Source organism: Stegostoma tigrinum, chromosome 14, assembly GCF_030684315.1.
Source record: "Stegostoma tigrinum isolate sSteTig4 chromosome 14, sSteTig4.hap1, whole genome shotgun sequence".
NCBI lineage: Eukaryota > Metazoa > Chordata > Chondrichthyes > Orectolobiformes > Stegostomatidae > Stegostoma > Stegostoma tigrinum.
In genome coordinates this window covers 64,163,748-64,307,926 of record NC_081367.1, presented here as the reverse complement: position 1 = coordinate 64,307,926, position 144,179 = coordinate 64,163,748, and the positions used below count along the sequence as shown (strand labels likewise).

The 144,179-nt window shown below is 43.2% G+C and overlaps 1 protein-coding gene and 1 non-coding gene across 4 annotated transcripts; both read left to right on the top strand.

Annotated features, from left to right (window-relative positions):
- Window positions 1–32,857: 32,857 nt before the first annotated feature.
- Window positions 32,858–128,805, top strand: LOC125457389 (P2Y purinoceptor 1-like). 3 transcript variants are annotated; one of them, XR_007248615.2, is made up of 4 exons: window positions 33,699–34,295; window positions 101,846–101,919; window positions 113,015–113,218; window positions 127,377–128,805. XR_007248615.2 is itself a non-coding variant. In XM_048541543.2 (3 exons), exon 3 carries the CDS (start codon window positions 45,757–45,759, stop codon window positions 46,762–46,764), a length of 1,008 nt encoding a protein of 335 aa, XP_048397500.1. In that variant the 5' UTR covers window positions 32,858–32,948; window positions 34,030–34,295; window positions 45,712–45,756; the 3' UTR covers window positions 46,765–47,674. The 3 variants fall into 3 exon arrangements, 1 of the variants encoding a protein (XP_048397500.1); XM_048541543.2 differs by lacking the exons at window positions 101,846–101,919; window positions 113,015–113,218; window positions 127,377–128,805 and adding exons at window positions 32,858–32,948; window positions 45,712–47,674 and having other exon boundaries at window positions 34,030–34,295; XR_009446683.1 differs by lacking the exon at window positions 113,015–113,218.
- trnae-uuc (transfer RNA glutamic acid (anticodon UUC)) lies at window positions 128,727–128,798 on the top strand. The gene has a single exon. It is a non-coding gene; the product is annotated as a tRNA-Glu (tRNA).
- Window positions 128,806–144,179: the final 15,374 nt, after the last annotated feature.

Sequence of the window (144,179 nt, the reverse complement as noted above, 5' to 3'; positions counted from 1 at the left end):
CCACCCTCCAATCTGCAGGGACTGTTCCAGAATACAATCCTGGAAGATGATCACCAATGCATCTACTAATCCTTGAGCTACTTCCTTAAATACTCTAGGATATAGATTATCAGGCCTTTGCGATTTATTGGCCTTCAATCCTAACAATTTTCCCAACACAATTTCTCTACTAATATTGATCTCCCTCAGCTCTTCCCTCTCCGTAAATTCCTAAGGGTTTATCAAAATTCCCAAAAATCAGGCAATCCTATTCTCGATAAAATAGAGACCTACACTCAGAGCAGAGACGGTATAGTGTAAAGGAGGCTCAAAACTCATGTCAGCTAAACTCATGAGGTCTGTACAGCTGGAGGTTCTATCAGTAAAGACAGGACTAACCAGGAACTGTGATATAATTCTGAGTCAGGATGTTGTGTAATTTGGTGAGGAATATGTAAGTTGTGATGCTTTCATGTACTTGTTAGCACATCCCTCCACCTTGTTCCTTTAGATAGTTGAGTTTGTGGGTCTGGAGGGTGTTGTTGAAGCAGCTTAGTGTTTTGCTGTGTTACATCTCGCAGATCGTATGCATTACGGCCCCTGTGTGTTGTTAGTGGACAGAGTATATTTTAAAGGTGGTGGATATGGCGTCAATCAAGCTGATTGCTTTGTCTTCAATGATGATCAACCTCCTGAGTGTTGTTGAAACTGCTGTCATCCCTGTGAGTGTGCAGCGTGCTGGACCAGCGTACCTAATAAGTTTAATTGCTCCTGTGTGGATCTCCAAGATGCACAACTTATAAGGACAAGCTTCGGTAAGTCCTGGCAGGCAGTTAGTCACCAAATGATTCTTAGCCTCTGACCAGTTAATGCAGTTAGAGTATTTGCATGTCGAATCAAATTAGGTCTCTGGTTAATGGTAACACCAGGATGTTGAATGTGGTGTTTCAGTGACAGTAATGGCATTGAATGTCAAAGGTAGTTTGGTGGGTTTTCTTTTGTCATTGGTTGTTGCCTGGAAAGTATGTGATTTGAATGTTACTTTGAAGGACAGGGCAATTGATTCTCCAATTCTGCCCCAGAGTCATGTTCGTCAGACGACGATTGATTAAACACCTCTGTTACTTGCACACCCACCTGCCTTATGCCTGTCCCCACTCATAGCACAGCCATGAGACCTCCCTGGGACAGGTAAAAGATTCCAGGCAATCAAATTCTGTGAAATTTCTTTCCAACCACCTCAATGCACTCAGTCAGGACTGGAGATTATAAAGCCCAAATATTATCAATAGCTAGTACAACAGATTGTGACATGGTATTTGGAGCTGAGCAAAGTGGAGGCTCCTCTTAGACACTTTTGTTTCTATACTGAACTTCTAAAATGAGCTGGACATTGACGATGTTTGGGAAGATAGGAATCAGAATATTAATGATGCAGACTAAGTCATGAATAAGGTGTTTAATAGGCTATAATCCCCTTTATTGGCAACTCACCATTGCCAAGTGAGCAATGTACTTTGCTGCTGGGCAAATGCATATAAAATTCAACTGTTTGGAACAAGCACCGAGATAGACCTGGCTAGACTTATCATTCAATTCTGCAATGTACCTGGGCACAGCCTACATCATTCAACCCCTGATAAAACTCTCAATTACAAGATGTAAGCCATGCCCTTCTCAGCTCCTAAAGGCAAAGAGTCAGTATTCAACAGCAGGTGACAATGCACTCTGGCTCAGTCAGGGAAATGTTCAACACCATGTCCAGTCAGTTAACTCTTATCTTTGTAGGGGTTCAATTCATGTCCTTCCCTTAATGTTGTATCTATAGGTGCTCTTTTTACCTTTTCCCATTGTTTTAAAGGATGTTTCCAAAGGGTATTTATTCAGACAATACTGATCAAAGTAATTAATTCACTGAAGCAAATAAACTCTCCTGCTGTAGGTCTTGAGACAGCTCCATCAGACCTTTTCTTCTTTTCAAATTTACTTGACATTACATTTCACATAGTGCACAGAAACAGGCCATTCAGCCCAATTAGTCCATACTGAAGCTCATGCTCCAATCTAGCCTATTCCCATCTTTGCTTATGTAAATCTATCACAGTCGCTCTCTACTCCTTTGCCCTTCATCTGTCATTTAGTTTCCTTGTGAGTATATCTCCCTTGTGTTTCTCAGCTGATTTAAAACAAAGTTTGCTGTATTCTGTCAATGCATTTCAAAGACCTCTTTAGTTCACCAGTTCTGCCTTCCTTACAAGTTTTTTAAAAAAACACTCAGCCCACCAATTCTCGCCGAATACAGAGGAGCACTATTGTCTGGCATCATTTTTGTAAAGCTTCTCTGTACTCCCTCATTGTCTCTATACTTTTTTCAAAATATTGTTTTCAGAACTGCACATTATAATGTCAAACCATAGTGTCCCATCTACTGACGCTTGGCTCATATGTCTCCAAACATTCCTTATTCTTGTACTCATCTAAATGTCTTTTAAATGTTCTAGCTGTACCTGCATACAGCACTTCCTCTGGAAGTTTATTCCACATCAGAACTAATGTCTGTGTTTTTACAAAAAAGTTGACCCTCATGTCTCTTTAATTTTTTTTTCTCTCATCTTGAATATATGCCCCTTAGTTTTGAAATCCCCCACCCGAGGGAAAATGCACCTGCCATTCACCTTAGCAGGCCCCTGATTATTTTATAACCTTCTACAAGGTTACGCCTCAACCTCATGCACTCCCGTGAACACGTTCCCAGCCTTTTCAGCCTCTCCTTGTAACACAGACCCTCTATTCCCAGCATCTCCTCTTCCCCCACCGCATCCCAAAACCAGCCCAGTTCGTCCCCTCCCCCCACTGCACCACACAACCAGCCCAGCTCTTCCCCTCCACCCACTGCATCCCAAAACCAGTCCAACCTGTCTCTGCCTCCCTAACCTGTTCTTCCTCTCACCCATCCATTCCTCCCACCCCAAGCCACACCTCCATCTTCTACCTACTAACCTCATCCCACCTCCTTGACCTGTCCGTCTTCCCTGGACTGACCTATCCCCTCCCTACCTCCCCACCTATACTCTCCTCTCCACCTATCTTCTTTTCTCTCCATCTTCGGTCCGCCCCCCCCCCCCTCCCTATTTATTCCAGAACCCTCACCCCAGCCCCCTCTCTGATGAAGGGTCTAGGCCCGAATGTCAGCTTTTGTGCTCCTGAGATGCTGCTTGGCCTGCTGTGTTCATCCAGCTTCACATTTTATTATCTCGGATTCTCCAGCGTTTGCAGTTCCCATTATCACCATACTGGTAGATCTCTTCTAAACCCTCCCCAGCAGAATATCCTTCCTATACTGGAGACCAGAACTGGAAACAGCACGCCAGAAGAGACCTCACTAACACTCTGCACAACCTTAACAGAGGACCCATGGGCATAGCCTTAGAACTAGAGGGGGTAAATTTTAAAACAGAAATGAGGAGACACACCTTCAGCCAGAGAGTGGTGGGCTTGTGGAATTCATCGCCACGGAGTGCAGTGGAGGCTGGGACGGTAGATGCCTTCAAGGCAGAGATCGACAAATTCTTGATGTCTCAAGGAATCGAGGGCTATAGGGAGAGTGCAGGGAAGTGGAGTTGAAATATTCATCAGCCACGATTTAAATGGCGGAGTGGACTCGATGGGCCGAATGGCCTTACTTCCACTCCTATGTCTTATGGTCTAACATTCCAACTCCTATACTCAAAGCTCTGAACAATGAAGACAAGCATGCTAAATGTCATCTTAACCACCCTGTCTATATGCAATGTAAATGTCAAAGAATTATGTAACTGAATCCCTAGGTCTCTGTTCTACAACATTCCCCAAGACCCTACTCTTAATTGTGCAAGTCTTGACTTTGTTTGTTTTACCAAAATGCAATATCTCTCATTTATCCAAATTAAACCCTCTCTGCCTCTTCAGCCCATTGACACAATTGATCAAAATCTTGTTGTAATCTTAAATAATCTTCTTCACTACTCACTATACCACCAATCTTGGTGTCATTCACAGACTTAGTAGCCATCTTCCAAAGCAGTTTACCTCCACTATCTAGAAAAACAAAGTCAAAAGTCAGACGACACCAGGTTATAGTCCAACAAGGTTATTTGAAATCACAGGCTTTCATAGCACTGCTCCTTCAGGTCACTCTATTTGATGAAGGTGCTGTCTCCGAAAGCTTGTGATTTCAACTAAACCTGTTGGACTATAACCTGGTGTTGTGTGACTTGTGCCCTTGTCCACCCAAGTCCAACACTGCATCCCCACATCATAGAAAGACAAGGGCAGCAGATATATGGGAACACCACCATTTGCATTTTCCTCACCAAGCCATTCATCTTCCTAACTTGGAAATATATCACCATTTCTTCGGAATCATTGGGTCCAAATTCTACAACTCCCATCTAAGTGTTGCGGGTTTACCAACCGCAACTGGCCCACTTCTCAAGGGAAACTAGGGATGAACAATAAAAGCCAGTGACTCCACATTTCATGACAGAATAATGAAGGAAATCAGATCAAGGACCTGAACTTTGTAATTCTACTCTTCATTCATCTTGTTATCTTAAAGAACTGGAAAGAACTTAATGTTTTCTCATCCTGAATTTTGTACATTCCAATGGGAAGGCAGAGGAAATGAGAGATGTATATGCATTTATCAGTGACTTTCCTGACGTAATGTAGAAAGTAAACTTTCCCAAATACGTAGGAACAATTTTGTTTCATTTTTGCAATTTATATTACAATTGACCTTCCTCTTTCACTTAAACTTGCGCTAAAATACAGAGTTTTATATCATTAACTCTATAAAACCCAATTCATTTCCTTATTTGTCCGAGCAACGTGAGCTCTGATAGAACAGAGAATGGCTTAGTGATAAGATCACAACAGCTCAGTGTATTTCTCTGACCAATGCAGCCTTCTATGTTTTTTAAATGAATATGTTGAGAAGCCACTGATATAAACTGTAATGTAGCTGTGTCACCAGCGGTCATGAGCCAGCAGTTTGCCAGATGATTAGCATCTGTACAACTCAGTGTTTCTTTGTAGCCTTACCATCATGTACAGTGTAGGAAGAGACATTTGTTTAATGACAAGCTAGAAATTCAGGACTTAAAGTTGTACACATTACGACATCATGTTGCAGTTCTCCAGGACACTGAGGCCACTTTCGAAGTACTGTATAGCATTCTGGTCACACTGCTATAGGAAGGGCATTATTAAATTGGAGAGGGTGTAGAAAAGATTTACAAAGATGGAAGGTTTGAGTTATAAAGAGCGGCTGGGCAGGCTGGGATTTCTTTCACTGGAGCATAGGAGGTTGAAGGGTGACCATTGAGGTTTATAAAATCATGAAGGGCATAAATACAGTGAGTAGCAAAGGCCTTTTGCCTCGGATCGGGGAGTTCAAAACTAGAAAGCATAGTTTTAAGGTGAGAGGAGAAAGATTTTAAAAAGGACCTGAGGGGCAATGTTTTCAGAGTGGTTTCTCTCTGGAGAGAAGGAGGAAGAGAGGTGACCTGATCGAGGTGTACAAGGTAGTGAGAGGCATGGATAGAGTCGATAGCCAGAGACTTTTCCCCAGCCATTGACTGCCACGAGGGGTCACAGTTTTAAGGTGTTAGGAGGAAGGTATACAGGAGACGTCAGAGGGATCTTCTTCACCCAGAGATTTGTGAGCGCATGAAATAGTTTGCCAGTGGTAGTTGTGGAAGCAGAGTCATTAGTGACATTTAAGCGACTGCTGGGCATGCACATGGACAGCAGTGAATTGAGGGGAATGTAGGTTAGGATATTTTATTTTTGAATTAGGATTATTCCACGGCACAACATCGTGGGCTGAAGGGCCTGTACTGTGCTGTACGTTTCTATGTTCTATGTTCTTAGATGGAATGAACTGCGGAGGAGTGATAGATGCAGGTACAGTTACAACACAATAGACATTTGGATGGGTCATAAATAGGAGTGGTTTATGGGGATATGGACCAAGCCTGGCAAATGGGTATAGGTTAGTTTGGGGAAACTTGATTTGGCATGGACTGTCTGTTTCCATGCTGCATGACCCTGATTCTACAACCCATATTAGAACACCAGATCTGGTGTTCTCACCAATGTAGTGAGAACTTTTCCATCCAATCCGTTTGTTAACGGTGTGCGTGGTTTAGTGAAATGGGAACTATTGCCAGCTGAAGGGTCTAGGCCTGAAACATCAGCTTTTGTGCTCCTGAGATGCTGCTTGGCCTGCTGTGTTCATCCAGCTCCACACTTTGTTATATTGCCAGGCCCTACTTAGTTGCTTTGGAAACAGCTTACAGAAGGTTCTACTGCATGTGGACTAAAGCATATGGACTATCTTCTCAAGGGCCACTAGGATGGACAACAAATGCTGGCCTAGTCAGCAACACCCATGTCCTATGAGTAAACATAGAAGAAAAATTGCATTGATGACTGCATTCTGTGACATGTACATCTCTGTGTAAGTGAAGAATATTTCAGAACTGAAGACAGTCAGAGATTCTCGCCCCTGAATATGGATGGCCAAGGAGTGCTAATAACTAACATTAGCAACAGTGTGGTAAAAATCAGAGAAACTTCAGTGATTATGGGTGCAGACACCCAGTGTCCAGATGACCAATGAGTTCAGCATCATGGAGGAACCAGCAACTTGAAGCAGCATAATAACACTGTACTTATAAGGTGTGTTGGCAAAAATAGTCTCTTCAAACATGGTCGCAGTGAGCAAGATTGTGAAATGATTGAAGTAAAGTCTGACGTGAGTCAATGAAATTCAAGAAGTAAAAGATATTCCAATGGACAGCATAGAACCACAGAAGACCCTGAAAACAAATCAATCTACTGTGAAGAGATAACAAGGTGTTGAGCAAGATGAACACAGCAGGCCAAGCAGCATCTTAGGAGCACGAAAGCTGATGTTTCAGGCCTAGACCTTTCATCAGATTTTTACAGATTGGCAAGGTGTTGCGGGCACAAGTGCTAAAGGACAAGCTAAGAAGAGGTAAAAGTGTTGTTTTACATCAGGCATGAAATTTCGACTGATCCTGAATAGTAATCTACAAGCATTGGGGAGGCATGGTTAGCACTGCAGCCTCACAGTGCCAGGGACCTGGGTTCTATTCCAGTCTCTGGTGACTGCCTGTGCGGAGTGTGTACATTCTCTCCATGTCTGTGTGGGTTTCCTCCCACAGTCCAAAGATGTGCAGGCTAGGTGGGTCAGCCATGCTAAATTGCCCGTAGTGTTCAGTGGTTTGTGGGTTATAGGGGGATGGGTCCAGGTGGGATGTTCCAAGGGGCGGTGTGGACTTGTTGGGCCAAAGGGCCTGTTTCCACACTGCAGGGAATCTCATCTTAAAAACATTTATCAGATCTTCCCTTTGAAGTCAAATACAGCAATTGTCAGCCTTTTCTAAGGCCTGTCTGGAGGTTTTAAATGTTTTAATGGCTCTGGGGCGCCCTGTAGATGGCCCAATACAACAGGACAATGTGAAATGTGTTACTTCTGACAATATTCATCACCAATAAGAATGTTGAACCCTAGCTTTTTTTTATTCTTAATTGTTCATTTTGAAGCTGTTTTTGGTTTTCTCGCTTCATTGATTATTGGTATGATCAATCTGATGTCACACACGAATAGGTTTTTCTACAGCTATTAAATGTTGTTCCTATTCATGATACCTCTTCAGAATCTTTTCAGACAATATCTGGATCACCCTTGCTGAAAGACATGACATACAGCATTTCTTATGAATGATGAAATAAACCTTTAACCTAGCCTGACTTGCTTAACCTGTAAGAGAGCTTTGTTAAGAAGGGCCAATAATAGTACCGGAGTCAGGAAGTTCAGCCAGAAGCAACGTCTGATCTTTGTTCGCTCCTCATGTACTTTCTGAGCTGCTCACATTGGCATCTCATTGGCAGTTAGTGTATTGGAAACTGCAGTAGACTTTGTCTTCACCTTTTCAGTGAAGATGAAGTTTGCTTTGTCAGCCTGATCCATGGTTACCCTAGATAATAGATTAGCTGTAATCTGAGAGTTTGCCTGGGACATGAGCTGTCTCATAGTTCTATCTCATCAGCCTGAGGCTGAGTGGTTGTATTCACAGTGGAATTTTTGTTATTTCCTTTGCAAGTAATGTGATTCATGGATTATGGTTGGTTTTGACCCAAAGTCTCAGCCTCATAGGATAATCTATAAACCATTCACATCCAGTGTAAAGAACTAAAGTTTATTTTTGCAATTTGTTTGTTTGCTTGCTGTCAGTGCTCTTGACATGAAGTATTCATGCTTCCTCAATCCATTATTCAGTACCTAGATCCATGGATTATATTTATTATGGTAAATAAGGCTGATTTTATTGTAAGCGAGTGTGTCTAGGAATAGCCACTCAATCTTCTGCAAAGATATTGTTTCATCCTAACTCCAGAACTTTTACTTGACACTTCTTCCAAAGCACTCTCTCAGATTGAGTCTGGCTAGTTTAGAACATTTGCATTTATTTCACCATTCATAAAAAATGCTTTATATCACTTATGCACTCAGGTTATGAAAATTTACCTCTTGCCCGAATCTTTCTGGGATCCACTGTTATCTTGCTCCTGTATTAAATGTCCTAAAAGTCTGATTTTGTCTTGAGAATTGATGCTTTTGATTGTGAGGCCTGCACTCTAACGCTATTAAACTTCTCTGACTCTGATCATTCTCCTTTTTGATCAGAGCACATATCAGGTAAACATCCTAGTGGCAGATAATACCTCGCTTGACTTTAAGAAAACTTTTGTACCTCCTGAAAGCTTTCTGGTGTAACAAAGTTCTAAAAGTTAGACAAATTTGAAGAATGAGGGGGAGCCTCATAGATACATGTAAAATCCTGAGGGGACTGGACAGTCTAGAAATGGGAAGAATGTGCCAAATGTTCTGAGGCAGAGTCACTGGACCCAAAATGTTAACTCTGTTTTCTCCTACACAGATGCTGCTAGACCTGTTGAGCTTTTCCAGCAACTTTGTTTTTGTTCCTGATTTTCAGCATCTGCAGTTCTTTTGGTTTGCATTAAGAATATTCCTGATGTTGGGAAGTCCAGAGTTAGGATCATAGCCTACTAATATGGTGTAAGTCATTCAGGACTGAGATAAGGAAGAATTTCTTCACTCAGAGTTGTGAACTTGTGGAATTCTCTTCCACAAAGTTGTCAGGGCAAGTTCATTAGATATATTCAAGTGGGAGCTGGGCGTAGCCCTTGCGGCTAAAGGGATCAAGGGGTATGGGGGCGGGGTGGGAGTGGGATGCTGAGATTGCATGATCGTATTGAATGGTGGTGCGGGCTTGAAGCGCTGAATGGCCTACTCCTGCTCTTACTTTTTATGTTTCCATGTTAAAACAGATTCATCCAGATGATGTGCTGAACCTCTTCAAAAATCATGACTTGACATCTAGGAACATTACCAAAATCCAATGAATATTTGGTTAAAAATTTGCTGCTGGCTAATTTTGCTAAACTTTCACCAACTGATGAAATTTGATCAACATTCCTTTCAACTCGTTTATATATTTGAGTGCCAACACACACCAAATTAGCTTTCCATTGGGTTTGGGAACTGTTACCAGTCCTGACATCACAGAATTGGTTCTGTTGCAGGTGATTTGACTCCACTTTTTACAGTGTTATCGAATTGAGACTTTTAATGTTCTCCAATTCTGGGTAAGGTACTCTTGTAGGAGTATAGAGACCGATGGGCTCAGTGTATTACTGCAGAGAAGTGTGTTAATCCTGTTTCAATTTGCCTAAACATCTAAAAATCTTGGAAATTCTTGACAACATTCTGTTCCATTTTCCTCTTGTGGAGCTCGAAGAAGCCTAGCTGGATACATGTGTTTCTGTTTAGAAATTTTATAGTCTGGCTCATTTACTTTGTAGAGTCCCACTGATCAGTGACCCTTTTTGACTGAGCTCTTCTGCTAAACTGAACATGCTCCTGAAGATTTGTACCCCTGGACCTTGTGATTTGATGCTTGCAGATTAAACATCCACTGATTTTTTTTAACCATGCAAAGCAGTCAGTCAGCATTGCAACAACTGCCACTAAATTGAATTTAACCTCTGCATTAAACCCTTTTAGTTGTAAGGTGATAGTCTGGAACCTCTGGTCTTATTTCACTTCACCGAGAAATGTAGACAATCTGTATATGGAGCTGGAAGACATGGCTGAGGTTTTAAAGAGTCATAGATTCATTTGGCATAGAAACAGGCCCTTCAGCCCCTCATGTCTATTCTGACCAACAAACACCAAACTGCCATAATCCCATTTATCTGTACTTGGTCCACAGTCTACTATGCACTGGTATTTTAATATTTATCCAGATGCTGCTTAAAAGTTGCGAGATTACCTGCCTCCTCCACCCCCTCAGGTGTCATGTTCCAGTTTTCTACCACCCTGTCAGTAGCAAACAAAGAACAAAGAAATTTACAGCACAGGAACATGCCCTTTGGCCCTCCAAACCTGAGCCGATCCTCCATCTAAACCTGTCGCCTATTTTCCAAGGATCTGTATCCTCGGTTCCCTGCCCATTCACGTATCTGTCTAGATATATCTTAAATGACACTATCGTGCCTGTCTCTGCCACCTCCACTAGCAAAGCATTCCAGGCACCTACCATCTTCTGTGTAATGAACTTTCCATGCATATTTCCCTTAAATTTATTTCCTCTCACCTTGAAATCATGACCCCTAGTAATTGAGTCCCCCACTCTGGGTAAAAGCTTCTTGCTATCCACCCTGTTTATACCTCTCATGATGTTGTAGACCTCAATCAGGTCCTCCCTCAATCTTTGATAATGGGAACAGCAGATGCTGGAGAATCCAAGATAACGAAATCAGATGAAGGGTCTAGGCCCGAAACATCAGCTTTTGTGCTCCTGAGATGCTGCTAGGCCTGCTGTGTTCGTCCAGCCTCACATTTCGTTATCTCCCCCAATCTTTGTTTCTTTAATGGAAATAATCCCAATCTACTCAACTTCTTTTCATAGCTAGCGCCCTCCATAGCAGGCTACATCCTGGTGAACCTCCTCTGCACCATCTCGAAAGCATCCACATTTTGGTAATGTGGCAAGTAAAACTATACATAGTATTGCAAATGTGGTCAAACCAAAATCCTATACAACTGTAACATGACCTGCCAACTCTTGTGGTCAATACCCCATCCAATGAATGAAAGCATACTATATGCCTTCTTGACCACTTCATCCACCTGCATTGCCACCTTCAGGGTATAATGGACCTGAACACCCAGATCTCTCTGTGCATCAATTTTCCTCAGGGCTTTTCCATTTACCGTATAGTTCACTCTTGAATTGGATCTTCCAAAATGCATCACCTTGCATTTGCCTGGATTGAACTCCATCTGCCATTTCTCTGCCCAACTCTCCAATCTGTCTATATTCTGCTGCATTCTCTGACAGTACCCTTCACTGCCTGCTACTCCACCTATCTTAGTGTCATCTGCAAACTTGCTAATTAGGCCATCTATACCTTCCTACAGATTATTTATGTCTACCACAAACAGTGGTCCCAACACAGATCCCTGTGGAACACCACTGGTCACAATTCTCCATTTTGAGAAACTCCCTTCCACTACAACTCTGTCTCCTGGTGCCCAGCCAGTACTCTATCCATCTCACTAGCACACCACAGACTCCATGCGACTTCACTTTCTCCATCCACCTACCATGGGGAACCTTATCAAATGCCTTACTGAGGTCCATGTATGTGACATCCACAGCCCTTCCCTCATCTATCAGCTTGGTCATTTTGTCAAAGAATTGAATCAAGTTGGTAAGACATGACCTTCCCTGCCCAAAACCGTGCTGCCTATCACTAATAAGCCCATTTTTTTTCCAAATGTAAATAGATCCTATCCCTCACTATCTTCTCCAGCAGCTTCCCCACCACTGATATCAGGCTCACTGGTGTATAATTACCTGGATTATCCTTGTTACTTTTCTTAAACAAGGGGGCAACATTAACAATTCTCCAGTCCTCCGGGACCTTACCCGTGCTCAAGGATAGATTCCATCTGGACCTGGGGACTTGTCCACCTTAATGCCTTTTAGAATACCCAACACTCCCCGCCGCCCCCCCCCCCCCCCACCTTGTGCCGACCTGATCTAGAATAATCAAACATCTATCCCTAACCTCAATATCCATCACGTCCCTCTTCTCGATGAATACTGACATAAAGTACTCATTAAGAATCTCACTCATTTTCTCTGACTCCTCGCATAAATTTCCTCCTTTGTCCTTGAGTGGACCAACCCTTTCTCTAGTGATCCTCTTGCACCTTATGTATGAATAAAAGGCTTTGGGAATTTCCTTAACCTTGTTTGCTAAAGATATTTCATGGCCCCTTTTAGTCCTCTTAATTCCTCATTTCAGATTGGTCCTACCTTCCTGATATTCTTCCAAAGCTTCATCTGTTTTCAGTCGCCTAGGCCTGTGTACGCTTCCTTTTTCCTCTTTGCTGGTCTCACAATTTCACCTGTCATCCATGGTTCCCTAATCTTGCTCTTTCTATCCCTCATTTTCACAGGGACATGTCCGTCCTGCACTCTCACCTACATCTCTTTAAAAGCCTCTAACATATGTGGAATTCTGAGTGAAAACATTTTTTTTTCGCAGATCCCCTCTTAAACCATTTACTACTCATCTTAATATTGTGCCTCTGGTCTTAAATATTTAGACCCACTCTGTATACCTTGATCAGGTTGTATACCCCAGCCTTCTCTGCTCCAAGGAGAACAATCCCAGCCTATCCAGTCTCTCCTTACAAATGAGACTCTTTATCCAGGCATCATCCTGGTGAATCTCCTCTATACCCTCTCCAGCACAATCACGTCCTTCTGTTAGTGTGGTGATCAGTACTGTACACAGTATTCCATCTGTGGTCCAAAAAATGTTCTTAAAAAATGTACAAGACTTCAATGTGACTATATTCTCTCACTCTCAATGAAGGTCAGCATCCCATGTGCCTTCTTCCCCACCCTGCCTCTCTGTTCTGATACCTTCGGGAATCTTTGGACTTTTACATCAAGATCCCTTTTGTTCCTCAGTACACCCTATCTTCCTACTTTTCATTGAATATTCTTCCCTCTTTAGATCTCCAGAAATGCATCACCTCACACTTGTCGAGGTGAAATTCCATCTGCCATTGTCCTACCAAATTTACCTGCTGATCATTAATATGAGAGTCTAGCCAAAGAACACCCTCATCACTGTCAGCAACACCACCAATTTTCATGTCATTTGCAAGCCTGCTTAGTATATCATCCGCATTCACATCCAAGTTGTTAATGCACATCAACAGAGAGCAAGGTTCCTGGCACTGATCCCTGTGGATCACCACTGGTCACAAGCTTCCAATCACAAAAACAAACCCCCTCTCTTTGCCTCTTATTTGTAAGCCAATTTTGGATCTAATTTCCCCACTTACCTTGGATCCCATGAGATCTTACCTTTTGGACCAGCCTTCCACGTGGGGCTGAACCCCATGAAAACCACATCAATGGCACTATACTCAACAATATAATTAGCCACTTTTATAAAAGAAACAACTAAATTATTCTGAACAAATCTGCCTTTAACAAATCTGTGCTGACTATCCCTATCTTTCCAAATGTTGATTTAATCCTGTCCCTCAGAATTTTGTTTAATAATTTCCCTGTCATTGATGTCAGACTAACTAGTATGTAATTCATGTGGGCTATCCCTCCTGCCGTTCTTGAACAAAGGAGCTACATAGCTATCCTGTTATCAGGCACTTCTCCCGTGGCCACTGAAGTATTAAATATGTTTGCCGTGGCCCCAGTAATCTCCTCCTTTGCTTTGCAAAGCAGCCTGGGATACATCTCATCAGGCCCTGGGAATTTATGCACTTTTGTTCTCACTAAAACATCCGATGGCTCCTCCTTATTAATCTTTGTTTGAGAAATTTACTGTCCCAACTGAACCTCCCAGCTACAAGAGAGGAGGCAATAGCCTAATGATATCATTGGTACTGCCACCCCAGAGAACCCATTAATGGTCTGGAGACCTGGGTTTGAATCCCACTAGGGCCGATGGTGGAATTTGAATCCAATACAAATCTGGAACTAAGGGTCTCATGATGGCTACGAATCCATTATTGACTTCCAGGAAAAACCCCATGTGGATCACTAATATCCTTTAGAGAAGGAAGCTGTCACCCTTACCTGGTCTGGCCTGCATCTAACTCCAGGCCCACAGCAATGTGGCTAACTTTTGACTGCCCTCTGGGCAATAAATGCTGTTCTGGCCAGCAATGTCCTTATCCTGTAAATAAATTTTAAGAAGTCTACCTTCTTTGTGAACACAGATGAGAAATATTCATTTTAGACCTCGCTTTCCATATGAATTCACAATAAAGAAGGATGATATGGGTCGAGAAATCAGAGAGATACAAATTAACATTGAGAGGGAGAAGGTTTTAACCATTTTAAGCAGCTTAAAACGGAATAAAACCCTAAGGCCTGATGAAGCATTTCCAAGATTGCTGTGGGATGTAAGGGAGGAGCTTTTAGGGCAAAAACAGAAACTGCTGGAATCTGATGGAACTTGTGGAGAAAGAAAGCAGAATTAATGTTCTGGGTGCAGTGACCCTTCAGAACTGATTGTGTGTAAAGGTCAGCTGGGAGAATGAATAGCTGCTAATGGGGACAGCTAGTGGCTGGAAAGGAATAATCAAGAATTGTCAGGACGGCTTTGTAATTCAGAGTTCATGCTAACAAATTTCATTGAACCTTTTTGAGGAGGTGACTGGGTATCCAGAAGGTGTTGCAGTTGATGTAGCCTACATGGGTTTCTGATGAAGGGTCTAGGCCCGAAACATCAGCTTTCCTGCTCCTGAGATGCTGCTTGGCCTGCTGTGTTCATCCAGCTCTACACCTTGATGTCTCGGATTCTCCAGCATCTGCAATTCCTATTATCTCTGGGTTTCAGTAAGGTTTTTGATAAGGTCTTAAATGGCAGCTGATAGAGGGGGCTGATAAAGAAGGGGACCCTAAGAGAATAAAAACAGTGTGCGCCAGAGAAACACATCTGTTGAGAGGAAGAGATAGTAAGAACGGACGTTGCTGGAGTCTGAGGCATCACAATGTGAGGCTGGAGGAACATAGGCCAGGAGGCATCGGAGGATCAGGAAAGCTGACGTTTCGGGTCAGGACTCTTCTTCAGAAATGGGGGAGGTGAAGAGGGTTGTGAAATAGAGAGCGGCGGGGGGGAACGCGGTGATAGCAGGTAGATAGTGGAGCGGGTAGGTGGGAGACAAGACAGACAGGTCAAGAAGGTGAGTGTAAAAGGTGAGCTACAAAGCGGTCTCCGAGCCTCTGTTTGGTCTCGCCGATGTGGAGGAGGCCGCATCAGGAACAACAGATACAGTAGTCTTTTGAAAAGAAAATCATTCAGCTCAATATCATTTTGGAAAGTAATTATCTGCACACCAACTCCATTGCTTTATAAAGCAATTACCTGAAGGAATTTTGGTGCCAAATTTGAAGGAATGGATTTGAGACAAATGGGATGATTTGTTCCATCACACATGATTCCAAAAATTGCCTGTCGAATTCACCTGCTAACTTCCTCAGGTATGCACAGAGGTTTTCTGAGTGGAAATATTTGTTCTTTGTCTTTGACGTTTTTCTTGCATTTCGTCAGACTTGAGAGGTATTGTAGCATTTCATTTTTGAATTGGGAAAACCACAGACCCAGTTTCAATTTGCACGCGTTCACAGGACTGATCTTGTGTGGCTAAGTCTTGCTCTTTTCCTTGCAGTTGAGCTCATTTAGTTTTGAGGTTATGTCTGTAAGGAACTTAAAATCAAACAATCACACACTGTGTGACCCCTCATCACATACTCCATTCCTTGTTTAACCAAAGTGATGACTTCAGGCATCAGATCTGAAAATCTTTGCAGGTTTCTCCCCCAAGTTAACGACCTCCCATCAGCAAGGAGGATTAGTTTGCCACCAGTAGCATTGAGTTCATCCAGTAAGAGTTTAAATCGTGTTTGCAATTTTAACAACTTTAATTACATGAGAAACAGTCATAATTTTAATCATCAGTGCTTAATGGATTATACAATAGTAACTGACAAAAGAAGGGAGCAGCAGAGGGGACACTTGATAGAAGTCTATAAAATTATGAATTGCAAAAGATGTTGAAGGTCAGAATCTTTTTCTGAGAGCTGAGATGTCTAATACCAGGGGGATTGTATTTAAGGTGAGATGGTTTCAGTTCAAAGGAGATGTGAGGAGTAATTTTTTTTACACAAAGAATTGTAGGATTCTGGAACCTGCTGCCAGGGCTGGAGGTAGAGGCAGATACGTCAGGGGCATTTGAGGGACTTTTAGATAAGCATATGAATATGCAAAGAATGGAGGGATATGGATCAAGGGCACCCAGAAGAGATTTGTTTAATCTTTGACACGTTCGGCACATCGTGGGCCAAAGGGCCTGCTCCTGTGCTGCACAGTTCTATGTTCGAGTTTCTGGCCTACTACTGAGCTGGGTGCCACCCTGTCTGCTAAACATTCTTCCAACAAAACATGTTCACTGGAGGGGTCAACAACAGTTCATTGAGAGAATGTGACTGTTAGCCCTTGGCCAGGCAGTTCCAGGTCTGTCTGATTTCAACTGGGAGTTGATTGTCCAAGGCTGGCTCTGCGAACACTGTCGATCCCAGCTTTGCAGGTTGAACGTTGCAGAGTCTGGCTAGGTTTAGACTCTGTTTCCACATTTTGAGTGTTTACCCATGCTCATGAAAAGATTTTTTTGTCACGGGTCACCCCTGATCACATTCCCTCCTGTTGATTCAATGAGCATCAAGTGAGTTTGATCACTGCCAACGCCGCAGCAACAGGTAGCTTTCAGGTTTCCAGGCAAAGGATCAAATACCTGGCACTAACCTCCTCTATCTTACAATAATACTGTCAACAAAATAAGGATAGAAAGGGGAACAAAAGAGCAAAACCGTTCATGTCAATTCTTAAATATTGTACAAATAGCTTCATGTATGGTGGAGTTTGCACAACAATGGTCAAATAATTTAAAGTTTTCCAGGATCTTATTCATGTTAAGTTATTGTATCCAATGTTGGCTGAGCACAGCACTCTGTTCATGCTTCTTTAACATCATTTCTATATTCAGGAACTCAGTGAGTTCCTGTTGTCAAACCCTGCTAGGATGGTTATATATGCTTAAAGCAAATAGAATGAAGTGAGGTGTGGATTTATATCTTTGTGCCCCAGTTTGAAAAATCATCCCAACAACTGGTCACTTCATTTTCTTTAATGTCTTTTTGTATTTCCTGTATCAGCTGGAGTACAGAAGTGAACATTTTGTGCATGTTACCTAATTGTAATTTGGACCTGTTGTAATTTTTTCTGGTAGGCATTCAACTGCAGCATTGTATTTTTCTAAATAATTTCCTAAAGCCTGTCAGAGTTTGTCATTGACATTGACAAAGATCTCATTTCTCCTATGGGTGTGTCTGAGTTCCTCGAGACCCACCCTGGCTGGTATGCGGTGGGGTGGGGGGCGCGGTGGCACTTGTGCACAATGTGGTGTTGTGGATGTCACAGGTGAAGGTTCCTGACTGAGAATGGGGTAGTTGTAATGTAGTACTCTGTTTGCTACCCTGGTGATTTCAGTATTCAGGCTCTAGATCTCTACGGTACTGTTGAAAATGGAGCTTGACTGGAAAAAAAAGACTACACTAGGCACGTTTGTTTGAATATGCAGGATAAGGGACACACAATGACTTGGTGACATTTATCCAGAGTGGTACCAAAAGCCTTGCCCCCTTTGTCAACAGCATACACAGCGTGCCATCATATTCTAGCCATATTCTCTTGGAAAATGCTGATAATTTTAACCTTAAAGTCTTTTAATCCACTTTTGTTCATTCTAAGCCTACCCTGGGGTATTCATGTAGCCATCATCAACCCAGAACTTGGTAAGTTGCTGTGACTGATAATTCAAAATATTGGGGTGACTCTTTCCTTGGAACAAGTGTTCTGTTCATTACTGATCCAAGATGGAACCAGTCCTCGGCAAGTCTGCTCCCTTAACTGTTCAATCATCCAGTGGCCATTAATACTGAGGATTGGATTCTGCAGCCTGCTGTTGTCATCATCTGCTTTCTTTCTTGGGTAATGTCATTTGTTGCTCTAGTGTGTCCTCTTAGAGCGAGGTGTTGGCCAGCCTGTTTCACCTTTAATTCCCCTTTGGTGCCTTGCCTTGATTGAATGTATCTAAGGCCTGTTTAAATTGTTGGGTCAAAATCTGGACTCTATTATCCAAATCAGCCAAATCAAGGGGGTTGACTGTAGACATTCCTGCTTTGTGAGTTGTTGCCAAATCGTTAATTATATCTCTCTTACAGCATTTCACTGCACAGACCTGGCTTTATCTGTATCAATTCCCATTTTCTGTCCCAGTAATTTATGCGTTAAAAATAGGTACGGTTTCTGAAGTTGAGCAGGGCACTACTCTGGCCGCTGAGTTCCCGACATGCCTAATGCCACAGGTACCAATTCGTGGTGGAAGTCATCAGACAGGATTTTGCCTGTGTCTTGCAAAACCAACTGTTTATGTGCACCTGGAGGACAGTTCTCAGACAAATACAGAGGGGTGTCCTTATGGCCAGTTTTGGTGAGTTCCTTATTTCGTATGCAAAATATACACTATCCATAAGTGTCCGGGCCATCTTTGACCTAGCTCCTATCCTTTCTCTGAACTGATGGCCAAATATCCCGATTTCAGTACACCCTCTGGTGGGGAATCCTGCTGGTTCACTCTTAATATAACAATGTTCTGAATTCCCATCACAGTTCGCGAGCACACTTGTGGAGTGTTACCAATTTATAGTTGACCCGCGCTTCTTGGCCAGATCTTTTGTCGGCTGTTTATTTGGTTCTTTAAAAATTTGTTCCTCCCAACTGCCCTTTCCTTTAATTCTGAAATCACCAACTTATTTTTTTCCTTTATTCATTCACAGGAAGTGGACATTGCTGGCTAGGCAGTATTTATTGTCCAAACCCTAATTGCCAAGGGGGCAGCTGAGAGTCAACCACATAGCTGTGGGTCTGGAGTCACATGTAGGCTGGACCAGGTAAGGATGGCAGTTTCCTTCCCCAAAGGGCATTGGTGAACCAAATGGGTTTTTCCGACAATCGGTAATAGATTCACAGTCATCATTAGAATCTTAAACCCAGATATTTTATTGAATGCAAATTTGACCATCTGCTATGGTGGGATTTGAACCCGGGTCCCCAGAGCGCACTCTCTGGATCTCGGGGATTAACAGTGCAGCAATGATACCACTAGGCCGTCGCCCCCCCCAATAATACTTGAATCAGATATTAATTTCTCTAGACCAGTGTTTCCGGGAGATAACCCAAAGTTTGGAGTTGGAGTGGTTTGTGTGGAGACCTGTTGAGAAATGATTAGAAAAGAATTTCAAGTCCACAGACCCCAGAATGGCACTGAGAGCAATGAAAAGATTAAAACGTGGCAGAAATGTGTGTTCTGAAGTTACACAAATGAAAAATAATGGCAGGGAGTTGCAAATTTCTGGAAGAATATTGGGAAATAGTGATTAACATTGTACTGCACCACAAGGTGACTTGCTGATAATCGACACCAATCATACTTGAGTGGTATGGTGGGGGGCTGCGAGAGCAGGAGTCCACACTTTTGCATGACCAAGACGAATACCTGTCCAGGGACTGTGGCTGCAATGACTAAATAAAAGGCTAACAGACACCCCCGGCTCTGGGCAAGTTTTCAACAAAATGGACCTGAGATGAAGAGTAATTGAGAGTTCATTGATATCCGTATCAGGGTAGGGTCAGTGCCTGAATTAAATTTGTTATTGTCTGTACATGTATGGGGGGAGATTCCCTGTCTAAGTGGAAGGGCTCACGCTACCAGGGATTGATTCCCTGCAAACTGTCTCAGCTGGAGACTATGCCTCTTTAGAAGAAACAGATCCAAATCTTAATCCTCTGGCTCCTGCTGATCCCTGTACAGTGCCTGTGATTGACCCTGATTGTCTCTGTCATGGTCTCTGGACTAGGGCAGTGCACTCCAGCAGATAATAAAATGTGAGGCTGGATGAACATAGCAGGCCAAGCAGCATCTCAGGAGCACAAAAGCTGACGTTTCGGGCCTAGACCCTTCATCAGAGAGGGGGATGGGGAGAGGGAACTGGAATAAATAGGGAGAGAGGGGGAGGCAGACCGAAGATGGAGAGTAAAGAAGATAGGTGGAGAGAGTATAGGTGGGGAGGTAGGGAGGGGATAGGTCAGTCCAGGGAAGATGGACAGGTCAAGGAGGTGGGATGAGGTTAGTAGGTAGGAGATGGAGGTGCGGCTTGGGGTGGGAGGAAGGGATGGGTGAGAGGAAGAACAGGTTAGGGAGGCAGAGACAGGTTGGACTGGTTTTGGGATGCAGTGGGTGGGGGGGAAGAGCTGGGCTGGTTGTGTGGTGCAGTGGGGGGAGGGGACGAACTGGGCTGGTTAAGGGATGCAGTAGGGAAAGGGGAGATTTTGAAACTGGCGAAGTCCACATTGATACCATTAGGCTGCAGGGTTCCCAGGCGGAATATGAGTTGCTGTTCCTGCAACCTTCGGGTGGCATCATTGTGGCAGTGCAGGAGGCCCATGATGGACATGTCATCTAGAGAATGGGAGGGGGAGTGGAAATGGTTTGCGACTGGAAGGTGCAGTTGTTTATTGCGAACTGAGCGGAGGTGTTCTGCAAAGCACTCCAGCAGATTACTTTATCCACCACTTTCACTTTAGGGCTGCTATGCACTGTAGCCTTCCTCTCACGGCTGGGTTAGAGTCAGTCAGGCTCTGAGGTCAATGTCTCAGAAGGGAGATGGCTCATGGTCAGAGTCTGGATCAGTCGTTGGGACATGTCAGGGATCACAGTCAGGAACAGTGACCAGGGCTTGTCCAGGGTCAACATCAGGATCAGGAGTAATGACTGGGACTTGCCCAGGATGGGTGACATTCTGGAGGTTTTTAAAATCATGAGGGATATAGGTAACGTGAATGACAGTTGTGTTTTCCCAAGAGTGGGGGATTCCAAGACTAGGGGGTGCATATTTTTAAGGCCAGAGGGGAGAGATTTAAAAAGTCAATGTTTTAACATCGAGTGTGGTTGGTGTGTGGAATGAATTTCCAGTGGAAGTGGTGGATGTGCATACATTTACAACGTTTACAAGACATTTGGGTAGGACATGAATAAGAAATGTTTGAAGGGAAATGAGCCAAGTGCAGCCAGGTGCAACTGGTTTAGTTTGGGATTATGGTCCACATGGACTGTTAGGACTGAAAGGTTTGTTTCTGTACTTTATGATCCATGACTTGCATTGGGTCAGGCCCAGGATCATTCTCTGGTGTTGGGCAGGGATCAGCAGGAGCCAGAGGATTAGGATCAGGATCTGCTTATTTTAAGCCTTAAACCAAGCAGAACTCGTGGCTTAGTGACGATAAGTACTGCAGATGCCAGAAGCTAGAGTCTACAGGTATGTGGGTGGTAAAAAAGCAGCAGGTCAGACAGCAACAATTCTGAGGAAAATAGCCAACAAGCACTCCTCACATGCAGAGAAACCCTGCTGCACTGAGGAAAGGAGCTGGGAGGCAGGGGCTACCAGCCTGAGTATTTTATGTAACTCTTGGAGCACGGTTGAGTGTGGCATCAGGAACTACAATCTCCAAGTGAAGGGAAGCTATGTGTGGGAGGTCTTTACTAGTCCCTGCTTCAGTTCTGAGACAGCTTTTGTAAACTGCTCAGTCCATTTAGCTTTGAGATTTACAGAGGAAAGGCTTTTGTGGTAAAACCATCAATGTGGTTTTGGCAGCACCCCACAATAAGCCCAGAAAAGAACACAGTGAGTTCACGTCTCTGGAGAGGGGTGGCTGTCTTGAGACACTTCTCTATCATGAGTTTCCCCTGGGCTATCACGGCTCCCAAGGTATGAGGCCTGTCCCTCCTGATTTGTGCCTTCTTTGGATTGATCTTGATTCCCAGGATGTTTGGGAGGGTTAACAGTTCCTCCATCAATTCTAAATGTTCAGTTTTGTCAGCATAATACATCTGTGTACTGTAGTCCTGATGGGAAAATGCTTTCAGCACTTTAGCCAGTCTTTGGTGAAAGAGAGAGGGGGGAATTGTGGAAGTCCTGGGGCCAAGCAGGTCCATGTATACTGCTGGCGTTGGGAAATAAAAGCAAATTTATCCTGGCATTGGCACCCAGGTGGTAGACACCAAACATCACTAACATGTTTTGCTTATGGGGCTTGCCACACCATAGATTAGCCTGGTTGCTGCTGAAGATGCTGGAATTGATTCTGTTTAATTCTCTCTTTGGTCAATTGTGAATCGCCAAGATCCACCCAGTTTCCAAACCGGCCAGAGAAGTGAATTGTTAGGGAGCACCGTAACTCATAGGGCTTCTTGTTTAGCCAGCACGGTGGCTCAGTGGTTAGCACTGCTGCCTCATAGAACATAGAACATTACAGCACATAGCACCAGGGACCCAGGTTCAATTCCACCCTTGGGCGACTATCTGTGTGGAGTTTGCACATTCTCCCCAGGTCTGTGGGGGTTTCCTCTGGGTGCTCTGGTTACCTCCCACAGCGCAACAATGTGGAGATAGTAGGACCTGCAGATGCTGGAGAATCTGAGATGATAAGGTGTAGAGCTGGATGAACACAGCAGGCTGAGGAGCAGGTAGGCCTTCTTTCTCCTCTGATACTGCTAGGCCTCCTGTGATCATTCAGCTTTTCACTGTTATCTGCAGGCTAGGTGGATTGGCTGTAGGAAATGCAGGGTTTTGAGGATAGGGTTGGTCTGCATGGGATGCAGACTCAAGGGGCTGAGTGGCCTCTTTCTGCATTGTAGTGATTAAACCTATACCCTCGAGTTTTGAACTCCCTGGTCCTGGGGAGAAGACATTGGCTATTCACCCTATCCTCGCCTCCGATCCAGGGAAAATAGTCCCAACCTATCCAGCCTCTCTACAGCTCAAACCCTACAACCCTGGAAACTTCCTCGCAAATCTTTTCTGCACCTTTCAAGTTTAGCAACTCTGTTGCTCTTGCTCTGGCACTTTGAGTGCTGTTTGGAGAAGGCTTTACTTTCTTTACCTGCTCGATGCAGGTCGCTGATTGCAGTTTGCAGAATTTTACACTGTCCTGAAAGCTTAGCTTTATTTCTGTGGGAAGCAGCAAGACCCCTGATTGCCCGCTGCTCCTGCTGGTGGGCCATCTCAAGCTGGGTCTGGAACTGCCCTGTCTGCAGGAGGGGGCAGAGTTCCCACTCCAGAAACTATCAATTCATTCTTTTTGATTCTAACCTGCTGCCCTCGAACTTCTCATTTGATTGTGAGGATCTCTGTCTCTCTCCCCCGCCCCCACCATTCCCCCAGCAATGTTGTTTTGGTTTCTCATGCTTTATTAACTACTTCCGCTCTCTCGATCTCTGCTTGCATCGATAAATTTAAAGTTCCCTGCTTCATAACCGCAAAGCTGTTCCATATAGCGAGCTGTTAAGGCTTTAACTGCTTTAGAAGTGCACTTCCTTAAAGAATGCTACACTTCCTCCCAGCAAGTCTGATCCTTGGATCACAGACCTAACCAGTTTGCAGTAATCCTTTATAACTCAGGCACATAATGTGATGTGACAAAGAGGACAAAAGTCAGGGGACGGTCCAACACAACTTTATTGATCATTTCCTCAAGGAAGAAAACAATCTATCAGATTCTACCTTTGTACTTTAATTAAACTCTATTAATCTCTTGACAGTAAACAGTCTTAAGGAGACATTATCATAGAATCCCAACAGTGTGAAAACAGGTCCTTTTGGCCCACCAAGTCTACACCCACTTTCAGAGCATCCCACCCAGACCCATCCCACTAACCTACACATCCTGAAACCAACAGACAATTTAGCATGGCCAATCCACCTAGCCTGCCCATCTTTGGATGGTAGAGGAAACTGGAGCACACCCACTCAGACACAGGGAGAATGTGCAAACTCTACACAGTCACCCAAGGATGGGATTGAACCTGGGTACCCAAACGCTGTGAGGCAACAGTGTGAACCACTGTGCCACACATTCTCAAATCTACACAAGCTATCTACTTCTGACATGTGCTTCTGAGGTTTCATTACATCTTATTCCAGGTCTCTACTGCTGTACTTAAACTGTCTGAAAGGACTGGTAATGCCCATTCGGTAAGACTGGGACAGGCCCGTCCTTTATCTTTGTTTCAGAGTCTACAGACGTCAATTTGGGCTCCACCTTTCGTCTAGAGCTGGTTCTGGTCTTTGGGTCGTCACACTGAGTTGGTCTCTCTGGAGACACTGTTGAAGCAGGTGCAAAGAGCAGAGGGAGCTGGAGCTCCAAGTTTTCCCTTTTTTCCCATCTATGCACCCTTCTTGAAGACTCTGTGGCCTGTATTCATCAGGAGGGGGCAGGATGATCCAGTGGGTTGACTACCATCTGTATTTGGAGCTCACGGAACATGGTTTTCAGCCTTCACTTGTCAAGTGCTGGCCTTGTCACACCATGACTCTGGCCTCTCACTGAGCTGGGGGCCACTGAATCTGCTTAACATTTTTCTAACACAGCAGCTTCGTTGAAGGTGGAAACTGGTTCATTCTGAAACACTATGTGGCTGCTAGCCCCTGGCTAGGCTGTTCCAGATCTGTCTGGTTTCTACAGGAAGTTGATTGATTGTCCAAGGCATAAATTGCAGAATCTGGTTAGGATTTAAATGTGGCTTCCACATTTTGAATTTTTATCCATATTCATGCAAAAATGTCACTATTTCTGTAGTCTTCCTCGGAGTCATGGGTCACCTGACCACACTCTCATCATGGCCTTACCCATAACATTTTCATAGAAAGAGCTCACATTGATTAGCTTAGTGGGATGTCATTTTCTCCAGTTTAAACTGACTACCTTTGCAGAAGTTCTCAAATGCTTGGGCAGGATCCATAAAAACAATATAAGTCTAAGTAACATAATATGAAAACTAGCTCAGAGCTCTCAACCTCTTCAGAGATGTTGCTGTACAGCTCTGGAACAGGTCAGACCTGAATCCAGGTATGGTGGCTTGGAGATAAAGATGCTATCTTTGTATCACAAGAGCATTTTGATTGCAACATACATAGAGGTCTACCTTGCTCAGAACACCTTTCAAATCCATGCCATCCAAAAGGGACGAGAGTGGCAGAAATATGGGAATGCTACAAACAGCAAGTCATTGGCCATACAGGACCTGAATTCTGAAAAATTCCACTTCCCAACAGCATTGTGTGGGTACCGCTGGATGGAGTGCAGCAGTTCGAACACAGCTCACCACCACCTTCTCAAAGATCGTTAGGGAAGGACGATAAATGCTGCCTTTCTAGCACAGACCACATCCCATGGATGAATGAATAAAGAGACAAATGCATCCGCACAAATAATTTTTTTTTCAGTTACTATACTAGCTGATAGCAGAGGCCTGCACAGTGAAATCAGTTGTTGCTGGTCCTGTAGGGGGGCAAATTGTTGTCACGTATTGATTTCAATATTTGCCAACTCTTCAGCTGTTTGTTAAAGATCAGCTCAACTGGCTTTGTACTTAAGAATTCTTTGAGTCACTGTTTTTAGAAATACTATCATAATCAGAGGGTGGGGCAGGGAGGCAGGTTCCCAACATGGAAATGAAGCACAGGTGCTAAAGTCTCAACGAGGGAACCTGATGGACAAGTGCCACTCCTTCAATCTCCTAATGCTTGCTTAATCCTGTCCCATCAAAATCACAGCCGCAGGGCCTGTTGGTGTATGTTTCTTGGACCTATATTTTAAAAAAGTACCTTTTGCAACCGATGACCTGTACAAAGAGTAACAGCCCATCTTTCTCTTGTTTCCAGACCCCTACATGCATCTGCCCTTCTGTAAAATGAGAGAACTACAGCCACAGCTAGGAGCCTTAGCTGGGTCCTCTTTGACATGTACATTGGGGGCACGTAAAACTAAGTAAAGTCATTGTAGTTCCAGAAGGCTATAGGGCAACTCTATCTCATCAGAGACATATCTGGTGGACTGTCTGTACCAACACACACTGCTGCCCCAGTCTGTAAAGCTCAGTCCAGGTCAACTCCTTGCTCTGAAAGACTAACAAATTTTAGGCAGACCGACGAGTGCCTTTCTCTGGGTTGATGGTCCTCCAGGCTCAACTGAGCTCTGTCTCAGTGTGCGCCCTTGGAAACAGACTGTAGAGCATGGAGTCTTGCAGCTGCTCGGGATGATCCTCAAGAAAAGCCACTGCATCCATCTCCAGACTTCCTTTGTCACACATCTCCTGCTGGAATGTGTCTTTTCAAAGTGTTACAGGCTGGGACATTCCAAGGTTCAGGGCTACGTGCTGAGGCAGGCATTAAAGCTTGGGGCAGCTACTGCCAAGGCACAGTGGGGAAAGACCACTGTCTGAGGTCTTTCTGCTGGAGGAAAATACAGATCCGTTCAGTTGTTGGATCCCTCCAGTGCCCCAACTATAAATGAATGCAGTCTTGCACAAATAAGGAATTCCTTTGGTTTGTTTGCGAGATAGAAACAAACTTTGGAGTTTGACTCTAAGGTATTGGAGCAGATTTGTAGCTCGGGTTGTGGGTGTTTAGTTTGTTCGGCTTGCCGAGCTGGTTTCTTGTTTCGTAGTCGGTTCGTTACTGTGCTGGGTAACATCCTCATGGCAGCTTTCATTAGAGGCTACACTGAGAATGTTACCCAGCATGGTAATGTTTTTTTTCCTTTATATGCTACTGTCCAGAGCTGAATTGCTTTAGTGACCATGTATGTATACAAAGATATTTTTATGAATAAAGCAAAGTTTTCAAACAAAAAAGGCTGATGGTTTGACCTGAGGGTCACCACATTTCAGACAAGGGGAGATGTTGAGAATAAAGCCCTTCATGGTAACCTCAGCCAATGTAGGAATTGAGCCTGCACTGTTGGTATCACTCTTCATAAACCAGCTGTCCAGCCAACTGAGCTTTTAAGCACTTCCTAGAGCTGGCCATCTTGTATCGCAGTGGGTCTGTTGCATTGATTGTGTTTGTATCTCTAGGGTAGAAAATCCAGGTTCTAAGTATCAGCTCAGGGTGTGTTGGTCACGGAAGTGTAACGTAACATATCCAGCGTGACTGTTTCTCTTTTAAAGAGAAACAAAAATCTGCCTCAGCTATTCCCCTGCTGTGTGAAATAAACACATTCCAGCAGGAGACGTGTGACAGTCTCTACCCATGGGTCCCACCCCCACCACAACTGCTTTGAGGGCAGTGTTGTTGGCACAAACACTCTGCCCAAAATGCCTCTCTAATGCGAGAGTAGCCCTTTAGTCTTCTGGAGCTGCAATGATTTCACTTCATCTTACGTGCCTCCAACTTAGGTGTCAAATAGGGCCCAGCTAAGCTCCTAACTGTGGCTGTAGCTTGGATGGGTGAAGAAGTATAGGTCAAGTCGCTCATTTCCATTCTTTAAGCTTAAGCGTTGTTAAAAGATGTCAACATGCTTCATTGAGTTCATGTCTCCTCTGAGCTTGAGACTTGATGTACAGGAACCATCCTTTGCAACATCGTCCTCAGTAGCAGTCCCTCACGGATGAGGATGACTCTCTCTCACTCTCAAGATGAGTCTATAGGTGGCTGTACAGAACTTCCACAGTCTCTGTTACGCGTGGAGCAGATGGTGGTTACGGGGATTGGTGTGGCAGTGCACTCCTCTCGCTGTTTTCGTTCAACTTTCACTTTTTGAGGATGCCGAGTCTCAAGACGCCCAATGCCTCCCAAGATGCTCCTCCTCCACTTTGGACGGTCTTGGGCTGGTGATTCCCAGGTGTCTATGGGAATGCCGCACTCCCCCAGTGAGGCCTTGTGGGTATCACTGAAGAGTTTCCTCTGTACACCTGGAGCTTGTCGTCCATTTTGAAGCTGGGAGTAGAGCACCCACTTGGGGACTTGGTCATGTGGATAATGTGCCCAGCCCATTGTAGCCGCTCAAGGGTGGTCAGTGCCTCGCTGCTGGGGATTTTGGCCTGGTCAGGAAATTTGGAGTTGGTGCTTCTGTCTTCCCAGTGGGTTTGCAAGATTTTGCACAGACAGCATTGGTGGCACGGCTTCAGTGCCTCGAGGTGTCTGCTGCGGCCAGTCTGTGCCAGAGCCATACAGCAGGGTGGGAACTATCTCAGCTCTTTAAACCATGATAACAAAGTGTGGGGCTTTTTAATAATTAATAGCAGGTAAGTAAATGCCTAACAGTACCCTGAATACAAATCATCAGTGACACCAATCCGCAGGCATTTAGGTGGATTCCTTCAGAATAGTTTTCAGCAACAAAGGGAGGGGTGATTGTAAAGTTGAGTGAGAATAGATGCTATCAGATGGTGTTTTTTTTAAGGTGGTATGGTGGCTCAGTGGTAAGCGCTGTTGCCTTACAGTGCCAGGAACCCAGGTTTGATTCCACCCTCCGGTAACTGTCTGTGAGGAGTTTGCACATTCTCCCCGGGTGTGGGTGGGTTTCCTCCTGGGTGCTCCGGTTTCCTCCCAGAGCCCAAAGATGTGTGGGCTTGGTCGATTGGCTATGCTAAATTGCCCATAGTGTTGAGGGATGTGTAGATTAGGTGGGTTATCGGGGATGGATTCATAACAAGGACAAATGTTGTGGTTATTTATGGTTAGTCATTCAGCTCCAGGATGCTTCTGCAGGAATTCCTCAGGGCACTATCGTACACCTAGCCATTTTCAGTTGTTCATCAATCATCTTCCTTCCATCATAACGGTAGAAGTAGAGATGTTTGTTGATGATTGCACATTGTTCAGTGCCATGTGTGAACTCTCAGGTACTAAAGTAGTCAATGACCAAATGAAGCAAGATCTGAGCAATATCAGGTTTGGGAAGACAAGGGGTGAGTAGCATTTGCTCCACATTAATGCCAGGCAATGACCATCTCCAGCAAAAGAGAACCTAACCCTTGTACCTTTTAACATTCAATGGCACTACAATCACTGACCACCTCCCCCCCCACCCCCCACTATCAACATGCAAGGGGGTGTCATTGACCAGAAACTTAACTGGAGTAGCCAAATTAACATTTTGGCTAGAAGGACAAAATAGATGCTAGAAATACCTGCAACATGTAAATCATGGCCTGACTGCCAAAGCCTGCCCACCATTTACAAGTCGCAAGCCAACAGGGTAATAAAAAGACCGACTGGATTAGAGGAGCTCCAGCAGAAACTCAACTGGAGTTGCCAAATGACCACAGTGGCTACAAGGGCAGATTAGAGGTTGGGAATACTAGGGCTGGCAACTCACCTCCGGACTCCCCAAGGCCCGAATCATCTGCAAGGCATAATCAGGACTATGATGGAATACTCCCCACTTGCCTGGATGAGTGCAGTCCCAACAACATTCAAGAAGCTTGACACCATCCAGAGCAAAGCAGCCTGCTTGGTTGGCCCAACATGCACAAGCATCCACTCCCTCCACCTCAGGAGCAGCAGTGCACACTTTCTACAAGATGCAGTGCAGAAATTTAGCAAAGATCCTCAGTCAGTCCTATCAATCACTTCCATCTAGAAGGACAAGGGCTGCAGATACATGGGAATGCCACCACCTTCGTGCTCCCTTCCAAGCCAATTTCAAAATATATCACCGTTCCTTCACTGTCGCTGGCTCGATCCTGGAATTCCTTCCATAAAAGCATTGTGTGTCAACCCACAGCAAGTGGACTGCAACAGTTCCAGAAGGTAACTCACCATCAACTTCTCAAAGGCAACCAGAGATGGGCAATAAATGCTGCCCAACCAGTCATGCCCACATCCCACTAATGAATAAAAAATGTTCCGAAAACCTGGAACTCCATCTGTAATGGCATTGCAAGTCTGTCTAGACCAAATGGACTACAGTAGTTCAGGAAGGCAGCTCACGGCAACCCTCTCAAGGGTGAATATGGATAGGTGATAAATGTTGGTCCAACCACGTACACCTGTATGCCATAAATTAAAAATGTTCAGTATGATTCTCCTTTTGGACCCATGTCAAACTCAAAACCTTGCTGGTTTTTCTCTCCCCACAGATGCTGCCAGACCTGCTGAGTTTCTCCAAGTTCTGTCAATCAGATATACTGAAAATTTCCTTGAAACTACTGCCCTATTGATGTCCCCAAGTCTAGGCCCTCAAATTCAAGACAGCTGAACGAAATGTCATAAAACCTGGCCTCTGACATCCGGAAGGACAAGGGCAGTCCATACATAGGAACATCACCCTCTGAAAGTTCACTTCCAAGCCACTCACTATCCAGACTTGTCTTGCATCTAAACCATGGGTGAGGTTTCCTAATTGATTAAAGCTGCACATGGGATACTGCAAACTGTTAAGCTCCTGGGTTAGGAGGGATAAACTCATCTCCTTTCTTTATTTACCAACCCGCTTGCTTGGTTACAACAAGGTTAATTCTGAAAGGATCCCTTTCCCTATGGATATATTCCTCCAAAACCCAAACAGTTGTATTTTTCAAAAATAGCAAATTTCGTCAAGCTTCCTCGATTAACAGACAGTTTATTATCCATGAAACACAAGAAGAACACAGCACACACAAACACAGCCCTCTGCGGTAATGAGTTCCACAGATTAACCACCCTCTGGCTGAAGAAATTCTTCCTCATGTCAGTTTCAAAAGGGTTATCCCTTCATTCTGAAGCTGTGCCCTCAGGTCCTCATCTTCCCCACTAGTGGAATTATCTTTTCTAAGTCCATTTTATCTAGGCTTCTTAGTATTCTGTAATTTCCAATGAGACTCCTCCCTCATCCTTCTAAACTCCATCAAGTACAAACTCAGAGTTTCCAATTGCTCGTCATATGACAAGCCCTTCATCCCCAGGATCATTCTCACTAGCATATCCTTTCTTAGATGCGGAGCCCAAACTGCTCGCAATATTCCAAATATAGTCTGACCAGGACCTCATACAGCCTCAGCAGTACATCTCTGCTCTTGTTTTCTAGCCCTCTTGTAATGAATGCTAACATTGCATGTGCCTTCCGAACTGCCAAATGAGCCTGCATGTTAAGAGAGTTCTGAGCAAGTCCCAAGTCCCTTTCTGCTTTAGATTTCTGAAGCCTTTTCCTGTTTTGAAAATAGTCTATGCCTCTATTCTTCCTATCAAAGTGCATAACCTCACACTTTTCCATATTGTATTCCATCTACCATTTCTTTGCCTGCTCTCCTAGCCTCTCCAAGTCTTTCTGCAGCTTCCCTGCTTCCTCAATACTGCCTTTCGCTCCACTATCACCTTGACTGTGATTGAATTTCAGTATTCAAGATCAGCAAAAGTCCTTCTGATGTTTTCATGTTTCATTTTGTTATCCTGTTTCCTTGTACTTTGTCTGCTGGCCAGCTGACTCGTAGCACTAAGAGTGAGAGGTCTTTAGCAGAATAGAGGGGTGACTAGGGGACAGTTCTTTGGCTGTGACCTTTTAAGCATGCTATCTCTTTAACCAAGGCTGGTACACATGACAACATTCAGTCCTACCACTATACACCAGTAGAGTTGAAACTGGCTTGTTAGCCTTTGTCCTTGTGTATTTTACAAAGGGAACAAAACCAAACTGAGTCTGCATTTTGGGACATAAACCACAGGTGATGGCTTTTAATTGAGCAGGGTTTGTCAGTCCCTCATTAACTCTGTAATTAAATGTGACTACAGTCCAAACTGCTTTGGTTTACCCTTTCTCCCTTTTGAAGGGAAGTTGTTTGAAGTTTGCATCTATCAGTATGACATTCTATGAATCTCTCTCTCTCTCTTCCTCTCTTCAGGCAGCTGCATAATTTACACCCATAGCTGTTTTTGGCGGTAACAGCCTTGTTTTTGGAGTTTGCAAGTTAAAAATGCCCTCGGGAATTCAGGGATATGACATTTGTCATTAAAGTTTTTGGAACTCTATCACTGCTTCTTCAAGAGTCGCTGGGTCAAAATTCTGGAACTCACTTCCTGACAGTGATTCTACATCTGAATCATATGAACTGAAGCGGTTCAGGACAATGACTCTCCAACACCTTCTCAAAGGCAGTTAATGGGCAACAAATGCTGGTCTAGCCCATGACCATGACATCCCATTGGCAACTTTTCTAAAAAGGACATATTTTCAAACTGAAACTCGCAAGTCATTCTAACAGATGCCTTGCAAATCTGAAGGTTCCAATCCTTCTTGGAGTGATTTGGTAAATTATAGTATAGAATAATAGTCACTGGGCCTAAGTGATCTATTCTGGTTACGCTCAACAGAAATTACCTCACACTACTCTTCGGCCAACCTTATCAGCAGAACTGTCTGCTGTGTTCTCCTATACATGCTTATCTCACTTCTCCTTTAAGGCAATGATTCCGTTTTCTTCAACTGGCCCTTGTGGTCATGAGTTCCACATTCTCACCACTCTGAGTGACTAATTTGAGACACTGTGGTGAGTGTAACGTGGTTGGGAGAAAAAATTACCTTAGACCTTTGGCTTCCAAGACTATCTAACTGCGAGATTCCTCATCTCATGACTGAGGCAGCTATAAACTCATTGATAAGAAATTAATTAATCAACAACTGCATTACTGCTTTATGATATAATTACAGGATGTTAGGTGGACTTTGGTCTTTTTTAGTGCCTAGTGATTTGTACGCTCCTACAGTATTATACTGATTATGCTTTTCTCTGCAATGGTACATCATTTTACAGCAAATCTGAGAACCGAACAAAAAAAACAATGTTAACGTTTCAGATCCGGTGACCCTTCCTCTGTTCTTCACAGGTACTGCGAGACCTGCTGACCTTTTCCAGCAACTTCTGTTTTTGTTCCTGGTTTACGGCATCTGCAGTTCTTTTGGTTTTTATGGAGAGCAATGGGGTTGTAACGATAAGGTAGGAGGGCTGCATCTCCTTCATACTTGGCTGAAGTATCCCTTGGAGGAAATTGCTTGACCAGAGCTGAAGCAAATCTCTTCTGTGGGCAGGACCAGAAAGTGGGGAAGAACTCAGCTGAGTGTAGCTGGGTAAAGGATGCTGCAGATCATTTGCAGAGCTATGGGGTGGACCTGTGAAGACAGGTCAGGGGGAACAAGCTTGGCATACTGCGCAGTTAGAGTAGCTGCAGCAGCGCCAGCTCTCACCAGGGGGAGCTCTGGTATTTAATTCACAAATATCTCTTGGTAGCAGTTGAGTCGTGTAATCACGGGCTAATTGTTAGAACCAAGGAAAAGAAAGTTGAGGCATACAGGGATGTTGGGGCAGAGGATACCTCTAGTAATGATTATAACTTTGCATGCCTCGCCCTGTTCTATCACCCTATGATCTTTGTATGGTGTGATCTGTCTGTACTGCATGCAAAACAAAACTTTTCACTGTACCTAGGCGCATGTGACAATAATTAAATGAAATAAAAATCGAAAAAAAAGTTGCCACAGGATAAAAAGTCTGTACTTTTTACAACTAACAATTACTATATGAAAAGATTGACTGAGCACTGCCTTTGGCATCTGTAGGCTGACTCCAACAAAAAAAAAACAATGCTAATGTTGAACCTGCCTCAGGAGGCGAGGATAGTTGCTGAGGTTGCGAGATGCCTGTTGAAGCAGGACCTTATGGGCTTCCGCTCATTTCTGTAGAGTCTCTCCTCCCTTGGCTTCCGCGCGCTGAAATTAAAGGTTCCTCGAAGGGGCAAAGTCAGTTGTGAAGGAAAATACATAATAAATCGAGTGAAGGGACATTCGCCATCTGTGCTAGTAAGCATTAGCTGATGTCCAAATTGGGGACTGAAGACGGAAGAACTATTGACAATTTCTCTCTCTCTCTCTCTCTCTGTTTGATTTCGTTTCCAATGCTCGGTTTAAAAGTGATTCCGCGACAGATATGGACACAATCGTGAAGATGATATGTGGCCACGGGAGGAATATTGAACAACCATGAAGCTACAGAGGAAGAGCTGATCGTGGGCAGGAAGAGTTTGCAGGAGTGTTTCCAGCGGACCCAGGGGAGGAAGTGTACTCTGAAAGAGACCCATTAACAGAGGAGTCAGCCCTCCTGTTGAGATTCCCATCCCCCAGGGACTGGCTGGTGGAAGGAACAGCGCTGGGAGAGAGAGTGAACTCTGCAGTCTGCAGTAAGTGGAAGGGAACATTACAAGTTGCTAGTGGTGGTGTTGGGGGAGGAGGGAGGTGGAATCTCAGGAGCATTGCTGTGATCGTGGGTGATTCTCTCAGCGTTTGTAACATGTGCAGTCTCCCCCATTTCAGCCGGGGACCAGGGTAAACGCGAGGCTTATGCTGCCGCTGGCTTTCCGCATCGTTTCAGCGTCCAGTGATCAAAGCAAACCTCACACACATGTCAACTGGATAGGAGACCTTTGGTCAGAATGTACAGCACTGCCACTCCTGGGTTTCCAATCCCAAATTGGACTGCACTTGCTGAGTTGCACTGTTGTTCCCGACTTGTACTGACATTCCTGATTCCCTCTGCCATTCCTGAATTACTTTTCCATTCCTGATTCATTCTTCTATTCCGGATTCATACCATCATTCCTGATTTATTCTCCCATTCCTGTGATATATTGCCAATCTTGGGTTACACTGTCAATTCCAAGTTTTGTTTCCATTTCCACATCATGCCATAATTCCTGGATTGTACTGTCAATCCTGAGTTCTATTGTGAGTTCCGAGTTTGACTGTGATTCTTGAGTTATACTATCTCTCCTGGACAGCTGCCTTTCAAAGCTATATTGTCATTCCCTGGTTCTATTGCCATTCTCGATTTTCACTGTGATTCCCAAGTTCAACTGCCATTCTTGAATTTCACTGCCAATCCCACGTTTTACTGCCATTCCCAAATTATACTGTCATTCCCAAGTGATAATATCAGACGTCAGTTACACTTCCCACGTGATCCCAGCGGTTTTCATTTGAGAGTATGATTGTGTGATGTAGGAATCAAACATTTCCACTAATTCTGTTGACTGCCAGCAGCTGGGTGATGTTACAATTGCCCCTAATGGGTCTCTGACATGTAGGGGCAGCCTCAGTGAGTTCTGCTGAATGGTGCAAGCATGGTGTTTATGAGCACTATGCATTCTCTCAGCCAGATGAGAGACATCCCTGAATGTTCATGGAAAAAGTGCAGAGGCACTCTCCACTGTGTAAGGGGATCAGGAGTTATGGGGAGAAGGGAGGGGAATAGAGTTGAGAAAGATATCAGCCATGACCGAATGGAGGGTCAGATTGGGATGGGCCAAATGGCCTAATTAGACTCCCATATCTTCTAACTTTAAAATGTCCTGGCCTGTATTCGTCACTCAAGCATCATCACAGTCAAAGATGATCATTACCACATTGGTTCAGGTGGGAGAATGCTGTGCATAGATTTTACTGAACAAGAGCATTTGATAAGACTAAAGTATTCTACAGCCACGAGGCGTGAGAGCAGTCATTTTTTTCTGTTTTACAAATTATCTCATGGTACAAAGCAATTATGCTATCAAACAGATTTAAAACATGGAGCAAAAATAGCATTTGAAACAAAAACAGAATTGCTGCAGAGAAGAGAGAATTAATGTTTCTCCAGCAATTTCTGTTTTTGTTGAAGTATGGAAGATTTCAGTATTGGCATTGATAAGGCCTGCAGTGGCAAAGTTCAATTGTAGTCACTATGATGACTGGACGGCTCGTTTGCTTATGCAGTGGCTTCCAAGAAATCCAAATCTACAATTTTCTCAGACCTTGAATTCCCACGTAGTGTACCTAACTGTGTAATCATTTTGGTAAAATGAAGCCTACACTCTTGTGAATGATCATTACAATATGCAGAGTATGGTCAGGGAGGTTTGCTTACTTAGATCCCGACAGACTTCAGGTTCCTTGGAATCATTGAATCCCGATAGTGTGGAGGTGTGCCACTCAACCTATTGAGTCCACACTGACCTTCTGAAGAACTTCCCACCCTACCCTGTAACCCTGCATCTCCCATGGCTAATACAGCTAGCCTGCACATCTTTGGGCTGTGGAAGGAAACTGAAGCACACAGAGGGATTGCCACAGCCTTGGGGAGAATGTGCTAACTCCACACTGACATTCCAGGTAGGAATCAGACTTGGGTGCTGTGAGGCAGCACTGCTTATCGCTGAATCATCACATTGCCCATGTTTGAAATAAAACTATAAGTCCATAGATATGGGAGCAGAATTAGGCCATTTATCCCATCAAGTTTGCTCCACTGTTTGATCATGGCTCACATGTTTCTCAACCCTATTAAGTCCGTAAGACCATAAGACATAGGAGCAGAACTAAGGCCATTCGGCCCATCGATACTGCTCCGCCATTCAATTATGGCTGATCAGTTCCTCAACCCCGTTCTCCTGCTTTCTCCCCACAACCCTTGACACCCTTGATAATCAAGGACTTATCTATCTCAGTCTTAAATGTGCCCTTCGGGAGCTGTGAGTTCCATGGGTTCACCGCTCTCTGGCTGAAGAAGTTTCTCCTTATCTCCATTCTAATCGGCCTTCCCTTTACTCTATGGCTGTGCCCTTGGGTCCGAGACTCTCCAACCAATGGACCCATCTTCCCAACATCCACTTTGTCCAGGCCATTCAGTATTTTGAATGTTTCAATTAGATACCCCCTCATCATTCTAAACTCCAACGTGTATAGTCCCAGATTCCTTGGGTCCAAGACTCTCCAACCAATGGACCCATCTTCCCAACATCCACTTTGTCCAGGCCATTCAGTATTTTGAATGTTTCAATTAGATACCCCCTCATCATTCTAAACTCCAATGTGTATAGTCCCAGAGTCCTCAAACTTTCCTCATATATTAAGCTTTCCATGCCTGGGGCCATTCTCGTGAACCTCTTCTGAACCCACTCCAGAGCCAGTCCATCTTTCCCGAGATATAGGCCCAAAACTGCACACTATACTCCAAATATGGCCTGATCAGAGCCTTAATAAATGTCAATAGTACATCCCTGTTTTTACATTCAATTCCTCTCAAAATAAATTCCGACATTGCATTTGCCTTCCTGACTACTGACTCAAACTGCAAGTTTACCTTGAGAGGATTCTAAACTAGAACTCCTAAATCTCTTTGTACTTCAGACTTCTGAATTTTCTCCGCATTTAGAAAATAGTCCATGCTTTTGTTCTTCTTACCAAAGTGCATGACCTCACACTTTCCCACGTTGTACTCCTTCTGCCACTTCTTTGCCCACTCTCCTAACCTGTTCAAGTACTTCTGCAGCCTCCCCATCTCCTCAATACAACCTGTCCCTCCACCTATCTTTGCATCATCTGCAAACTTAACCAGAATGCGTACAGTTCCTTGATCAAATCATTAATGTACAAAGTGAAAAGTTGTGGTCCCAGCACCAACACTTGCGGAACACTACTCGTCATCTGCTGCCATCCCGAGAAAGACCCCTTTATCCCTGCTCTCTGCTCTCTGCCAGACAGTCAATCTTCAATCCATACTAGCACCTTGCCTCTAACACCATGGGCCCTTGCCTTACTCAGCAGCCTCCTGTCTGGCACCTCATCAAAGGCTTTCTTGAAGTCCAGGTAGATAACATCCATTGGCTCTCCTTGGTTGACCCTGCTCATTACTTCCTCAAAAAATTCTGGCAGATTTGTCAGGCATGGCCTCCCCTTGATGAAACCATGCCAACTTTTCCCTATTTTACTAAACACTTCCGAATATTCAGAAATCTCATCCTTTCCAATGAACTTGAACATCTTGACCACGACCGTGGTTAGGCTAATAGCCTGTAATTTTCTGCCTTTTATCTTACTCCCTTTTTAAACAGAGGTGTCACGTTTGCGATATTTCAGTCATTTGGGATCTTCCCTGACTCTAGTGAACCCTGAAGAATCACCACTAAGGCTTCCACTAACTCTTCAGCTATCTCCTTTACAGCTCTGGGGTGTAGTCCATCTGGTCCAGATGATTTGTCCACCTTCAGGCCAACCAGTTTTACTAGCACCTTTACCTTGGCAATGGCCACCATACTTAGCTCTGCCCCTGACTCACTTGAATTTTTTGGCATATTACTCATGTCTTCCCCTATGAAGACTGACGGATAGCAATTATTCAATTCCTCAGCCATTTCCGTGTTCCCCACTACGATCTCTCCACCATTGTTTTCCAGTAATCCGATGTCCACTTTTTCCTTTCTTATGCCCTTTACATACCTAACGAAACTCTTACAGTCTTCATTTATATTACTGGCAAGCTTACATAGAACATAGAACAATACAGCGCAGAACAGCCCTTCGGCCCTCAATGTTGCGCTGACCTGTGAACTAATCTAAGCCCCTCCCCCTACACTATCCCATCATCATCCATATTTAATCTTCTCCCTCCTTATTTTTTTTTTGTTGGCCTCTGTTAGTCTTTGTAAACTTCACAATCCTCTGGCTTCCCACTGTCCTTCACCACATTATGTGCTTTCTCTTTTGCTTTTATGCTATCCCTGACTTCCTTTGTCAGTCATTATTGCCTTATCCTCCAAGTACCATACTTCTTTTTCCCTAGTGATGAAATTTTGCTGCGTCTCTTGAATTACTTGCAGAAACTCCTGTCATTGCCGTTCTACTGACTTTCCTGCAAGGCTCCTCTTCCAGCCAATTCTGCCCAATTCCTCCTTCATACCTCTGTAGTCACTTTAAAGAACAAAGAAACCTACAGCACAGGAACAGGCCCTTCGGCCCTCCAAGCCAGCACCGATCAAGATCCTCTGTCTAATCTGCCATCTATTTTCTAAGGGTCTGTGTCCATTTGCTCCCTGCCCATCCATGTACCTGTCCAAATAGATCTTAAAAGACGCTAATGTGTCTGCATCTACCACCTCCACTGGCAACGCGTTCCAGGTGCCCACAACTCTCCGTGTAAAGAACTTTCCATGCATATCTCCCTTAAACTTTCCTCCTCTCACTTTGAACTCATGGCCCTTAGTAACTGAGACCCCCACTCTGGGAAGAAGCTTTTTGCTATCCACCCTGTCTATACCCCTCATGATTTTGTAGACCTCAATCGGGTCCCCCCTCAATCTCCGTCTTTCTAATGAAAATAATCCTAATCTACTCAACCCCTCTTCATAGCTAGCACCCTCCATACCAGGCAACATCCTGGTGAACCTCCTCTGCACCCTCTCCAAAACATCCACATCCTTTTGGTAATGTGGTGACCAGAACTGCACACGGTACTCCAAATGTGGCCAAACCAAAGTCCTATACAACTGCAATATCACCTGCCAACTCGTGTACTCAATAACCCCGCCCAATGAAGGAAAGCATGCCAAATACCGCCTTGAAAACCCTATTGACCTGTGTTGTCACCTTCAGGGAACAATGGACCTGGACGCCTAGATCTCTCTGTTCATCAATTTTCCCTCGGACTTTTCCATTTACTGTATAGTTTGCCCTTGAATTTGATCTTCCAAAATGCATCACCTCGCATTTGCCCAAATTGAACTCCATCTGCCATTTATCTGCCCAACTCTCCAATCTATCTATATTCTGCTGTAATCTCTGACAGTCCCCTTCACTATCAGTTACTCCATCAATCTTAGTGTCATCAGCAAACTTGCCGATCAGACCACCTACACCTTCCTCCAGATCATTTACATATATCACAAACAACAGCGGTCCCAGCACAGGTCCCTGTGGAGCACCACTGGTCACAGGTCTCCAATTTGAGAAACTCCCTTCTACTACTACCCTCTGTCTCCTGTTACCTAGCCAGTTTTTTATCCACCTAGCTAGCACACCCTGGACCCCATGTGACTTCACTTTCTCCATCAGCCTGCCATGGGGAACCTTATCAAATGCCTTACTGAAGTGCATGTATGTGACATCTACAGCCTTTCCCTCATCAATCAACTTTGTCACGTCCTCAAAGAATTCTATTAAGTTGGTAAGACATAACCTTCCCTGCACAAAACAACGTTGCCTATCACTAATAAGCCCATTTTCTTCCAAATGGGAATAGATCCAATCCCTCAGTATCTTCTCCAGTAGCTTCCCTACCACTGACGTCAGGCTCACGGGTCGATAATTACCTGGATTATCCTTGCTGCCCTTCTTAAACAAGGGGACAACATTAGCAAGTCTCCAGTCCTCTGGGACCTCACCCGTGTCTAAGGACGCTGCAAAGATATCTGTTAAGGCCCTGGCTATTTCCTCTCTCGCTTCCCTCAGTAACCAGGGATAGATCCCATCCGGACCTGGGGACCTGTCCAACTTTAATGTCTTTTCGGATACCTAACACTTCCTCCTTCCCTATGTCAACTTGACCTAGAGTAAGCAAACATCTATCCCTAACCTCAACATCCGTCATGTCCCTCACCTTGGTGAATACCGATGCAAAGTACTCATTAAGAATGTCACCCATTTTCTCTGGCTCAGCGCATAACTTTCCTTCTTTACCCTTAAGTGGGCCAATCCTTTCTCTAGTTACCCTCTTGATCTTGAAATATGAATAAAAGGCTTTGGGATTTTCCTTAACCATGTTTGCCAGCAATATCTCATGTCCTCTCTTAGCCCTCTTAATCCCTCTTTTCAGATTTGCTCTACATTCTCTATATTCTTGCAAAGCTTCGTCTGTCTTACTCTTACTGTTTACTCAGCTGTCACACAGTTACCGCTGATTCTATTTTGTCCCTCTCAAATCGCAGAGTAAACTTGATCATCTTATGATCACTGCCTCCTAAAGGTTTCTTTACCTTAACTCCCTTATCAAGTCTGCCTCATTGCACAACACTAAATCCAGTATTAGTGATAATGGGAACTGCAGATGCTGGAGAATCCAAGATAATAAATTGTGAGGCTGGATGAACACAGTAGGCCCAGCAGCATCTCAGGAGCACAAAAGCTGACGTTTCGGGCCTAGACCCTTCATCAGAGAGGGGGATGGGGTGAGGGTTCTGGAATAAATAGGGAGACAGGGGGAGGCGGACCGAAGATGGAAGAAGGGTTACGTGGAACAGTCCATTTTTCGCACCTACACAAGCCCCAAACCCCACCTCTTCCTCCGTTACATTGATGACTGTATCGGCGCCGCCTCTTGCTCCCCACAGGAGCTCGAACAGTTCATCCACTTCACCAACACCTTCCACCCCAACCTTCAGTTCACCTGGCCATCTCCAGCACATCCCTCACCTCCCTGGATCTCTCAGTCTCCATCTCAGGCAACCAGCTTGTAACTGATGTCCATTTCAAGCCCACTGACTCCCACAGCTACCTAGAATACACCTCCTCCCACCCACCCTCCTGCAAAAATTCCATCCCCTATTCCCAATTCCTCCGCCTCCGCCGCATCTGCTCCCACGATGAGGCATTCCACTCCCGCACATCCCAGATGTCCAAGTTCTTCAAGGACCGCAACTTTCCCCCCACAGTGGTCGAGAATGCCCTTGACCGTGTCTCCCGCATTTCCCGCAACACATCCCTCACACCCCGGCACCGCCACAACCGCCCAAAGAGGATCCCCCTCGTTCTCACACACCACCCCACAAACCTCCGGATACAACGCATCATCCTCCGACACGTCGGCCATCTACAAACCGACCCCACCACCCAAGACATTTTTCCATCCCCTGTCTGCTTTCCGGAGAGACCACTCTCTCCGTGACTCCCTTGTTTGCTCCACACTGCCCTCCAACCCCACCACACCCGGCACCTTCCCCTGCAACCGCAGGAAATGCTACACTTACCCCCACACCTCCTCCCTCACCCCTATCCCAGGCCCCAAGATGACTTTCCACATTAAGCAGAGGTTCACCTGCACATCTGCCAATGTGGTATACTGCATCCACTGTACTCGGTGTGGCTTCCTCTACATTGGGGAAACCAAGCGGAGGCTTGGGGACTGCTTTGCAGAACACCTCCGCTCGGTTCGCAATAAACAACTGCACCTCCCAGTCGCAAACCATTTCCACTCCCCCTCCCATTCTTTAGATGTCATGTCCATCATGGGCCTCCTGCAGTGCCACAATGATGCCACCCGAAGGTTGCAGGAACAGCAACTCATATTCCGCTTGGGAACCCTGCAGCCCAATGGTATCAATGTGGATTTCACCAGCTTCAAAATCTTCCCTTCCCCCACCGCATCCCAAAACCAGCCCAGTTCGTCCCCTCCCCCCACTGCACCACACAACCAGCCCAGCTCTTCCCCTCCACCCGCTGCATTCCAAAACCTGCCCAACCTGTCTCTGCCTCCCTAACCTGTTCTTCCTCTCACCCATCTCTTCCTCCCACCCCAAGCCGCACCTCCATCTCCTACCTACTAACCTCATCCCACCTCCTTGACCTGTCCGTCTTCCCTGGACTGACCTATCCTCTCCCTACCTCCCCACCTACACTCTCCTCTCCACCTATCTTCTTTTCTCTCCATCTTCAGTCCGCCTCCCCCTCTCTCCCTATTTATTCCAGAACCCTCATCCCATCCCCCTCTCTGATGAAGGGTCTAGGCCCGAAACGTCAGCTTTTGTGCTCCTGAGATGCTGCTTGGCCTGCTGTGTTCATCCAGCCTCACATTTTATTATCACTAAATCCAGTATTGCCTGTTACCTTGCGGGCCCGACCACGAGCTGCTCCAAAAAGCCGTCTCATAGACATTCCACAAACTCCTTTTCTTGCAATCCACTACCAGCATGATTTTTCCAGTCCACCTGCATATTGAATTCCGCCATGATCACTGCGACTTTACCTTTCTTTCACACCTTTTCTATCTCCTGGTGTATCTTGTGCCCCAGATCCTTACTACTGTTTGGAGGCTTGTACCCAACCTTTGCAGTTCATCAATTCTACCCACACAGATTCTACACCATCTGACTCTACTTCATTTCTCCCTATTGATTTAATTTCATTTTTTACGAATAAGGCAACCCTATCCCCTTGGCCCACCTGCCTATCTTTTCGATAGGATGTACATCCTTGGATATTCAGTTCCCAATCCTGATCCCCTTGCAGCCATGTCTCTGTGATACCTACCACATCTTACCTGCCAGTTGTGATCTGAGCCACAAGCTCATTTACCTTCTTCCTTATACTGCATGCATTCAGATATCACACCTTCAGTCCTGTATTAACCCTCCCTCTTCTCATTTTCATTCATTTTTCCAGTGTTTGATTGCTAGCCTTTTCCAAACACTCTGCCCTGTTTGTGTCTGTGCTGAGCCCCCATTGATCAAGAATCTAGCCATTTCTGTCCTCAATGCACTTAGCAGTTTGGCCTCCACACCTTCTACAGCAAGAAGTTCCATAGATTAACCACCCTCTGGCTGAAGAAATACCTCCTCACTTCTGTTCTAAAGGGCTGTCCCTACACTCTGAGACTGTACCCTTGTGCCCTGGTCTCTCCTGCTAGTAATGGCAATTCTGCTTTTGTTCTTGCTCAGAAGCCGAACTTAAAGTGAAGGTGTAATTCCCTATATATCTATCACTTGCCTACCACGATTCCCGTAGCTAAAAGAATCGTCCAGTGCGATGAAAATAAAGAGGTCTCGCTACAACTATACAAGGCTTTGGTTTGAGCACAACTTCAATACTGTGAACTATTTTGGTCTCCTTATTGAAGGGAAGATAAAGTGGCATTGTAGGCAGTCCAGCGAAGGTTCAGTAGGTTGATCCTGGATATGGAGAGCATTGTTTTTATGAGAAGAAGTTGAGTAGGTTGGCCTTGTATTCATTGGAGCTGAGAAGAATGAGTGAAGATCTTATTGAAACATAAAATTATTAAGGGGCTTAACAGAGTAGATGCTGAAAGGTTGTTACCTCTTGTGGCAGAGTCTAGGACTAGAGGGCACAATCTCAGATTAAGGAGTTGTTCATTTAAAACAGAGATGAGGAGGAATTTCTTCCCTTTGAGTGCAGATAATCTATATAATACATTACTGCCAAAGGTTGTCAAAGCTGGGTCATTCAGTATATTCAGGGCTGAGATAGACAGAATTTTAATCAGGAACGGAATCAGGGGTAATGTGGGTAAGGCATGTAAATAGATTTGACGATTGTCAGATCAGTCACAATCTCATTGAGCAGAGAAGAAGACTTAATGGGCTGAACGGCCTCTATCTCTACTGTAAATGTCTGCAAAGTCCAACTTCATTTATTGTTTCACAGTTTGTGGATACAGCAAATACCTAATTCCTCATGAACTCTTTGGTTCTCTTGGACACTTTAAAGGACAGTTAAGAATCAACTGCATGACAGCAGTCTGGAGTTACATATAGACTAGACCAGGTAACCACTGACAATTATCATTATTTCGTAAAAAATTTGGAGGTCATAATCGAATTAAATTTCCACTATATGCCATGGTGGAATTCAAACTCAGACCCTCAGCACTTTAGCTTGGGCCACAGGATTACCAGCCCAGTAAAAACATCACTATGCCACCTACAAAATTCGATGCTGAGAGGAAGGTGGTTTGTCTATGATATTCACATCCTATTCAAAACATCTGAGCAATTCTTGTGGCCCAAAATCCTTCCTCATTGTATTTGATAGTTGTTACAGGTTTAAGTGACATTGAGTGAGCTGCGAGGGTGAGATATACTAATAGTCCTGCACATATGCAGAAAACCGTGAAGCTTTTTAAGTATTTTTGAACTGTAGTCACCGATGTTATGTGGAGAAAGTCGGAAGTCAATTTGTACACCTCAAGCTTCCACAAATAACATTGTAATAGCAGCCAAATAATCTGTTCTAGTGATAGCAGGTAAGCACCACTTGCTGTCTTGGTTTGGAATTTCATCTAAAAGATGGAACCTACGATAATATGCCACTCCCTCTGCACCTCATTGGGCTAACAAACCAGATTTAATCTTCAAATTGGCAGAATGTGACTTGAGCATTCTAATACAGAGATGAGAAGGTGACTTAGTACAACTGACACCATGTCAGTATTCAGATGAGATCTAATTGTAGAATTATGCAATATTACAAGGAAACATTTTCATTGAGAAAAGAGTGGAAAAGGTAACATATACACAAGAATAATAAAATCAATTTAGCAATTGACCCTTGGAGCAAGTAATTATCTGAATCGATCTCACTACTTTTAGATGAAGTTTCAACACAACAAGCACATTTCAACAATTATAACTTGCATTTATAGCATACCTTTAACGTAGTGAAACCTGGCTTTTGGTGTGTTACCATAATATTGGCATGGTACATAATAGGATATCAGGCCAGATAACCAAAAGCTCGGTGAGCGCAGTAGATTTTAATTGGTGGTTTCAGGGAGGAGAGAGACAGGAGAGGTTTAATGAAGAAATTACAGAGCTTAGGAGTGTGGCAATGGAAGAATTAACTACCACTGTTAAAGCTGTTGAAATCAGGGACTCACAAGAGGTGAGATTTGGAAAAATGCTAAGATATTGGATGGTTTTAAATCTGAATGAAGATAAGGAATAAGGAACATAAGGATGAGAATTTCAATTCCATTAATTGTTAGACCGAGAGCCAATATAACAGAGAAAACTTCAAAATGTGTGGCAAATTTAAACCTCTACGTGGTTGCTCTTTCAGATATTCTCATTTTTGGAGGAACATGTGCCACCTTGTTTATTGTGAATGAGAGGCCTCCAGGCAGATACAATGGCAGACCTACCATCTGATGACTGCTCCATCAACAAAGAATTTGAGTCTTGCTATCTGCCCATCATGTACATTATCGTGTTTGTCACTGGATTCATTGGAAACAGTGTTGCTCTCTGGATGTTCATCTTTCACATGAGGCCTTGGAGTAGCATCACCGTTTACATGTTTAACCTTGCCCTGGCTGACCTCTTCTACGTCTTCTCTCTGCCCGTTTTAATATTTTACTATTTCAAGGAAAGTGACTGGATCTTCGGAGAGGCGCTGTGTAAACTGCAGAGGTTCATTTTCCACGTTAACCTCTACGGGAGCATCTTGTTTCTGACCTGCATCAGTGTTCACAGGTACACAGGGGTGGTGCACCCCATGAAATCACTGGGCAGGTTGAAGAAAAAATCGGCCACGATTGTGTGCGTGTGCGTGTGGGTTGTGGTCATGGCTGGGATCTCCCCAATACTGTACTTCTCCCGAATACGGCAGGACACCAATAAAGCTAACTTTTCTCGACCAGATGCTAACAGAACAACAAAAACCATTTGCTATGATACAACGTCTAAAGAGCTCCTGGGCACTTATTTCATTTACAGCATGCTGACTACGTTCTTTGGTTTCTGTGTCCCCTTTGCCACCATTATGGTCTGTTATGGATTTATCGTGAAGGCCTTAATATCTAATGACATGAGGACACCTCTCCGGGGCAAGTCTGTGCGTCTTGTCATCATCGTGTTGGCCGTCTTTGCCATCTCCTATCTCCCCTTCCATGTGATGAAGAATCTAAACCTACAGTCCAGACTCTATTACCAGGGGCCAGAGACATGCGAGTGGAACAAGAGGGTCTACGCCACTTATCAAGTGACCCGGGGGCTTGCCAGCCTCAATAGCTGTGTGGACCCTATCTTGTACTTCCTGGCAGGAGATACTTTCAGGAGGAAGTTCACTACTACTGCCACAAGGTTCATCAATCGGAATGAATCTATGGTCTAGGAGATTAAAGAATTCACTTTGTGCCCCAATAGACAAGTTATAAAATGGTGAAAATTCCTTCCAAGCCAATAAGTTACATTTATATAAAACTTTTAATGTAGTAAAAATATCCCAAAACACTTCCCAGGAGCATATCAGAAAGCTGTGACATGTCAATATTAAGGCAGATGACCAGACGTTTGGTCAAACAGACAGTATTTTAAGGAACATCTTAATGTAGTGGAGAAAAATTGAGTAAGTTGGAGAGGTTTGAGCAGAGAATTGCAGGGATTAGGTTTCAGGCTGGCATATACACAAGTTTAAGATTGCTGAAAGAATTATCGGCCTGCAGGAGGTTAAAGAGCTAGGGAGTGAAAAGGCAATTAAAAAACTTAGACACAAGGGTGAAAAACACTGAAAGTTGAATTGTAGCCTGATCAAGAACTAATCTAGCTCAGCAAGTACGGCAATACAGTTTAAAAAGCAGTGAGCAGATAATTAGTGGAATTTTGGATGAGCTCAAATTTCAGGGAATGGTGGTTTGCTGAATTTTAGGTTCAATAGCACTTTGGGATTTAGAAGTTCATGAAGGATTATATTTGAGAATAGAGGGAAATGTATTAAATATTTTAATATAGGAAAGTCAAATGAGTGAAGCCCATAATTTAGCATTCTGTATTTGTCTAATTTCTTCTTTGATCTAACCACAGCCATTTTTGCTACTGTTTTGAAGTTTTTAATTTTAGAGTGGGAATGTTATACATGTGTTAAAATATGGACTTACTATCAATGTTATTAAACCTCTAATAATAGGACTATTATTTATATTAGTCAGGACAGGAAATTTTTTTCCTTATTCCTTCATGTTTACACTGTTGCATAAAAATTACAGCTTCACGGAAGAGCAAAAATAGAAGCTCTGTGTACTTGAATAACCAATTAAATATTATTTTGTATATTTTCGTCAGCCTGAGAGTCTTCCCTGTGATGAGTTTCTACACAGAACTGTCTGCTGCTGGCAATTGCATTGTATCCGGTTATTGTTCAGCTTCACAGAATTGTGGATGATTCATGGCCAAGAGGGAAACGGGCCACATCAGTAACCCTGCTCTGCACAAGCCTCAATCCATCATGTTTCACCTCTATGCAATCAGCATATCCTTTCGTCCCTTGTGTGTGTACCAGTCTCCATATAAGCACATCAATGCCATTCACCTCAACTACTGCATGTGGTAGCAAGTTCCACATTCTAATCACTCCTGAACAAAGAGGTTGCTCTTGAACTCATTTGTCAGATTTATTGGTGTCAAACTTATATTTATATCCCCTAGGGCTTATCTCCCAATAGACAGAAACATATCCCCCTTGTGAACCTCATCATAGGAAGACAGAGGTAAGAGGATGCTATTTGGTGCAGTATTTAACATATTCTGGCTGAGTCATAGTGTCATAGGGCATGGAAATAAACCCTTCGTTCCAACTTGCCCATGCCGACCAGATATCCTAAATCAATCTGATTCTATTTACCAGCATTTGACCCATATCTCTCTAAATTTTTCCTAGTCATATACCCATCCACTTGCCTTTTAAATGTTGTAACCATACCAGCCTCCACCACTTCCTTTGACAACTTGTTCCACACATACACCACACTCTGCATGATAAAGTTGCCCCTTAGGTCCCTTTTAAATCTTTCCCTTCTCACCTTAAACCATGGTAGCTCAGTGGTTAGCACTTGTGCCTCACAGCACTAGGTACCTAGGTTCAATTCTGACTTTGAGTGACTGTCTGGAGTTTGCATGTTCTTCCTGTATTTGTGTGGGTTTCCTCCCACAGCCCAAAGATGTGCAGGCTAGGTGGATTGGCCATGCTATAGTGCCCAGGGTGTTTAGGTTCAGTGGATTAGGCATGGAAAACACAGGGGTTAGGGTGGAATGCCCTTTGGAGGGGTGATGTGGACTTGTTGGGCTGAGGTGTTCTATGCCACTTAGTTTTGGACTCTGTTACCTGCAGGAAATGATCTTGGCTGATCACCCTATCCATGCCTGTCATGATTTTATAAGCTTCTATAAGGTCACCCTCAGCCTATGATGATCCAGGATTTCGCCACTGCTCTCTGGCCCCCATAGCCCTTGATTCCCTTGTGGGGCGGCATGGTGGCTCAGTGGTTAGCACTGCAGCCTAACAGCGCCAGGGACCCAGGTTCGATTCCAGCCTCGGACGACTGTCTGTGTGGAGTTTGCGCATTCTCTCCGTGTCTGCGTGGGTTTCCTCCCACAGTCCAAAGATGTGCAAGCTAGGTGGATTGGCCATGCTAAATTGCCCGTAGTGTTCAGGGGTATGTGGGTTATAGGGGAATGGTTCTGGGTGGGATGCTTCAAGGGTCAGTGTGGTCTTGTTGGGCCGAAGGGGCTGTTTCCACACTGTAGGGAATCTAATCTATCAAGAATGTATCCAATGCAGCCTTCTGTGCTCACCAAGGAAGAGAATTCCACAGACTCGTGACGGTCTGAGCAAAAAAGATTCTTATTTCTGTTTAAAAGACCTCTCTAGTCTCCCCTACAAGGGGAAACATCGATAGGATGGCTGTGTGGGTAGAAAAAGAGCAAACTGACTTCAATACAGAGCAGCCTGAAGTAATGTATTTGGAGAGAACAAAACCATGGAACACCCAATAAACTGGAGGATATTACAAGGGGCAGAGGAAGTGAGAGGGTTTGGATTGCATGTCTATAGGGTCTTGAAGGTGGGGGATAGGTAGACGAGACGGTGAGGAAAGCATATGGAACGCTTTCCCCTATTGGACAGTGTATTGAATACAGAAGTAGGAAGATAATAATGAAACTGCATAATTTGCTGACTATAAAGTCAGACAGACCCTTCAAGCCAACTCATTTTATTATCAATGAAATTTTATTGCCATGTGTCCAAAAATACAGTGGAATGCTTTGTTCACCAGCAGTACAGGCAGATCACAGCAAGCAAAGGATGTATAGATCAAATGTACTTAGAGACATACAGGTTACATTTCACGTTACATTATTTGAGGCTAGGGTCCATTCACAGTCTGATAATAGCCGGGAAGAAGCTGTTCCTGAACCTGCTGGTGTGTGTGTTCAGGCTTCTGTATCTTCTGCCTGATGGAAGAGGTTGTAGGGGGTCATTAAAAAATGTGCAATGAGTCTTTGATGATGTTGGCCGCCTTTCTGCAGCAGTGGGCCATGTAAATAGAGTCCATGGATGGAAGGTTGGCTTCCGTAATGGTCTGGGCTGTGCGCACCATGTTCTGTAGTTTCTTATGGTATTGGACAGAGCAGTTGCCACACCAGGCCATTCTGCACCTGGACAGAATGCTTTCAATGATGCACAAAAGTTGGTGAAGGATCTTATAGACAAACTTCCTGAGCTGCCTGAGGAAGAAGTTGCTTTGCTGTGCCTCCTTGGCAGTCATATTTACATGGACAGTCCAGGACAAGGTGTTTGCTATCATCACTCTGAGGTTGATACTCTTCGCTCTCTCAACTTCAATTCTATTGATGTAGATGGAGGCGTGTATTCCTCTCTTTCTGAAGTCGATGATTGGTTCTTTAGTTTTGCTGACATTCAGAGACAGATTGTTTTCATTGTGCCATGTCACCAAGCCCTCTATCACCCTTTTGTATTTTCACTCGTCATTGATAGATATTCGTCCCGCCACGGTGGTGTCTTCAAGGAACTTGTAGCTGATGTTTGTTTGGAATTTGGCAACACAGTCATAGGTATCTATACCACCCAACTATTTTTCAAACTAATTGTATCAGTGATAATGGGAACTGCAGATGCTGGAGAATCCAAGATAATAAAATGTGAGGCTGGATGAACACAGCAGGCCCAGCAGCATCTGATGAAGGGTCTAGGCCCGAAGCTTTTGTGCTCCTGAGATGCTGCTTGGCCTGCTGTGTTCATCCAGCTTCACATTTCATTATCTTGGATTCTCCAGCATCTGCAGTTCCCATTATCACTTCTACATCTACCATGTCCTCTGGCAGCTCATTCTGTACACACGCCACCCTCTGTGGGAAAAAGTTAGACCTCAGGCGCCATTTAAATCTCTCCCCTCTCACAGCTATAAGTTTGTGTATAGTTCTGACACTGCATAATGGCCAAGATGGAATGAGCTGAACAGAGTGCAGAGGAGATGTAAGAGAATGTTTTCTAGGTTTAAAAACTTTGCAGCCATGAGGAAAGATGAGATAGCCAGGGATTGTTTTCCTCCAAACAGTGGAGGTGGAGGGGTAACGTAACTGAGGTGTACACAATGATGTGAGGTCTAAAGAAAGTAGACAGGAAAGGCCTTTTTACCATAGCGGTAAAGTCATTTACTGCGGGTACAGACTGAAAATGGTTGGTCAAGAATTCGAGAGAAGACATGAGGAAAAGTCCTTTGACCCCGAGGGTGGTGGTTAGGTCGATTTTGTTGCGCAGTTCAATGGCGGAGGCAGAAACTTTCAACGCATTTCAAAGGAACTAGGACCTTCACCTGAGAAGCTGCAACCTACAAGCCTAAGGATCAGATCCTTTATGGTCGTATTCAAATTAATGGCTAGTTTTTTATTGGCCAAGAGAGAAATGATTGACTAAATAGCTTTATTCTATGCTGTAACGCTTCTGTGGTTCTAATTTTTCTTCATACAGCCAGCTCTTCATCCCAAACAAAGAGACAAGTGAACATTCTCTGTACAGTTTCTAACACAATTATCAAAAAAAAATACCCAATGAACTGCGGATGCTGGAAATCAGAAACAGAATCAGAAATTGCTGGAAAAAACTCAGCAAGTCTGTGGAGAGAGGCAGAATTAATGTTTCAGGTCCAGCGAATCCTTCTTCAATACTGAAGAAGAGTGACTGTACCCGAAACATTGCCTGCTTTCTCTCCACAGAGGCTGTCGAAGTCACATGACACCAGGTCATAGTTTAACAGTTTTATTTGAAATCACATGCTTTCACAGCGCTGCTCCTTCATCAGGTAAAGCGCTCCAGAGCTTGTGATTTCAAATAAATCTATTGGACTATAACCTGGTGTCGTGTGACTTCTGACTTTGTCCACCCCAGCCCAACACCAGCACTTCCACATGAACAAATGCTGCCAGACCTGTTGAGTTTTTCCAGCAATAATATTTTCCTGCTCTTCTCTCCCAGTTTCCTTGCACTAATTCCCAATTTTCGCTTTTCTTCTTAATCTTTTCTTTCTGAATCACATGCTGTAGCTGCATATTCACTTTTTGTGATTGTTGTACCGGGTCACTAAGATCCCTTCGTGCTCCTGAGTTTTCTCTCCATTTATATAATATTCTGTTTTACTGTGCTTCCTGGACAATTCACATTATGCTCCATCTGCCAAGTTTTTGTCCACTCACTCAATCTATCAAAATCCCAACATAGAGTATTTACTCCCTCTTTTATATCTATCATGGTGTCATCAGAAAATTTAGCAACCAAATAATCAAATCCCATATCCAAATTATTGATATAAGTTATAAATAGTGGAGACCCCAGCGCTGATCCATGTGGTATTCCACTAGTTACAGATTGTCAAACCGAAATGAACCATTTATCCCTAATTACGGCTTCCCATTACTAACCAATTTCTTATCTATCCTAATAAGTAACTATTTTCTCTTCACTGATGCCATTGCAACCTTTAATAAGGAACTTTTTTTTTGAAATTCAAACAAGCCATACCTGTAGTTTTCCCTTCTATCTAACTGGCTTATTACTTCCTCAAAAGACTGTAATAAATCAGTTAAGCCCAATTTCCTTTTTGCAAAAAATTTAGGCGCCTGCTATCACTCCTTAATAATGGACTCATGCAGTTTTCCTATGATAGATATGAGGCTAATTGATGAATGGTGTTCTGCTTTCGGTCTCCTTCCTTTCTTAGATACTTATGCTATGTTGACCATTTTCCAAACCACTCCCATAAACACTTCCAAACTTACTTTTTATATACATCCCAATCTGTCAACCTTGCTTTCCAAACGTCCCAAAAAACTGAAAGAACTGCAAATGCTGGAAATCAGAAACAAAAACAGAAATTGCTGGAAAAGCTCAGCGGGCCTAGCAGCAGTTATGAAAAGAAATCAGGGTTAACACTTCGGGTCCGGTGACCCTTCTCTTCGCAAACCTCCTGTGTGCCACATTTGCTGAGCTCTGAACTGCCTGGTTACTCTGCATCCTGCCTTATGCTGATCCTCTGGTTTGTGATCCTATGGTTTCCCAGGTCACTTTCTTATTGCAGACCCTCTGACTTGCAGCGTATGCCACTCCTGGACTCACTGTCTTGTAAATCCTTCTCGCTGAACTTTTCCCTGACTCTCCTGTCCTTGGATTCCCTCTTCTGAAACTGCACGAAAGGATCTGGAGATGAGTGATGTGAGACAGTGAAAGCAACTTTGACTTGCAGATCCAAGCTGACATTTATTACCCTTCCAAATTACCTTCAAACTAACTAGCTTGCTGGTCTGCTACTACTAGTGCTAAAAACAATGAATGATCATCATTATTTGGGTGGCTCAGTGGCTAGCACACACTGCCAGGGTCCTGGGTTCAATTCCAACCTCCGGTGACTGTATGGAGTTTGCGCATTGCCTGCATAGGTTTCTTCTGGGTATTCCAGTTTCCTCCTACATCCAAAGATGTGTAGGTTAGGGTGGCTATGACGATAGGGTCAAAAAAACACGTTGCTGGAAAAGCTCAGCAGGTCTGGCAGCATCTGTGGAGGAGAGAACAGAGTTAACGTTTCGGGTCCAGTGACGCTTCCTTCTGAGGATTAAGATTACGGTAGGGGACTGGGTCTGGGTGGGATGCTCTTTGAAGGTTCAGTGTGATCTCGCTGGACTGAATGGTGTCCTTCCACACTGCAGGGAAACTGTAAAACCTGGTTTGGGTCTACATGTGATTGCAGCCCCAAGTTTTAAATGCTGTCCGAAGTTATATTAAATTACTAGGCAATGCAATGTCCCCTTCCTGAGGCAGTCAGCACGTGTTTGATGATGCCAAGTTTGATGATAATATCAACATCCCAGAAATGAATGACTAAAGCCACGAATTGGTTGGACAGTCAGACTTGAACATTACCCTGGCCCTGAATCACTAGGGGGAGCACTTCTCATTCACAGATTGACAAGTTCAGATGTTGAAAGACACATTCCATGCTGGCTCGTGGCAGACAAGTATATAAAAATCTCTGACAGCTCAGATGATCTCACATTCCTGTTCAAGGAATCAGTAATGGAAGCCGGCCCAGGAGTAGGAAGAAGAAAGTTAATTTTCAACACAGTTAAGTGGCTAAAAACTTAAATGAATGGTAGATCATTTTGAAACATCTTGTGAAGGCGAGCAAATGCTTGCAATAATTGGTCAATCAATAGTGTAAGGGTCAGAACATTATCAAAGACACTTTGGAGTCAGAATACGTACTAACTACTTGCTTCACTGTAAGATTCCCTTTAAGATTGGCATGCGGCAGTCTTTTTTTTTAAACCGACCTGTTTGGACATGTTATTAGCACTCCTTTGTGGCAATAGGATTTGAACCTGGACTGCCTGGCCCAAAGGCTACTACTGTGAAACACAGACCCCAATCCTACACTCTCTACTTTCATTTTGTAAGTACCTTCGTTTGTATTACACGGCCTCATACCCAGTGCAACTGAAGAGATTGTCTATTTCCACACACTTTAGTATAACTTCAAATCAAACCGCACAGATGTTTGTAAAGTCAGAATATTCAAAGATCAAGAGAAAGGACAGGGAAGTAAGACAATGTCTGAAGGCCATCCACAACACATAGGAGCAAATTTAGGCCACTTGGTCCTGCGAGTCTGCTCTGCCATTCGATCATGACTAACATGTTTCTCAACATCATTCTCCCCGTAACCCTAAAGCCCTCTGACCAATCAAAAACCTATCTATTTCAGTCTTAAATACACTCAATGACTTGGCCTCTGTGGAAGTGAGTTTCACAAATTAACTAGTTGAATTTATAAAGGCTGAGGAAATTAAATGTTGGCACCCAACATGGGGCTCAAACCCACAAACCTCAGGTTGAGAGCATCATGTTCTACTGACTGAGCTATTCAGACAGCTCGAAGTAGAGAGTTTGCTGGTTTTACATTAAAAATTCCACATATACACGAAACAGAAGTGGATGGAGAGTCAGGATCAACAGAAGAGTTCTTTTATTCTCTTGTTTTATGCATGCGCTTGGATTCAAGATAGACTAGTTGGGAAGAAGGCAGCGTCAGAACTGTCATCTCATTTGGGCTTCTTTAAAACACTGTCTATGGTATGCTAAGCCTCCCAAAATATCATATTCAGAGCTAAGATAACAAAGTGTGGAGCTGGATGAGCACAGCAGGCCAAGCAGCATCTCAGGAGCACAAAAGCTGACGTTTCGGGCCTAGACACTTCATCAGAGAGGGGGATGGGGTGAGGGTTCTGGAATAAATAGGGAGAGAGGGGGAGGCGGACTGAAGATGGAGAGAAAAGAAGGTAGGTGGAGAGGAGAGTATAGGTGGGGAGGTAGGGAGGGGATAGGTCAGTCCAGGGAAGACGGACAGGTCAAGGAGGCGGGATGAGGTGGTAGGTAGGAAATGGAGGTGCGGCTTGAGGTGGGAGGAAGGGATAGGTGAGAAGAAGAACAGGTTAGGGAAGCGGAGACAGGCTGGGCTGGTTTTGGGATGCAGTGGGGGGAAGGGTCGAGCTGGGCTGGTTTTGTGATGCAGTGGGGGGAGGGGAAGAACTGGGCTGATTTTGGGAGGCAGCGGGGAAAGGGGAGATTTTGGAGCTTGTGAAGTCCACATTGATACCATTGGGCTGCAGGGTTCCCAAGCGGAATATGAGTTGCTGTTCTTGCAACCTTCGGGTGGCATCATTGTGGCACTGCAGGAGGCCCATGATGGACGTGTCGTCTGAGGAATGGGAGGGGGAGTTAAAATGGTTTGCGACTGGGAGGTGCAGTTGTTTGTTGCAAACCAAGTGAACAGGCTCTGATCTTAACATTATTAAGAAACTATTCCATAAAATCTACCACATCATGCTATTCAATCTACTCCACGTGTTTCTCTGTACATCTTTCTTGCATTCACATGGCTTGCTGTCAGATGTAGAAGAAATATTTTGCCTTATGGGAATATCTATCACATGGGTGTTAGTGTTTAAAAATAACAAGCCACCCAGGCAATGAAAAATGTTCCTCTCAGAGGGTTGAGAGTCTTTAGAATTCAGTTCCTCAAAAGACAGTGGTTGCAGAGTTATCTATTATGTTTAAGACAGAGGTAGATTCTTGATTGCCAAGAGGGTGTAAATTTATCTAGGTTATGCGGGAGTGGAGAGTAGACATCAAAATCAAACCAATGGTGAAGAAGGCTTGAAGAATAGAATGGTCTACTTTTGTTCCTTCTTTCTATGTTTTATCGTTTATATGTATGACTAGAGCGAAGAATTTAACCTCAGTATTTGTGTGTTTTCCTTCTCCATTCCTACCCACACTGTGCTATTAACGCCCAGTGAGGAGCAGCTCTCTAACATCATCACAAGATTGTTCCTTGGTCCAAAAGCTCAATGGTCAGTCAGCTGATAATCTCTTCGCTGATTGAGCTCAGGAATAGCACTATCAGAAAAAGGGAAAAGATGAGAAAACTGATGGCGTTGTTTGTGGAAGGTAAAACTTTCCTGTTCTTACCTTCTAAGATAACAAAGTGTGAAGCTGGATGAACAAATGTCCTGCTGTTACTTCCTTAATAGTTGATCCTAATACTTCTAGGTATATGGTGTTACAATATTATTAGTCATTCTGACAGCATCAAACAAGTAGTAGCTGCTGCTTGGCCTGCTGCGTTCATCCAGCTTCACACTTTGTTATCTTGGATTCTCCAGCATCTTAGTTCCCATTATCACTGTTCTTACCTTCTCTACAGTCAAAACCAACAATCTGGTTTCCATCCCAGCAATATTTTTTGGGTTAAAACATAAACCAGGAATGTGGATTAGCCTTTTACATAATAAGAAGAGGTAAATTTGGAATGCCCTTTTGAGATTGATATTTTAATGCAGATTTCCACATGTATATGGGTATGCTTGCAACTTAGCAGCATTGATTGCATGCGTAAAGGAATGCTAAGTCTCTATAATGTGAATTAACAGATGATTGGTCTCATCATTGAAACATAATTCTTCCACCTGATTTTACATCAAGCAGATGACTCTGCTCATTTCTGTAATAAATTACAAACAACAAAAATTTGCCCCATAGTCTTCCACACAGGTAAGAATATCAAAATAAGTAAACTCACACCTTTCTTACAGTCTTAAGTTGAGGAGACCATTAAATTGAGGTCTGTCCTGAATTTTCAGATTGATACAAAGGATACCTAATGATAATGAAAACTGTAAGGATATTTTAGAGATAATAGGAACTGCAGATGCTGGAGAATCTGAGATAACAAGGTGTAGAGCTCGAAGAACACAGCAGGCCAAGCTTTCCTGCTCCTAAGATGCTGCTTGACCTGCTGTGTTCATCCAGCTCTACACCTTATTATGTAAGGATGTTTTCCCTGATTATCTGGACAAAATACCTTACTCAACACATATCCAAAATCAGATTCACTTGTTAATTCATCCGGCTCTTAGACATGTGGAGGGTCAGTTATCTAGAGTGTGATGGAACATTGCATCTAAGGAGTGGGTTCAGTCATCGTTGTTATAACGTTTGGAGGTGCTGTCTCCTTACCTTTCCCTGATCTTACAAAGTGGTGCCTCTCAAGCTATATCGAACTATCACTGCGTAAGGAGAGAAATGCTTTCAATTCTTTGTGAAGTACTGTTAGTTACCCTATTTTTAATGAGCTGCTCATAGAATTGGGGTTGCACTGGCTCAGTGACAAAGCATTTATTATCCATCCTCAGTTGCCTTCTTAAACTGATACAACCTTGGAGGATAGGGTTCATGAAGAATTTGACATCGACTCAGCAACAGTGAAGGAACAGCAAACTCTTTCCAAGCCAGGTGGGTAGCTCAGAGGGAAACCTGCAGATGGTGGTGTTTCAGTTGCGTAAGAAATCCAAGTGCCGTAAAATAGCTGCACCAAATTTTGTGATGTAAAATTATTTGTCTGATTAAACATGACTCAAGAAATATAATTTCACAAAATCGGTCCTACTACTTGTTTGATACTGTCAGAATGACTAATAATATTGTAACACCATATACCTAGAAGTATTAGGATTAACTATTAAGGAAGTAACAGCAGGACATTTGTTAAATCTTAATCCAATCAAGCAGCTGGCTTCATGAAAGGGACGTACCGTCTAATTCATTCAAGATTTACATGGAAGCCTCAACCGGAGTCGCTAATAGGGAACCAGTGGATGTGTTCTATTTGGACTTCCAGAAGGGGTTTGTCAAGGTACCTCACAAAAGATTAAGTCATAAGTTAAGAGCTCAGAATGTTGGAAGTAGTATATTAGCATGGATTGAGAAGTGGCTAATGTGTGGGAAACATGAGTGAGTATCGAGGGTTCTTTTTCAGGATGGTGATCTGTGACCGGTGGAGTTCCACATTAATAGGTGCTCTGGCCACAACTGTGTACAATGTATATTAATAACCCAGACTGAAATAACTACATAGAGGCCAGTATCCTATCACCAAGTCACCCTTTATTTACTTGTGCACAGTACACTGACTATGGCCAGCCAGCTCAGAGTCAGCCCCTTGAACAGAGGAGAGTCTAAATCCCCTGTTTATATTGGTCAGCCAGGTTTCTTGATTGGCCCAAGTTAACAACCCCAATCGAGATCCTGGTAATCAACAAGATCCACCTGGTTCCAATCACTACACAGAAGAAAGAAGCAAACGTACTGCAGCTGCATTAGCAATGAACACAAAAATACGTGGAAGGTAAGGTTGTGAAAGGGACACAGTTTACAGAGCAATATCTGTAAATTAAGAAAGTGGTTAAAAAGCAGGGAAACAGAGAGTAATGTGGGAAATGTGAAGTTGTTCATTATGGAAAGGAGAAAACAAGGACAGTATTATTTGTTTGGAGAAAACAACGGTCAAAAGCTGTAACTCAAAGGGACTTGGGGGTACTTGTGAATGAAACACAGAAAGCTGGCACACAGTTGCAACAGGTAATCAAAATGTCTCATGGAATGTAGACCCCTATTTCAAGGGGGTTCGGGTATAAGAGTAGGGAAGTCCAACTACAGCCGTACAAGGTGCTGGTGAGACCATGTCTGGAGTACTGTGAGCAGTCCTGGTCTCCTTATGGATACAAAATTGGCTTTGTCATAAAAGACAGAGGACAGACACAAAATTGGTTTGGTTCTCGAAGGCAGTGGGTAGTTCTGGAGGAGTGTTGTTTTGACCAGAGGTCCGTGAACGGTAGTGTTCCACAAGGAGCAGTGCTGTTGGTTATTTGTGTAAGTGATTTGGATGAAAATGTAGGTTGTCTGTGGTAAATTTGCAGACAACACAAAAATTGATGGAGTTTTGGACGGTGAGGAAGATTGTCAAAGGATTTAGCAGAATAGAGACTGGTCAGAAACTTGGAGAGAGAAATGGCAAGTATACGGTAAATGGCAGGACCCTGAGGAGTATTTTACAGAAGGGCCTTAGGGCGCAAATCCTTAGCTCTCTGAAAGTGGTAATCCTCGTAAAGAAGGCGTACAGCATGCTTTCCTTCATTGGTTGGAGCATTGAGCATATAAGCTGTCAAGCCGTTGCAGCTGTTAAAATACTTTAGGCCGCATTTGGAATACTGTGCCGTTTTGGTTGCCAGACTATAGCAAGGATGTAAAGACTTCGAAGAGGAAGCTAAAGAGGTTTATCAGGATATTTCCTGGGATACAACTTATCTTCGTAAAGAGAAGCTGGACAAACATGGAGTGTTTTTGCGAGAGTGTCGGAGGTGAAGGGTTGACTTGGTAGAAGTATAGTATGTAAAATATGAGAGGCATGGATAGAGTAGATAGTTGGTGCTAGTTTCCCCGGGTGGAAATGTCAAATACTGGAGGACACAGGTTTAAAGCAAGAGGGAGCATGTTGAAAGGAGCTGTGCAAGGGAGGCAACAGATGGTTGCAGGTGCCTGCAAAGTACTTTCTATTCTATGATCTATTCCATGGTCTATGATCTACTTCTAGGGAGGTGCGAGAAGCAGACTCGATAGCACCATTTAAAAGGCATTTAGATAGATATGAACAGGCAAGGAACGAAAGGATATGGACCATGTTTAGGCAGATGGGATAGGTTTAGACCGGTATCGTGGTCAGCACAGACATGGTGAGCTGAGTGGCCTGTTCCAATGCCGCACTATTCTATGTTCTATGTTCTTATTTAAGAAAATATGTTATTTTGTTGGAGGCACTTCAGAGAAGGTTCACCTGGGTGATCCCCAGTATGGAGGGATTGACTTATGAGCAAAGCCTAACAGATTGGGACTCTACTCGCTGGAGCTTATAAGAATGAGAGGTGATCTCATTGAGATATATAGGATTCGTAAGGGGTTGACAGATTAAATGCTGAGATCATGTTTCCTCTCATGGGCGAGTGTAGGATGTACTCTCAGAATAAAGGGGCACAAATTTAAGACTGAGATGAGGAGGAAACTTTTCTCTCAGAGGTTTCTGAGGCTTTGTAACTCCTTGCCACAGGGAGCTGTGGGAGCAGAGTCCAAGTATATGTTTAAGGCTGAGAGAGATAGATTTTTGATCAAGGGTAATGGGGAAAAGGCAGGGAAGTGGAAGCAAGTTACGTCAGATCAGGCTTAAACCTATAAAATGGTAGAGTAGGCTTGAGGGGCCAAATGGTCTACTCCTGTTCCTATTTCTTGCTGTTTTATGTTCAATTAAAGCACAAATTGGGCTGCAAATTCCAGCGTCTGTGCATGCACAGTTGAACAAAGAATATCTGGAGTTCCTGTCTGAGCTTAATTATTTTCCAAAGGCCAATGCACCAGCATTTTGCTGAAGGACTCAATATTGATACAAGATGGGGCAATGCAAAATTGCTGCATTTTTATAATTGATAGCCATCAGGACAGCAGAGAAAAATAAGCCAGAGGCATGTCCTTGCATTCCAAGTAAATTTTTAATGATCTCATATATCTTAATTGCTATCAAACAGTCTTTTCGGCACTGAATATAAACTTTTAAAAGTGTGGAATCTCATCTCATCAGCTTTATATTATTGTCAGAGATTTTAAGAGAAAGTAACAAAGCTCGATTTTAAAAATGAACATTTTTCTTTCTGCCTTTTTATGTGGTTTTGATTCCAATCTTTTCACTCACAATCTAAATTTTGATGCCTGATTTAATATTGAATTAAATATTCTGATATCTACTTCCTGGAAAGATAGTCTGCATTGCTGAGTAAAAAATTGCTAATTGATTGTTTAAAGAGGTGCACCACGGTTTGACCCCCTGACACAGGTTCCAGGTACCCAGTGGAATTTGATGCAATTGTTTTCCAAGCATTGTAACTTCCAGTTCAAGAACTGATAAGAAGTCCATTAGCAAGTGTAAGTGTAATGAAATATGAGTACAATTAATTCACTACAGATTGCAAAATCCAGGTTAATATGTCATCGTTTATACAGATGAGGTATTCTCTGTGTATTTCGATGGCCTGCATCGTTGGATTGCAGCAGTGTCGGAAGGTGTAGAATTCCATTCCATGCCTCTGTCTCCTATTAGGTATGTTTCCTTCTTCCTGCTCCTAGACGAGCTGCCATTTTATTTTCCATCAATAAACACCAAAAATGCCTTCATTCCACAAGAATTAATCCACGGTGTGTCATATTTCCCCAAACAATCAGGGAGGCAATTCATTTTCCTTATGCTAGCTCAAGGAGCTTCTCTTCCCACTTTTCTTCAATGAATACCTGTTAGCCTTCTGAAAACCATGCCAGCAATTTTTCTGCCTTTGTGTTCAAAGTCCACCTTTTATCTCCATTGAGTGTTGTTCATTCTGCGTTCTGTCAGATTCCGTTTATCGGTGTGCTTACTGACGATGATTGCTACAAAGTATCTTTAACTGATAAACATCGGTTTAGCGATTCCTGACCTCTGTTTAATGTAGTAGCCTATGCCATACCAAATTCATGAAGCAAACAACCTCATCTCATTGTTCCATTTGTCAGGAGTACTTAAGATATTTCGTGTTGTAAATTGAAATTTTCAAGTTTGGAATCTGAAGATCAAAAAGCAATGATTTATCCCAAAGTATGTAAAAAGGATCTTGATAAAGCAGATAAATGGGCTGAAAAATGGCAATTGAATTTCAGTCTGGATAAATGCGAGGTATTGCATTTTGGTACAACAAACAAGGGTAGAGTTTGAACAATTGATGGCAGCACCTTGGGTAGTGTTGTAGACCAGACATGCCTGAGGGTGCAGGTGCATAATTCTTTGAAGTTTGTGTCACATATAGACAGGGTGGTTAAAAAGACATATGGCACACTTACCTCCATTGCTCAGTCATTGAGTATAGGAGTTGGGATGTCATGTTGAGGTTCTACAGGACATTGTTGAGGACTCTTCTGGAATATTGTGTCCAGTTCTGGTCCCAGTTATAGGAAGGATATTATTAAGTTGTAGGGGGTTCAGAACAGATCTACAAGTTTTCGATGGATATGGAATTAGAAAGAAACACTGGATAGGCTGGGAGTTTTTTTCACAGAAGTATAGGAGATTGAGAGGTGAACTTATAGGAGTTGATAAAATAATAAGGGGTATGGGTGGAGTTAATGATAGATGTCTTTTTCTCAGGATGGGGGATTTCAAGACTAAGTGGCTCATTTTTAAGGTGAGAAGAAAGAGATTTTAAAAAGACATGGGGGGAAAATTCTTTACGCAGAGAGTCGTTTGTATGTGGAATGAATTGTCCGAGGAAGTGGCAGATGTGGATACAACTACAAGGTTTAAAAGACATTTGGTTAGGCACATGAATAGGAAAGGTTTATGAGGGATATGGGTCAGGAGCAGGCAAGTGAGACTAGTTTAGTTTAGGATTTTGTTCAGTGTAGACTAAGGGGTCTGTTTCTGTGCTGTGTGACTCTACAATACCTTCAGTCCTTTAGTTTACTGTTTTTTTTCCCATTTGTTCAATAATGGGATGAGGGCATCGCTGGCTAGGCAGCATTTATTGCTCATCCCTAATTGCCCAGAGGGCCGTTAAGAGTCAACCACAGTGCTGTGGATCTGGAGTCAAATGTAGGTCAGACCAGGTAAGGATGGCAGTTTCTTTCCCTAAAGGGCATTACTGAACCAGATTTTATTCCCCCAATGATCAACAATGGATTCACGATCATCATTACACTCTTAATTCCAAATATTTATCGAATTCAAATTCCACCATCTGCTATGGTGGGATTCGAACCCAGGTCGCTGGGACTGCTTTGCTGGATTAACAGTCCAGGGATAATACCACTAGGCCACCACCGCTACATAATGATCCAATTTACTTTAAAGAGAGATTATGCTTTTTAAAATATTCTTTCATAGGATGTGAGCATTACCAGCATGACTTGATGTCCATCCCCACTTATCTTTGAGAAAATACTAGTGCGTTGTCTTTTTGAATTGCTGCAGTCCATCTGTGCATGTGTACCCAGGGTGCTATCAGGAAGAGAGTTTGCAGGATTTTGTTTCTGAGACAATTTCTTGACAGGAAAAAGTCCAAGGAAGCAGTTTCGCATTTTAATTGTGCATGATAAAGTTACACTTGTCTCCAGCAACAATTTGCTGTTGCAGAGAGGAGAGATGCTAAGCAGTTGCAGGAACCTGACATTGAACATTTATGTGCAAACGGGCACTTTATTCACATGATGATGAAGTTCTTCTCTCCTCAGAAGTTTAAGATTCATCGGCTTGAAATTGATTTAAAAAGTGAGTTTTAGTCTCAAAGTTTTATATTGTTGAATTTTTCAAGCCAGAATACAGAAAATAAGAAATGGTCTGCACAATGCAGTGGAAGTCAATCGCATTCAAGGTGCGAGCTGCGTAGCAAGTTCTGGCAGCTGTGCATTCACAGTTAAGCAAAGAAATCCTGAAGTAATAGTCTAAGTTGTTTTGCCATCCACAAATCAATACACCAATATTTTGTTGAAGAATTCACCGTTAAAACAGCATGGAACAGTGTGAAATTGCTGCCTTTTTATGATTAATGGCCATGAACACAGTGGAAATAAAAAGAAAAAATCTGTCTATTTCAGTCCAAGTAAATTGTTGGTGAGCTGTTCCCTTTTTTTATTCATTTAAAGGATATAGAAATCACTTGACTAGGCCAGCATATATTGCACATCCCCATTTGCTCAGAGGGCAGTTAAAAGTCAGTAGCATTGCCTTTTGGGTCTGATGTCACATGGAGGCCAGACGAGGTGAGGATGGCAGTTTTCTTCCTTAAAGGACATAAATAAACCAGATGGGTTTGACAAGCCACAGTGGCTTCATGGTAATCACTAGTCTTGTAATTCCAGATTTTTTTTCTTGAATTCAAACTTCACCAACTGGCATGGTGGAATGTGAACAGAGCAGAATCTGTACTTCGGGATGAATCATAGTGATTATTGCCACTAGACTAATACTTCTTCCTAATGTCTTAATTATTATCAAACAAACTGCACTGAAATATCCTTTCAAAAGTGTGGAAATTCATTCCTTCAATTATTGATTGTTCTTGTAGGTTTTAAGAAAAATAACAAGTTTAAGTTTAAGAAAAGTATTTTTTTCTTACTATCTTTTTATGTTTCTTCCTGCAAAGACTGTATTTATATTTTTTCTGTACACCACCAAATTATGTAAATCATTGAGATCTCAAGACCAATTCTTTGTTTGAATGGAGGTAGCTGGTTGAGTTGTGCTATGAATTAAAATTAGTACTTCTGCCTCCATTGTCTTGGTTCAGTTCTCTCTCCAGAAATTTATATGCAAAATCTAGGTTGACAGTCGAGTGAATAACCGAAAGGATCTTGCATGGTTGATGTTTTATTTTGCCTAAGTTACTCTGCGAAAAGCTTTCATCATTTCGGACAGCCCTATTCATTGTGATCATTCAAGCTTCACTGCACTGGAGAGAATGGAGGCTGAAAAGTACACAAACAATATTTGTTTGATGTAACAGAACAAGATTAGTGTCCTTTGATAGAATTGGCTCGATGAGACTAGCTGCTGGTGAAGAGCTGGAGTTTCGCCTGTGAATGAGTACTGGGAGTGTAGGTTCAGAATCCAGGCGAGCTTATTTCCAGGAAAGAAGGTTGATGAATCAGAATAGGAGGGTTATTGGGGCATTCTAACTTGTTGAGAAAGAGTTACAAAGCCAGATTGTGAAATGTGAAGAATTGGAATCCGTTGTGAAGCTTAATGTTTGTTGACCCACTGTCGTCAATATCTGGTGCCACTTACTGAGAAATCCATGGCATCAGTCTAAATTGTATTTGCTATTTGATGAGTGATGTATGATCTTTGATCACAGTGGATTACGGATATTTACTGTCTATAACTTGTGTTAGAAAGAAATTGTACACATATTTTAGACTGTATTACTCAATTTGTAGGAGAGATTATTGTTGTTTGTTCAAAATGGATAATCATAAAGTTCATTTTTTTAGTTAGTCCCCTGGATCTCACACTTTGCCAACTTTAAAAACCAAAGTGATTGATCCCTAGCCAGATTGCAACATAAAGTTGGAAATCTGGTCTAGGATTGTGACACCTCAGTGTGATAATAGGTTTTTAATTGGTCGATAATTGATGCTATAATCATGGACATTCTGCAATATTGACAAATGCTCCTTTGGCATTAATTCTGACAATGTTAATCTTCCTTTTGAAAAAATTCTGGCACTATAAAACAAATACATGCTGTTTGCCCGAGGAAATGGAAGAGCAAAAACTGTGTGGCTCGTTTAACCTGAACAATCCATTGGTAAGATAAATTAGTCTTACCTTTACACTTGCAGTCAATAATTGGAAACTCAGCAGACAGTCATCATTATCTCTGAAACAAAGTGAATTTTGTCAGCTGGATCAACACTTTTGTAGCTCTGTACAAAATTTGTATTCCACTTGCATCTTTCATATTCTGAATCCATCGGTTTATGGAGTTGGCGCACTGAGCGCCTCAATTGGCTATTCATTTTGCACAAGCTTGGATGATGAATGTCACCAATCCAATCCACGTGCACTGCTAGTCTCCCCACATCCTTACTGCATCTGTCCAACTAAAACACCTTTCTTGGTCATCGCAGCCTGTATTGAACACCTCTGTGAAGTAGAGGTGAGGTAGATAGGAAGATAGTGGGGAGGGTCATTGCAAAACACAGAAGAATGTACTTCCTTCAGGTGCAGCAAATTTTAACAGCAATGTTCAATTAACAGTGTTAAATTTCCATTCCCCAGTGATGACCAAACTGATTGAAATGTGGACTGGCGCTTTGGTGGATGGACTTAAGGCACCAGCTCAAAACTGGGAAGGGGAAGAGTGTCAGGGACAGATCAGACAGACAATAGAGTGAGCTAAAGGTGGAGGACGATTAGACAGGTTAGGTTGGAAGACCATCAAGGAGCTCAAGCAACTCTGGATTTAAGTAAACTCTCCACTGGTTGGAATCATACCTGGCACAAGGTCAGTTACCTCAGCTGCCAGATATCTCTATAGGAGTCCCTCAGGGTAGTGTCTTAGGCCCAACCAGCTTCAGCTGCTTCACAACCACCCTCCCTCCATCATAAGATCAGGAGTGTAAATGTTCACTGATGATTGCACAATGTTCAGCACCATTCGCAACGCCTCAGATACTGAATCAGTCCATGATCATATGCTGCGAAACTTGGACAATATATTGGTTTGGACTGACAAGTGGCAAGTAACAATCACGTGACACTAATGCCAAGCTATGGCCATCTCTAATCACATACAATCTAACCACCATCCCTTGACATTCAGTGGTGTTACCATCATTCTACACCCACTGTTAACATCCTTGGGGTTACCATTGTCCAGACGTTCAACTAGACTCACCATAATTACAGATGCCATAAGAGTAGGTCCGAGGCTAGGAATGTTGCAACGGGTAACTCACCTTCTAACTCCCGAAACCCTGTCCACCATCGACAAGGCACAAGTCAGGAATGTGATAGAATACTACCTACTTACTTGCAGCTCCAACAACACTCAAGGTGCTGACTCCATCCAGGATAAAACAGCCCACTTAATTGGCACCACATCCACAAACAGTCCTTCCCCTCTCCCATGATGCTCAATAGCAGCAGTGAGTACTAGCTACAAAACATTCATCCTGGATTCTACGACAGCATCTTCCAAACCAATAACCACTTTCATCTAGAAAGACAACAGTAGCAGATACATGGGAATAACACCATGTGCAAGTTCCCCTCCAAGCCGCTGATCACCGTCACTTGGAAATACATTGCAGTTCCTTCTTTGCCACTGGGTAAAAATTGTGGAATTCCCTCTCTAAGGGCATTATGAATCAAACTTCATCACCTGCAGTGGTACAAGAAGGCAGTTAGCTACCACTTTCTCAAGGGCAGCTAGGGATGGGCAATAGATACTGGCCAGCCAGTGATAGCCATGTCCTATGAGAGAATTTTTAAAAAGCGTGCAGTTATGGGGAGGGAAAGTTCAGATCTCCAAGATGGTAAGGGAGGGATGGTCTTTGCATTGGAAGTTTTGATCATATCGCTTAGTGTGATCAGCAGGGACAGTAGTCCTGCACCTCTTGAGTCAGAAGCTGCGCTGGAAAGGTTTTAATCTGCTCAATCCAGCAAACCTCACTAGTTATTAGCTGCCAGATTTTTTAGCTTCAGGAAACCAAGCCTGAATTTGTGAGCTTAGGAAGGAGGTATAATTTGATGGACACAGACTCAGCTTAACATTTAAAATATGCACAAGCATTCACTCCCTCCATGACTGATGCTCAATAGATGCAGTGTGTACAAACAACAAAATACACTGCAGAAATTCACCAAAGATCCTCAGACAGCATCTCCTAAAGCCATGACAGCTTCCGTCCAGAAGGACAAGGGCAGCCGATACTTGGGAACACCATCACCAGCAAGTTCCCCTCCAAGCCAATCACCATCCTGATTTGGAAATATATCATTATTCCTTTGCTGTAGCTGGTCCAAAATCCTGGAATTCCCTCCCACAAGGCATTGTGAGTAAACCACAGCAGACGGACTGTCGCAGTTCAAGATGGCAGCTCATCACCACCATTTTGAATGCAAATAAAGATGGGCAATAAACGTTGGTCCAAACTGCGATGACTACATCGCACAAACAAATAAAAAAAGCTCACCACCTGGGGGCAGATTAGATATTTCCCCCTTTACACAACCTCCTGAGATAATAGAAGGGGAAAGGTGTGGGTGCTGAATTGGAGATTTTAGCCTTTTTTGAGTGTGTGCTACAGACATGAGCTCACCTTCTTTTGAGTCAGATTGCCAGGAAGACCTTTTCTAAATATATAGAGCCTGAAATGTGCTGAGGATGCCCCCAGTGCCCAGTAAGGTAATTATGAAATGCAATGATGGCTGCAAAGCATTGAAATGCTCACTATTTCTAGACAGCAAAATCCCACAAACAGCAATGCGGTCATGACCAGAGAACACTTTCCGTTTGGTGAAATTGCCAGAGGAGTGCATATTGGCCAGAGCACAAAGGATAATTATTTTCCATCCCCTTATACCAAGAATATTTTTATGTTGACTTGAAGCGGCTGACACGGACTCGGTTTAATGTCTTATCCAAAAGAGCAGTGCTGCTATGTTATTAATCTATTCATGAACTGTATTTCTGATCTGTGAAGCTTTCTACCCTGACAGTGGGAATTACAGTGCATGTGAGTGCCCTTTTCTTTGTACCCATAGGAATACTTTGTTAGTTACTAAGCGATGATGTTCTTTAAGGAGTATACTTTTCCTGCATAATTCAGGAGTTTCAATTTGCATATAAACATATGAAATAGGAAATGCAGTAAATCATTTGCTGCCATAAACCTGTTCTAGTGGTGCTGCTCTCTCACAGTGCCAGGGACCTGGGTTCAATTCCACTCTCAGGTGACTGTCTGTGCGGAGTTTGCACGTACTCCCCGTGCCTAAGTGGGTTCCCTCCGGGTGCTCCGGTTTCCTCCCACAGTCCAAAGATGTGCAGGTTAGGTGGATTGGCCATGCTAAATTGCCCGTAGTGTTCAGGGATAAGTAGGTTAGGTATGTTGGCTATGGGAAATGCAGGGTTGCAGGGAGACAGTAGGGGAATGGGTCCGGATGGGCTGCTCTTCGGAGAGATCAGTGTGGACTTGTTGAGCCAAAGGGCCTTTTTCCACACTGTGGGGATTCTGTTTTTTCTATGAATAATTACCCTCAATAATCTTTGGTACCTCAGCTGAGCATTTACTTTTCCCTTATAATTACTAAATGACCACATCTCCACTATCTCTGAGATAGAGTTCCAAATTCAGTTAACTCTCTGAGAAAATAGTTCTCTCATCTTTTTGCTACATAGTGCATCCTGGTTCTGAATTCATCCACAAGGCCCCACCTTCTCAAGACAATTCAGGGTTTTAAATGTTTCAATCAAGTTACCCATCACACTTCATAACTTTAAGAGAAGCAGGCCTGGCCTGTCTAACCCTTTCTTGTTGCCAGGGAAAGACTGCCAACATCATCAAAGACCCCTCCCGCTCTGCTGATGCTCTCCAACAACCTCCTCCAACAGGCAGAAGATACAGAAACTTGAACACACACACATCCACAGATTCAAGAACAGCTTCTTGCCTACCATTATTAGATATCTTCAAATAATGTCGATCTTGTTAATGTTGATCTTGCTTCGTGCTCCTCCTGTGCAGTTTAGCCTTGTATGCTTCACTCAGTCTAAGCAACCTATGATCTGAATGTCTTTGCTTACCATGATCTGCCTGTACAGCTTGTAAATAATGCTTTTCACTGTACTTGGGTACATGTGACCACAATAAGTCAAATCAAAATCAAATCCTTAAATGACATCCCACTTATTTCAGGTATCAGTCTTGCAAACATCCTCCGAACTGCTTCTAATGCATTTACACTTTTCCTGCAACAAAAAGACCAAAACTGCGCACAGTATTTCAGATGTGCTATCGCCATCACTAGCAAACAATTACCTTCATACTCTCTTACATTCCTTCAATAGAAAGGTACTGTTTTCTTTGTCACAATTCCCCACCGATGGTTGTCCTCAAAGACTTCCCTTGGAATTCTGGCTGCCGCCTGATCTGCGCCACAGTTCTAAAGGTATTTCAAAATCTCAAGACGTTAGGACATTAATTTTGAGGAAACAAGTGTTCCAGGAAGCAAAGAAATAATTGAGCCCCTTTTGAAGTTCGTCCTCCAGTTTACTGTTTTTTCTTTGAACTTAAAATTCTCATACCTTGAATGTTTGTTTACCTCAAATATTTTGACATTTCAAGAGTCTTTACATGCTCGTACAAATATTCCTGGAATCAACTTAAAGCTTGTTGCTGTACAGCCAGTTGACTTGCAGCGACTGGCTTTTGCATCTTGTGTTTGGTTAGTTAGAATAGTATTTGTTTATGGAAATCTATAATGTCACGTAACAAATCCTTTGTTATGACAGATGCCAAAGTCACAAGTTAGAGTATGACTTGACCTCCCTTCTCATAAATACCTTAACTCACAATACAGAAACAGGCCATTCGGGTCCATCGGGTCCACATCACCCTTCGAAAAGCATCCGACCAAGACCCACCTGCTTACCCTATCCCTACAACCATGCATTTCCCATGGCTAATCCACCTTGCCTGCACATTCCTAAACCCTACGGGCAACTTGGCATGGCCAATCAATCTAATCTGCACGTTTTTGGACTTTGGGAGGAAACCCACCCCAGCCTTGAGGGGATGTGCAAATTCCACACAGACAGACTAGGGAACTTGTTGACCGTTCTCTGTTTGCCTAAGTATAAAAACAAATGAGTTTTACCAGAAAATTATATGTCATTAAATCAAATTACAAATCATTTGCAATATAGCAACATGAGCCATCTTCCACCCCCTCTTTATTTAAATGTATATGCATATCCGTTTGCTCTCTTCTAGGAAGCATTTCCTTCAAAGCAGCAATTCTATCCACTTCAATACACTGTATCATAAATGGATCCACATTTAAGCCAGTCTCTATCATGAAGTTTACTCAAATTTCATACTGGACCTATAAACTTCCTTATATCAATGCTTTTATGCTTTGAAAAGTATGCCCTGTGATGCTGCTTATGATAAAGCAGGAATTAGAAATTTGTGATTTTTGCCTTTGTTGGAATCTGAGAAACATTGGAAATTAGGAGTCATGACTGGCAAATGTATTTCTATCTCTTGAGTGCTAATTTGCAAAAGCATGACCAAAATGTATAAACAGACTTCCATAAGATATAAATATTATACACTGAGATGATTTTATAGGAATTAAGGAGACAAACTACTCTGTGGCTACTTATAAACTTTAGGGGAAGTTAAATAAGACGGTGAACCTGCTGCCTCGAAAAATAACGTTGATCACTCTTCTTGTTCTTTTCAAGGTTCTGCATTATAGGTTTGACCCTTAAACATTCAAGATCTTTGGGAATTTCATTTCTCCTTCCTTTCTTTTGGGAGAAAGCCAGAATGTCATGGAGCTCTTGGAGTATATGTGCATGTGAGAATGTGCATGTTCATAAAATGATGGCGTGTGACATAATGTAACACTAACACCAGCAGTCACATACTGTGGGAGTGGATGGAAGAACCTGTTTGAAAGAGCTGTTTTGCGGAAGTCAGCATAAAGTATGGTTGTGGGTAAATAAAAGACCTAGCTGGAACTCCCTAGCATCAGAGAATCATCACTTTAGGCAAGATGCAGAAAGTCTAGAAGATTATTGGTCTGCCCTCTCATCAGAAGGAGTAGGTGATGATGCTGGCCTTGTCGCAAACATCTATATCAATTGAAAGAATGGCTAAACAAAAATAGAAATGCTGCTTTGGCATATCAGTGATGTGTTGAACCGCATCAACATTTCTGAACAAAGACACACTTCATGGAAGCTTTTAACTTGTACTCATCAGGACAATTCACAAGAAACACAAAAGTGAAGGGAAAGAAGCATCAATACTGTATGAGAGAAGATTGCTGATTGGTTAGCGGTGATGTGGAGATGCCAGTTTTGGACTGAGGTGGTTTGACCTGAGGGCCACCGTCTCAGGCTAGGGGAGAGATGGAGAAGGTGGAACATTCATGGTGACCTCAGCCAGTGTAGTAATTGAATCCCCACTGTTCATATCACATTATATGGCAAACCAGCTCTCCAGCCAACTGAGCTAAACAACAGCCACCATCTATAGTCAATACCTTGAGACGGCACGGTTATAGTGGAGGCAGTACAATGGATGGATAGATCAAACCATTCTAGAGGGTTTGCTGTTTTACCCCACTACAGACAGCTGAACTTCCTTCTAATTCTGTGTTTGTAAAGAACTAAAAGCTGTCCATCAAATGGATCATGGCAAAAATAGGATAAACAGATTGTTTCATCCTGTTATCATGGAAAGGTGAAGCTGACATTGCAAGTTCTAACAAAGGTTTAAAAGAATATGAAAGACAACTGGGGGTTAAAATTTTCAATTCTGTTTTCCCATCAAAAGTTAAATTTAAGAAGTAGAGTATAAGAACCAGGAGAGATGGTCTAAAGGGCCATTTTTACCCATTTTTGGTGCACTATCAAGTCTTAACAATTGCGAAAGGCAATCAGGAGCAACCATTTTCTGAATGATACTGATTATGGTAGATTATGGAATACAGACTAACAAGTCAAACTGAAGGAACCATTTATCATACTATTTGACAGCACGTAGATAATGAATATTAAGTTAATCAATGGCAGACGGTGTCATGTATAACATTCTAAAGGATGCAGTTGCACATTAAATATTTAGTACTTCCCCAGGTGTCTATATGGATCATTTCTTCAACATGAATACCTTAAATAGGAGAGAGTGAGCATTTAGTGTCCAATGGGTGGTCTCGGACCTAAAATGGTAACTATCAATCTACAAATATGCTGTTGGATTAGCTGAGTATTTACAACATTTAGTGTTTTGCTTTTGCAAAGGATAAACTCGAGTTCTTCACAGTTCAATTTGTGCAGCTAAATGCCAGTAATGTGCTTGGACACCTGCAAACAACATTATGAAGGAACAAGCATTGTTAGGGATCCTGTCTGGCCTGCTGTTTTCATCCAGTTCTACACCTTATTCATGCATTGTTAGGCTTGGCTCTATGGCTCAGTGAGTCACAAACCCACCTCTCAGTTATCGGCTCTGGATTTTGAGTCCCATTCCAGAGACTTGACCCCATAACTTAGGCTGACACTTTTTTCACTGGAGCATAGGAGGTTAGAGACGACCTAAGAGAGGCTTATAAAATCATGAGCAGTATGGATAAGGTAAATGTCACCTTTCCCTAAGGTGGGGGACTTCAAGACTAAGGGCATATTTTTAAGGTTCGAGGAGAAAGATATAAAAAAGATCATTTTTATACATAGAAAATGTGTATGGAATGAATTACAGAGAAAGATATAAAAAAGATCATTTTTATACATAGAAAATGTGTATGGAATGAATTACAGAGGTAATGGTGGATACAGGTACAGTTACAACATTTAAAAGGTATTTTGATAAGTACATGAGTAAAAGAGATATGGACCAAGTGCATGCAGGTGGGATTAGATTAATTTGAGAAACATGGGCAAGTTGGACCAAAGGCTCCGTTTCTGTGCTGTATGACTATGATCTGTATAAATTGAATGGATGTGGGTCTGAATCTACTCCACAAAGTAAATGTGGTGGCAGTAAATGTAGAGCTGGAAAAGCACAGCAGGCCACACAGCATCCGAGGGGTAGGAATGTCAATGTTTTGGGCCGAAACCCTTCATTCCAACAGAAACTGCAGGTAATCAGTTGGTGATAGACTCTGGAAGCCAGAGCTTGTCATTGAAGGCACACACTGCTTGATCATGATGAAGGGTTTTGGCCTGAAATGTTAACTTTCCTGCTGCTTGGGTGCTGTCTGACCTGCTGTACTTTTCCAGTTCCACATTCACTGACTCCAGCTTCCAGCATCTTCAGTCCTTACTGTCTCTAAAAGTGGTGTCAGGCATTTTCAGGAATGACAAGACATGGAATAGTTAACAAACTGCCTTCTTGGTGTAACATGAGGCTAGTTACTAAAGTTCCATCCAACCAGAAATTGCTGGGCAATCAGCTGATGGCAGACTCTGGGACCCAGAGTTTGTCATTAGAGGCCCACACTGCTTGATCATGAAGGGCTACATTGGATTTGGGGATTTTCTTTCGGAAGTTAGAGTCTGGGAGTTTCTGGGAAAGGCGTTTGGGGCAGTTAGAGACAAGCGGAAAAGAGGGGTTTTCAGCATTCAGTCATCATATTAGCAAGTTCAAGTATTTAATTTTAAATTTATTCATTCACTGGATGTGTGTCTTTGGCAAGGGCAGTGTTTATTTTCCTGCCCTGTTGTCTTTCCTTTTCATGTACCTGCCTGTGTAGTGTATGTAATTTACGTAGTGTCTCCAGTCTTGCTACCCAAAATGGAATACATCCAATATTGAGCTGCAGTGGCAGAGCTACACCCATAAAATGAATGTGCCGTCCTTTGCTGGTCTGGCCTACATATTTCTTCTGGCCCACAGTAGCTTGATTGACTCTTAACTACTCAAGAAGGAGTAGGTGATAATGCTGGCCTTGTCGCAAACATCTATATCAATTGAAAGAATGGCTAAACAAAAATAGAAATGCTGCTTTGGCATATCAGTGGTGTGTTGAACCGCATCAACATGAAGCAGGATGGTTTTCATTGTATGAATGCTGCACACGCGTGTAGATACAATGCGCAATAGAGTCATCAGCCATGTTAGCAATCACACTTGCTCCCCAGTAGCTGCACACTCACGAGTTTACTGTGATGACTCAAATATGGCTCTTCTGCAGCTTTCACAGCGTGTGGCCACAGAATGAAGTTGTCACGCCTGCTGTCAGGATATCGGACATTAACTTGCCCGATGTCCTGCCTTTGCCACACAAATGTTGACACTGAGGGACTGAAGTCTCTTTTAATTTTAGTATAGGCTAGAATTGACAGGTGGAGTTGCCAAGCCTTGTGTAGACAGCCCTGCATTCAGGACAATGCTGTCACTCAAACAAAGTAACATTCTCACAGTGTAGCTTCTCTCCGTCTGTTCTAACCTCCCTCACGTGGAAAGCCTCAGTGACCACTTTGATACAAAAGTGGGTGATAAACTGTGAGTTGTTGATATATCCAGCTTCAGCCAAACTAAGGCAGATGCATAGAAGTCTGCCAGTGGATCGAAAATATATGTTTCCCTTAAAAGCACAGTTCTGACTGCAACCCAAAATCACTTGTGCCCTTTTGAGGAAATGTGATCCTCAGTTTCACGAGGAATGTTTGCAATTTTGGTTCTGGAGATGCTGAGAATGACCAGGGTTTGAGGACTATACTTGAATCTCCATGACGATGTTAAACCTAGGTTAGAGGCTAATTCCAATAGTGAATAACTTTATATTTAACAAATATAATTACTTTTTATATAAAAGAATGAAGAAAATTTGGAAAAGAAACTGCAACATCTTCAAAAGGGAAGAAAAGACTCTGATCAAACTGATGCAAAATACAACAATTCAACAAAAATATTAAACTCTTAAAGGCATTCTTTCACAGTGCCTTAGTGAACACTTACTGGAAAGCATAATATATCATCCAACTGAATTCTGGACTTCCTGGTAATAACTGAGCTATCTGATCTGTCTTTGTCTGATGTTAAATTGTAGCATAGTTTACAATAAATTCCATCCAAAGTGAAATATTCTAATGAATATCATACCTAGGGGAGTTTTAGTTCACATAAAACAGACTTTGCTGATCTGAGTTTTATTATGGTTAATGAAGGAGTGACGCAATTCTGAATCACTGAAAATACTAAAGATAATTCTGCTATGACCTTATGTGAGAGGACATGTAAGAAAGGATGAGGGTAATAGGGGGATAAAGGGAAAGATGAGTCCAAAGACATTCACATCAACAATGAAAAAGCAATGAAAAGCATGAGGAAAAACATTGCAATTGAGGATAAAGCCTCTTTTGAGAAACAAAGGTAGAGGAGATCATGGATCAAAACCTTGAACGTCCCTCCCAAGGTAAAGTCACCATAGTCCTAGAGAATGCCAGGGATGGTCTCTCTTAGAGAAGCAATTGGTGATAGATTTACCTGAGGGTCACCATGCCTTGGGTGAGGTTGAGAAGGAGAATTCTTAGTGGTATACTCAGCTGGTGCAGGCTTTAAAACCATGATGTTGGAATCGTCTGCATTGCAAATCAACAATCCAACTAACTGGCTAACCGATGCCCCAATCCATGTCCTTTGGTTCTTCATTTTTTTGTTTGGTTTGAAGACGGCTTCTCCCTATCTACTCTATCCAGCCCTCTCGTGGATTTGAAAACTTCTATCAGATCTCCTGTCAGTCTTCTTCTCTCCAAGGAAGTGAGTCTCAACTTCTGTCCATCTCCATAGTTGAATTTTCGCAGCCCTGGAACCATTTTTATAAATCACGTCTGCACTGTTTCCAATGTATTTACATCATTCCTGTAATGTGGCATCCAGAACTATAGACAATACTTCAGACGGGTTCTAACAAGTGTCTTATACAAATTTGACATCAGCTCCTTGCACATATATTCTATGCCCTTCTTATAAAACTAAGAATAGTTTATATTTTATTAATTGTTTTCTCAAGCTGTCCTGCTATCTTCAGTGACCTGTTCAACCCAGTTCCTCTCTTCTTATGCCCCATTTAGAATTATAACTACCCCCTTTAGAATTATAACTCTATATTATCTTTCGGCATTTTTCCTACCAAAATGCATCACGTCTCGGTTCTTTTCATTAAATCTCATTTGTCACTTATCTGCCCACTCCACCAACCTGTCAATGCCCCTTTCAAGTTCTACACAATCACCCTCACCGTTTTAAATGGGTCCAGGTTTCATGGCATCTGCAAACTTTGAAATTGAATCCTGCCCTTGAAGATTAAACAATGGAGATAGCAAGATCTGCAGATGCTGGAGCCAGAGACAATACAATGTGAAGCTGGAGGAACACAGCAGGTCAGGCAGCATCAGAGGAGCAGGAAAGTCGACTGAAGTCCTGATGAAGGGTGTAGACACAAAACATTGACTTTCCTGCTCCGCTGATGCTGCTGGGCCTGCTGTGCTCCTCCAACCCCATATTGTGAAGATTAAACTATGAATATGCATTGAGAAAAGCAAGGGTCCAAATCCCTGGGGATTTCCACAACAAACCTTCCTCCAGCCCAGAAAATATCTACTGACCACTATTTTCTGTTTTCTGTCTCTCAGCCAATTTGTATCCACATTGCTACTGCCTTGTCTTTTCCATGAGCTATCATTTTCCTCACAAGCCTGTTTGTTCTCACTTATGGAAGAATTGGGAGATTTGCTTTAACAGTGCTTCAATGCTGAGTTCCAGAATGTAAACATTCTCTGTGTAGGGATGATTTTTGTCAACACATAATAACTTCTTTCATCTGGAGGCCAATTTACTGTGATCATTTGCAATTTGGGATTTTTGTGTTTGTTCTGATGTTTGCAAGACAAGAAAAGATTTGACAACACATCTCTTTAACAATATTCAGAATTAATCTTTCTACTAATTAGTTTTTGCAATTACCTTAAACAACTGCCCTTTGATTACTCTGATGATCATTGGAAATATGGAGAAAGCTGTTTGCCTCATCATAACCCTTCATAACCATGACAAAAATAAAGGCGATCCGAAATTTCTAAACATCCAACTTACAAATGCTCCATAATTAATAATGAGATTCCTTTTAGTATTAATTTTAAAGAATAGATGTTCAAATATTTGTTCATACTTATGAACAAGTTCTTTTTTATTTTGTATTGTATTGTGTTGTGTTCCAACTTGCATACAAATCAATTTACAAATGTACTCAAGAACAGAACTCTTTTGTAACCTAGGGACTGTCTGTAATTGAATTTATGTAGCACCTTTCATAGCCTCTGGATATGCCAAAGTAATTTCAATTCATAAAATACTTTTGAGATGAGGTCACTATTGTAATGTGTGAATTGCAACATCAAATTTGTGTCAAAAATTAATTAAATAACTGGCCAGATGTTCTATTTTCAGTGCTGGTTAAGAGATAAAATGTTGACTGGAACACAATGGAATGTTGCAGGGTTCTGAAAAACAGTCATCAAACTGCAGTGTTACATCTGTTTTTCTCTGTCTGCAGATTTTGTTCAACCTTCTGAGTATTGTTGACACGTTCTGATTTTATTTCCATTCTCTAAATGCACTTTTGGACCAAATGCACTCCAAACAACACAATGAGTGACTGATTAATTAGACTGCAGCTAAAATATGCCAATGTGTAAGATGTATGTAGTTTCACATCTTGAATGTATAGTAATTACTTTATGATCAGCTGTAACCTTGATAGTGAGCATTGAACTTAAGCCATAAAAACTGTTACAGTATTGTTGTGATTTTTGTGACATATAATATAAACAGATGAAAATGCTGACAATGTGGAACTGGAGGAACACAGAAGGCCAGGGAGCATCAGAGGTGCAGGAAAGCTGGTGTTTTGGGTTGTTCCTTCAGAAATTGTGTTGTCTTTGTCCCCGGCATCTGCAGTTCTTGCCATCTTCAGATGAAATTTCTAATTATTTTAACAGACTGAAACTACAAGCATTTATAATAGTAAAGTTAGTAAATGCCAGCTTTAAATTTCCCTGACTTTGCCCGCACTCTTTTAGGGCATGTGAGCTTTGAATACTCACTTGTTCTTAACCCTATCTGACTGCCCAATATTTGATTAACATGCCTGTGGATCAGAACCTGGGATGGACTAAGTCTCATGTAATGACCTCTACGCATAATCTGAGATAACTATGTAGTGCAGAGGGAGTGCTGTGCTGTTGGATAATCTGTCCTTCAGATAAAAATGGCACTTTGCCATATTGTCAGCCAACAATTGTCCCTGAGGTACAGCAATGCCAGTAGTTAACTGAGCATTCATATCACTGCCAGTGCTAGAGACCTTACCAAATCCTTTGATTCTCATTTTATATTGAATGTACACTATTCTGAATTAACTTTACACAGTCCTGGAACACTTCCGTGCTATAACTAATGACTATCAATACAATACTTCATTGTACCTACTCCAGATCATTTCAAGGAATTTAAGCATCAATGTGCTTAGAATAGAGTAGAATCCCTGGAGTGTGGAAGCCGGCCATTCAGCCCATCAAATTTACAGTAGTCCTCCAAACAGTGACCCCTTCAGACCCAGCCTACCCTATTCCTGTAACCTTGTATTCCGAATGGTCAAAACACCATGCCTGCACATCCCTACACATTATGGGCAATTTAGCATGGCCAATTCACCTAACCTGCACATCTCTGGACTGTGGGGGGGAACCTGGTGCAAAGGTTCTATGGTCTCATCATTCCTCTAATAAACCTAGAAACAATTTCTTGTGGTATGACTGACAATGGGCCAAGAAGCACAAAATGTTTAATCGCACCATCAAAGACTAGAATTGCAAAATCTTTCTGAAGAAAATGACCATTGGCTGATTTGCTATGCACCATGTTTAGATATTAAACTGGAGTGGATTCAGAAAAGACTTTGCAGTATATTGCCAGGAAGTGGGGGTGGGGGTGGGGGTGGGGGTGGGGGTGGGTTTGAAATATAAAAATAGACTGGAAAAAGTAGGACTTTTTTCACCAGTGTGTAGGAGGTTCAGGCATAATTTTTTGAGGTTTATAAAATCACAAGCAGCATAGATAAGGTGAATAGAAAAGGCATTTTCCCTTTGGTGGAGAAGTTCAAAACAAGGGGACTTCTTTTTAAAGTTGATGAGAGAAAGATTTAAAAAAGAACATGGGGGGCAACTTTTTCACAGAGTGGCTCGTGTGTGGAATGGCTTGCCAGACGAAGTTGTGGAGAGGGAACAGTACAATATTTAAAAGACATTTAGATAAGTTCAAGAATGGGAAATGCTTGGAAGACAAGCTCAGACAAGTGGGACTCGTTTAGTTCGCCAACATGGTCAGCATGGACGAGTTGGACTGAAGGGTCTGTTTTTGTGCTGTATAACTTTATGACTCTATTGACACATATGTATGTGTGAATCCATACACTAGACAATCTCTCAACTTTCTGGTCAAAACCTAAGTCAATTTTGACTTTCCAATAGATCTAGAGGTGAACCCTGAATGTTCTCATGCCATCAATTAGGTAGTAAATTAATAAATTACCAATTGTTTTTCAAAGAAATAAAGTTGTGAAACATCTCATTTCTGACTGAATGCTCGCAAATGGATCCAGAAACATTATCCCAAGCTTTTTCTCTTAATTTCTCTTGCCTGCACTCCTCCTGCTGCCTTGACAATAGGCAGAATTCCTTGCTTTTCCCTGGGATGAATTTGGAGGCAGGGATGTAAGGAATAGGGCTAGAGAGGGTGAGGTGGGGAATCTGTCACCGTCCCACATCAAACCCAATAGAGTCTGGGATGGGAGCCATACCTGATTACAGTAAATGCCATGGCTGTGGCAGTGGGTGTGTGTTGGAGGAAGGAGAGATTTTGGCCATGGTGCAATGGCTATCGTGGGGTGAGGCAGTTGAGTCTTTTATTTCCTGAGAAGATTGTTCCTTTTTAATGCCATAAGTCTTTGATCAAGGATAAAATAACTGCACAAAGGTTGGTATCCTATCACCAAGTCACCCTTTATTTATATGTACACTATACACAGGCTGCAATCAGTCAGCTCAAAGCCAGTCCCGAGACTGATGAGACATTCTTAATCTCCTGTTTGAATCTGTCAGCCAGGGCTCCCTGATTGGCCCAGGTTAACAATGCCAATTAAGGATCTCATCGTCAACAAGATCCACCTGACCCTGTTTCCAATCACTATAACTACCCCATACGTGATTTTGTTTTTCCTTCTGCCCGCATTGTGAGTCAGCTTAGACTCAATGGTAGCATTCCTACCTTAATTCCTAGCCCCAACACACTGAGGCTAAGCACTTCCCTGCAGTATCAATCGAAGGCTGAGGTGCCAAACCTCAGAAAGAACAATGAACTGAGGTTCCCAACTACCCTTTCCGTTGGTGTAAATTACCATATCAATAAGGCATCATTCATAACCTCTGAACATTGTCAAATTACTTTACAGACAATAATGTGCTTTTTTGAATGTGCTCACTGTTGTGGTTGAGGGGAGGCTTGCAACCAGTTTGTGAGTGAGGGCTTGCAAACAGTTTTGAGATAAATGACTGAATAATCAGTTTTAGTGTTATCACTTGAAGGATGTACATTGACCAGTGCATAATCTGTTTTTCTTCAAATTGTGCAATGGAATCTTTGATTTGATACCCATTTCAGACAACTGTTGCCACCCAGGTTGACAGGGCTGTTAAGAAGGCATACAGTGTTTTAGCTTTTATTAATAGAGGGATCGAGTTCCGGAACCAAGAGGTTACGGTGAAGCTGTACAAAACTCTGGTGCGGCCGCACTTGGAGTATTGTGTACAGTTCTGGTCACCACATTATAAGAAGGATGTGGAAGCTTTGGAAAGGGTGCAAAGGAGATTTACTAGGATGCCTGGTATGGAGGGAAGGTCTTACGAGGAAAGGCTGAGGGACTTGAGACTGTTTTCATTAGAGAGAAGAAGGTTGAGAGGTGACTTAATTGAAACATATAAAATAATCAGAGGGTTAGATAGGGTGGATAGGGAGAACCTTTTTCCTAGGAGGGTGACGGCGAGCACGAGGGGGCATAGCTTTAAATTGAGGGGTGAAAGATATAGGACAGATGTCAGAGGTAGTTTCTTTACTCAGAGAGTAGTAAGGGAATGGAACGCATTGCCTGCAACGGTAGTAGATTCGCCAACTTTAGGTACATTTAAGTCATCATTGGACAAGCATATGGACGTATATGGAATAGTGTAGGTTAGATGGGCTTGAGATCGGTATGACAGGTCGGCACAACATCGAGGGCCGAAGGGCCTGTACTGTGCTGTAATGTTCTATGTTCTATGAGACAGTATTCACTTCATACTGCACTTAATTCTCAATTTAGATGCCACTTTAGTCCTGGTGCAGTGTTGATAATTCAGCCTTCTGACTCAAATGCAAGAGCTTGATTACTGTGCCAAGGATCTGTCAATGTGAAAATAAAGCTTATCCACAGGTTTGTGATTAAACATCACCATAACTGTGGCTGCTCTGATTCATGGCATGAAAATTCTTTTAATCTTTAGACTTCAAATGCAGAACTAATTCAATGGTGTATTTTATCTGACTCCATTTGATCTTTAGTGAATTTTGCATCAAATTCCTCTGTGTCCAGCATTGGAAACACACATGGAATTCAGAAAGACCTGGTTTAGCATACAAATTGAAATTGAATTGAATTAGCTTTATTGTGATGCTTGCCCAAATTAATGCCTCAAATTTTAATGGTGTAAATATCTTAACTATCTGGAATTCTCTGCCTGAAGGAGATTCAATAATATCTGGACAAAGGAAAGTCAATGAATATTTATAAAGGAAATATCTTCAGGAAGAGGGGTAAAATTAGAAGATTGAATGAGTTTAATTGCTGTCTCTGCCCCTGAACAACCTGCAACTGTACAGCAAGGCACAGTCCACAAGCATCAGCTGCATGCACATTTTCACCTCAAATATTCGCACCCGAATTTCAATACATCATGGGCACCATCCTGGCACCTCTCGAGAGCACTGTTGCTGTGCCATACAAGGGCCTGTCTCTTGTCCTGAGGACCAGTGGCTGGGGTACCAGAATACAGGTGTCAGTCCCTCCCCAGCAGAGTGTGTGTGTGCTGGGGCCTGACACTCCATAGCAACAACCAGCCTGACCAATGAAGCGTTTCACCCTGACCCACCTCTCAGACACTCTCCGAGCTGGGCTCAGCCTCTGAGCTCACAGTTCGCATTGGCATGGACTCCCCCTCCTCTTCCCCCCCCCCCCCCCCCCCCCCCCCCCCCCACCAGCTGTCGCTTTTGGAGATGGCGGCAACGGGGTATATAGGTATCGGAGGCAGCCTTGCTGAAACTTCCTCTGGGGAATTGTGTGCTCAGGATGGGTTGTTGTGACAAGTAGCAGAGAAAAGGCAGGAGGAGTTGTGGCCGGTGATTAGTATTGATGCTCCCCACAGGAGTCTGACACCCTGGGTTAATATCCACATTGTAGTACAACAAGAGTGGTTCTTACTCAGTTACGAGGGCATGAATGTTTCAACAACCACCCCCTCCCTCTCCCCACCTCCCCCCACCAGGAGTGACGATTCTGTCCTTGTTTGGACGCAGATATACAGAAAGACCCCATCCCTTCCAACCTGCCTGTCATCTGTCCACCCAGTTATGTGATGCTTTTGTCTTCATTGACATTATTAGTGTGTAAGACACGCGTGGATAGTACATCTGTTAGCGCATGTCAGAGCAATATATTGAGGTATTCTGCGCGATAGAGGAGGCAGCGCACAGGGCATGCAGGATTCATGGTTTGGGAAGATGGGAGTCAGTTATGTGAGTGTGGGTAGGCTTTTTTTTCTCAGTTCTGAGGAGGGGTCAGTCGACCCAAAGCATTAATGCTGATTCCTCTCCACAGATGCTGCCAGACCTGCTGAGGTTTTCCAGCAATTTCTATTTTTGTCTTTGATTTACAGCATCCACAATCCTTTCAGTGTTTATTGAGTTGTCTTTTATTTAAATTCAGTCATGGGATGTAGGCGGCGCTGGCTGGTCAGGTTTTTTTGTCAGTCCCTAGTTGCCCTTGTGAAGGTGGTGGTGAGCTGCCTCCTCGAACTGTTGGAGTCCATGTGCTGTAGGAAGACCCACAATGTTGTGAAGGAATTCCAGAAGTTTTGACTCAGTGACAGTGAAAGAATATTGATACATTTTCAAGTCGGCATGGTGATTTGCTTGGAGGAGAACTTGCAAGGGGTGGTGTTCCTGTGTACCTGCTGCTCTTGTCCCTCTAGGTGGAAGTAGCCATAGGTTTGGAAGGTGCTGTCTGAGGATTCTTGGTCAATTTCTGCAGTGTATCTTGTAGATAGAACACACTGCTACTACTGAGCATTGCTATTGGAGGGAATGAATGTTTGTGGATGTGGTGTCAATCGAGTGGGCTGCTTTGTCCTGGGTGGTGTCATACTTCTTGAGTGTTGGTCGAGCTGCACCCATCAGGCATGTGCGGAATATCCCATCACACACCTGGCTTGTGCCTTGGAGATGGTGGACAGGCTTTGGGGAGTGAGGAGGTGAGTTACTCCCTGCTATATGCTTAGCCTCTGAGCTAAACTTGTAGCCATTATGTTCATGTGGCAAGTGCAGTTGAGTTTCTGGTCAGTGATAACCCCATGAATGTTGACAGTAGGGTTTCAGTGATGGCAATGCCATTGAATGTCAAAAGGCAGGTATCTCCTGTAGGAGATGGTCATTGTTGGGCATTTGTCGTGAATGTTAGTTTCCACTTGTCAGCCCAAGCCTAGATATTGACTGGACCTTGTCACTTATAAACATGGACTGTTTCAGTATCTGAGAGTACATGAATAATGTTGTGCAATCATCGGTGAGCATCCCCACTTCTGACCTTATGATGGAAGGAAGGTCATTGAATGAAGCAGCTGAAGATTATTGGGCCCAGGACGTTCCCTGAGGAACTCCTGCAGAGATACTCTGCTGCTGAGTTGACTGACCTGCAACAGCCACAGCAACCTTGCCAGATATCACTCTCATCCGTTATTGTCACTGAGACCAACTACACAATTATACCATAGTCATGGAGGGAGGTTAAATCAGCTTCTTTCAGGCAGCGCCAATCCTGTCCAGACATGTGGATGCAACTCTGCACATTTCCCTTTGATGTTGTTTGATGAATTAAATCGAGGTGGAATCCAAGGCTAGGGAGTGATGAGTTGCTTCAACCTACTTCTTTGAAATTTGCATCACAGATGGGCAGGTGGTTAAGGTGCGTTCATTGTTCAGACCTTTGAGCGTAGGAGTTGCGACATCACGTTCAGATTGCACAGGACATTGATAAGGCCTCTTCAGGAGTACCATGCACAATTCTGGTCACCTTGTCATAGAAAGGATATTATTTATTATTATTTAACTGGAGAGAGTTCAGAAAAAAAAAAGTTACCAGGATGTTGCCAAGAGTGAAGAATTTGAGATGTAAATATCGACCAGAAAGACTGGACTTTTTCTCACTGTAACATAGGAGGTTGATGGAGTGACTGTATGGTAATTTATAAAATCACAAAGGCCATTGATAAAGTTAATGACAAGGATCTTTTCCTGAGCTGGGGAGTTTAAAACTAAGGGGCATATTTTTAAGGTGAGGAGATTTGAAGAGGACATGAGAGGCAACATTTTTGCACAGACAGTGGTTTATATGTGGGATGAACTGCCAGAGAAAGTGATAGATGCTGCTGCAACTTTTAAAAGACACTTGGATAAGTTCATGAACAGGAAAGGCTCGCAGGGATTGAGGTCAAATGCAGGCAAGTGGGACTAGCTCAGTTTGAGAACATGGTTGGCATGGGCTGGTTGAACTGGAGGGTCTGTTTCCAATGCTGTATGGCTCTATAACTCTATAACCTGAAAGTTGAAAGAGTGATGTTAGACGTGGTGAATAGGCTGGGGGTCAAGAGTGTTTGGGACTGGGAATGGGGATTACTTTGTCCTGGAATGGCATCCAGAAGTGCCTTGAATGTTAATGCGGCTGTTTGTGGAGTCTGTTCCATCATTGTGCCCTTCGTATTCAAAGCACATTCACAAAAGGGGGAAAATTGTTAAAAGCAGAGAATTAAAAGGTTGATTTTAAGGTTTGAAGGAGAGAGTAAGTCCAGCGGGCAACCTATCCACTCACTACATTTCCACCAGTCCCTGCCCTTCCCAGTGCTTCCCCAGTGACTGAGGTAGCATTGGGTGACTAGCCTTCCATTGAGGAGAATTTAACAAGGCAAGGGAGAGGTCAATACCAAGAGTCCAGCCTGGCAGGTGTTACGCTGCATAGATTTTGCTGGCCAGGATGAGGAACCTTCCTTAACAAGCCTGCTGGGCCTTCTAGAGAGCGCCCAAAATGTTATCGTTTCCTCACCTTTCGTCTCCCAGCATTGCTGTGACCTTCTGTGGCCTATATCAAGTCCTAATCCCTCAACAGTCCCGCCAAGCAGTGCAGCACATACCCAGCAAATAATGCAAACACTTCACAAGTCTTGATCCAGCAGTGAAAGCCTTTTCAAGCCCCAAGAGTAGGCATTGGCAGAGGCCAGGCACCTTGGCAGTTCTGCTAGTACTGGAGAGATGCCCACCTTTGATTGGCTGGATCTCTGACTTCCTGACCCTGAGGTAACTTGTAAACCTTTTACTGTTCTCTTGTGTGTACATGTGACAATGAAGCTCATTCCAGTTCTAAGTCTCAGAGGACTCACCTTGGGTCTATTAAAGGACAGTTGGCCTTGAAATGGGTTTGAGGCATTCGTTTGTCCGCTAGGCGGTCTCCTCACGTTAGCAATTTAGCTGAAGGTTATGAAAGGGTGTGGGTGTGGGGACGCTGGTAGGCATCCTGCTTCCTGCAAAATCTAAACCTAATGAATGAACAACCACTGGCAAACTGTTTCGTCCACAGTGTTTGACTTCCACATTAGTATTTACACATTCAAGATGTAATTAGCTTTGTCTTTTATGCAATGTTAACAGTCAGACCAGATGTAAATCCTGTCTAAGCTTTGTAAGAAGAATTTGCTTATACAGGTTTGATTCGAGACAATATCATTCGTTTGGCATGTATATGGCTGCTTGTATCATCTTGTTTGCCGCAATTTAGACTTAACTGCACCAACCAGTTTAGCTCTTCTCTGTCTGATTAGTTATGTTAGCGATACAACTCGCCAATTCATCCTGTTGACCCATACCTGCTGACCCTGTCCCACCCGCAAAAGCCTCAATTTTTTTTTGTACTTTGATAATTTTATTATTCCACCAACCAGTTTGACAGTGTGATATAGACAGGATAAACAAATTGGCAAAAACACAGCAGATGGAATATAACCTGAGAAAGTGTTAGACCATATACTTTTGCAGGAAGAACAGAGGAGCGGAATATTATGTAAGTGGAGAAACACTGCAGAAAGCTACAACGTGGAGGGATTTGGAAGGCCTCATCCATGAGTCAGATAAAGCTTGTGCCCAAGTTCAACAGGAATAGGAAACTCGGATGAGATTTAGAATTTATTTCAAAGGAAGTGGTGTTTAAAAGTAGGGGCGCTTTACTAAAACTATGGAAGCCTTTAGTCAGACCACTGCTGGAATACTGTAAACAGCTTTGGTCCCGTTATTTAAGGACAGATACACTGACCTTGGAGTCAGTCTGGAGAGGGTTCACTTGGCTAATAACAGTTATGGAGGGATTGTCCTGTGAGGAGATGTTGAGTAAGTTGAGCCTGCACTCACTGGAATTTAGAAGCATGAGAGGTGACCTTATTGAAGCTGTTAAGATTCTTAAAGGACTGGACAGAGTAGATGTGGAAAAGTTATTTTCCTTTGAGGGAGAGTCTAGGTTAAGAAGGAATAATCCCAGAGTAAGGAGTTACATATAAAGACAGAGATGGGGAGGAATTTCTTATCTCAGAATGCTGTGGACCTGTGGAAATCATTACAACAGAGGGCTATCAAGGCCTGGCATTAAATATATTGAAGCATGAGACAGACAGATTTTTACTCAGTAAACTGAACCACACAGATACAATGGCTACAAAAAACAGGTCAGAGATGAGAAATCCTGCAATGAATAACTCAACTCCTGACTCCCCAAAGCCTGTCTGCCATCTACAATGAATAAGTCAGGAGTAAGCGTCTAATGGCTTCTGTCGAAGGTATCCTGGATAACTAATGGGAAAAATAAGTCTTCAACTAACTTGAAGTTGGAGAGATTTTTGGTGTATTCCAGGGAACAGAGGAATTGCCCAGCCTAACCTGAGAAATCCTGTGCCATTTCTAGAGAGATTTGGTTGGTATCTCTGGCTATGGGTCATCAAGAAACTGGAAAATATGTGTCACAATTGGCTTGAAGACTTTGAATTTCATGCAAGTGATGATTGCTGATGTTAACATGTTTTGGGCAACAGCAGGAGTTTATTTGATGGATTGTGATTCTACAGAATTGAGGCCAGCTATTTAAATTATACAAGAAATCTGCCATGCTAATCCAGTTTGGTTTACTTTTGACTCCAGACCTACAGCAATATAACCGACTTTTCGCTGTCCTTTGAATTGGCTGAGTAAGCCACTCTGTTTGAGTCAGACTGGTACAAAAATGTACAAGGCAACCCTGGGATCCACCATCTAATTGAACAAGTTCCTCCTCGTCTCAGTTGTAAAGGTTCATCCCTTCATATTGAGGCTGTGCCCTTGAGTATAAGTCTCTCCTATGAGTGGAGACATTTAATTCACATCCACTTTATCCAGGCCCCTCGGTATTCTGTAGGTTTCAATCGGATTTCCCTTCATCCTTCTAAATTCTAATGAGTACAGGCCCAAAGCCGTCAACCGCTCCACATTTGATAAGCCCTTCATCCCTGGGATCAATATTGCCAATCTCAACTGGACCCCCTCCAAGTCCAGCACATCCTTCCTTGATACAGGGCCCAAAACTGCTCTCAATATTCCAAATGCAGTCTGACAAGAGACCCAGAGTGACATTGCTACATTTCTATTCTATTGCTGTTATTACTCTCCTCATCAACAAACACATTCAAAAACACAGGACGACAACGTGTGGAGCTGGATGAACACAGCAGGCCAAGCAGCATGCCAGGAGCACGAAAGTTGATGTTTCGGGCCTAGACCCTTCATCACCTACACTCACCTCTACTGGCTCCATCCCCGTCTCTTTAACTTGTCTGCTTCCTCTCCAGCTATCTTCTTCTCTATCCATCTTTAATCTGCTTCCCCCTCTCTCCTGATTTATTTCAGAACCCTCTCCCCATCCCCCAATTCTGATGAAGGGTCTATGCCCGAAACATCAGCTTTTGTGCTCCTGGGATGCTGCTTCGCCTGCTGTGTTCATCCAGCTCAACACTTTGTTGTCTCAGATTCTCCAGTATCTGCAGTTGCTATTATCTCAAAAACACAGGACTGTTTATTTATCTATCTCACTGGTACACCACCACGTTTAACACTGTTTAGGCAAAATACTACAGGTGCTGGAATTCTGAACCAAATGCAGAGAATACTGGAGAAACTCAGCAGGCCTCACAGCATTTGTGGAGAGAAAAACAATGTTAACATTTCGAGTCAGATACCACTCTTCTTCAGAACTGCTGACCTGGTCATTTGAAGATGAGTACCTGAGGCCTCAGAGGAAGCATTGTTTAGGTTGCCTGCTGCATCCCCATCAGTATAGATACAGAAATCGCGGAGTGAGGGACGATCCTTTAGAATTGGGATGAGGAAGAATTACTTCAGCCAGAGAATGGTTGATCCGTGGAATTCATTTCTGCAGAGGGCTGTGGTCAAGTCATTTGAGTGTTTTCAAGATAGAAATAGATTTGTTTGGGAAATCAATTGTTACAAGGAGAAGGCAAGAGAATGGAGTTGAGAAACAAATCTGCCATGATTGAATGCAAATCAGACCTGATGGGCTGAATGGCCTAACCCTGCTCCTGAATCTTATGGTTTTATACTGCAAACATAGACTGTATGGATATGCAAGATAACTCAGTGTGGAGCTGGAAGAACACAGCAGGCCAAGCAGCATCTCAGGAGCAGAAAAGCTGACGTTTCGGGCCTAGACCCTTCATCAGACAGGGGATGGGGAGAGGGCTCTGAAATAAATAGGGAGAGAGGGGGAGGCGGACTGAAGATGGATAGAAAAGAAGATAGGTAGAGAGGAGAGTATAAGTTGGGAGGTAGGGAGGGGATAGGTCAGTCCATGGAGAGCGGACAGGTCAAGGAGGTGGGATGAGGTTAGTAGGTAGGAAATGGAGGTGTGGCTTGGGGTGGGAGGAGGGGATAGGTGAAAGGAAGAACAGGTTAGGGAGGCGGGGACAGGCTGGGCTGGTTTTGGGGTACAGTGGGGGGAGGGGAAGAGGTGGGCTGGTTTTGGGATGTAGTGGGGGAGGGAGAGATTTTGAAGCTTGCGAAGTCCACATTGATACCATTGGGCTGCTGGTCACCCAAGTGGAATATGAGTTGATGTTCCTGCAACCTTCGGGTGGCATCATTGTGGCACTGCAGAAGGCCCATGATGGACATGTCGTCTGAGGATTGGGAGGGGGAGTTGAAATGATTCGCGACTGGGAGGTGCAGTTTGTTGCAAACCGAGTGGAGGTGTTCTGCAAAGCGGTCCCCAAGCCTCCGCTTGGTTTCTCCCATGTAGAGGAAGCCACATCGGGTACAGCGGATGCAGTATACTGCATTGGCAGATGTGCAGGCGAACATCTGCTTAATATAGAAAGTCATCTTGGGGCCTGGGATGGGGGTGAGGGAGGAGGTGTGGGGACAAGTGTAGCACATCCTGCGGTTGCAGGGGAAGGTGCCGGGTGTGGTGGGGTTGGAGGGGAGTGTGGAGCAGACAAGGGAGTCACGGTGAGAGTGGTCTCTCCGGAAGGCAGACAAGGGTGGGGATGGAAAAATGTCTTGGGTGGTGGTGTCGGATTGTAAATGGCGGAAATGTCAGAGGATGATGCATTGTATCTGAAGGTTGGTGGGGTGATATGTGAGGATGAGGCGGATTCTCTTTGGGCGGTTATTGCGGGGCTGGGGTGTGAGGCATGTCTTGCAGGAAATGCGGGAGACACGGTCAAGGGCATTCTCGACCACTGCGGGGAGGATGTTGCGGTCCTTTAAGAACGTGGACATCTGGGATGTGCTGGAGTGGAATGCCTCATCCTGGAAGCAGATGCGGTGGAGGTGAAGGAATTGGGAATAGGGGATGGAATTTTTGGAGGAGAGTGGGTGGGAGGAGGTGTATTCTAGGTAGCTGTGGGAGTTGGTGGGCTTGAAATGGACATCAGTTACTAGCTGGTTGCCTGAGATGGAGACAGAGAGGTCCAGGAAGGTGAGGGATGCGTTGGAGATGGCCCAGGTGAACTTGGGGTTGGGGTGGAAGGTGTTGGTGAAGTGGATGAACTGTTCGAACTCCCCTGGGGAGCAAGAGGCGGCGCTGATACAATCATCAATGTAATGGAGGAAGAGGTGGGGTTTGGGGCCTGTGTAGGTGCGGAAGAGAGACAGTTCCATGTAACCTACAAAGAGGCAGGCCTGGTGAGCACCTCTCAGAGATAACTCTGCAGCTGGCCTGAGGAAGAAACAGCCCAGGCCACAGGCACATAGAGGACTGTCAGAGAACAGGCACTAGCTCAGCTAAAACTGGAAAAGGCCCTGTTGTGCCAGAAATTACTGACTTCATCCAAATGCACAGTAGGACTAGCAATGGCTGACAGGCATGTCAGATGCATTGAGATTTTTGAACATGAGTAAATTAATCCATTTTGGACTTTGCCAGGTCTGCGACATCTCACCAAATTCTGTGATTTTCCCCAAAATCTAGTCGTGTCCCTGACATGACATCGCTTGACATCACGTGGAAGTAAAAGATCCATTTTGTAATTGTTCGATGGGTCATAACTGAAAAATCAAAATATTTTCTATCTCAGCTTTACTTTTCCACCTGACATCACTCTAAATCTGGTTTCTGTGAGTTTTCAGGACTTTGAGATTTTGAGTATTGCATTGAGTAGCAGAGTCTGGAGCATGGTGATGGAGACAGGTGTTTCATTGGGAATGTAGGTGTCATGATGATGCAATGCAGCTTGCTAATCAGGCATCTGGAAATCTTATGAATCGGCGAGGATTGTAGTCATAAATTGGAAGATTCTGGAAGAACAAACCTGATTTCAGCTGACTTTGTTGTGTCAAAATTTACGAGGATGTCTTATGTATTTTTGGTGAGTATATTGGTTCCTTTAAACCCTAATAAACCTTCAGTTGTTTGTTTGGCTGCTTCAAACTCATATTGGCACATAGAATTGTTTCCTTTATCTAGGTGTTGTTGCACAATGACGTTCCAGACAGCACCAGGATCAGTATTGACAAAGTGGTGTTGCAAGGAGAATTGTGACATTGTATGACTGGTAAGGGAGAACTATCAGAGGTGAGGACTTCGCCACTCTTCCAATTTGATAAAGCGATGAAGTCCGAACATGTTTAAGGCAGGGCAATTTTGGGGATGTACCTTCTTCTCTACACTGTTGCACTGTTCAAATTCACCCAAGGAAGGATATATTACCCTTTGAGAGGGCGAGTTACAATGCAAAATTCAGCAGTTTAATTGCTGGATTGAGAGAACAGTTTTCTGAGGAGAGTTGACAAGTGTGCTGTGATGATACTATGGCTTTTAGAGGTATATTGTGCTTTGTTTATTTTTATGAACAAGTTGAGACAGAGGTGATGGAGAGGTCTGTTCCAAGTCAATCAAGTAAACATCTTGTGAGGCCTTGGGGTATTTTCTATTCAAATTTAGAGCAATAGGAGCAGCCTGAATGGGTGGGGTCAAACTCCCATTGGAAGTAGGATTTTTAGTTTTCGCTTTCTGCAGTTGCTGGGGTCATAAAGCTGGATGTGGAAGCTCTCATTCCTCTCTCTGTTATAGCTAAAAGCTAGGGTTCTCTTCCTGTTGCAAGAAATGCATGTGAGTTAATCTATTTCACTGAATTTGCCTTTATGGGATGTTACTGTATTGGAACAGTTATTGTTCAGTAGTTAAATAATCTATTATTATGTTAAATTTTCCAAGAGTGTTGTTATTCCAATTCTATTTTTCTTTTGTTTGTATTTTCGCAATAGAGTAAGAGTAAATAAAGTGTGTTTTACTTCAGGTCACGAAATGTGGAGCTGGAAAAGCACACTCAATGGGTCAGCATCCAAGGAGCAGGAAAGTCAGAATTTCAGGTCATAACCCTTTGAGCCTGGTAGCATGACCAATCCAATTGTATCTGGAACACAACACCTTACACTTGTCTTTGAAAATAAGAAAAAGTTAGGGTCTAGGCTATCTTCTTAATGCATTTGGAGAGAGGTTTGGTTTGGTCCATCACAGTGGGACTATATTGTTTCAAAAATGAGTAGAAGGCTCATTGAAAAGTATAAACTTTCACTGGATCCTGGTGGGGTGATGCTGACAGGCTGTTGTTCTTGGCTGAAGGGCCTAGAATTCAGGCACATGAATTCCGAATAAGGAGTCAGCCGTTTAGAATGGCTAAAGAGAGAACTGCTATGGGGCAGGCGATGGCTAGTTATATTACGGCTGGGACGTTAATGCAGAAACACAAGTGGCTTTCCGAATTAACTGCCATTCTTACCCAGCCTAGCCTGCAGACCCACAGCAACGTGATGGATATGGGCAATTAAGGATGGATAATAAATGTCAGACTAGCCAGTGAAGCCCTCAACCCATGAATAAATAAAACCACAAAGTGATAATTTTCACATGTAAAATTACAATTATTTCATTTGTTTATCCCCGAGAGATGTGGTTATGTATCAAATGAGAACAGTCAAGACTGACACTGACATGTTAGAGGGCCTGTGGGGATCAGTGAGGGGAGGAAATCATGGAATTGAGGCAAAGGTTGAGTCATAATTTTAAGGATTTGAGGGCCTGAATGGCCTACTTTCTCTATCTGTATGCTAGATATGTATGTAGGCAGAAAGAAAGAGGCTGGGTCAGGTGGTAAGATCCTAGAGTTAATAAAATGTGAGGCTGGATGAACACAGCAGGCCAAGCAGCATCTCAGGAGCACAAAAGCTGACGTTTCGGGCCTAGACCCTTCATCAGAGCATTATCCCATTATCACCAAGATCCTAGAGTTGATGGCTGATTGAGAATGGACTCGTGCCCACAGAGCTTTCATCTTTATAGTATTGCAGGGCAACTTGAAAGTCTAATGCCATCTCTGATGGAGAGCTCACTGTTTGGGCTAGATTTGCACAGTGGGTTTTGGTGGCTAGTGACGGGAATTAAATGCAGCGTTCCGCTGCAAAACCTAAAAGTCTGCAGCCATTTAAAGAGTGCCCACAGTTAGAAATTCATGCCAGCAGCACTAATTGTTAAGGAGGGTTAAAAGACTTTGCAGTTCAGCATCTGCCTGAAGAGCGGATGTGCTGCTCTGCAATCATTAGCACCTTTTATAAATGACCCTTAGTGTTTTACAGCCAACAAAGCATTTGTAGTCACTGTTTAAAATGTGGGGAACACTGTGTCTGAATTGCCAAGATCGGAAACTCATTAATGTGATAATTGACCACAATATCTGTTTCTTTGCAGTCTTGGTTAAGTGGTTAATGTATTCATAGTGCCAAATGGACTGCTCCTGTTCTTCTTTGGAGGTTTTAGTGTCAACCCGAGAGGACTTTGATTCAATGCCTCATCTAAAACTTACAGCTTTATAAGATGCAGAAATGAGAATTCTAGCCACTGAGACAAGGCTGCCACAGCTTAATCCTTTCCCTCATGCTTTTGCTTCTTTTTCCTTCTCAGACGCATATAAAATAAGAGATTCGACTTCCTGCAACCCAAAGAAGAGCAGATGACAATATCAACAAGGAATGCAAAACAAAACTTCAAATACAAATTCTGACGTATCTGACTTTGCAAACTCAGGTTGCATTTTGTAAATGTGTCTGATGTTGCTGCGTGTGACGTGTTCATTGAAAAATCAGACATAATAACATATTCTATGACAAATTGTTAGCCTTTCATTTATTTTTTAGTCAATAATTATCTGAACTCTAGCCGTTTGCTCTTGAAAACTCTGGCAGAGACAGCATGCTGAGCTGGTTCTGTGGAGACGGACCCATAATTGCACTGTGGCTGTTGGTTTCATGCTTGCAAATGTTTTATCTCCTTCATGATGTTTCCTAAGTATGGTTGGTTTGAGTCCAAAGCTACGCCTCTTTATTCAAATTCCACAGATCAGATTGAGACCTTTGATTTAAATAGTAATAGAACAGAGCGACGAATGTTTATAGTAAAATAAAGACTTGCATTTATCTGGCACCTTTTGTGACTACAGGGGAACTGGAAGTGCTTTACAGCTACTGCAGTGTGTTGCTGCTGCAAAAGTAGGAAACACAGCAGTTCCAGTTTAATATTTCACTAATGTCTGCTCCAACAGAGCAACAGGGACTCAGTACTGCATGCATTGCTTTGATCTGTGTACTCAGTTCCTGGAGTAAGAACTGAATCATAGACATCGGGGGTGGCACAGTGGCTCACAGCGCCAGGGACCCAGGTTCAATTCCACCCTCTGGCAACTGTCTGTGTGGAGTTTGCACATTCTCTTCGTCTCTGTGTCGGTTTCCTCCAGGTGCTCCAGTTTCCATCCACAGTCCAAAGATGTGCAGGCGAGGTGGATTGGCCATGTTAAATCGTCCATAGTGATCAGGGATGTGTAGATTAGGTGAGTTGTAGGGGGATGGGTCTGGGTAGGATCTTCCAAGACTCCATGTCGACTTGTTGGGCTAAAGCGCCTGTTTCCGTACTGTAGAGATTCTGTGATATGCCTCCAAGGCAAGGAAGTTGTTAATACCTCTGCATTTTACCAGTGTTGCCACAATTTTGCATTGCGAAATATGGGAAAAGAATCAAAGATGCATAGGGCTATCAAAACAAAAAGAAATTAAACATATGCTCTAGCACTAATCAGTGATGTATTATTGCGCACATCTCAGAAAAGAACTACAGCGTTAAGGCAGATAATTGATATCATAATATGTAATTCCATAGTCTAAGCAATCTCTATCTTATTCTTTGTGAGCAGTGAAGTGAAATTCTCCATAGGTGATTCTGTTTTTCAAGAAGGGACAGTTAACCTGAGGGTCCAACATAACCGAGTGTGGAGCTGGATGAACGCAGCAGGCCAAGCAGCATCTCAGGAGCATAAAAGCTGACTCTTCGGGCCTAGACCCTTCATCAGAAAAGGGGGATGGGGAGAGGATTCTGAAATAATTGGGGAGAGAGGGGGAGGCGGACTGAAGATGGATGGAGAAGATAGATGGAGAGGAGAGTATAGGTGGGGAGGTAGGGAGGGGATAGGTCAGTCCAGGGAGGATGGACAGGTCAAGGGGGTGGGATAAGGTAGTAGGTAGTCGGTAGTCATCCAGTCCCACACTTTGTTATCTTGGATTCTCCAGCATCTGCAGTTCCCATTATCTCTAACCTGAGGGTCACCATGCCTTAGCTGAGGCCGACGTGTTGGCCGTAGCTAGTACAGGAATTGAACCCATATTTGTGGCATCACTCAACACCCATCCAAGTTAGGAAACATGCAATCTGCTCATCAGTCAATTGGTCAGCCGTCAGTTATGTACATGATATAACAATCCAAGTAAGCATATAATTCAGTCTGTACATTTAAGCCTGAGGTGCCATATCTGTGCATGTGATCAGTCATTAATAAACTGTTCTTATAAAAACCTGAATTTCTGCAGCATCTGCTATGTGGGCTAACATGAAAATAAAACACGCAAGAAGCACATCATTGTGCCAGAATTGCAGCATGTGGATACCAGCATAAATACTTCAAATGTACACTAGAAACAGATGTCAGTAGATTGGCACTGAAGGCTGGGAAGATGATTTCAAATAATGAAAAAAAACTATATTCCTAACAGTCCCTATCACATGTTCAAATTCAGAGCCAAAGTTACAACTACTACTAAGACTGAAGGCTACAACTGTACTGTAGGGACAAAACCGTTTTCAGGAAGACACTCACTCTCTTTTAAAGAAAGAGAGTTCACCACTGATCTGATTTTTTTGAAAGCGAGAGTCAGTGAAAGGTCAGCTTCACCAAATTAAAGTATTCTCAAAACAAAATGTGAGCAAAAGCACCAAACGAATCATGAGATAAAGAGAAGTTAGGCAGCACGGTGGCTCTGTGGTTAGCACTGCTGCCTCACAGTGCCAGGGACCTGGGCTCAGTGTCCCCCTGGAGTAATTGTCTGTGTGGAGTTTGCACATTCTTCCCGTGTCTGTGTGGGTTTTCTCACACAGTCCAAAGATGTGCAGGTTAGGTGGATTGGTCATGCTAAATTGCCTGTAGTGTTCAGGGATGTGTGGGTTTGGGAAATGGGTCTGTGTGGCTGGTATCGTTGCTTAATGCATCTTACACAAAATATACCCAGGTAACTGCCACAGTGTGGTGCACTTCACCCTTGATAAACGAAACTTACAGTGGATCTGACATCCCATTTATTGGGATAACCAATCTTTCAGATCAAAACAGTGCCTTCTGTTGGACACCTGAAATCTTTCACATTGTTGACACAGCGTGACTTTCTACTGATAGTATGCCAGTGCACACAGATATATGCATCATCATGATCCACAGGGTAATTAATGCATCAATTCCAACACAAAGATTCCTGAAAAACCTTGACCCAGACCAATTTGATTCTATTGGTAAATTTAAAAGCAATGCAGTGCGTTACATCTGAAAGATGATACCTAGCAAAGCATTGACCTCCCTTGTGGATGCAACTTTCACATACAACTGGAGTCTATTATAGAAAACAACACTGTTTAAAATATTGAGCATCACACTAACTGTTATGGCTCCAGTACTTGTTTTTTGAAGAAATTTGATGCTCTATGTGCATGTTTACATCCAAGACATTGCATTAAAATGACATCCAGACATGATTCCTACCTTGGAAGAGTTTAATCCCTACTTTTTGGATGCAAAGCATTTTTCCAAGCTTGATGCTAAGAATGGATATTGCTTCAAACATCTTTCCCAAAGTCCCAGGAAATGACAATATTTGAAATATCTTTTAATTGTACATGGTAATTGTTAATAAACTTCCAGAAATATAACTCAACAAGAAGCTGACTCTCTGTGATATATGTTACTTGGACTAACATATTTTAAAAAATGCCACATGATGCACAGGGTGTCAGGCAATATTTATGAAGAGAGAAACAAAGTTAACATTTCAGGATTTGTCAACATTGTAGACTAGTGGCTGAGTGGCAGTATCTTTGTGTTTTCCAAACCTAAAAAATGCAGAGGACAAAAAAGTAAAGAATGAGGGTTTGGAGGTTGATTTATAGAGTCACAGAGCAATACACCATGGAAACAGACCCTTCGGCCTGACTCGCCCATGCCAACCAGTTTTCCTAAACTGCACTAATTCCATTTGTCTGCACTTGGCCTATATTCTTCTAAACTATTCCTATCTATGTACCCTTCCAAATGTCTTTAAAATATTGTAATTGTACTCACCTCCATCCTTCCTATGACAGCTTGTTCCATATATGCACCATCCCTTGTGTGAAAACATTATTCGTTAGGTCCCTTTTAAATCTTTTCCCTCTCACCTGAAATCTATGTCCTCTAGTTTTAGACTTCCTTGCCCTGGAGAAAATACCTTGGTTATTCACATTATCTTTTCCCCTCATGGTTTTATAAACCTCTATAAGGTCACCCCTCAGCCTCTTGTGCTCCAGGAAAATATGTCCCAGCCTATTCAGCCCCCACCCCCCCATAAACCTGAAGCCCTGGTAACATTATTGTAAATCTTTCTTCCACCATTTCCAGTTAAATAACATCTTACCGACAGCAGGGTGATGAGAATTGTACGCAGTACTACAAATATGTCGGCACCACTGTCTTCTTCACACATAATGTCATGTCCCAACACCTGTATTTAATACTCTGAGTGATGAGGGCAGGCATGCCAAATGCCTTCTTTGAATCCCACCACAGCACATGGTGAAATTTGAATTCAATAAATATCAGGAATTAAGAATCTAATGATGACCGTGAATCCATTGTCTATTGTCAGGAAAAACCCATCTGGTTCACGAATGTCCTTTATGGAAGGAAACTGCCATCCTTACCTGTGATCAGAGATAATAGGAACTGCAGATGCTGGAGAATCCCCTATTTATGGAGATTCCATCCCCTATTCCCAATTCCTTCGCCTCTGCCGCAACTGCTCCCAGGGTGAGGCATTCCCCTCCCGCACATCCGAGATGTCTACATTCTTCAAGGACCACAACTTCCCCTCCGCAGTGGTCGAGAACTCCCTCGACTGTGTCTCCTGCATTTCCCGCAACTCATCCCTCACACCCCGCCCCAGCAATAACTGCCAAAAGAGAATCCCCATCGTCCTCACATACCACCCCACCAACCACCGAATACAACTCATTGTCCTCAGACACTACTGCCATCCAAAATCCGACCTCCCCACCAAGACATTTTTCCATCCCTACCCTTGTCTGCCTTCCAGAGGGACCACTGTCTCCGTGACTCCCTTGTCCGCTCCACACTCCCCTCCAACCCCACCACACCCGGCGCCTTCCCCTGCAACCGCAGGAAGTACTACACTTGTCCCCACACCTCCTCCCTCACCCCCATCCCACGCCCCAAGATGACTTTCCATATTAAGCAGATGTTCACCTGCACATCTGCCAATGTGGTATATTGTATCCACTGTACCCGGTGGGGCTTCCTCTACATTGGGGAAACCAAGCGGAGGCTTGGTGACCGTTTTGCAGAACACCTACGTTCGGTTCGCAATAAACAACTGCACCTCCCAGTTGTGAGCCATTTCAACTCCCGCTCCCATTCCTTAGACAACATGTCCATCCTGGGCCTCCTGCAGTGTCATAATGATGCCCCCCGTAGGTTGCAGAAACGGCAACTCATCTTCCGCTTGGGAACCCTGCAGCCCAATGGTATCAATGTGGACTTCACCAGCTTCAAAATCTCCCCTCCCCCCACTGCATCCCAAAACCAGCCCAGCTCATCCCCGCCTCCCTAACCTGTTCTTCCTCTCACCTATCCCCTCCTCCCACCTCAAGCTGTACCTCTATTTCCTACCTACCAACCTCATTCCGTCCCCTTGACCTGTCCGTCCTCCCCGGGCTGACCTATCCCCTCCCTCCCTTCCCCCCCCCCCAATACTCTCCTCCCCACCTATCTTCTCCTCTACCATCTTCAGTCTGCCCCCCCCCTCCCTATTTATTTTGGAATCCTCTCCCCATCCCCCTTTACTGATGAAGGGTCTAGACCTGAAACGTCAGCTTTTGTGCTCCTAACATGCTGCTTGGCCTGCTGTGTTCATCCAGCTCCACATTTTGTTACCTGCCATCCTCACCTGGTCTTGTCTACATGTGACTCCAAACCCACAGCAATGTGGTTGACACTGAACTGCCCTTGGGCAATTAGGGATGCGCAACAAATGCCAGCCTAGCCAGAGATGCCCTCATCCTGTGAATGAATAAATAAAGAAAAAAAAAACTGCTATCTGCCATTCCTCAGCCCACTGGCCCAGTTGATCAAGATCCTGTGGTATTCTTCAAAAGTCATCTTGACTGTCCACTATGCCACCAAGTTTGGTGCCATCCATAAACGTACAAACCAGGCCTCCTACATTATCATCCAAATTGTTGACATAAATGATGAACAACAGGGGACCTAGCACTTATCCTTGCAGTACAGTACAGGTCTCAAGATTCCAGTCTAAGTAACGATCCTGTACCAACAACCTCTATCTCCTGATAACAAGGTGTGGAGCTGAATGAACACATCAGGACAAACAGCATATTAGAAGGGTCCAGGCCCGAAATGTCAGCTTTCCTGCTCCTAGGATGCTGCTTGGCCTGCTGTGTTCATCCAGCTCCACACTTTGTTATCTTGGATTTTCTAGCATCCGCAGTTCCTATTATCTATAACCTCTATCTCCTACCTTTATGCCAATTTTGTATCCAATTGTATAGCTTTCCCTGGATACCATGTGATCTAACCTTACTAACCAGTCTACCATTTGGAATTTTGTTGAAGACCTTGCTAAAGTTTAGGTAGACAATGTCTACTGCTCTGTCTTCATCTATCTTCTCGGCCACCTCTTCAAAACTCAATCAAGTTTGTGAGACACAATTTAGCACCCACAAAGCCATCCCAACTATCTCTAATCAGCACTTGCCTTTACAAATGCATATAGATCTCTCAGAATCCCCCCCAATAACTTACACAGCACTGATGTCAGGCTCACTAGTCTGTAGTTCACTGGCTTGTCCTTGCATCCTTTCCTAAATACTGGCACAACATTAGTCCCTTGTTGGACTTAATGATAATTGCAATATCAACAAAACTTTGAAAGAAAGTGTTGTGATGGGAGTAGAGAGGAGATAATCTGCCATGGAGTGCTAAGGAGTTTTCGGAAATCTTCCATGGGCGTATTGAGGACTTGGATGAGTCTTCATGTTATGGAGCATTAATAGTTACTGAAATCAAGAAGTTGCATTTGCATAATGCTTCTTCAAACCCTTGGGACACTTCAAAGAGCTTTGCAATCAATAGATTACATTCAAATACTATCCTTAAGACGACATATTTGACAGCTGATTTGCATCCTGTTCGATGTTGCAAACATCTAATGGATGAAACTGATTTTGGTAACCAAGTTTAAGAAAAATGTAGGCAACAATTTAACGTGGGCAACTTTCCAAACCTAATTCAGGGAACAAATGAATACTCATACAGCCAACCATATTCCTATAGGCTGACCCAAACCCAACATAAGAATGAAAATCCTCCAAACAAAAATATGAAGTTGTCAAGATGTTATCAACACTCACCTCCAACCTGTTAAACTCGTGAATGACATCCTTCAGGGGTCAAGCGGAATTGTATTAAGAGGCTTTCGTAAACTTTGTGTTGTAGATCTCATTATAATTATTTCATAAAGGGTAACAAGATTGGCATCATTACGTCAGGAGATTCCATTGTTCCTCTTTTGAGATAACCTTCACATTCTTCTGTTGCAGCTGGACAGGCACTCGGTTAAAGGCATCATTCAAAGAAACAATACCTCTGCCGGGGTAACACAAGATTAATAGCAGTAAGTACATTATCCTGGATTGAGTGATTGTGGGCGATGAAGATTGGTGCTGGGTAATTTCTGTCAACACTTTCCTCAAGTCATGGGGAATCCTTGTTTATAAACACCATATGAATGGCAAATTTGTTTTTTTATTCACCCACCCATGTGATATGGGTGTCATTGATTGGCTAGCATTTATTGTTCATCCCGAGATGCCTCTGAGAAGTGATAATGAGCTGTCTTCTTGAACTGTTGCTCAATGTTGGCCACAGTGAGATTAGGGAATTCCAGGATTTTGACCCAGTGAAAGCGAAGGAAAAAGGCAATATATTTCCAAGTCAGTTGGTGGGTGGCTTGTAGGAGAACTTACAGGTGATGATGTTCCCATACATCTGCCTCCCTGATGGTAGAGGTCATGGGTTTGGAAGGTGCTGTCTGAGGATCTTCAGTGAATTTTTGCAGTACATCTTGTAGATGGTACACTCTACTGTTGCTGAGCATTGGTGGTAGAGGGAGTGGGTGTTTTGTGGATGTGGTGTCAATCAAGAGGGTTGCTTTTTCCTGGACAGTCTCAAGCTAATGTTGCTGGAGCAATCCAGGCAAGTAGGAGGCTTTTCATCACACTTGAGACTTGTGTCTTGTATTGCCCACATGGACCCCAGTTATGCCTATCTCTTTGTGGTGTATTTGGAACATTCCTTGGTCCAGTCCTACATGGGACCCCATTCACAACACTTTCTCCAGTACAACAACAATGTTGTTGATGCTTGTCCCTCCCTTGTCCAGAGTTGGAAAAGTTTATCGATTTCACTCCTAATTTCCACTTCACTCTCACCTTCCCCAGGCCCATTTCTGACTCCTTCCCTCCATTCCTCAACATCTATGTCACTGTTTCTGAGCTAGACTGGCCACTAATATCCATTATTAACCTATTGACTCCCCCTCTCACAGTTACCTTGACTATACATCCTCACCCTACTTACTGTAAAGATGCTATTCCATTCTCCAACTTCTTCTGTCCCAGTCACATCGGTTCCAATGATGCCAATTTTGACAAAATGGCCACCACAATGCGCTACTTTTTCCTCAAACAAGCATTCCCAACCCTCCATGGTTGACAGGGCCCTTAGCCATATCTGATCCATCTCCTGCACACTGACCCTCACCCCCTCTCGTTCCTCCCACAACAGTGATAGGATCCACTTGGTCCTCACTTATCACTCCACCAGCATCCACAACCAAATGATTATGAGCTACAATTTCTGCCACATCCAGCAGGATGCACCACTGGATGCACATTCCCCTCCCCTTCCTGGACAGCTGCTCACTCCTGGGCCACTCCTTTTCCATTCTCAACATGTCCTCACACCCCTACGGCACCTTCCTCTGCAACTCCTGATGGTGTAAGACCAGCTTGTTTACCTCCTCCCTCCTCACTATCCAAAGTCCCAGACACATCTTCCAAGTGAAGCAGTGATTTACCAGCATTTCACTTAATCTATATTATACTCGCTGCATAAAATGTGGTCTCCTTTACACAGGGAAGATAAAGTGCAGGCTGGGTGACTGCTTTGACCACAAAAAAGACCCTGAGCTTCCAGTTGCCTGCCACTTCAAACACCATCTTGTTCTCTGGCCAACATCTCTGTCTTCAGTTTACTGCAGCACTCCAGCTCCAGAGTGAACTTTCACGCAATCTGGAAGAACAGCACTTCATTTTCCATTTGGGAACCCTGTAGCGTTCAGGGATCAATATTGAGTTTAATCATTTTGGGGCCTAAGCACCGTCTCCCATTGTCTTTCCCACAGCCCCCACATACCATGCCTTATCATCGCATGGACTGCTACTATAACCATCCCAGGTCAGCCACTAACAATCTCAATTAGCAGCTGTTGATACCCCCAGCCCAACCTTTACCCATTCCTTTGTCCGTCCAACTGTTGCTCTGTCTCTCTCTGGACTCCATCTCACCTATCATATACTCCTTTTCTTCCTTTTTCAGATCCATTCATCCCCTTCCTCATGTGTCAGGAACAGCAGGAGTAGTTCCTTCCTGGAATGTTGACAGGGGTGCATTCCTTTGCAGAAGTGGTTGTCCCAGGAGACGGCAGCAGCAGTTTAAGTATAGTGATTGGGTTGAGGACCAGGTGGGTCTCATTGACTATGAAATCCATGATTGGGGTGGTTAACCGGGGCCATTCAGGGATACCTGGCTGACAGAGATAAACAGATGTTTTAGAGAGTCTCCTGACTTTAGGGACTGACTCTGAGCTGGCTGGTCAGAGCCCATGTGTATTGTGCGCATGTAAATAAAGGGTGAGTTGGTGACAGGACACCAGCCATTGCGCAGTTATTTGGGTAATGCAGAACGAGGCATCGGCTACTTTGGCATGGTGGGCCTAGTGTCGAGTTTGAGCCCAGCGTAGACTCATGGTGACAACAATGTCAGTGGAGGCAAGATGGTGACAGTGGTGGCAGAGAGGCTCCAGGCCATGGTTGAGCCTGGGTACCTGATGGTGAATGCAATTATATTCTGGCTGCAGCAGTGTGCAGGGACTGGGGGCACCTGAGTACTTACAGCCTGAGGGATGGAATTTGTGGCTTTGGTTTTCAGGCAATGAGGACTCATGGTGGAGGTGGGGAAGTGATCTGGACATTTCCTTTCCATTTGACTGTTTCTTTCATTTCAGCTTCTGTTTTTAATCATGGAATCCCCACAGTGTGGTAATAGGCCCTTTGGCCCAACAATTCCAAACTGACCCTTAGAACATCCCACCCAGACCCATCCCCCTATATCTACACACCCCTGAATACTGTAGGCAATTTAGCACGGCCAATCCACCTAGCCTGCACCTCTTCGGACTGTGGGAGGAAACTGGAGCACCCGGAGGAAACCCACGCAGACACGGGGAGAATGTGCAAACTCCACACAGGCAGTCACATGAGGGTGGAACTGAACCCGGGTCCCTGGCACTAAGAGACAACAGTGCTAACCACTGAGCCACCCTGCCACCTGTAAACCCTAGCTTAACCCTGTGTCTTACACTAAGATGGTGCTGGTGAATGGCAAGTTTGCACACTTTTCACTGTAGTCCTGCATTCCTGTACTCAAGTACACAGGACTATAAATCTAAATCCAAATCTAAAGAAGTGCCCTCCAACATGCCCCCCACCCACCCACCACTAACCCACCAATCTTCAGCATATATCCCCCAACCTTGCTTGATCTGAAGAAAGGCCACTGGAGCTGAAAATTAGCTCTGCTTTCTCTCCACAAATATGAAGTGTGGTGACTGTTATATTTGCTAATAGAGTAGCTATGTGTTTCAGCAAAAGCTAAACAGCAGGTGTCATAAGCACATTGGTTCCTTAACTATTGTGATAACACCATAAAGGTATTAAATTTATTTAAACAAGAAACACATTAAATTTAGTTTATGTCATTAACATCTGCACTTAATATACAAGTATCTGAATATTCTCCAGCCAAGTCGAGAATTTGCTTTTGCAGGGCTTTTCTAATTTTCTTACAAGCTTATTTCAGTCTATGAGGTTTTTTTTAAGCTATGTTTATGAATAAGATTTGCAATAGGGCAGCAGGCATCCCTGCTCTGAGCTACACTTGTTTCAACCTTATGTGGAATATCTCTCATATGATGACTGAAGTCACAATTATATCACAGCATACCTCATCTGCAAATCCGTTGAACCCCACCCTCTATCTCCCCAAGTACTTTCACAGTTTCCAACATTATTAACTAAAAGTATCCTCTTAATATCATTGAAGGTGATGTTTATTTTATCTGTTTGAGGGGTGACAGTATCAGTGGCTGAGTCAGCAATTAATGTCTATCCAGGATAACAAAGTGTGGAGCTGGATGAACACAGCAGGCCAAGCAGCATCAGAGGAGCACAAAAGCTGACGTTTCAGGCCGAGACCCTTCATCAGAGAGGGGGATGGGGAGAGTGTTCTGAAATAATTAGGGAGAGAGGGGGAGGCAGACTGAAGATGGATAGAGGAGAAGATAGGTGGAGAGGAAAGTATAGGTGGGGAGGTAGGGAGGGGATAGGTCAGTCCAGGGAGGACAGGCAGGTCAAGGAGGTGGGATGAGGTTAGTAGGTGGGAAATGGAGGTGCGGCTTGAGGTAGGAGGAGAGGACAGGTGAGAGGAAGAACAGGTTAGGGAGGCGGGGACAAGCTGGACTGGTTTTGGGATGCAATGGGTGGAGGGGACGAACTGGGCTGGTTTTGTGATGCATTGGGGGAAGGGGAGATTTTGAAGCTTGTGAAGTCGTCATTGATACCATTGGGCTGCAGGGTTCCCAAGTGGAAGATGAGTTGCTGTTCCTGCAACCTTCAGGTGGCATCATTATGGCACTGCGGGAGGCCCATGATGGATATGTCATCTGAGAAATGGGAGGGGGAGTTGAAATGGTTCGTGACTGGGAGGTGTAGTTGTTTATTGCGAACTGAGCAGAGGTGTTCTGCAAAGCGGCCCCCAAGCCTCCACTTGGTTCCCCCAATGTAGAGGAAGCCACACCGGGTACAGTGGATACTATATACCACATTGGCAGCTGTGAGGGTGAACCTCTGCTTAATATGGAAAGTCATCTTGGAGCCTGGGATGGGGGTGAGGGAGGAGGTGTGGGGGCAAGTGTAGCACTTCCTGCGGTTGCAGGGGAAGGTGCTGGGTGTGGTGGGGTAGGAAGGGAGTGTGGAGCGGACTAGGGAGTCGCGGAGAGAGTGGTCTGTCTGGAAGGCAGACAAGGGTGGGGATGGAAAAATGTCTTGGGTGGTCGGGTCGGATTGTAGATGGCGGAAGTGTCGGAGGATGATACATTGTTTCCAAGGTTGGTGGGGTGGTATTTAAGGACTAGGTGGATTCTCCTTGGGCGGTTATTGCGGGGGCGGGGTGTGAGGCATGTATTGTGGGAAATGCGGGAGACACGTTCAAGGGCATTCTCGACCTCTGTAGTGGGGCAGTTGCGGTCCTTGAAGAACGTGGACATCTAGGATGTGCGGGAGTGGAATGCCTCACCCTGGGAGCAGATGCGGCCGAGGCGAAGGAATTGGCAATAGGGGATGGAATTTTTGCAGGAGGGTGGGTGGGAGGAGGTGTATTCTAGGTAGCTGTGGGAGTCATTGGGCTTGAAATGGACATCAGTTTCTAGCTGGTTACTTGAGATAGAGACAGAGAGGTCCAGGAAGGTGAGGGATGTGTTGGAGATGGCCCAAGTGAACTTAAGGTTGGGGTGGAAGGTGTTGGTGAAGTGGATGAACTGTTTGAGCTCCTCTTGGGAGCAAGAGGCAGCGCTGATACAGTCATCAATATAACGGAGGAAGAGGTGGGGTTTGGGGCCTGTGTAGGTGCAGAAGAGGGACTGTTCCACGTAACCTACAAAGAGGCAGGCATAAGCTTGGGCCCATGCGTGTATCCATGGCCACCCCCTTTGTCTGTAGGAAGTAGGAGGAAGCGTCCAGAGTTGCCTTGGAGAAGGTGGTGGGGAGATATTTTCTTGAGTTCAGATACACCCACAATGCTGCTCAAAGTATTCCCATTATACTGGTTACATTCCCAACCCCCAGTTCCTCACAAAGTCTGCTGCCCAGACATGCTGCCACTGAGGGGATCTCACAGTTCTCCCTCATCTGGTAATTCATAGAAACAGAGAAAATAAGTGGAGGAATCGGCCATTTGGCCCTTCAATCCTGCACCAATATTCAATGTGATTACGGTTAATCATGCAATTTCAGGATCCCATTCCTGCTTTCACTCCATGCCCCTTGATCCCTTTGGCCACAAGGGCCACTCCAGCTCGGGGCAAGTTCATAAGATATATTCCTCTTGAATATATCTTATGAACTTGGCCTGACAGCATTCTGTGCAAAAAAAAAATCCATAGGTTCACAATTCCTTGAGTGAAGAAATTCTTCCTTATCTCACCCTTGAAATGCTTACCACTTACTCTAAGATTGCAAGCACTAGTTCTGGGCTTCCTCAACAAGATAATGCAGGAAGACAATGACTAGGAGGCTGACTGCAAATTGTGTTTTCAGCAGCTGAAATGAAAAATGTAGATTGAACAACAACATTCCAGATCTAATCCTAATGAAAGAAGTGGTGCTGTTGGATTGCCATGGCAGTGTGAGGACCAGTGGGTGTGCATCATGAAAATAGCATGTCACCTTGACTGGACACTGATTTGTCATCGCTGTTTCATGATATTCTCGAATGATATTGTTACACTATCAAATAAGAGTTGGTAAGTATCACTGTTGATTTCATTCACAGTGGAGTAGCATCCAGAACCATGGGTCACAATCTAAGAATGCTGGCAAGAGCATTTAGGAATGAGATGAGGGAAAACGTCTTCCCCCAGAGAATGGGGAGTCTATGGAAATCTCCGTCACAGAAAGCAGTTGAGGCCAATACGTTGAATTTTTTCAAGAAGGAGTTAGATATAGGTCTCGGGGCTAAAGTGATCAGGGAGAAAGCAGGAACAGTGTACTAAATTGAATGATCATCCATCAAGTTGAATGATGGAGCAGGCTTCAAGGACAGAATGTTCTACTCCTGCTCCTATTTTTATTTTCCATCTTGACCTTCTTGAACTGTTTCTCAACTTTAGGATGTAGAGACAAGTTAATCATCAGGAAGATTTCAGAGTCTACAAACAGACCCTTCAGCCCAACAAGCCCACGTCGACCCTCAGAGGATCCCACCCAAACCCATTCCCCTATAACCTACCTAATTTACACATCCCTGACTACTACGGGCAATTTAGCATGGCCAACCCACCTAGCCTGCACAGCTTTGGACTGTGGGAGGAAACCGGAGCACCCGAAGGAAACCCACTCAGGCACAGGGAGAATGTGCGAACGCCACACAGACAGTCACCCCAGGGTGGAATTGAACCTGGGCCCCGGCACTGTGAGGCAGCAGTGCTAACCACTGAACCACCGCGCCACCTTTTTTAAGCTCTCTGGCTATCCACTCTATCTATGCCTCTCATAGAACCCTCTCATAGACTAATAAAATGTCAGGATAAAGAAGCTAAGCATCTTATCATAGCTTCAAAAAATGTTGCCATTTAAGAGAATGACTTAATTCTTTGTTATGATAGTGGTACATTTGGAAAGATTGAAGAGATGTTGTGTCACTCGCAAAGATTTTTCCACAAAGGCACCATATCCACTGTAGCATCACCAACCAGCTGAGATTATCAGGAAGACTCCTGGAATTAAAGATGGCAAATAATGTGTTGTCATTTATTTTGGACACTTTGATATTGTGGATACTCAAGGATCTTGAAGATGGAAACAAAGAGGACCATTTGGCTGGTTAGGATCATTAGCCTGAGATTATGTGATGACATTTCTAAGAATTTGTCCAATCAGAGTTGACAAGACTAAATATTTGTATCAAAACACATTATTGCAAGATGTTGCTGTGATCATTTTGTTGACTCCCTCGAATTTAAGACGGAATGCTGCCAGTATGTTTTTAAGTCCTGTTTAAATTAGCGGAATAATGCAAAAGGAACTTGCTGATATAATGGGAAAAGTAATTGGGCTTTTGGGTACTATATGGGATCAAGCCCATTTGGCATTTAATGACATTTTCAGATGTGGAAAAAAATTAATTGCTTAAATATGACCTTGAGTCCAGTGTATATGTGACTAAATATTGATCCATGGACAGCAATGAGAGGTGAAAGCAAGTCCTTTGTGTCAAGGAATTCTAGGAGAATTTTTTTAGAGATTTACTGCTCTCTCACTGGATTTTTACTTCCCTTCATAAGGTCAAGGGTAATAATTTTATTGGATTTCATCAAACCTCTTTTCAGACAAAAAGAAAATCCAAGATTGAAATAGCTGCTGATACATCAAACAAGTATTAACTGGGCATTTTCTACACAGACAATATTGCACAGTGGACAGCATTGAGTTCTTGAAATATATTTTGCTGCTGTGGATGATTCAACTGATACTTCACCAATGCTAGTGCTAATTAGTTTAGAAATGAGCAGAAAATTTCTCAATTTCCAGCTCTTAGCTCTGAAAACTCTGAATAGCCCAATCCAGAACTGAACAGTTGAATTGAAATACGCAGGATGAATGACGCTTCATCTTTTGGTTTCTGATGCTCACTCAGAGTGTTTGATACATGTGAACATTTAATCTTGTGACTTTTTAAATAGTTGATCAAATATTTTAGATCATGTAAGATGTAGGTGCAGGACTTTCAACCCATCGAGACTGCTCTGCCATTCAGTGAGATCATGGCTGCTCTGATAGTCGTCAACTCCACTTTCCTGCCTCTTTCCCATAACGCTTGATTCCCTTACTGATTAAAAATCTGTCTATCTCAGTTTTGAGTATATCTAATGGCTCAATTTCAACAGCTGTCTGTGCTAAGGAATTGTATCAACTATCAAATATCTTCTAAGAGATTAAATTCTTCATCACCGTCTTAAGTGGATGACTCCTTGCTCTGAAATTATGCTCTAAGATTCTCCCACAGGGATAAGCAGGGTTCCCACATCTATTCTGTCAAATGTCCCCAAAGAATCTTATTTGTTTCCCTCAACAGGACATTTGCAAACCAGAAAGCAGAAAATGTATGAGGAAGGAGAAACTCTTAAGATATTAGTTTTGGTATTTCTGAACATTGTTGATTGGATGCCTCATTAGGCACTGAGAAGTTGAAAAGTTCCACACTAGATGTAGGGAATGGAATCGAACAAAGAGAATGTTCAAAAAACTCAATGCTCTGGCAGCACCTGAGGAGGGAGAAACAGAGTTGATTCCGTGTTCAATATTACTCTTCTTCAGGTGTAAGGAACAGAGTTTTCCATCTTAGGACTGGCATGAAAGGAAAATAAAAGTGAATTATAAAATAAAACACATTATTCAATTATAATTATTTCGTTGAACAATGTTGTACAAAAAATGTCACAAATGCAATGTCTCCTTAATTCAAAGGGGCAAGATTTTAGAATTCCCTCGTTAATGGCATTGAGAGTGTTGCTGCATCAAATGGACTGAAGTGATTCAGATCACCATCACTTCACCAGCCAGTGATGCCCAAATCCTGTGAATGAGTAAAATGAAAGAAAGGTCCACACCATTTTTTATTTTATATTAAAGTCCATAGATCACACATTGTCAAGTTGATTTCCCAATCATTTAGGAAGCATTTATAGGTTTTATGCAGTAGAGGATTGGGCTGCCCAATAGGCTATTCATTTTCTAACTCATTTGTGAAATGTTGCCTTTACTTGTTCATTCCATTGACAAGTATGTAGTTGGAAGATTGGATCATAGCAATAGGAGATGGGACTGAAGATTTTCTCTATAAAGTCCATACCATGCTTTTTTTAGCCTTTCTGTACAAAGAACATAGAACAGAACACACAGGAACAGACCCTTCTGTGCACCACATTTCCATTTTAAACTAATCCCACCTGCCTGCAAATGATCCATAGCCCTGTATCCTTTGTCTGTTCATGTTTCTGTATAAGTGCCTCTTAAACATTGCTATTGTATTTTGCTTCTACCACCTCCTCTGGCAGCGTGTTCCAGGTACCTACCACCCTCTACATTAAAAAAATTGCCTCGCACACCTTTTAAACTTACCCCTCTTACTTTGAACCCATTTAGTATTTGTCATTTCCATTCTAGAAAGCTCTGCCTCCAACTATCCACCCTATTAATCACTCTCATAATTTTATATATTTCAATCAGGTTGCTCCTCAGCCTCCAATATTCTTGCGAAAACAATCCAAGTTTATCTAACCTCTCCTTGTAGTTAATACACTCCAAAACAAGCAACATCCTGGTGAAGGGTCTAGGCCCGAAACGTCAGCTTTTGTGCTCCTGAGATGCTGCTTGGCCTGCTGTGTTCATCCAGCCTCACATTTTATTATCTTAACATCCTGGTGAACCTTTTTTGCATCTCTCCGAAGCCTCCACGTTCTTCATATAATGTGGTGACCAGAATTGCATACAACACTCCAAAGTGTCCTTATAGAGTTTCATACAACTGCAACATGACTTGCCAACTTTTAATCTCAATGTCCCGACCGATGAGAGCAAGGAAACCATATGCCTTCCTTACCATCTTATCCACTTGTGTTTCCACTTCCAGGGAGCTAGGGTTTAGCACCCCAAGATCTCTCTATACGGTTATGTTCCAAATGTCCCTATCATTTAATTGTATACTTTTCTCTTGCCTGGGAACATGTGTTCAGTTGTTTGACTATATCAGAATAGCTTAATTGGGGCACGTACCATAGGATCAGCATCGATTCTCATTTCTGAGAACTTTTAAACTTACTCACATGCTCTTTGCTAAGCCCATGATCCCAAACATGCACAACATTTTCAATACATTATATAGATCGCAAGGTACATTGTGGTGCTAGAGAAGACATAACATCTGATGACTTTCACATGCTCTCTTAAACATTTTAAAAATGGACTTGGTGATCCACTTTGAGATCAATTTGAATGTAGACTCTTAAAAAATTAATTCATATTTGTTGCATGATCCCAGCACCACCTATGTTGATGGTAAGGAAACTTTTCGAGGTTGGATGAGTGGTTGAGGAAAAGATGATTAATGCAACAAGAGAACAACATGTGGGATTAATTTCACAACTAGTTGGAAAGTCAAATACCAGCACTGACTGCTTGGGCTGAGTGGCCACAGAGTCATGGAAGGTTCACAGCACAGAGGAAGACCTTTGAACCCCATTGTGTCTGTGCCCTTTAAAACCAACTTTTTTTTTTCTTTTGCAACTTAAGTGTAATTTAAAGTATCTACGCTATGAATTTGCCTTACAGTCCATATTAGCAACTAACAGGCACAGATCATGCACCAGCTCTCAGCTGTGTAAATATCAGGGCAGTCAGACAAAACAGACTGAAATATTGAAAAAGAAAACAACAGTACCAAGGAAGAAGCTAACTCAAAACAGGCCAGAAAGCTAAAAGGCTAAACAAACCAGTTTAATTGCAAAATTGCAATACACAAAAGCAAACAGAAAATCTAAAGGATTTTTATTTGGTGTCATCATAGTCATAATATTTATGTCATTGACTCTACAGGCTGTGGCTGCAAAATTCCACCAAGGAATTTCAGTGCCTATTTTATTCTGCCACTTCCGTGCAGTACTGAGGGAGCACTGCAGTGTCAGAAGTGCTGCAAACTGGACAGCATTTCAAACTACAGGCCATCTCATCTGAAATATGAACAGGAACCCGCAGCACAATCTGAAGTGGAGCAGAGAATTTCTCCTGGTGAACAGACAGGTATTTCTTCTTCAAGCCAACCAGTAACGCAAAGAAATAATTTAGATATTTATTTCACGACAATGGGATCTTACTATGTGCAGATTTCCTTCTGCGTTTTCATACATAACCATAACTATGAAAAACTGCAACACAAAGGGATTTGGGGGTACTTGTTCACAAAACACAGAAAGTTAGCACATAGATACAACAGGTAATCAGGAAGGTGAAAGGAATGTTGGCCCTTATTTCGAGGGTGTTGGAATATAAGAGTAGGGAAATCTCACTCTAACTGTGCAAGTGCTTGTCAGAAGATATCGAGAGTACCTTGAACAGTTTTGGTCCACTTATGTATGGAAACATACTGCTTTATAGGAGGCAGTTCAGCAAATGTTCACTAGGATGACCTCTATTGTGGAGGGATTGTCTTATGGACAATGGCGAAACAGGCTGGGACTCCACTCATGGATAGCAAAGTGTAGAGCTGGATGAACACATCAGGCCAAGCAGCATCTTAGGAGCACAAAAGCCAGTAGAGGTGAGTGCAGGTGGAGAGGTAGGGAGGGGATAGGTCAGTCCGGGGAGGACGGACAGGTCAAGGAGGCGAGATGAGGTTAGTAGGTAGGAAATGGAGGTGCGGCTTGAGGTGGGAGGAGGGGATGGGTGAGAGGTTAGGGAGACAGGTTAGGGAGGCTGGGACGAGCTGAGCAGGTTTTGGGATGCAGTGGGGGGAGGGGAGATTTTGAAGCTTGCAAAATACACATTGATACCATTGGGCTGCAGGGTTCCCACGCGGAATATGAGTTGCTGTTCCTGCAACCTTCGGGTGGCATCATTGTGGCACTGCAGGAGGCCCAGGATGGACATATCGTCTAAGGAATGGGAGGGGGAGTTGAATTGGTTCACGACTGGGAGGTGCAGTTGTTGAATGCGAACCGAGCGTAGGTGTTCTGCACTTGCCCCCACACCTCCTCCCTCACCCCCCCATCCCAGGACCCAAGAAGACTTTCCACATCAAGCAGATGTTCACCTGCACATCTGCCAAAGTTGTATACTGCATCCGCTGTACCCGTTGTGGCTTCCTCTACATCAGGGAAACCAAGCGGAGGCTTGGAGACCGCTTTGCAGAACACCTACGCTTCAAAATCTCCCTTCTCCCCGTTGCATCCCAAAACCAGCCCAGCTTGTCGCCACCTCGAGCCGCACCTCCATTTCCTACCTACTAACCTCATCTCGCCCCCTTGACCTGTCCGTCCTCCCTGGACTGAACCGTCCCCTCCTTACCTCCCCACCTATACTCTCCTCGCCACCTGTCTTCTCCTCTATCCATCTTCGGTCCACCTCTCCCTCTCTCCCTATTTATTTCAGAGCCCTCTCGCATCCCTCTTTTCTGATGAAGGGTCTGGGCCCGAAATGTCAGCTTTTGTGCTCCTGAGATGCTGCTTGGCCTGCTGTGTTTATCCAGCTCCACACTTTGTTATCTCGGATTCTTCGGCATCTGCAGTTCCCATTATCTCTGGGACTCTACTCACTTGAGTTTAGAAGAATGAGAGATTATTTCATCAAAACACACAGAACTCTTAAGGGGGTTGGCATGGTAAATGCTGGGAGGATGGTTCCCCTCTTGGGAGAGTCTAGAACACGTCTTAGAATAAAGTGGCATAAATTTAAGACTGAGATGAGGAGGAGTGTCTTCTCTCAGAGGGCAGTTAGCCTTTGCTAATTCTTGTGCAACAGAGACGTAGGGGCATAATCCTTGTGCATATTTATGGCTGATGTTGTAGGGGACATTGATTCCTATTCAGACAGGGAATCAAAGTTTATGGGGAAAGGGCAGGAAAGTAGACATGAGCATTGTTGGATCACACAGTCCTTTTAAATGGTGGAGCCTGAACTGAGAGACCACAGTAAGCATTCAATATAATCGACCATTATTACAATAGCCAGGAAATAATAACCCTATAATCTGATGGGTGTCTTTTGTTTTACATGCACTAAAGGACCATTGTGTTTCCTCAAGACCTGGGCAAGAATCTTGCAGGATTCAATACTTCAGTGTCAAGCTGTTTGCAGTGTTCTCACCTTTTCACCAGTGATTGGCCAAAATATTTCAATGCCATTGAAGCCATAAAGGGTCAAGTCACCGTAGTCCCAGAGGGCCTTGTCTGCTCTCTCATTAAAGAGAGATGACTGGTAGGGGTTTAACCTGAGGGTCACCACACCTCAGGTGACGAGAGAGATTGAGAAGGCGAGTCCTTCATGGTAACCTCAGCTTGTGCAGTAATGAGCAACATTACAGTGAAACACAACAGTGACAACTCTTCCAAATTGTTCGATGAGCTGTAAAGAGCTTTGAGTTGCCCTGAATGGTAATAATCACTATATATATTCAAATTCCTTTCCCTTACGTATCATTGAATTAATGATTTTTCACAAACACATCTTCTTGAAGGCCGTGCCTCTTTTAATTCCAAATTATTTTTTTTACTAGACAAGCATCGTGCTTAATGGTATAGATTACAGAATATGAATCATCATAAACATAGGCCAACTGTTTCAACCGCACACTGTCACTACCTGCCCCAGGAATGTGACCTGCCTGATAATTGCTTAATACAGTGATGACAAGCTCTCTCAGAGAGCTTTGATTGTTTCACGCATGCCTTGAAATGTCTAATGTATATACTTGCCAACAAGTTATCAAAATAAAGAATGATTCTTTTGGAATTGTCCATGAGATGGCAATATTTTTAGGAGACAAGCAATTCAAGGAGAAATTTTAAGTCCTGGGCAGAACAGAAGGGAAAACCATAAGTACACATTGTAGCTCAGAACCAGAGGACACAGTTTAAAAATAAGGGGTAGGCCATTTCGAACTGAGTTGAGGAGAAACTTCTTCACCCAGAGAGTGGTGGATATATGGAATGCTCTGCCCCAGAAGGCAGTGGAGGCCAACTCTCTGGATAGTTTCAAGAAAGAGATGGATAGAGCTCTTAAAGATAGTGGAATCAAGGGTTATGGGGATAAGACAAGAACAGGATACTGATTGTGGATGATCAGCCATGATCATAATGAATGGTGGTGCTGGCTCGAAGGGCCTACTCCAGCACCTATTGTCTATTGTCTATTGTAGCCATCCATTGGCTTATTGGATGCTTGAGCTGCTCACCCAACTCCAACAGTGATTTCAATGAGATAATGATTATAAAGCACAGGTTTTCGTCATTGATTATACAAATTGCAGGGGTGTGGTGCAGGAAGAGCAAATGTCAAACAAAAATTTTTAGACACCTTCTGCATTTGTGAATTCCTCTTCAAACTCCTTTCAGCAGAACTCATCAACCCCATTTCCATTGTCAAAGGTTTGTTGGCAGGTCAGCTTGCGTTGGCAAAATTATACGCAATTATTGGGCTATATCTGGGCGTTAGCTTGGGATGAGCAGGCATGTCACATCAGGAGAAATGAGATTCAACCATTAAGTGATTCAGCATGGAAGTTAGGAAGCATGACTGACCATTCCACCAGACTGAATTTTCAATTTCCGTCATAAAAACTGAAAGAACTGCAGACATTGTAAATCAGGAACAAAAACAGAAGTTGCTGGAAAAGCTCTGCAGGTCTGGCAGCATCTGTGAAGAAAAAAAATCAGGGTTAACCTTATGGGCCCAGTGACCCTTCTTCTGAATTTCCTCAGAACTATTGAAATTATCTATAAGGCGGCAGCATTTGTAATTGTCCATGAGATGGCAGCCACCCCTACACACCACCCCTTCCGTCCCCAAAATCTTCTGCAAATTTTTTAACAAGACATAGGCTGGAATTTGTTCTTCTCCCCTAATTATTCTAGGGAGAATTGTGATATCACTGAAGATCGGCAACACTAACTTAGCTGGTGACACCAACTAGCTGTAAGAGAATCAAGGGAAAACTCTGGCATTAATTTAATGTCCTTTGGAGGGTTTTGCTTTCTCTATTGCCTATTCAATGTCATCCTGATGGAAGAATGGCCAAGCATTTGTAAAACAACAGCTTGCATTCATCTAGTATCTTTAACATAATATTATGTCCAGACCCACTTCACAGAAGCATTGTCATGAAAAAAGTCGACACTGAGTTACATAAGGAGATATTAGGACAGGTGATCAAAAGGCCCTCAAAGAGATTCCTTGTTAGTTTCTCAAAGGTGTAGGGAAGATGCAGAGAGGGAATTCCAGACATTGGAAACTGGACAGCTGAATCGCCAACAACAGAAAGAATGAAGGTAAAACTTAGCAGGCCTGGCAGTGTCTGTGGAGACAGAAACAAGGTTAACATTTTGAGTTCAGTGTGACACTTCTGCAGAACTGAAGTTTTTTCGAAGAAGAGTCATACCAGATTTTGAAAAGTTAACTCTTTTCTCTCTCTACAGATGCTAACGGACCTGGTGAGTTTCTCCAGCGTACTCTGTGCTTGTTTCAGATTTTCAGTACCCAAGGTATTTTACTTTTATTACAGCTAATGAACATCAGTGGTCAGAAATCACTTTCCAAAACCCTAGAGCCCAGCCTCACTTTAGATAGAATGGCTGTAATCCAACAGGGCTGCTCTCTCATTAGAAAGGGGCGACTGGTTAAATGTGAGAGTCACCACGCCTCAGGCAAGGGGTGAGGTCAAGAAGGTACGGCCTTTATTGTGAGCTCTGCTGGCACAAGAATTGAACCCACACTGTAAAATGTATCTTAAATGAGTTGTCCAGCTGACTGAGCTAATCAATACTCACAGCCTATTCCATAAACGTCTCCCATTTCACTTCACCCTGTGCTTCAGAATTTGGCATAAGACAGACCCTGTCCTTTAACCCACACTATCGATACCACACTTCTCACACTTTCTGTGTGTTTATGTAGTAATGCAGTGAAAACATGGATCCTGACAGGATTACTTCCTTCCTGCTTAGGAACTAGAAGTCAAATGCTCACGTGTCTTCTGAACCTTCAGAGATTTGGGATTGTTATTTTTCATTTGGCCTTGGCACCCTTGCATCAACAGCTGCACTCATTTAAGACAAAAACCACTTCCTTCTCGGACGGCCTTTTCTGCAAAAGATTCCTGAGATCGTTTAACCTCAGGCTCACCCATGCTTATGTTGTTCTGCTTCAGTTAGTTGATAGTATTCTAACAAGAAAGTTGCTGTTCATACTTGCCTCTGTGGAGGATCTGGCCCACTCATGGATGTATCTGATGGGAGTGCAGCCTACTTACATACTTTCCAAAGTCATCTCATTTCCTGTATTTCCCCAAAGTCACCATGACTCTTCATCAGATGTAGCCTAATGTCCGCCCAGAGTACAACATGATGTAGCTGTCTGGACTTCACATTTGCCTGGATTTGGCGATAAAAAATAATGACTCTATTACTGCTCACCACTGCTAATATCTATAACAGACATTACTTCCAGTGACTGCATGTGTGCTGTTAAATTGAAAACTATTTTAATTAATACTGAAATAACGCAGTGTAGAGTTGGAGAAACACAGCAGGCCAGGCAGCATCAGAGGAGCAGGTTTCGGGTCTCTGTGTTATCTCTGACTCCAGCATCGGCAGTACTTACTAACTCTTAATTAGTACTGAAAGTTTTTTATTAATTTACCATGCCCAATCAACCTCACCTGCACATCCCTGGTTTGTGGGAGGAAACTGGAGAACCCGGAAGAAACCCACCCAGACACGGGGAGAATGTACAAACTCCACACAGACAGTCATCCAAGGTTGGAATCAAGCCCAAGCCTCTGCTGCCGTTAGGCAACAGTGCTAAGCTCTGAGCCACCGTGCCAAACTTAATATCATCTTTCTTTATCCCTATTTAGTTTGCTTTCTGTATGTGATTTGGTATCAAGCTGGCATTTGGCATGGTTCGATTAGTAATGGGTTATAATCTCAGAGTTGAATAATTTGGAGTTAAAGTCCTATTCCAAGACTTAAAAGCAAAAACCACAGCTGAGTCTCCACACACAATACTCAGGAAATGCCATACTCTCAGATGAGATGTTTAGATGAGGGAGTCATCTCAAGCAGGAGACAAGGAAAACCTTGTCAGAAACAAAAACAAAGTTGCTGGAAAAGCTCAGCAGGTCTGGCAGCATCTGCAGGAGAAAACAGAGTTAACATTTCGGGACCGATGACCCTTCCTCAGAACAGTCCTGAGGAAAGGTCACTGGACCGGAAATGTTAACTCTGTTTTCTCCTTCACAGATGCTGCCAGACCTGCTGAGCTTTTCCAGCAACTTTGTTTTTGTTCCTGATTTACAGCACCTGCAGTTCTTTTGGTTTCAATTAGGGAAAACCTGGTGGTTTTTTCATTTGAATTTGTGCCATGGAATCTTTTCTGTCATCCTAGGAGGGCAAATGAGGCTTTGTTTTCTCATTTGAGAGGCAGCACCTCCAACAGTGCAACAATCCTGTAATATTGCATTGTACGGTTGGCCGAGAGATGCTGGAGAATAGTACTGTGCCTCCTATTGCATTAGTTGGACTTTTCCTTCAGCATGTATTTGGGCAGTATATAACTGGATGTACATGTTGATAATGATTGCACATGGGCATTGGAGTATCTGGAAATGCTGTGATGACAGGGTTGACATGAAGTTTGTCTTGTTAACCAACGAAAGCAAAGAATCTTGAAATAAAGTGCAAATAGAGTCAACTAGAGTCAAAGCAGGCACACAGAGAGAAGGTGGGAACAAAGATTAGATTTGGAGAAGGAGAAGAGTTTGAAAGGAAAAGGATTCATACTTTTCAAAAGTGAAATAAAAATTTACATTGGGGTAGAATAGCATTTAAAATAACTTTCTTTGTGTCTTGAATGATGATTAAAGTGAAAAAGTTATGAAAAATGACAAATAGTCTCAAGGTCAGATGTAAAAGGCTGGCTGGTATTGAACCACAACTGCCGAAGACTTTCATCTCATAGTTTATTATCTCTTAATCCCCTGAAAGCCTCTGACTGCTTTGTACATTAATAACAGTGTGCAATATGAAGTCATTGTTTTGCTCCTAACATAAACCAGCTCTATGTGTCCAAGTCTCAGAAAGAGGACTTGATCCTACAACCGAGTGAAAGTCAGGAGTACTCCCCAGCGTGCACCCAAGCTACCTCTGGCCTCATTGATGTGTGTTGTGGCTGGGAATGGATTGGACTGCTGATCCAGTGAAGTTGAATTTAACCTTCACTTTTAACTTTTTCAGCACTCTATTGACATGTCAGTTGAGAAAATGTGCTCAAATCCTGGATTGCCGTTCATAGCTTGTAGCAAAATGTTTATGAGTCAGACAGGAGTGTCAGCTTGACACAATAAACATGAAGAAGAAATGCATTTAATTGGTATTTTGGATGTCACTGGATTCTTGCTGTTTGTTATGCAATAACATATGCAAGGCTCTTGTTTAAGTCCAATTATTTTAATAAAACCCATTTATAATTGAAAACAAACATAGAGAATGTTGGAGAAACTCAGCAGGTCTGGCAGCATTTATGGTGAGAGAGAAATAGAGTTACATTTCAAGTCCATTACAACTCTTCCTCAGAACTGAAGATTTATTTTGCCTTCATCCATATCTAATTTGCTTTCATCCATTTCTAATTTGCCTTCATAAAAACCAAAAGAGCTGTGGATGCTGTAAATCAGGAACAAAAACAAAGTTGCTGGAAAAGCTCAGCAGGTCTGGCAGCATCTGTGAAGGAGAAAACAGAGTTAATGTTTCAGGTCCAGTGGCAAGAGGAAGGGAACAGGACCCTTCTGAGGAAGGATCAGTGGACCCGAAATGTTAACTCTATTTTCTCTCTCATTAGCCTTACTTTAGTTTTGCATTAAATGCAGTTTTGCAGAAAGACAACATTAACTGTCAGGACTTGGATCAGTTAAAGCTTTAAGTTGGTGTAGAAGCTTGAGGGCTACTTGATGCTCAATATATAAAGAAAATGAGAAACAAAGAAGGTAGATCTTGAAATAATATATCACCTTATCATGTATCCCTGCTCGTGATTCACTGACTGATACATTGTTGAGTGCAGTTATTGTGAGGTTGCTAAATGTGTTAAATGGGAAGGTCTCACTAAGAGCACTGAGGCGAATAACCAATGAATTCGGCAGCATTCCTTATTAGCCAAGGCATCAGGTGCTCCCTTCCTCTGCACGATGGAAGGAATTACTGCACTTTTAATTACAAGTGACTGAAACTCAGTGTGTGTGGTGTTTACACTGCTGCTTTGTTCAAGCTGCTTTTTGGCAGCATGGCTCTGGTGTGTGTGTGTGTGTGTGTGTGTGTGTGTGTGTGTGTGTGTTTAGGGTGAGAGTTTGCCAGCAATGAGTGTCAATTACTGTATAATTTAACAATTATGCCCAATTGTGCATGTCAAAGGTCATCAGTTTGATGACAACTCTCTGATTGCTTCCTACGCTACTGTGTGTACGTAATAAGGGAGAAGGCTTCAGACTGCTCCAAGGGCAGGATGCGTGTCTCCCCCTCTCGCTCTCTGTCTACAGCATTGGAAGACTGAAGAAAGCCAGTTATTTTGTTGCACTAGTTGCTGTTGCCTGCAATCAGTAGAGACTTTGCAGTTAGAGCACCACTTGCCCTGTGCTTCTAATGAAGACATGAAGGAAGGTGGGGAAAGGAACTTGAAAAACAAAATAATGTGGCAAAAGTCACATTTCAATGAACCCTGTAAACGGCTGTTTTTGAACTCTTAGCTTTTCCCTCCAGCCTTTCTTGTGTGTGTTTGTGTGTGTATGTTTGAGTGTGTCTGTGTATCTGTATGTGTATGTCTGTGTGTCTCTGTGTTTGCAAATGTGTGTCTCTGTGTTTGCATATGTGTGTTTGTGTGTGTCTGTGTGTGTTTGTGTGTATCCATGTGGCTGTGTGTTTGCATGTGTGTGTGTATGTGTGGTGGGTGGGGGCTGTGTGTGTGCATGTGCATGTGCATAGGTGTCTTTAAAAGGGGATTAGAGTCTGAACAACTTGAGCCATATTTTGATAGCTCATACAGTTTGTTTATTATTTCAATTTACTTCTTTGAAATATACAATAATACTTGCTAAGTACAGCAACCTGGTAAATGCCTCCTGTTCAATGATTCCAATAGACAGGCAAGCTGGGGACTTTGATTAAATCATTATCCTTCTGGTGACCCCACGAATAGAGGGGCTTGAGCATCTGTGCAATTTCCCAAGTTGGTTGTAATAAACTTCAGGGTATATTCAGTTCATTTGGCCATGCAGCCAAGGCAGGAATGAATTGTTTTACTTTGAAGACAGCTGTCTAATGTGTTTGCTTTCAATGGACATGTATTTGACAGCAAGAGAGACAAATGTAAATTTCTTTTGATGCATTTCATATTTTTCTGAAGCTTTTCCTCAGTTGGAGTTATAGAGTTGCAGAGATGTGCAGCACAGAAACAGACCCTTTGGTCCAACTTGTCCATGCCACCCAGATATCCTAAATACATCTAGTCCCATTTGCCAAGATTTGGCCTATAACCCCTCTAAACCCTTCCTATTCATGCACCCAGCCAGATGCCTTTTAAATGTTGTAATTGTACCAGCCTCCACCACTTCCTCTGGCAGCTTATTCCAAACGCACATCACCTGCTGCATGAAAAAGTTGCCCCTTAGATCCCTTTTAAATCTTTTGCCTTTCGCCTTAAACCAATACCCTCTAGTTTTGGAATTCTCTATCCCGGGGAAAAGACCTTGGCTATTCACCCTATTCATGCTCCTTATGATTTTATAAACCTCTATAAGGCCACCCTTTCGATTCCATGCTCCAGGGAAAATAGCCAGAGCGTTTCTCTCTTAGTCAAGCCCTCCAACCCTGGCAACATCCTTGTAAATCTTTTCTGAACACGCTCAAGTTTCACAACATCCTTCCTATAGCTGGGAGACCAGAATTGAATGCAGTATTCCAAAAGTGGCCTAAACAATGTCCTGTACAGCCACAACATGACCTCCCAACTCCTATGCTCAATGCAGTGACCAGTAAAGGCAAGTGTACAAAATGCCTTCTTCACTATCCTGTCTACTGCAATTCTACTTTCCAGGAACGATAAACTTGCACTCCAAGGTGTCTTTGTTTGTCAACAGTGCCAAGGACCTTACAGTTAAGTGTATAAGTCCTGCCCTGATTTGCCTTTCCAAAATGCAATACCTCACATTTATCTAAATTAAACTCCACCTGCGAATCCTCAGCCCATCGGCCCATCTGATCAAGGCCCTGTTGTACTCTGAGGTAACTTTCTTTTTCATCCACTACACCATGAATTTTGATATCATCTGAAAACTTACTAACCATTTATTCATATGCAAATTATTGATATGACAAAAAGCAGTGGGCCTAGCATCGATCCTTGTGGCATACTGCAGGTCACGGGCCCCCAGCCTAAAAAGCAACCCTCCACCACCCCCTCCTGTCGTCTACCTTCGAGTCACTTACATATGCAAATGGATAGTTCCCCTGTATTCCATGTGATCTAACCTTTCTAACCAGATTACCACAATGAACCTTGTCGAACACCTTACTGAAGTCCCCACATAGACAATGTCCACAGCTCTGCCTTCACAAATCTTCTTCTTCACTTCATCAAAAAGACTTAATTAGTCAGTGAGATACCATTTTCCAAGCACAGAGCCATGTTGACTATCCCTAATCGGTCCTTGCCTTTCCAAATACATGTAAATTCCATCCCTCAGAACCCCCTCTAAAAACCTGCTCACCATGGATGTCAGGCTTACCGCTCTATAATTCCCTGGCTTGTCCTTACCACCTTTCTTAAACAGTGACACTACATTAGACAACCTTCAGTTCTCCGGCACCTCATCTGTTAATTATGTTCAAATTGATAAAGCAATCAGAAGGAACTGGAGAGATGCACAGGTACCCATAGACCATTTACTAATATTTAGCAACAAATTAATCTTCTCTTTCAAGACGTCCCTTTGAAAGTTAAACAGTATTTCTGCAACAAATATTTCCTCAGCTGGATTGTATTAGATTCTGTTGGTAATTGCTCCTGAGAGTCCATCTGGGTTGTCTCCCTGAGCTAACAGCTTCATATACATACACATTTATTTTGATATACACCAAGAGAGGAGAATTACAATGATCCAGGACAGGCCAGGAACAAGTTGCCATTAAATCTCACATCCCTGAAAGTGTAGTATTGAGAATGTCCTGGTTGAAATGTGAAAAAGCAAGGTTTTCTTCATGCATTAGATATGGATATCGAGGCTGACACTTGTGTCCAATGTTATTCGTCATTAGAAAGTGGTGGTGAGTTTCCATTCTTGAACCATGTACCTAAAATTGAAATTTCTAACATGAGGTTAAGACTGAAATGTTAAAACTCTCGGGGCCTGATGTAACACAATGCAATGATCTCCATTGAACAGCCAATGATCCAATCCTTTATTGCCTTCAAGATTTGTGATGCTTCATGATGTCCTTTACTTAATTACAAAAACCAAAATTACCCCTCCCTTAATCCATGACTTCCACTACTCTACGGAAGTATACCATGCCAATTACTTTATTTCTGGAATTTGAAGGCTTGCTATTTTTAAAGTCTAGACTGAAATTTGAACACAATGCACCCAGTAGATAAATCTACATTTTAATTTCAACACAATATCACTGCATTATGGATTCAGTGTTGGGTTCAGATGAAATCTAGTAATGCTTTTATGGGGGGATGTGCTGTTACTGTGGATACCACTACAAACACACTGTTTCTGTTTGGCTCAGTCTTTTCCCAGACGCCTCATCAGATAGAAATGAAACTCCAAGATAGATTGAGAGTGTATTCCAAGTTGACACTCTGGAGTTCTTTCCTTTTTTTAGTGCTCTCCTGTCTTTCTCTATCAGCTGGAAGTAAAGGTCCCATAACATTTCCAAGGAGGAGACATCGGAACAATGGGAGGCCATTCAGACCTAGAGTTTTATTCACCATTCAATTAGGTCATGAGGAGAATGTAATCCAGCCTGTGGAAGTGGGAAACACAGGCCATTCAATTTGAGTTAGGGGACGTATCAGTCCCCATGCAGCAGGAAAACTGCTCACAATCCATTTGGGGTGTGCACACACAGTTCACTCAGTCACAGCAGGATGTCAATTAGGTTCATTCAGGAATCCGTTGACGCCAATGATGCCTGAACCTACTGGAATTTAATAGCGGCTCAGGGAGCTGTACAGCTCTCCTGCCATGTTGAAATATTGCTGAGGAATCCCTGTCAGGCTTGCTAGCAGGTGGAGGCAATGACCCAGTGGGTGTTATCGTTGGGCTGTTAATCCAGGGACCTAGATCATGTTCGGAGTTTCCTGGTTTTTTAATCCCGCCTTGGTAGAGGGTGGAATTTGAATTCAATAAAATATCTGGAATTTAGAATCTAATGATGACCATGAAACCATTGCCGATTGTTAGAAAAACCCAGCTGGTCGAATAATGTCTTTTAGGGAAGGAAACTGCGATCCTTACCTTGTCTGGCCTACATGTGACTCCAGACCCACAAGCAATGTGGTTGATTCTCGACTGCTGTCTGGGCAATTAGGGATGGACAATAAATGCTGGCCTAGCCAGCGATACCCTCATTCTATGAATGAATAAAGAAAAGCCTACCAGGGTGCCTTTTGTTTGCAGGCCCATAGTGACCAATCCTGAAGGTCCTGGGCATCACAAAGGTGTTGAGGGAGCAGGGGGATGATTAAAAACCAGCTCTTGCCCTTGCCTTGGAACCCATCTTCCCAATGATATTCCCCCCACTGACAGAAATCCTATTCTGCCCTCATTCACCCATATCCTGGCATCCAATGATAACCCCTGGTGATGTTCTTTCAGATTAAAGGAATAGGTTACTTTTCTCAGTGGTACCATTGGCAGTGGAGAGCTGCGAGCCCCTGGTTAGCAGAAATCACTGGGAGGGCCGATATTGACAGTTAAGCAGATGACAAGCATTTTAATTTATTCAGGTTTCAAAGAACAAAGAACAAAGAAACCTACAGCACAGGAACAGGCCCTTCGGCCCTCCAAGCCTGTGCTAATCGAGATCCTCTGTCTAACCTGTCATCTATTTTCTAAGGGTCTGTGCCCATTTGCTCCCTGCCCATCCATGTACCTGTCCAGATGTATCTTAAAAGACGCTAACGTGTCTGCGTCTACCACCTCCGCTGGCAACGCGTTCCAGGCACCCACCACCCTCTGCCTTTCCGGTATACAAATGTCATAGGCTTCCCCTGGGGTCCCCAGTTGATGGGTAAGGCCTCCCGTTGCCAAAACCAAAATCCAGCGCCATGTCTGATCTGTATTTTAAGCTCAACTGCCTATCTTGGCTCTGTAATCCTTAATACTTTTGCCAAACAAAGATCTATCACTGATACTATCTAAACTGACATTGATGCATCACCTTCAATAGTCACCCTCTATTGTCAGCACAGTGTGGTGAGAGTGCATTCTATTAAAGAAACTTAGCAAGGCTCCTTCAACAGCACCTTCCAGTCCTGTGACCCCCACCGCCTTGATACTCAGTCACCAGGTGTGTAGGAACACCAACACTTCCAAGTTCCACTCAGAGTTACACACCGTCCTAACTTGGACTTCTTTCTTTGATTGGCACGGGGTTAAAATTCTGCAACAATCTCACTTATAGCACTAAAGGTTGGGTTACATCACACCAACTGCAAAGGATCCAGAAGGACACGTAGGAAAAAAAATGACGACCTCACATCCATGAGCAAGCAAGATTTTAAAAATTATGTATGTTTTGACATTCTCATTCAACCTTTCTGTAAAATTTCTGTGTTATTGCTAAATAACGCAGGTTAGATAGCATGGACTTGAAATTGTCATACAGTTTATTTAACAGCTCAGATTACAACTTGGCAGTTACAGATAACTGTGTACACATCCACCACTATTGTACTTCCTCATATTGCGAATGTGGTTTCATTCTGGTCCTTGGTTCGTGAGTACATCCAGCCCTTAAAACAACCCTTGAAACAATAGCTGTACACTTGTCTCAATAACTTCTTGAGGGATGAAGTTCCAAACACAGAGGTCCCTGATTTATGAATGCTCAAACTTATAAGCATGATCCCAGACATGGTTTTGAAATTTAAAGACCTGACAAATGTTTATTTTCTGGACTTACAGATGGCTGCTTTCCACTTCCCAGAATCAGATCTGACGTGTGAACACTCACAGTGGGGAGGGTGTCGGTGAAGGCGAGATGGCAGCCAAGAGCGGCTACTTTCATTCCAGCAGTGGCAGTGCATTGAAGAGCGCGTGTGCCTGGCCACCAGGCCCATGGCCCATGGCACAGCACTTAAAAGAAGGGCTGTAAAGTCGGACACTCTTTATTTCTTCAGTTTTCTATCTTTATATCACATGTTTTGATTTATTTTTCAGTGTTGTAAGAAGGTTCCGGAGAGTTTTTCCTTTATTCATTAATGGGATGAGGGCGTCGCTGACCAGGCAGCATTTATTGCCCAGAGGGCAGTCAAGAGTCAACCACATTGTTGTGGATCTGGAGTCACATGTAAATCAGACTAGGAAAGGATGACAGCTTCCTTTCTCTAAAGGACATTAGTGAACCAGATGGGCAATGGATTCACAATCATCAATAGACTCTTAATTCCACATATTTACTGAATTCAAATTTCACTACCTGCTGTGGTGGGATTCAAACCCGGGGTCCCAAAACATTATCTCGGTCCCTGGATTAACAAAACAGCCCAGCAATAATACCACCAAGCCATCAATTCCCCTTAGCAATGACCCTATCAATGCTTTTCACTGTATTTTTAAACAAAAAAAATGCATGCCAATAAATAAATCGAATTGAACGCAAGAATGGAACCCACTCGTAACCCAGAGATAGCCTGAAGCTATTTTCTCCACCATTATGTGTTTCTCTTCTGAGCTGTTTCACCGAAAGAAATCATTTCTCGCGATATATCCCAGCAACTCTTTTGTTCACTCTAAAACACCTCAATTGGATCAGGCATGAAACATCTATACTTGAGGGGATCAAAATTTAGGTTATATAAAAGCAAAACACTGTCAATGGAGATCTGGTGTTCCTGCAGAATGTGCTGAAGAAACTCAGCAGGTCTGGCAGCATCTGTGAAGAGTGAAACAGGGTTAACATTTTGAGTCCAAAGTAACAGTTCTCCACATCTGAGTTGACAGGTGAATAAGAGTAAATGGATAATGAATAAATGAATAAGGGTAAATAAGAACAAATGGACTTGATACATTAATTTGCTTCCTCAGTGCACAGATGCTGCCAGAGTGTTGACATTCTTCAGCATCTTCTTAGCCGAGTTATCATAATTTAACTGGGGAGTTTCCAGTGTTTCAGTCAAGACTTAATTCCTCGGACAACAAATCCAATTTCATGATTTCATTATCACTTGTGAAATTTTGCTGTGGACATGGCCAAATAATTTCCAACACTACACCAATACTAATCTCAAAAAGTTATCAATGAGCTACAGGCTCTCCCTGGTAGTCTAGTGGTTAGGATTTGGTGTTTTCACCGCCGCGGCCTGGGTTCGATTCCTGGCCAGGGAATCAGTTTTGGGTGGCACGGTGGCTCAGTGGTTAGCACTGCAGCCTCACAGCGCCAGGGACCCAGGTTCAATTCCAGCATTGAGCAACTGTCTGTGCGGAGTTTGCACATTCTCCCTGTGTCTGCGTGGGTTTTCTCTGGTTTCCTCCCACAGTCCAAAGATGTGCAGGCCAGCTGGATTGGCTGTGCTAAGTTGCCTGTAGTGTTAAGTGGTGTGTGGGTTAAAGGGGTTGGGTTTGGGTGGGATGCTCCAAAAAGCAGTGTGGACTTGTTGGGCCAAAGGACCTGTTTCCACACTGTAGGGAATCTAATCTAACTGAGAGTTCTTCAGGATGCCAAAATTACTTATGTTCTTGTTACGAAAAAACCTCATTCTTATCAAAATTGAGGGATCATTTATCCCTCAAACTTGTAACATTATTTGTTGAGATCATGGTCGGTCTATAGTCCGACATATAGCTGCCCTTACCTCATATTCATGTGTGTTTAGGGACGGTGATGTTTTAGAAATATTGTCAGTTGTCTATTAATCCAGAGACTCAGACAATGTTCTGGGGACCCAGGTTTCAATCCAACTGCAACAGATAGTGGAATTTGAATTCAATGAAAATCTGGAATTAGAGGTCTAATGATCATCATGCAACCATTGTCAATCATCCCAAAAACCCATCTAGTTCAACAATGTCCTTTACTCAAGCAAAGCTGCCTTCCATACATGTCAGACCTAGATTTGACTCCAAACCAAGTGTTTGATTTTTAACTGCTCTCTGAAATGGCCTAGTAAGCCATTCAGCCACATCAACCACTAAAAGGCAGAGTAGGAATGAACCCAAATGGACCATCTGGCATTGGATCATAGAATCTCTACAGTGTGGAAACAGGCCCTTCAGCCCAACCAGTCCACACCGAACCTCAATGCATCCCACTCAGACCCACCCCTTTATAGCCTGCCTAATCTGCCTATCGCTGAACACGATGGGCAATTTAGTGTGGCCAACCCAGCTACCCTGCACATCTTTAGACTGTGGGAGGAAACCCACACAGACACAGGGAGAACGTGCAAACTCCACACAGACAGTCACCTGAGGGTGGAATTGAACTTGGGTCCCTGGTGCTGTGAGGCAGCAGTGCTAATCACTGAGCCATTGTAGGAAATAATGAAGCAAATACAACCCTGTCAATCCTGCAAAAATGTTAACAACATCTAGGGACTTGTGCCAAAATTGGGAGAGCTGTCTCACAGACTGGTCAAGCAATAGTCTAACATAGTCATACTCACAGAATGAACCTTACAATGTCCCATGCAACACCATCACCATGTCTAGGGTATCTTCAGACAGGACACATCAACAAAAATGATGACACAATGGGATACAGACAGGAGAGGGTTGCCCTGGGAGTCATCCCATGGATGTCTCATGGCATCATATCAAACATGGGCAAGAAAGCCTCCTGCTGGTTATGATGTACTGGTCCCACCTCTTCACCGATCCTCACTCCCATTTGCCCATTCTGAACAAGGTTTGGAGGAAACACTAAGCGTAACAAGTGAGCAGAATGTATTCTTGGTGTGGAATTTCTGTGTCCATCAGCAAGGGTGCCTCAGCAAATGCACTACTGACTGAGCTGATCAAGTCCTAAAGAACTTTCATCATACTGGATGTGCAGTGAGTGGTGAGGAAGCCAATAATAGGGAGAAACATACCTGACCTCATCTTCACCAATCTACCTGCCATAAATGCATCTGTCCGTGACAGCATTAGAAAGAGGTTGTACTGAAGATGGCTCTGGAACTTGTGTCCTTATCGAAGCTGTTAATAACAATACTATCCAGCAGCACCTGCTCAGCAATAACCTGCTCACTGAAGCTCAGTTTAGTACCACCAGGGCCTCTCAGCCCCTGACCACATTACAGGCTTGGTTCAAACATAGACAAAAGAGCTGAATTTCAGAGGTGAGGTGAGGGTGACGGCTCTTGACATCAAGGCTGCTATCGACCGAGTGTGGCGGCGAGGAGTCCAAGCAAACTGATGTCAATGGGAGTCAGGATGAAAGTCTCTCCTGGCACAAAGGAGGAAGGTTGTAGTGGCCAATAGTCTGTCCCTTCAACTTCAGGACTTCTCTGCAGGAGTTCCTCAGAGTAGTGCCCGAGGCCCAACCATCTTCAGCTGCTTCATCAATGAATTTCCCTCTACAATTAGGCCAGAGGTGGGGACTGTCACTGGGCAATGTTCAGCATTCCTAAGAAACTGATGTAATCTATGTCCAAATTCAGCAAGATGTGGACAATATCCAGACTTATGTTGACAAGTGGCAAGCAGCATTCTTGCTACACAAGTGCCAGGCAATGACTATCATTTTTATGCCGTTATCAACCTCCCAGGGATTACTATTGACCAAAAACTGAACTAGGATCACCATTTAAATGGCTACTAGAGCAGGGTCAGAGACTAAGAATCCTGCAGCAAGTTACTCACGTCATGACCCCTCTACAAATGTAGAAACTCCTTGAAATGTTCAACAGGTCTGGCAACATCTGTGGAGAAAAATCAGATTTAATGTTTCAGTCCAGTGAGTCTTCCTCAGAACTGATGGTAGGTAGGAAAATGTTGGTTTGTATGAAGAAGATAGGGTGAAGGGAGGGCTAATGAGTAAATGATAGGTACAGATAGAGCCCAAAGAGAGAGCTGAACACTTGGACAGACAAAGGAATGGATAACAATCTAGCTAGGAAGATGAATGGCTGTTACTGGGGACTGTTTTTGGTTAACAATGTGTGTGTGTAATAGCAGATTATGTGATAAGAAGACCTGATGTATGAGGGTTGGGTAAGGACATAGGAGAGTTTGAACTCTAAAGTTATTGAACTCAATATTGAGTGCAGAAGGCTGCAGGATCTCCAAGCTGACCCAGACAACAACATGAATTAACAAAAAGAAACAACAACATACTACCAATTTGAGCTTTATATACAGCATAGAAGCTTTCCCTAATCTCACTACTGAAACGCTGGACACAATTGTTTTCATATCAGATGGTCTAATAATAGAAATATTTCCTCCTACTTATTCCCCTAATAGTTTGAAAATGTGGATGAAATTGCCCCTTAACATTCTAAAATTCAGCTAATGTAATCCTGGGGTTTTGTGTAATCTCTCATCACAATCTCACTCCAGAAGTTTAGGTCATTCTTTTTAGATTCTGTGAAGTTTAAGCATCTTTGTGATATTGGAAATCTTTCCTACTCCTATTATGGAGCAACAGTGGAACCTTTTTAAAAAAATTGCCTGTGTATAACAACATATCTACTTATCATTATACTCCTAATATCAATAATTCAAATTTCAACAAGTATCTGTCTCTATAAAACACACAAGGTCAAATTTTAAAGGCAACCATTGTGACTGTCTCAATCTAATTTTTCATTTACTGGAATTTTGGAGGTCAAATGAGTATGTGTTCTACATTAAGCATCACATCGCCACATTAACCCTGGGCACACTTACCGTACTTGGTCTCTCCTGTTTTGTTTCCCTATATTACGAAAGTGATTATATGTCAAAAATATTTTGGTGGCTGCTGACAACAGTCCTGAGATCAAGAAGGGGACAAGGTAAATACGTTCTCTCTTCCCTCCCACCTTTATTCCCATTCCAGATGAAATTGCCATGGAGCCATTGATTCCCAACCTTGACTGATACATTTTGACCGTCAGGTTAAACTCACTACCAATCTTCTTTCTGTAATGAGATTTGATTTGATTGACTCATTGTCACATATATTGTGTGATGATATTTTGGCTTTAAGGGATGTATTTTGTCCTGGATTTTTTGAAGTGAGGTTTTAAGGCAGAGAGGATGAGAAGTCTACACAGAGTCTCTAGAGTAAAGAGCTTGTGAGGCCTTTTTTTAAATGTAGGAATAATAGAAGCAGCCTGAATGGGTGTGGCCAAGCTCACAAAGAACCAGTATTTTTAATGTCTTAGTTTTCCAGTAACAGTTTTTGCTGGGGCCTCAGCAGAGTTGGAAGCTGCAGAACATCTCTCCCTGCTACATGCTCTCAGACTTTTCTCTTAATGTGTTTCCTCCTGGGCTGAAGAATTGCCTGTGAGATGATCTATTTTACTGAATTTGCCTTTGCCACGGGTGTGTTTTTGGGATGTGACTATCCTGGAGCTGTTACTGTTTAGTAGTGAAATAATCTATTCTGCTGTTTGGGTTTCCAGTAGAATAAGCTTATTCCAATTTCCTCTTTCTTTTGTTACATTTTAACAATGCTGTATGAATAAAGTGTGCTTTATTTCAAACTGGTAATTTGGCCAATCAAATTGCATCCAGAACAAAATACTTGACACTTGTCTTTAAAATAAGAAAAAGTTAGAGTCTAGACTGTCTTCTTACTATATTTTGAGGGGCTCTGGTGTGGTTCATTATGCTTGTAACAAAATACAGTGAAAAATGTTGTTTCGCGTTGCCACTCTCCTGTACCACTTTAAAACACAGAAAAATAAACCAAAACTTAGATTATAAAGGTAGAATAATGAAGAAATAAAGAAAGTATCCAACTTTACAGTCCTCGTGAAGTGCTCCATTATGGTAAATGGGCTTAGTGACCAGGCGTGAGTCCCCTTCACTGTACGACCTCTGCTGGAATGAGAGTCGCCACTTTTCAGTGCCATCTCACCTCCAGCAACGCCCCTTGTTGCTATGGGTTTTCATTGGACCTTGCCAATGCCGATCCCACCGATGCTGCTGGGTATTGAACCAGCTGAAACTCGGCTCTGCCAGCGCCATGAGTCCACTTCGGGGCTACGTCGGTGATACAGCCGCTGCCAATACCGCCACGCTTTGTACTGGGACCAAATTGGCCTCTTCCCCCACCTCCACGAATCTGTGCTGGAAGCCTATGCTGCTGGGAACCCGAACTCACCTCGACAGCAGCAGCAATGAGTGGGCACTAGGACTGCCATGATGTTGCAAAAGCTGTCGGGATCCCAAACTCACCTCCAATGCTACAGAAGAGGTCCTCTGTGACTGTGCTATCTTTTATTTCACCTCCTTCAATCGTCCTTTTATACTGTCTTCTCACTATTCTGTGAAGAGAAATTGGCATCTGGGGAACAAGTCAAATGATCAGCCATGATAGTATTAAATGGCAGGGTCAGCTGGATGGGCTGAATGGCCTGCACCTGCTGCTTTCAGTGTTTCCCTCTCCAGTTCTATGCTTTTCACACCCCGCTCTCCGTCAGTAACTGAGCCCCATCCGTCAGTAACTGAGCCCCATCCACAACTTGGTAGCTGAGCTGAACATTAAGAAACTAGCTCTCCCTCAATGATAGCAGTATCGTGAAGTTCTATCAATTGTCTTCTGCTTCTCTATCCCAGCGAGCTGTATGTACTCGGACGCAAATAGAAACAAATCCAGAGTTATTCATTTCAACGGAATGTTGTGACAGGATACTTTATGCTGGATTTTACACTGCTCCCTGTCCCATTTGCATATTTAAATGTTGGGCATAAAACAGAGTAGGTAACGTTTCCAGCCACCTCTGACCTAAGCCCCACATAACCATGGGCAGTAAAGGTGTTGGGCAGCCCACTTACCTTTAGGCCTATTGAAGCCCTGAGTTGGCCAGTTAAGGGACTCTTAAGGACTCCATTCCTGTAGTGGTTCTATGTGTGGCAGCGGTAAGTTGGATGAATGAATAGCTTTTACTATCAGCAAAGAGGAATAACCTCCACTTCTCCAGTCCCATGCCCTCCCCCGTGCAAGATTATATGGACCCTTTAACCCATCCTCCCTACCTTAGCCTCACAAATACAGCACCACCCTCACCCTATGCCACCTGCCTCAGCATCAGCCAATCTCTCACTGTAGCCTGCCAGTTCGATTTGCCAAACATTCCAGATCAATGCCTTTCTCGGCCCCATCAGACTTATTCTTTTGGGGCTCTCTGCAATTCCACCAGTAGCCACTGCTCGATCCTGGCGCTGTTAGGACTACAAGGAGCTGTCAAACAATCAGATTGGCCAGCAACTTCCTCCCAGACGAGGGCTGAATTAATCCCACTCCGAAACAATTAAGGTCTTTCCTTGAAGAATATCAGGCGGTTGGGCTGAAGACCGACTTTCTGGTCTCAGTAGGATGGAAAATATGGTGCCCCATAAAATCCAGCTTGTTGGCCACTCTGATCCCATGCTGCCTGACCCGCTGAGTATTCTGAGTATTTCCTATATTCTGTTTTTATTTATGTGACTTGCCATCCTGGTTTATTTCAGTGGAACTCCAAGTCAATCCAAAGAGGTTCATTTTGGAAATATAAGTCAGTTTCTGTATTAATGACTCCAGTGATACTTTGTAGAAGGACAAACCTTCAGACAGTTTGTTCAGCCAATTTGCCTATCCCTGTTCCAATTGCCCTGAGGCATTGGGTTGACTTATCTCTAAGGGAGAATCACCACAATCTCCTTGCATTTGTTTGAGTTGTGGCTAGAAAGTGATGAGAGGAATTTTAAGGAGCACAGGTTTTCTGTTTGAAGTTTTATCAGCAGAGATTGGACCTGTGTTTAGTTATTACTCTGACAACACTGTAATTGACAAACCTAAATTAAAAATCAGATCTCTCAATGACCAAAGAGTCACTATTGATTAATGAGACCACCGTGCTTTTATTTCAAATCTCTTTAAGACCCTCCCTCCGCTCCATAACTTATCTGTAGCTCCTCCTATTCCACATACCCTCCTCCCTCAAGATTCCAATTCTCAAAGCAACTTGCGGTAGGCTATTAATGTCATCCCATGAACAAATAGTGTTTCTGGCCTCCTGCATGATCCCGATTCTAATTACTTTATTGGCAGCCATTATTTGAGTTTCCTGGGCCCGACACTCTGGAATTCCCATACTCAGACTCTCTGCATTTTTAAGGCACTCTTTAGAAACTAACTCTGTGGCTAAACCTTTAGCCACCTTTTCTATCTCCTTATGCTTTAAGTTTTGTTGATAACATTTGTAAGAGCCTTGGAGCTATTTTATAGTGGTGAAGGTGATATATCAATTCCAGTTGCTATTATTGTTGTAGTTTGCCATTCAGATAGTGAGCTGTGATGACCAGTTCCAAATCTTGTACAAACACCTTCCCTGGAATAAATTGGGTTCAGAAATTGCTCCAATGCTTGTGCTCACTAAAAATAATAGCTCAAGGTGACCTGATCGTGCTGCTGTGAGCAGTCACCAATTATATGGCCCGTTGTAACCAAAGAGAATGATCATGCTCTGTAAGCATGAACACTATGATTGGGATGCAAGGTTACCCTAAATAGCATGGAACTTCAAATGCCATGCAATAAACACTCTGCAAGGTTCAGAGAATTTTGCAACTGCATTTGTTGTAGTCATAACTAGTGTTTGTTCTACTGAAGCCTCTACCACTAGGCCTCTGGGTTACTTGAACCAGCTTTGCTTAGCATTTTATATACTTTTAAAGATTCCCCAGCAGATTATTTCATAAACCTATCATCTTCTAGTCTTATCAGCCCAATCCTTCATGCAAACCAGCCTCCCACCCACTAACTCCGTCTATACTTCCCTCTACTTTGGGAAAACAACGAACATAATCAAAGACCCCTCCCTCCTCCGGCTACATTCTCTCCCATCATCTTCCCTTGGGCAGAATAGACAATAGGCAATAGACAATAGGTGCTGGAGTAGGCCATTCGGCCCTTCGAGCCAGCACCACCATTCATTATGATCATGGCTGATCATCCACACTCAGTATCCTGTTCCTGCCTTATCCCCATAACCCTTGATTCCACTATCTTTAAGAGCTCTATCCATCTCTTTCTTGAAAGTATCCAGAGAGTTGGCCTCCACTGCCTTCTGGGGCAGAGCATTCCATGTATCCACCACTCTCTGGGTGAAGAAGTTTTTCCTCAACTCAGTTCTAAATGGCCTACCCCTTATTTTTAAACTGTGCCCACTGGTTCTGGACTCACCCATCAGCAGAAACATTCTTCCTGCCTCCAGAGCGTCCAATCCCTTAATAATCTAATACGCCTCAATCAGATCCCCTCTCATCCTTCTAAACTCAAGTGTATACAAGCCCAGTCGCTCTAATCTTTCAACATATGATAGTCCCGCCATTCCGGGAATTGACCTCGTGAACCTACGCTGCACCCCCTCAATAGCCAGAATGTCCTTCCTCAAATTTGGAGACCAAAACTGCACACAATACTCCAGGTGCGGTCTCACCAGGGCCCTGTACAGCTGCAGAAGGGCCTCTTTTCTCCTATACTCAATTCCTCTTGTTATGAAGGCCAGCATGCTATTAGCTTTCTTCACTACCTGCTGTGCCTGCATGCTTGCTTTCATTGACTGATGTACAAGAACACCTAGATCTTGTTGTACTTCCCCTTTACCTAACTTGACTCCATTGAGATAGTAATCTGCCTTCCTGTTCTTGCCACCAAAGTGGATAACCACACATTTATCCACATTAAACTGCATCTGTCAGACATCCGCCCACTCACCTAGCCTGTCCAAGTCACCCTGTATTCTCATAACATCCTCCTCACATTTCACACTGCCACCCAGCTTTGTGTCATCAGCAAATTTGCTAATATTACTTTTAATGCCTTCATCTATATCATTAATGTATATTGTAAACAGCTGCGGTCCCAGCGCTGAACCTTGTGGTACCCCACTGGTCACAGCCTGCCATCCCGTAAGGGACCCGTTTATCACTACTCTTTGCTTCCTGTCAGCCAGCCAATTTTCAATCCAAGTCAGTATTTTGCCCCCAATACCATGTGTCCTATTTTTTCTCACCAATCTCCTATGTGGGAGACCTATCTCCTACATCTACTGACTGTCCCTTATCCATCTTCATAGATACATCCTCAAAAAATTCCAGAAGATTAGTCCAGCATGATTTAAGTTTGAATACACGTACAAACAGATTCAAGAATGGCTTTTTCCTACCCGTTGTTCGACTTCTGAATGGACTTCTTTTATGTAAACGTTGATTTCTCTCTGTACCTTCCCTGCAGCTGTAACATTGTGTCCTGCACTCTGTTATCCTGATGCAAGTGTACAATATGATCTGCCTCTAAACCACATTAAACTTCACTTTTCACTGTAATTTGGTAAATGTGAGAGGAATAAATCAAATCAAAAAAATCAGATCAAATGTACCCAAAATAATTCTTCCTTTTGACTGGCCTCAGCTTACTTTGCATCTGTTTATTTTGTTATTGTTTTATTTATGCGGCATTAATATTCAGCATCTTTGTTATTTAAACTATATAATAATTCAGATACTTAATCAAGTATTTAGCTCCAAACCATCTCCTCCTTTAATCTCTTTTTTAAAATCTTTTCTTGTACATAATGTACCTTGTGCCTGGGGAAAAAAGCTATTATTCTTTCATGGTTTCAATGAATACCTAATGTTAAACTAACAACCTATATTTAACTAAAGCTTCTAATGTAGCAGAAGTTCCTGCAGCCCTTAAAATGCATTCTATCAAACCAAATTTGACACTGAACTAGACAGTAAGACTTTAGGACAGGTGGGTAAACTTGGACTGAGAGATGTGTTTTAATTAGTGTCTTAAGGAGGTGGCAAAGATGAGGTTTGGGGAGCTTTTCTGTCGGGCAGTGTCTCTGCAGCTGAAGGGATAGCCACAAATGGTGGGGCAAGCAAAATTAGGGATGAACAAGAGACTGGAACTGAAAGTGCCCAAGAGTGTGACTGGACTGAAGGTGGTAACAATGATGGGGAGCAGGGAGAGTGAAGAGGCCACTGAGGGATTTGGGTATCAGTATGGGAATTCACTTGTAGAATCTTTTAGTGTCTTAGCACTTCAAATACACTCAGTTATTGTTCTTCCAGAAGCCAATATCTGCAAGTGTAGATGCGATGATGGAGGAGCCAGAATGAGCTTTTAGGCTTCTCAGTTGTAAATAAGGACCATAAGTATAGTATTACTCTGAAATCCCTTGTGGTTTTTGTTCATAACAGTGGTTAGCATCGCTGCCTCACAACTCCAGGAGCCCAGGTTCAATTCCACAGTCGGGCAACTGTCTGTGTGGAGTTTTTACATTCTCCCCATGTCTGCGTGTATTTCCTCCAGGTGCTCTGCTTTCCTCCCACGGTCCAAAGATGTGCAGGCTGGGTGAACTGGCCAGGCTAAATTGCCTGTAATGTTCAGGGATTTGTAGATTAGGAGGGTTATAGGTGGATGGGTTTGAGCGGGTGTTTTGAGGGTCGGCGTGGACTTGTTGGGCTGAAGGACCTGTTTCCAAACTGTCAGGATTCTATGATCTATCATCTATGATATCTCTGCTTTTCCTAATTCTTGCCTCATGCCTATCCCTGGGTTTGAAGCCCCAGCATTGAGAGCTCTGTCTTCAATAATCTAGGACTAGACTCTGGAACTCTGCTACCATCAGTTCAGAGGAAGAGTCACTGGACCTGAAATGTTTACTCTGATTTTTTTCTTCACAGATGCTGCCAGACCTGCTGAGCTTTTCCAGCAACTTTGGTTTTGTTCCTGATTGACAGTATCTGCAGTTCTTTCAGTTTTTATTTGCTATCGCTATTCAGTTGTTTCTTGCCATGAGCCTAGAGGAAGAAGACGTCATTGATGTAGATATAGAATCCTCACAGAGTGAAAATAGGCCATGAGACCCAACATGTCCACACAAACCCTGTGATGTGCATCCCACCCAGATTCATCCCTCTACCTTCTCTCTAGGTGAGTGCATTTCGCATGGCTAACACACCTAACCACACAGCCCTGAACACAATGGTAAATTAACATGACCAATACACCTACCCTGTACATCTTTGGACTGTGAGAGGAAACCAGAATACCCAGCAGAAACTCATGTAGACACAGGGAGAATGTGCAATCTCCACACACGCAATCACCTGAGGCTGGAATTGAATCCCTGGTGCGGTGAGGCAGCAGTACTAACCACTGAGCCACTGAGCTGCCCTGGTATCCATATCTAGTAGATGGCGTTGGTCTGAGGTTCTGTGCAGTAAAGAAGTCTTGCTTGAACTTGCGCATGAAAATGTTGGCATATTGGGTTGCAAATTTGGTCCCCATGGCTGTCCCGTGTGCCTGGATGAAGAACTGATTGTTGAAGGTGGAGAAGTTATGGTTGGATGAGTTGTCAGATGGCTTCTGGAAATTGATTATTTTTGGTATTGATTAATGAGGCTGGGGTTGCTGGCATAGAGTGCCGAAACACCGATTGTGATGAGGAATGTTCCTGGCTCGACTGGCCCATGGGTGCTAAGTTTCTGGAAGAAATCTGTAATGTTGCAAGAAAAGCTGGGGGTTCCTTGTACAATGGGTGTCAAGACATCCTTGACATAGCCAGAAAGGCTCTCAAACAGGGTCTCATTACCTGATACGAAGGGATGTCCAGGTGTGTTGGTTTTGTATATACTCAGAAGGCAGTAGATGTCTCCTATGCGAGAACTACACAGGATGAGAGTGTGTAGGGTACTCTGAAGGTCTGGATCAAACACCTTGATCAGTCAGCTCAGTTGATGGGTGTGTTCCTTGGTTGGATCAGCAGGTAGTTGTCTGGAGTGTTCCTGTTGTTCAGTTATTGGAATGTTTCTTTGCAGTAGTCCATTCCATTTTGTGTGACAATGGCTCCTCCTTTGTTGTGAATGGGCTTGAGTGCACAGATGGTGTTATGTTGTGCTTCGGTGATGTTCTGTGCTATCTTGTGAGCATGGCTGATAAAACTGGTGTTAATGCATCTCCTGACGTCTGGAGCATACATGTTGAACCTTAGGGCAGCAGCCTTCCAGAGGGATGCAATTCAACTCTTTCTTCATTGGTTGCTGCAGCACGGATCTCTCTGTCGAGCTCTCTGGTTAGTTAGTTGTCTCATTGGGCTTGCTGCTAGCACCTTGGGGTTTGTGGAAGAATTCCCAGATCCTCATTCACCTGATGAATTCCTCTGTGTCTGCCATGAGATCAAAGCCTTCTATTTTGGCAGTGGGGCAGAAATTGAGCCCTAAGCTGAGAACTTCGATTTTGTCCAGTTGAAGGGTGTGGTCAGAGAAGTTGATGATGGATTTCCCAGAGGGGGTACCAGTTTTAACCCTAGTACTAGGGGACACTTGGTTACAGCTGGTGGTGACACTAATTTGTTCCAGCTTCTTCCTTTTGGTATGCATGTAAGTGATGTAGTTTCATTGCCTTGCCCACTTGGCAGTGTCTTGTAGCTGATCTGCTGTGTTCTGAGTGCAAACTGAGAATATAGACTCAATCTCAATTTCAAGGTTGTGGCATCGGCTGTCGGGTTGGTGTACGAGATGATTGAGGAGTGTGTGAGAGGTGCGCTGGCAGAGTATCTAATCATAGTCTGTGTTGTAGGTCGACCTAAATGGGTTCGTGACCTGTAGCCCTTTTGGGATCTTCTCTGCTTTCTTGCATCTCTGCAGAAACTTGATGTCTGTGTTAATATGCGCAATCTTCTTGGAGATGCTTTCCACTTTGAGCTAGCAGTTTGTGTTCTCGAAGATAACCATGGTGTGGAGGTGCTGGTGAGAGGAGAGGCTACGGCATGTTCTTCAAAATGTCATCACTGACAACAAGCCAGGGTCATCCCTACGCATCCACTTCTCACATTCAAACAACCACAAAAACATAAACAGCCCATCGTTCGCAGCAAACCCCACAACCTTCAAGTCAACATTGACCACTATGCCACACAACTCAGCCACAGCAACCGCTGAAAGACATGTCAGATCATTGATATGGATACTACCATCACACATGGGAACACCATCTACCACATAGACAACAGGTACTCATGTGACTCGACCATACACTGCAGGCAAGGATTGCCCAGAGGCATGGTAAGTCGGCGAGACAATGTAGATGCATTGATAAAGGATGAACGGATACAATGCAACAGTCACAGACATTCTGCCTCTGAATTTCGTATCGGCATCATCCAAAGCAGCCTTTGAGATACACAACAATGCAGAATTGTCAAGTAGAAAATGATAGCCAAGCTCTGTACCCATGAAGACAAGGTTTAAGGGTGAAGTATGAGGCAAGTATTTTACACAGAGAGTGGTGACTGCCTGGAGCTCTTGCCGGTGGAGGTAGTGGAAGTGGATACTATAGTGACTTTTAAAGGGTGTCTTGACAAGTAAATGAATAGCATGGGAATAGAGGGATACAGTCCCTAGAAGGGTAGGGGTTTTTAGTTGTAAAGGGCAGCATGTCGGTGCAGGCTTGGAGGGCTGAAGGCCCTGTTGCTGTGCTGTAATTTTCTTTATTCTTTGATCTAAGATCACCTCAACTGTTATTTTGGGTTTATGTTGTGCTCCATGTAATCCCAGCATACCGTCCTATATTTGTACAATCTTACTTACTGTCCATGTTTTAACATAATCACCTTAATAGTTTGTTACAACATCTCTACCTTAATTAGTTTGCACAGCTCTGAATTACTTATTACTTTGGTTAGACCCTCGGCATATGAAGCTTATACCTACCATATTATTCCAGTCATTTGGTTCATCTCCTGCACCACCTTAGTTTTAATTTTTTGTAATTATTCCTGTGCCTCGTTTAATCAGATTATAGGTCATCCTTTTGCTTGTTATTCAGTTGTTGACACTTTACTCACACTATCTGACACTTTTGATCACCTGCAGAGACATATTATTCGACACTGTACTCACACCATATGTATGATCCTTCTGCCCTTGATCTCTCTGCCTATAAATTCTGTGTCTGTGTGCTTCTCTCTCACTTCACCTGATGAAGGAGCTCTGCTGCAAAAGCTTGTGATTTCAAATAAACCTGTTGGACTATAACCTGGGGTGTCATGTGACTTCTGACTTTGTTGTCTGTAGTATGCCTTTTTACAAGCGAGCAGTTGGTGTATTTTTCATGTCACTGGGCTAATAATAGAGACCCAAATGTCCCAAGCTCAGGGATTCAAATCTACCATGGTAGATACTGAGCTTGAATTGAAGTATTTAGTTGTACATTTGCAACACTTACAAGACTATAGACCAAGTGTTGGAATATAGATCAGAATAGTAAGATGATTCATTTTGATTGGTGCAGACCTTGAACTCTGAAAGGCTTTTCTCTGTGCTATAGACTTCTTTGGTTTTGGTCTTGTTCCAGTAGCTGACTCTCCACAGAACATGGAGGACTGATATCTATGTCTCTTTTCTGGAAGTTTCTGTCCTAAGTTTGAAGGTGCACAATGTCTGTTGGTTACTTGAAAGATAATGGATGGCCTTGCGGCATAGTTATTGGTTTGGACTTCTGTGTTGGCTGTTCTTACTCCTTGCTGTGGAAAAGTATGGTTGTGGGATCCAAGATGCCTTGCCCAATTTATATAGGACCACATGGCTGTGTAATTAATAACAGAAATGAAACCCCTTTCCCAAGGAAGCAGTAGAATTCCATGTGAGATCTTCAGACTGCACGGGGCTGGAGAGATAAAGAGTATTAACTGGTATGATTAAAGTAGCTGGGACAGAAATAGTTACTGTTTTCAATGTCCAACCAAGCTTTCCCTGAAAAATATTTACTCTTCAACTGAACATTTCTGGAATCGTTCATCAGATTGTTACAATGTGTTTGTGGGGGCTTGCTATGCTGGATTTAGAGTCATAGAGTCATTGAGCTTTACAGCATTATAACAGATCTTTTCTGTCCAACTTATCCATATTCTAAATTAATCTAGTCCCATTTGCCAGCATTTGTTCCATATCCTTCTAAACCCTTCTTATTCATATAACCATCCAGATGCCTTGTAGTTGTACGAAATTCCACCACTTCCTCTGAAAGCTCATTCCACACACGCACCATCCTCTGCATAAAGAAGTTACCCTTTGGATCCTTTTTAATACTTTCCCCTCTCACCTTAAACCCATTTCCTCTAGTTTTGGACTTCCCTCCCATCGGGAAAGACCTTGGCTATTCACCCTGTCATCTAACCTTGCTCCTCATGATTTTATAAACTTCTACAAGGTCTCCCCCCAGCCTCCAATGCTCCAGGGAAAATACCCTCAGTCTATTCACCCTCTCCCTATAGCTCAAACCCGCATTCTCTGGCAGTATCCTTGTCAATCTTTTATGCACCTTTTCAAGTTTAATGACATTTTCCTATCACAGCGAAACCAGAATTGTATGCACTAATCAAAAAGTGGTCTAACTAATGTCCTGCACAGCCATAACATGACCACCCAACTACTACATTCAATGCACTGGTCAATAAAGGTAAGCATACTAAATGCCAAATTTCTCCATCTATGAGTAATATTTGACTGTAAAGTTCTTTTTGTACATTCTCTAATCTTGTGTAATTGATGTAATGTTAT

Excerpts from the sequence above, each read along its gene's own strand:
- LOC125457389 (XM_048541543.2), top strand. The coding sequence starts at position 45,757 with ATGAGAGGCCTCCAGGCAGATACAATGGCAGACCTACCATCTGATGAC.